General features: G+C 37.8%; 3 protein-coding genes across 3 annotated transcripts; 2 read left to right on the top strand and 1 right to left on the bottom strand.

Annotated features, from left to right (window-relative positions):
- Positions 1 to 1715: 1715 nt before the first annotated feature.
- Positions 1716 to 9528, top strand: wdr31 (WD repeat domain 31). Its single transcript, XM_030142703.1, has 10 exons — positions 1716 to 2029; positions 2606 to 2677; positions 3317 to 3449; positions 3682 to 3756; positions 3872 to 4016; positions 4665 to 4765; positions 4946 to 5013; positions 6474 to 6615; positions 7551 to 7713; positions 8355 to 9528. Exons 2-10 carry the CDS (start codon positions 2631 to 2633, stop codon positions 8555 to 8557), a joined length of 1077 nt encoding a protein of 358 aa, XP_029998563.1. The 5' UTR covers positions 1716 to 2029; positions 2606 to 2630; the 3' UTR covers positions 8558 to 9528.
- Positions 8917 to 17293, bottom strand: bri3bp (bri3 binding protein). The gene is made up of 3 exons (XM_030142704.1): positions 16956 to 17293; positions 14440 to 14542; positions 8917 to 14270 (listed from the first exon to the last, which is right to left on the bottom strand). The coding sequence occupies exons 1-3, from the start codon at positions 17130 to 17132 to the stop codon at positions 13849 to 13851; spliced, it is 702 nt and encodes a 233-aa protein (XP_029998564.1). The 5' UTR covers positions 17133 to 17293; the 3' UTR covers positions 8917 to 13848.
- Positions 17294 to 20343: 3050 nt separating this feature from the next.
- stpg2 (sperm-tail PG-rich repeat containing 2) lies at positions 20344 to 93333 on the top strand. The gene is made up of 14 exons (XM_030143791.1): positions 20344 to 20628; positions 21236 to 21336; positions 21616 to 21783; positions 26502 to 26660; positions 30320 to 30435; positions 31586 to 31697; positions 37127 to 37231; positions 43687 to 43846; positions 46810 to 46973; positions 47127 to 47219; positions 75297 to 75459; positions 78739 to 78854; positions 92051 to 92251; positions 92916 to 93333. Exons 1-13 carry the CDS (start codon positions 20523 to 20525, stop codon positions 92225 to 92227), a joined length of 1740 nt encoding a protein of 579 aa, XP_029999651.1. The 5' UTR covers positions 20344 to 20522; the 3' UTR covers positions 92228 to 92251; positions 92916 to 93333.
- Positions 93334 to 122444: the final 29111 nt, after the last annotated feature.

Here is a 122444-nt window from a genome sequence, read left to right as displayed (position 1 = left end):
GACTAATCAGGCCTTACTTTGTGAGAACAAAAGTGATGTTGAGTCCAAAGCAGAATCCTAAATTTCTATTTTAAATTCCAATTCACGTTACTGTTCAGGGTTGTAGACTAAGTGTTGATCTGCTTCATAAGCCAGTTTTGGTTTAAAGGATTTTGGGTTAAAGACCTTGCCTAAAAATCTACCCACTTTGCTTCTTGGTAGGTCACATGCTGCATTGCCTATAAGACCTACTCGGCTGCATATCAGTTCTTTATGCTGCTCTCCTGTGCTTCATATTTAAAGGCACCATGGAAATAACCACACTGTAACCACTGAGAACAGTCAAACAGAAACAGAAGTGAGATTTAAATGCACAGGTGGACCATTGGCAGGGCCAACTTCATGAGTTTTCCAGAGCTTCACAAAAGATCTGCAGTACTAAAATACTCTCAGTACATTTAATAGTTTATGATATTGATTTCCAAATCCTTGTGATAGTGTGGATGAGGCAAATTGATCTTAAGGGTTGTTTTCTAATGATCTCTTTTAGTTTTGCCTCACTTCTTTGACAAAATTTAATAACTGATGTATTGCAAATACAGATCATACACAAACAGATCCCTCAACAGGCTAACAATATGCTGTTCAGAATTGTATTTATTTATTTGTTTATTTATTTTTTCAGTGCACAAGGAATTAGCATCATAGTGATATCCACCTGGAATAGTCATAAATACTTAAATATGGAAGTGTCAAAATGTGAAGTGTATTCAGTCATACAGTGTCATAAGAGTGAATCATTATACTTCAACCATTTCCCGCAAACAGAAAGTAAGAATTGAGGTCAAGTATTGAGCTGTGTTGATTGTAACCTAACTAAGTGGCCCATTTAGACCATTTAAATGGGGACATTCTAGTGACTCTGCTTAATTTAATTCAATGCACTTGTTAGAATCCAATTACTTATATGTTGCCCCCTGTATATTAGGCTGGTCTTTCCATCCTGTATTTACTTGGTCAGGAAAAACTAAGAGCTTCCATGAATCACAAACAAATTTCTACAAGAAAACTATAAAATGGTTGCTGTAGAATTAATTCTAGCTACCTTTGGGAACAGATTTGTCCCAGATTCACAGCATTGGGAGTTACTCAACCTGTGCCGGTAATGAAGGGCAACAGGCAAGGTCTCTAGAGGGACCCCCAGCAACAGGTCAGAGACCTTTAAACCTGTCACATGTCACCATTTTATACAATCCTGCCTTTTTATTTAACTATAGGTAGATTAGAAAATTAACCACTAGTGGAAGAAGTACTCTGATCTTTTATCTTAGTAGAAATATATAAAGAAAAAAAAAAAAAAAAACCCTCCACATTCAAAACTTTGTGTGATTTACACTGAATTATACTTAAACACCTAAAGTACAGTTTTATAATGTTTGAAGGAATTAATATTAGTGGAGTATAATGTGTTCACCTTTAATGTTGTAGCCGGAAAAGGAATATAAATACTGTACAGAGGGACATAATTATAAAGAGGCAGGACTTAAGTAAATGTACATTACACCACCAACAACATCATAGATTAAGTAGATGATATCAATTACATAAAGGCGTGATAGTCGCAGGATAAAAAAAAACAAAAAAACTTGCATTAATTGCCTCTGCAATCTTTGATCAAACTTTTGTTTTGTAATGAAAGCATTTCCTTTCACTTCCTACTTCCTGTCACGTGACCTACTCCTCGCCTAGCTACCAGAAAGCGTCGCTCTGTGGTCGCTACGGAGAGAGGGATGGGTCTGTTCTACTTTAAAAGACATTTTGTTCAGTTTCCCATGCTGTTTTAAGTACTTTCTACGATGGCAGTTTTTTGGAAACGCTTTTCGGTCGTTGCAACAACTCCCCTACCAAGTTTCAACGTCTTTATATCCACGTTTCGGCGCCACTAGTGCGTTGTTTTTATCCTGGCATGACCGATAAAGATTAGTTAGCATGTTAGCGAGCTAGCTGCAAAACCTCAGCATCACTCAGCGACCACGCCTGCTAGTAACAGGTAAGAAATGTTGCTTCAGTTCTCTCTAGGACTGTGTACCACGAGTCATCAACCGTTTTCACTATTAGTCACTATGAGTAAAATCCCTTGCTGTTGTTACACAATGAAGACCAGCACAGTTCATAGCAGGTGTTTGCGAGTGACTAATTCCTTGTGACAGTAATAGGATTTTAGCCCTCTCCTTCCTGCCGCTTGTTTGAGGAGTACGGCAGGAAAGCGAAGGAGGAGCTTAAATGTGCGTGTGTGAGAAAGTGGTGTTTGCTTGGTTAGGTGCGCTTTAATCTCACTTTGTACAATTAGAGTAGGTTGTTCATAGTAAGAGATGAGATGAGCACTTCATGTAGGTCAAGACTACAATCCAGAATGAAAAACAAAATCCTGTCCGTGTTCCAAGTCAAATCATTAAAGTTTCAATGGGATTTATTTTTGAACTGAAAAGGCTATTAACATTTTACCAGTGTCACTTGAAGTCAACTTAGCAATATAGCTCAACTTACTGCAGAGTAGCACATGCAACCACATTTGTCATAGTTGGATGGGAATTATTTTTAATTAATGATGTATCTCTATTGTCAGCGTGCCTGTAGGTTCCTAGGCAGACATGGGGAAACTACAGAGCAAGTTTCGCAGGAGGTCAGAGCTCTACAGGTGAGGCTGTTGTAATATTGACACATGGTTGTGGGTCCTTGATTTGCATTACATCTAAAAAAAACCAAAAACCCATGAGTATGGAATTCAATATATGGCGTCTTCTTGTATTAAATGCTTGAAAAATACAATACGTCGGTCATGTATGGGTTTGGCTTTTCTACTTTACAAATATGGGGGAGCCATTTACAGTTCACTGCTTAAAAACAGACAGAATAAAGTGTGGACTGCAGTCACAAAGTGCCAAGAATATCTCCTAAAATAAACAAAGTCTATGGAGAAGGCTTTAGTTTTTAGTTTGGTATGTCCCCAAATATAGCAATTGGAGTAATATGAAAGTTCTCGTATATTTTAGCATGTTGTGTGTCAACTTCAGGATAGTTTTAGCACTGTCTTAACAAGCCTAATACAGAAAATATATGGAAATAAAGGAATGACTGAGCTAGTTAATTTCATCAGTGTTACTTCTGAAGAAAGGAAGATGGATGTCTTTATTGTCATTGCATGGAGAGACTCATGTTATCACAAAATCTGCCAATTTCTTTGTTTGCACTATTGTAAAAAAAAAAAAAAAAAAAAAAAAAGATAATAATAATAATTTAAATATTTTTGTGTATCTTATTGGTGTTTTCTTCCCAGGGCATCTGAGGGGGAGAAGACAGATAATAGCATTGACAGTCAGGTAGTTCAGTATGAACCTGCCCATCAAGGATCCATCAACACTGTGATCAGTCTGAGTCCAGAATTCTGTGTTTCTGGAGGGAGTGACCAGGTAAACTATCAGTACATTGCAAAAATGTATTTCTTCTCCTTAAAACTGGATTTGGGTGAGAAATAACCTAGTTCGGTAGCTTTAAACATAATCTATTAACAATATATGAATGATATATAAGTACAAAAATGTGTATTTAAATGTCTTCAGTATAACAATGTGTGAAGGACCATGTAGATAAAGAATCTGTTGTCTGATTCATGTGTTTGCATTGTGTGTGGGCTCCATCTAGGCCGTTGTAGTGTATGACTGGACACAAGGCCGGATGTGTCAGTCCTTCCAGGGTCACAACCGGGAGGTTACCAAGGTAACGTCAATACTATGTGAGCAATCTGATAATGATTTGACACTTGCTCTGAACTGTTACACATATTCTCTCATTTCCTCACCTCACATAAATTCCACCTCCTCGTCGACGTCAGGTGGTGTGTTATCCGGGTAGTACGTGGATCTTCAGTGCCTCACGGGACAAGACTGTTCTGATGTGGGATCTAAACCAGGGGGATGAACCTATTCAGGAGTTTTGTGGACATGAGTTGGTGGTCAATGGACTAGCTATCAGCCCTGGTAACTACACAAACATCAAACTGAATGCCATCACTACCCCCCCTAAGTAATATTTCCACTGCCATTTTTAGTTTCCAATCAGGTATTCATAGTGTATGAGAATTCATAAGCATATGTACTGTAGTCTTAACAAACCACAATATAGTCAATAACATCTTTGTAAAGATGTCGTCTTTCTTATCCCAAAGCGTAGCTTACTGACTCACCATCCTAATCATCACAAAAACTCTTTCTATCCTTTGTTGAATTTAATGTATAATGTTCAGCCTTATGGGTTTAGATTTTCCTTATGAAAGAGACTTTTGAGCGGGCTAGAAAGTGTTGAAGACTAACACATTATCTCCAAACTGATTACTTGTATTGATGCTGCTATAGTAGAAGTAGTAATACATCAACTTAATACTTGTTCTTTATAAAGCTGAGATCAGTTTAATGTATCATTAGCTTCTACTTCACTGTCTCTCGAGACCTGATAAATTGGAACGACCACATTTTTCATGTTTTATTGTCAGATATTTTTATTATTGAATTACAGCTGGTCCTGGGGCTTTACATGCCTGTGTGTGCTTTGATTTATTAATTTTATTTAAGACTGATGATCTGTGCAAAAGATATGGGACTATTTTGATATGTAAAATTTGTTTGTAGATGGGACAAAACTGTGCAGTGGTTCTCGTGACAACTGGATGTGCCTGTGGGATATAGAATCTGCAAAATGTGAACAGAGGCACAACATTTCCAGAAACCTGGTGAGAAAATGTAAACATTTTGGTACTAAGAATTGTTTGTTTCAACTGCACTGGATTGCCTTGGGTTTTTACGTGAGCATGTAAGAAAATTGAATCAATAAACAGTTCAATCTGACTTTAACTTCCTGACTTCTTGCCCTGCAGGCTTTTAACTTTTCCACGTTGCTCTCTTGAGTGTAGGTGACTCATGTGTGCTGGGTGCCAGGCAGCTCCTCAATAGCACAGACCTCGGAGGATAAGACCATAAGGTGAGGGAAGACATTCTTCTGTAAAAAAACACAGCAGGTAGAACTAGATATGGCACATTATAATATATCTGCATGATAGCAATACATTTGAAACTCACTGAAAACTGACTGTAACTGCTGCTGCCATTCATTTCACCCTCATAAAATGTGCTGTGATTGAAACACACATAAACATTACATAAATAGCATCAAACCTAACCACTACTTCACCATGTGTTCTCTCTGTAAAAAAGCAGTACATGTTGCCTAAATCCAAAACATGATCTGTAGCTGATAACTTCTAGACTGGTTAGAAAACATTTTAGAATAAATGGAGATTCCTGTCCATTCTCAGCTGTTTTGTGCCAGTTAGATTAACTCTACGCGACGTCTGCCTATTAATTAGTTCATGTCTCAGTTGGCTATAACAGTTGGACTAGGAAACAGCTTCACCAAAGTCTGCTCAGCGTACTGTCCCTGCTGCCGACCTGACCTTTTCACTCACTCTGTCACGCTCATCTTATTGTAAATGTCATATACTATAGTAAAATATTTTGCAGTGTCATACAATGCTGTTTTTAGATTGAAGGAACATGTAAAAGCTAGTAATTTACTGCTGTTATCTTAAGTCAGACGGTCAAAATGTCCCTGTATGTAGTTAGTAAATAGAACAGAATCTCAATTAGATTTTTAATGTTGGGTTATATGTGTGATTATAAGCATGCGTTTGGTTGGGAGTGGACACTAACTCCTCATACGACGTCAAAATGAGGAACATTGTAGTGATAACACATATCTAACCTCTGTTATCTCTCAATCCCTCACCTGACGCATTCAACAGTTTGCAGAAATAAAGCCCGTTAAACCTGTTTATTCTGTCTCTGCATTTGTACCATGAATCTGGGCAGTGAATACACAAATAAGAATGTCTTGTGGTGATTATATGACTACAATGAAGACGTGTCCTGTTATTACTCTAATATATCCTGCCTTGTAAAAATAAACCATTAAATTAGATTCACTTTGCCTCCTGCTTGTGCGAGTAGGATACGTGCATTATACTTACTGCATTGGCAGTTCTATGCGCAGCACCCGGAAAGCACAAGCTAGTTTTTTCCCTGTTGTATACACTCCATCTGTTTGAGAAATAAAAGAACCCAGGGGCAAGGTGGGATGAGTTGCCAAAAGATTTGGCTTTGTGGAGACTGCATGACTCCATCTGGTCTGTGTTTCCAAGTCAAAAGAGACAAACACACACATGACTTTAGTCTTCTGATTCTATTTAGCAATGTAATGTAGTCTCATTCTGTTCTAATGATTTTAATCAGGAGAAACAACTTATTCGATGTATGTTTAGATATAAATATATTTTTCAGGGTCTTATGTCGAAATGTCACTTTGCAAGATGTATGACCATATGACTACAAATACACTGTATGTGCTGGATGTTTTTCTCTAATATTTTCTGTGTATGTGTGCAGGATTTGGGACAGCCGTACATGGCAAGTGACCAATACTTTTCCAGCTAAGCAATACATCCAGACCCACTGTGACGTGTCTCCAAATGGACACTACTTGGTGTCTAGCAGTAATGGTTTTGGAGGCCAGGGCTGTGAAGCCACGGTGAGACCATCAGAGGAGATGTAGATGTACAGGTTTTTTAAAATGCCTGTTAATGTAGTTTGATAATTAGAGGTAGACTGATCTATCGGCTGGCTGATATATTTGGCCGATATATTGATTTTGTTTCAATATTGGCCATCGGCTTTAATTTTTTCTTGAAAGCCAATATTTGATCAGTAGTAAAAATGTTATAAGATACTTGATCAGGAAACTGTGTGGGCAGCACTTGAAGTTCAATAAATGTTAAGAGTACTATGTGTATGTATATTAATAATTGAATTTATATTGCTGCATAAAAATCTTAATTATCTGAATCTTTCAACTGTATTTTATGGTCAATGTGCTTTAAAAAAAAAAAAAAATCAGCCTTAAATATTGGCCTCAGTAGCTGGCTGTAGATATCAGCCACCGGCTGACCAAATTTTGAAAAAATTGGCATCGGCCTTAGAACAACTCATATGGGCCAACCTCTATTGGTAATATTTCTTCGAATTAATGCACCATTAAAAGAAGGTCAATAGCTAAACAGTTAATGATGATTCTTATTTTTTTGGTGTAAGAAAACAACAGCTGAATTTTTGGCAGGAGGTCTTTAATGTTAATGTTTGCTTTTTGAGTTTGACTCCCCCAGCTTGCGATCTGAGCATACTTCCCTTGTTTGCCTCTTTTATTTTGTCAACCACCTACTAAAAGAAGAAGAGTCAGATGTAGAAGTTAATCTGGAGACTTGTGTGTGTAGCGTCCTTTGCTTCTGTTGTATTATAATGTCTAATATAAGTTACAGTCTGGTGTATTTCTGTAGTTTTATAGCATTAAAGCATTTCATTATTTAGCAGTAAGTTCACATCTTTCTCATGTCACTAATTTTTTGCTACCATTTCTGAAACTTCTGATGTTATTATTAGTTCTCAGTGAACTTGTGTCTGTGTTGTCAGCTATGGGACCTCCGTCAGCCTGGGTGTAAGGTTGTGGAATACAGAGGCCATCTCCAGACGACCGCCTGCTGTGTGTTTCTGCCTACAGGTCCTGCTGGCTCAGCTCAGGTGGCAACATCCTCCCATGACAGCTCAATCAAAATCTGGGACCAGAACACAGCAGGTAACACATGAGTTACAATACAACCTTATGTATGAACACTAACCCATAAAGACCCAAACATCCACCACCGACCAAAAGCATGTTCAGATCTAAAATGTATAATAACTGTGGATCCACTAATTCTCTCAATCCATGTAAATAACTGTGGTAAAATACAGTTCTTCATTTTTCATGGTCATCAGATACGATCCATTTGGACATTCAGAGGCTCTGTAGTGAACATGGAAATATTGTCATCCTCTACAACATTGATTCACCAGTAAAACCAATGGAATTGGATCAATGCCAATGGATGGAGACACTTGGATTATTGTTCAGTTAATGATATATTTTACTGAAAAAGTCACTTTTTCTTCAGGTTTCTGTGTTTTTGATACAATAACCATCAATTTTAATCCGAGCTTTTATGAACATCTACATGTTCAGTAAATTAGATATAAGAAAATACCTGATTTTCACTGGAAAAATGCAAAATAAGGAGGATTATTTCATAATAAATGGTGATAAATCACTAAGAAAATGTTAATACATAGAAAAAAATAATTTGGGAATGGCCACAAAAGTAGCACTGGGTCTTTATGGGTTAATACAGATGCTGATGATATGTTTGCTTTTTTCTTGACCCTCCTCCCTTTGTTCAGTGTGTTTAGGGACTCTGTCTCTGGATGGTGCTGGTCCTCTGGTTTCTCTTGCTCCCAGCGACCACATCAATCTCCTCTGTGCCAGCTTCAACAATGGACTTCACCATCTCCAGCTGGGGCAGGGATCGAACCAGGCTCAGAGTTCTGGAGCAGGTTCAGGTGGAGCTGGTGGTGTGGACATCAAAGTTGTGTCTCGTTTTTAACATCCCAGAGGAGCCTGGTGTGACCCCGTCTGACCTGACCAAATCTATGAACCACTGAAGCTCAGGGAGCAGTGTCACTGGTTGTGAACATTAATTCTGTGTTATTTCTTTCTTTTCTTTTTTTTTTTTTTTTTTTTTAACTTGCATTATTTTGCTTAACCCTGACTGCCATACAGTGAAGAATGACTCAAGTTATTATTGAGAAAAGGTAGGTACAGTGATAATTTGTATTAGGATGCACTTTTGTCCAACAGTGACACCTGGAGCTCATTGTGTGATATATTGGGAAAACTGATCCCTATGTTAACTGATGAGGTTTTGAGCACCAAAATGATCATGACTGAAGTGCTGCCTTCTTCAACCGAGCCAGATGAATGGGGGATTTCACTAACTCAGCTGGAAGGAGCTGACAAGATCCTTCATGCACCTGTAGTTGCTTTTATGGCATTTAGGTGGAGTGGTAGTCAAAGTGTAAAAGCACTTGAGTATTAACAATTGATTCCTTTATTAGGAGAAATATAGAATTTTATATTAAAATAAAAATATCTGGTTTTCTTTTTCTGCATATAATTTAGAAGTCAGGGATTCAGTCTTGTTTAACAAGCACTTTGTGGACAGTTATTTTTGTTAAAAAGTAACATCTTTCTGATTATGTGTATGTATGTGATGTATTAACGAGTTGACACTGTAGATTGAACCTGTGAAGTGTTAGACCAAATGATTACTGACAACACAACTGTGTGATGCTTTTATAGAGCTGTTTATAGGTTTTTCAAGATGCAGATTTTGATATTTTTGAAGTTATATTACAGATAGCTGATGTTTTGTGCCGATATCCAAGAATTTAAAATATAATATCACTATGCAATGTAAGTACCAGAGTATTTTACTTTTTAATAAAATTATTATTTCAACAAATTAAAAGGATTAAAAATTATTTCGGCTGTGAAATAAATCTACTCTGCTCAACACATAACCTTCTAGTTAGTTGCTTACAGCACTTTTTGATCAGCACTGTTGAAGACCAGCGCAGTATTGACACAAATATTAACTACATTATCAACCTCAAGTCTTGGAGCATTTACCATTCAGCCAGAGATTGAACACTTGATTAATTTGTCATTTTTACGAAGACAGATCTCCATGGGACATATCTGCCTCATTTGACATGTGCAATTGAAAGCTGCTGTGTAAAATTAAAGTCTGAAACACAGACGGGCTTCACTCGAGTAGACAGTCTGCGTGCTTTGCTTAAGGGCACTATTACAATCTGTTTAGAGAGTAGAATTCCCCTGTACAGGGTTTTCCCAACTGGAGACTTTACAGTTTAAAGCCTGTTTCTAATCTTTAATTTATTTCAACAGGGATTTTCTGTCCTGGAGCGTACTTAGTACAGATGCAAAAAGTTTTTACAGTGAAATAATTATCCATTTTTATCAAAGGATGGTACATTTATATATTTTTATAAATACATATTTTATGTGTGTATAATTGGTGCAAATTGTCATCCTTGTGCTCTTTTGTACAGTGTTGGATCTATTAAGGCTTAACTGTATATACTGAGACAGACTTGAACACTCACACCTTTTTAATTCTTTTTTTGGCGTCTTTTGATACATGTGTCAACTAACAATTGAATGAACTGTTAAAATGACAACATAAGGTTTTAGTGAACACCAAAGATTTAGTGCCACCTAGTGCCAGAAACTTTGTGCAATGATATCAAATAATGTAGCATGGGTAATATAAGGAAAAGAGCAAAAGATAGACTACTTCTTACCACTTTCAACACATTTTTAAAAATTTTATCCTATATGTGGGGATTACTGGGATATTACACCTGAATGAATTCCAGAATAACAAAATGGAAGACACAGATTCATACTATGGTGCTTAATTTATTCAAATCTGGACCTCATTTTCACTCAAAGAGCAATTTTCCCAACATGTTCTGATGGAGACACACATACAAAGTAGACAACAGCAGGCAGAACAGTTTGGCGCTTGCCACGCAAAACAGTACCGGAATATTCTCTTTTTTTATATCTAAAAAAACATGTAGAATGAAAAAACAAAACGTACTGAAATTTCAACAGATACAAATATAATGAAAGAAAAATTACACCATTGGCACAGTACATAAAAAAAAGCGAGAACATGGAATAAGTAAGGTAATGGATAAATCACTGAAATAACTGGCCTTTCAGAGGACTGTTTTAAGAGAATACATATCATGTTAATATACAGCATCTATTACAGTGCTGAGATGTAACAACAGAAACATCCAGTGGTATCTTTCAGGCTCCAAGTGGTAATGAAGAGTCTGTAGCTAGACGTTTACAGTGACTCTACAGTGATACAGATGAAGGAAATGTAAAGGTCTTCCTCTTGGGAGTGTTTTCGAGCTGGTTTTTGTTGTGCTATAAACAATGAAACAATATGACAGAACTTACAGTATGTGCAGTTTTAAAAATAAAGTTTCATTCCTGGTTGTTTTCCAGTGTCTGTGTAAAAGATAATACTAGCACCCCCCCCAAAAGCCTGAACCAGTTAGTCTGAGTTAAATACAGTAATGGAGAAAAACCATCCCATTAACATCACCTGATTAAGACTGCTGTAGTGCCAAGATCCATTGGAAAAGCAGGTAAAATAACACATACGATCATAACCATAGAAGTCATTTAAAACCTTCATAAACCACAAACACCGCCATTAGTCAAATACACAAAGGTCATTGGCTACACACTAAGAGACACCAGGATTCAGTCCCTCTTTGGTCACCTTCAGGGGACTTTTTCTACAGTCAGCCTGTCTGAAGTCACATAACACATGACACAGTTGTAATGACTGAATAATTTTTTTTTTTTTTTTTTTAAATCGCCCAGAGGGTTTGTGTCCAGTTTAGTTTTACAGTGTGAAACAGCCCTCACTAGTATGAGAAATTTTTCCAAACAGTACCAAAGGCAGTACAATGGCACAGAAATATAAGACTCATTAAAATACAAATCCCTAATAATTCATTCTATTTCATCATGTAAAACACTAACATTCAATTCCCACAATCACATTTTAGAAGGGTCCTCTACCATTACAGTCAACGACATTTATATAATGTAACGTTATAGGCAAAAAAAGAAAAAAGGAAGCACTGAGCATGCAAAACAAAAAATATCCCAGATTACTTTAGCTGTATAGGCAACCTGGGACGTGAAGGAGTCGAGGGGACATACCGGGTGTTTTGGCCGGATGGGAAGAGATTTACAAACTATTCTTACACATTAAAAGAACCTGTAATCAAGTACAAAACAATTTTCAGTTGCATGTTGCTGGCATAGAGGCTTCAGTCTAAGAAAAAATGCAAGGCAAAGACAACAAATTAGAAAAAAAAACCCATACAAAATGTGCTAAAAACACTATGTGGTTCTACTGTGATCAACTGAGAAGAATGTCAACACTGGTTTTCTATAGTAAGAAAAGTTCAGAGTTAGGCAAAAAATATCCAACAAATACCAATAGTTACCAAAGAATCTAAATTTACAGCAATAATTTCTGGTTGGTTCTTTGGCCGTAGCAGTGTCAATCATTTCAGTTGTACTCCATCATGCAGCGTTAACGTCATCTTCAAGGATAGTATGGTTAATGTCAATTATGTAATGTACCCATTGATATGTGTAAATGCTTTCAACAAATTTTAAAATTTGCACAGCATCAAGGTCGCCGGTAGAAAAATGTAATGTTTTCACATATTCCAGATTCTATTAAAAGTGCAAAGAGTGAATATAATGAGCTGTTTGAGATGTTAATGTTGTGGAAGTCGCAAACAAAATCCGGTCTCTTACGGTGCAACACAGTAGAAAAATATGGTTGCTGTCATGAAGATAACAAAATACCATCAAACTAACAAACGGCTTCTGTAATGCTCACTCTACAGCACTAACAGAAGAATACACTGAATCTATACCAAGCAGGACATGAATCTACCTGTCATTTACAGAATTAGAATAAAGTACTACAGCTGCACTACAGATTTTAATGGGGTTTTACGATACAAGCTCGTATTTTGCCACATGATCAAAAGGCACTAGACCTAATTGCAATCAAGAAGCTTGTTTTACACAAGATTTCAGACAACGTAATAGGATACTGGATACTTTGTGCATTCACAGAATAAGGAGAATTTTAGAAGGTGAAAACTTGACAAATGGAAATTCATGCTAGAATCAAAATGAAAAATGAAAAACTACATTTGGTTTTAATCCAACCTACCAACCAACCTGATGCAATACATAACCTAAGGGTAACTACTTAGCATGGTTTCCAACTATATCAAAAAACTGTCTGTGACTCTGTGAAGAGACAAGATGTGATGTTTATATACTTGATGTCTTATTTCCAAATGTCTATATTTGTTGGATGAGTCCCTGAGATATTGCTGCCTGTCTGCATTTTTCCCCAGTCTGGTGGTGACTTTCAATGTTCAGTGCTTTTCAGCTTCACAAATTTACACACATACACACACAATCACCCAGATGCTTTTGCTTATACAACTGTACGCAGACACGCACACACATAAGAAAAAGAGGTCCTGATGTCAAACTATTGCCACTATGGGATGGCGACTTAATAAACAAACTAGATCTACATGACTTTTGACAGTTCGGATGGAAAATGGAATAAATAAATCTGACTATGAACAACTATCCAACATCTCGCAGATCTTACACATTAGAAATACACTGTTTGCATTGTCGTATACCCGGCTGACTTCCTACTTCAACTGTTTCGCAACAAAGGGAAAAATGCTTGTGGACGAACCTGTTTCAGAATTAAGCCCCAGCTTATATGCAAGGATAAAAATAAACAAATAAAATAGGCTTATTTTTCCGCTCAAGCGTCAATAATGCAAATCCAAACATCAGAGATTCAAACCCAAAAAAACTGGGAGTTTCTCAAAAAGGAGTTAAGATGTTCAGCCTGCATGTAAGATGTAGCAGACGTATTTCAAACTGTTGAGACAAAGAAAAAAGGTTGTTTGGTTGATTTACGAAAACTCCAAGGAAACTGTCCACACCTGTGAGGATTTTAGGTATCTGGTAGCTAAAATCATCTCTAGCAGTTAAAATACTGTTCTCAGATCTAGTTTTGTCCCCCATTTGACAATAGAGATGTAAATACCCAATAGTTAAGTTGCCGCATTTGTGCACAGGAAACATTCCCCAGACATCAAATGCAGATACCCTACATCACCCCCCACCCCCCATCTCCCTTCTCATCCTCGCCCCCGTCTAAGTCTACTGATCCCCTGGGCGTTCCAGGCTATCTATGACACGGCTCAGCCTGATATTAAGCAGCCTGATCTGAGTGTCCAGGTGGTCGATTTTCTCTTCCAGCGAACCTGCACCACCTCCTCGACGCCAGTACGCTCCCACAGGCCCCGTCATGAAGTACACGGCCATGATGAAGCACAGCGGCAGCACTGCGCGCTCAGGGTCGCCCTCGAACTTCTGCAGAATGTAGAGGCAGGACAGGGCGAACAGGGTGACGCGTGCAAGCCAGAAGAAGCGGCCAAAGACAGCATGCAGCAGGTAAAAGAAACCCCCCAGGAACACAGACAGGAACCAGTAGGCCAGGAGAACAGCTGCGACCAGGAGCAGGGCACGCGCTGGAGAGTTGGTTAAAGATGTGGGGCTGAAGTAGTGGCTGAGGTTTGAAGCTTTAGAAGAAAACAAGGACAGAAACAACAGATTTTTACCTAAAAAACATATACCGACATACAACTTTAACCTAAATATTACAAATACCTCTTATAATATATCTCTTTGTTTGGATTATCTTTGTCTGACTCATTTAACAAATGAATGTCATCAAATAATAAGACTTACAGTCAATGCCCATCACATCCAGCAGATCTGACCAGATCTTCCAAATGGTGTCAAGAAAAGAGTCAACTCCATGAACAAATCGCTCTGTCGTTTTGGAGAAAAACTATAGAAACAAATTACGGAAAGAGGTTAGTGTGTTTAACATTTGTCAGTGTTATGTTGTAAACAGACTGGGAGAATTATTAGCAAAAACACAGACAAAAAAAAAAAAAAAAAAAATCCGAACAAAAGTACTTGTCCTTGCAGCATAAACATGCATTAAAACTCCAATATGTTCTATTTTACCCTCATATATGTAAGAGTTTATTTTTGTTATTGATATATCTGAGGTGATTAATCTTTAATTAGCTCATGAATAAACAGAAATAGGAAAAAATGTAATAACTAATTAGGCTACAACCTATGGAAAAATACTTTTTTTTAATGAACAAGCAATACCAAACCTAATACTGTTATGGCTACAAAACAGTGAAGAAAAGCATCACATTTTAGAAGCTTCAACCTCCAAAAACCTCTTTGTAATGAACAAGCCATGCAATTGCCTTCCAGGTTTCATAGCTAAAATGTAATTAATAACTGGAATGAGGCTACATGTCCCTGAGGTGAACCAGCAAGTCCATAAGAACAAGCTGTGTTGAGCAGATTGCAGCGGAACTATAACAAATAGCTAACCTATGGGCCTGGCCAAGCGAAAGTGAACATCAGGGTCAATTTCTTTTTTCTTTTAAACAATATTTTTGATTACTCAGCATGAAAGACATATATCTCTAGTTTCTAAAACTGTGTTTATTAAATCTGTACCTGAATTACAACTGGATATATCATAAAATATATGAGAATCCAGTGTAAATTAAGAACAGTAAAGGTTGTAAATGAATGTATAGGCTACAGCATAAATTCAGAATGTTAATAGCAATGTGTAAATAAATATATTCCAAATATATGCCCATCTAATCTTATATTTCATAATAATCAAATATTATAATGACTGTGATCGTTATTTATAATAAAAAACAGCAGTGTGTATTAAATATAGTAATGAAACATATGTCGCCAAAGACCGATAATTTTATCAGTATCTTCATAAAATTTTTGTTTATTATTATGGTGCATCACACTGAACAAACACCTCATTCTGTTTTTTTTGTTGGATTCTTACTCTGTTACCATGAATTAATGTCTTTTAAAACTAAAATAAAAATGATATCAGTTTCATTTTGGATATAATGTACTCTAATATATTAAGAAAAGTGTGGTATGCTAAATATTTGTACCTTCCTTTAGGAACAGCACTTTTGGTATTTTCTCCAAACCTTGAATAACTGCTGTATATTTTTTTTTACCTTGTTACTTTGTCAATGATGATAAATTCATGTTTTTATTAAATATTTGGTTATTATTCCTTAATGACATGTTAAAGTACTTGCTTAGACCTACAATTTGACCTACTATGGGTGCTGCTAAATTCATGTTTAAAAACAGATATGGAATGATTAGTATTGCTGCACAGTGCTTTCTCACTCTGTTACTCTCTTGGCCTGGCCCATATGTAGACATTATATGAGGATTATAATTTGAGAACTAATCTACACATGGGCTTTTTGTGGGGCAAGCAGTGTCAACTGTTTGCAGTCATCAATCCCCATGTATCAGTGAAGCAGACTTATTCATAATGTTAGTTACACATTGAAAATACATGTGATTACATTATATGCTCCTGAGACCCATGAAAGTACAAGTTTTATAATTGTTTTAATTGAAAAAAATGCATAATGTAACCGTTTTTTCAGATACATTTTGTATTTTTTCTGGAATGTCCATTGCAGTAGACAGCATTTTTTTGTTTGTTTGTTTTTTTATTTTTAAGTAAAGCTGTGAAACTCTCATCTCCTACAAAGGACCAAAATGCATTGCTGGGTCACAAGAGGACAACCCACTGGTAAATATTTTTGAGTGACATATCTATGCAAGCAATCAGAAACTGAACAATCACGTGTCTTGTGCAAAGAAGCATATGTCTGGTTAACTTTTGTAGGATGCTACATTTAAGTTTCAACATGCAGGAAGTGCAGCTGGACTGATAAGAACACACAGGATGCTACATTCATGTAAATCTTGCTGACTATGTGGAAGTAAATGGAAAAACATAAGACTTGTACCACCAGGGGCTACATGTCATCTATGAGAGTAACATTACATGCACTTCAATGGACTTCATGAATGAATGAATGGATGTCAACTGCTTATATAAAACTACTAGATATAAGCAAAAGTGAGTGCAAACATACTTCGTTTAATTATTTAAGCCACCAGTACCTCACTTGACATCCACAACACTTGGATAAAACATTGTATAATGGCTAATTTTTCAAAATGGCATCCGTGAAATTGTTGGCCAGGCCTGGGCGGCTTGTTTCCTGTTGCCATGCTAAGACCACAATGACTTCGCTTTGTTGTTAGCTACTGCAAGCCACTAAAATCCGGTGTGACTTGGATAATACGGGTCCACGTCTCACCTTGTACAACCCTCTAATGTTGTCCTCTCCGAAGACGCTGCTCAGGGTCTGGTAGATGCCGTTAGCTGCCCGTCGGAAGCTGTTCTGGTTGCTGGTCCTGCTCCTGCCCGCCTCGGATGTACACAGCAGAGACGCGGAAAGCACCAAGAAAACAATGAAAAACCTGATTCCCTTCATGGCACCGAAGGCCCGAGAAGTAAAGCAGAAATACGTATCAAAATTATTCAACCTAACGTAGTGGAAAACAGGTATGCAGCTGCCTATGTGACACCTTACAAGAGGATGACAGCGCCTAGCTGACTGTGATGGTGGGGGGTAACTCGTGCTGCGTTTACACTGCTTCGTAAACTCCACTACTCCCGACCCGATTTGATTGAGGTTTTTTTTTTTTTTTTTTTTTTTTTTGTTAATGAAACAAACGCAAAATGATCCTGTATTAAAAGTCTAATTCATTCAACAGTCAACATTTTTTTTTACATGTGCCTCAGTATTACCATGAAAGCTATATCTGAATATATTACTATTGTTGTTTAGTTTACTTTTTATATGTAAGCGTTCAGATAAGCATCTATGGCTGAGAAAAATACACGTAAAACTGGATTTAGTTAAGATACATTATCGGAAGGTGTATTTAAAAGAATCTGAATCGATTTACTTTTTGTAAAGGGTGACACACATTTGAGAGTCTCAAATTACAATAACTTGTGAAGGCACCTCTATAGTCTCCATGTGAATTTGGAGTGGCAAAGACACATCTGAAGCTGCTTGCTGCCCTCTACCGGTGAAAACATGGATTTAAAAAAGTAGATCACCTGGTGCCATGGACGCTCAAGTACTTTTCACTTCACAATATCACCTTCATGCTTGTCTGCTTTCTATTTGTGTTCACAACAGCAAAAATAAAATACAAGCCTTTGGAGTGCTTTATTTTTTTGTCTAATTTTTGTTTCTTAGTAGAACTCATTACCACCTTTATCAGGTTATTGTGTTTTGTCAGAATTTGCAGAACATTTAGAAATATCTTAATGTATTTTTTTATGTCATAGTTTTAGACTGACAGATATTTGAATAGCTGTTCTCAGAGCAGTCCATAAATGCACTCTGATTTGTGGCTGAAGACAAAAACAGGCATCTTTCTTTTTCAATATTTCTTTTCATTCTCCATATTTGTTTTATTGAACAGTGATTGGGTCTCCCAGTGCTGAAGCTGGTCTTTGTCTTTGTTCTTACTGAAGCAAAGTTAAGAGACCAGAGGGAGAGTTTCAGAAAAAAAAATACAACACCATATAAAGCTAATTAAAATACGTATGGCATTGATAACAGTGTACCATTTCTCTACCCTTTGTAGTCATAATAATTATGTTTGATGTTCAATGCAATATTTTTCTATAGTGTGCATTAAGTTAGGATTGCTGCCTTTGCACACATTGACTGAGTTTCCTCTGTGGGATTAATAACTATGCCAAATCAATTCAAATACCACTGTGTATGAAGCATTATTGCTTATAAGGTTTGACAAATAAAGATGCAGCTGACTGCTATTCCAGAGAGGTACTTGTTACTTGGATGGTTGTCCCCTGAGTTCTCATTATCTAAATCCTAACTACATTGTTGGCCAGGCAGAGAATGTGGGGGGAAGCATAGCAAGATTGCAAATAATGATAACAGGACTGGAGCCGTGACAAGAGGGTCACAGTACGGCCACATGCAGGAACAACACTTCTTCTGCAAAAACAAGCTAGCTAATGAGTTAAAGATCCCCTGTAGACATGTCATAGTCTAAGGCATAATACAAACTGTTAAAACAACATTTCCCCCCATTCACCTCATTATCAAATACTGTATTTCCAGAGATTCCAAATATCTGGACATTCTGTTTGACTGATGTTATGTTTCTTCCTGTCCTGGATGTCCATTTCAGTGAATTTAATGAACAGTGCTGAGATTAATTTTCCACCCAGACTTAGATAAGTAAAGTACAAGAGAGACACTTCAGTGTGAATGTGAAAACACACTGATATTGTCTGCTAAGACGTCATTTTGTACAGAGAAACACAAATATTGCAAAAACATGAGGAAAGGAGTGTTTTGAGGTGTGGGAAACTTTAACATAACATGGAAGTGATGATTTTGCAGATTTTGAATGAAGGGTAGCCCACCTGTGTACCTGTATCATGTGTTTCACCCACTAGATGGTAGACTTGCACTACGCTTGCACCCACAACACACATGCACATGCATGCATGCACACACGCACGCACGCACGCGCACACACACAAACACACAACTCATTTTCGCAACTTACACTTATTACAATATATAATATACATACACATATTTTAGTTTAACTTTTTTTTTTTTGCAATAGCACATTAGTTAGAATGAAAAAACACAGTGATAAATAAACTTTATAATATTATTAAAAAAAAAAAAAGTTAGATATAGCCTATTTAAGAAAAAAAATAAAATTAAATAACAAATACAGTACATTAACCCATAAAGACCCAAACATCCACTGGCGGCCCAAACCATCTAGTGATCTAAAATATTTACTCTGAACCATTCATCCTATCAATACATGTAAATAATTTATGTAAAATACAGTTTGCCATCTTTTTATGGTCATCAGATATGACCCATTTGGATGTTCAGAGGCTCTGTAGTTACCATAGAAACGCTGTCATCTTCTACAACATTGATTCACCAGTAAAACCCATGGAGTTGGATCAATGACAGTGGATGGAGATGCTTGTTTTTATGTTCAGTTATTGATATCATTACTGAAAAAGTCACTTTTTCTTCAGTTTTCTCTGTTTTTAATATAATAACCCTCAACTCTAATGTAAGCTCCTATGAACATCTACTAGATCAGTGAATTAATAATAGGAAAAACTTACTGGAAAAAGACAAAAAAAAAAAAAATAAAGAAGATGATGTTACAATAAATGGTGATACATCACATAAGAAAAGTTAAATATGCAGCTAAATTAATTTGGGAATTGGCACAAAAGTAGCACTGGGTCTTTATGGGTTGACATGTCATAAATAAAAATAAATAAATAAATAAATAAATAAATAAATAAATAAAACTTGACCAGACTCTCAAATCCTTTCATAAAGATCAGAGATCAGTCTCTGGAGTTTCTCATCATGGAAAAAAAGGCAAAATAAGTGCCACAGATTCAGATAACAATTTAAAGATGTCAACCCAATATGCAAGAAAAATAAATTACAGTTTCATTTGGAGCATTGCAGTGTTCCATATTAATTCAACATAAACAATAAAAAATTACATGGTTAGACTGGATTATTAACAGTTTATTAAGCTCGACACATGTTATTTGTTCAGGTATGGATCTGCTTCCTGATCGCCGTGACCAACGATACGCCGTATCCTAGCAACGACGCAAAGTGACACGAGAGTATCCAGGCTAGCTTACAGTACAGGACAACAGTGGAGGAATGTTTTAACCCCGGAGCTACACCTTTAATGTGGACCAGCGTCTTCATACAAATTCAGTTTCGTTGAATTCCCAGTATATTTTGTAGGAGGCTGTAAGTTCAAACATGTACGGACGGGCTCCAAGAGTGACCTTTATGACAACCGGCGTCACCCCACCAACAGTTGGCCCCGGGTCTTACGAGCTGAGCCAGTGTCCGTACCCAGTATCAGGTATGAGTTTAGCCAGCAGCTAAGGAGGAAACACACAAGGAAGACTGACTAACAAGTTCATATCGATAGCCTCATAGCTTCATTGCCTTAGTCATATTTTTTGGCCAAATCTGTGTCACTTTACTCCTAACACAGCTGCTCATTTTGCAATGTTTTCTATGTCCTAAAAAATATAAAAAAATAAAAAATAAAAAAATAAAAAAAGTTTATTTAGCAGGGACAGTACACATTAATGACCATTTCTGTAAATGTGCCAGTATTATCAAAAAAAGCTATTTTTCAGCTGTTGTCCCTGGGTAAGATGTAAAATACCAGCATTCATAAAATTAGAAACATTTTAAAAATTAAGGCTACACCCACACATTCCATAGCATTAGTTCACATACCCAGTATACACTGTCAGCCTTTAAATATTAGTAAAACACATATGATTTAGGCAACTATGCTTTGATGCTAACAATATGTAATGTAATGTTTAAGAAATGGTGCATCTGAAGCCTACTATGATAGTAGTTTGCAGATACTGTTAAGACTTGACTATTCATTTTCCTTCATAATAAAAATATTCTGTCTGTTGCTGTCTTCTCTGTGGTTTTCTTTAATGTAGATGGCTATGCTCCATTCCTGTCCTTGGCAAGCAGACAGCCAGGGTTAAGTGACAGTGAGAGGTTACCAGGACCTGGACATTATGACCTCTATTCTGTCAAGGTACAGTAGATCATTTACATACAAAATAAGACTGGGAAAAGGTGGAGCTACTAGTTATTCAGGCTATTCTGCAGCTCTGCAAAGCACAACAATTGGTGTTCCACTTTAAGATCAATTGTAGATTAAAAAAAAAAGTGTAAATCAAATGAAATAATCAATGTAGTTGGACAAAAATAACATTTATAAAAAGGAAAATCCTGAGATGGTGAATTATTTCTCAGTTTTACTTTCATTCTTGCTCCTTGTGCTCTTATCTTTTTGCTGAACTCCTCACTTTAGCCAAATGTCCATGGTGGCACCAGTCTTCAAAACCGCTCAAAGCGTTTTGAGGTGTCAGTGTCACAGGTTCCAGGCCCCGGGGCCTACGATGTGCTGCCTGCCGCAGGGAACTTGCTCAAGGCTGAGAAGGCTGATGTGGGACAGGCTGGGAAGTTTGGCAGGAAAACGGTAGGCTCAGATGTTATGTCTGTGGAAAGTGTTGTGTCAAAATGAAATTACCCAGTGCCGGTCAGGTTGGTGGTGATGGGAGGTTTACGCTGCATCTGTATTTATTACAAATGACTGTACAATGAAAGGGCCATCTCTTGTGAATAAACAGTATACTCAGTCTCAAAAGCAATTACAGTATATTTGCTCATTTTAAAATCAACACAGTGAGCTAAAAATTAGTATAAAAAAACAGGAATGAAGAACACATGCAAAAATATATACAAAAAAATATAGTTATGCAGGTTTTTCCCACCTGATGTTAACCTTTTTAGTGTATTTTTTCATTATATAATAATGCTTATGCAACTTTGTAACATTATAAAACACAAATGTGAATAAATTACTCTATATGTGTGTGTTTAAAATACTGCCACACTTTAAACCAAGGGTGCCCAACCCTGGTCCTCAAGAGCTACTATCCTTCATGTTTTAGATGTATCCCTGTTCCAACATACCTGATTCAAATGACAAGCCTATCATCAAGCTCTGCAGAAGCCTGATAACGACCGTCAGGTGTGCTGGAAGAGGGGAACATCTAAAACATGCAGGATAGTAGCTCTCAAGGACCAGGGTTGGGCCCCTGCTTTAAACGGTGAAATATTTGACCATACCTGCATTATGACAAGGGCATTAGAGTAGAATGGTCACCTATTGTCTGTTGTGAAAGGTGGTGTTGTGTGAATATTGCTTGCTATAAGGATTTTAAATGTCAATAAAACAGATAAATCAGAATTGTTAAAACAAAACCACACTGAAATTATACTAAGACAAGAGACATCCAACCAAATAAAGGCAGCTCAATGTTTATGTAGTTTATAATGATTTCAAATTATTTTATGAACAGACATAGACACAACCCATTGACTGGGATGTAACATGAAACTTTTCTACTATTTTACTTCGGATTAAATGAGGACAGAGACAATGAGCGGTCAAAGTGACTGACCAGATTAGCTGTTCATATTATATTGTTCTTCTAAGTATATTGTTCTTTTAACAAATCAAATGTCTGTATATTTGTATATTCAGAATATTCTGTATATTTAAAACACACTATATCTATCAGTCACTCAGAGACAAATTGGGTGAGTTTTGAGGCAGAAATAGAATTGGGAATTTTTCCAGACATGACCTTTGACCTGGAATGGCTGACATGTAATCGCTAGTAGTCTTTGTCATCAGGAAATATCACACAAAAAAGTAAGGATGATTTGTCCAAACAAGCAAACAAAAAATGAACAAACACTACTATAATCACAACAGTCTTGGAAGTAAAATAGGTGTGCAGTTTAGATGAAGGCAAATATATGCAGTGTTAGAAGTACTGTTCCCTTTTTAATCTAACATATCATTTTACCGTGAATAGTAGATCTTTCAGTCCTGTCAGAGCAACACACACACATACAAACACGCAAAACTGTAATGTGCTATATGCATCATTTGGGAAACAAAGTATATGAATAGCACCACCTCTTCCAAATGTCTAACTGCCTGTACTTTCAGACAGTACCTTGCCCCTCACTTCTAGTACTTCTGGCATGTGCAAACCTCCCAACACTAATCTATTTTCAAACTGTTGTGGGAAAACTTTCATTAGATTCTGATCGCCTCTCTTCTGTTTTTAGAGCACCATCTGGTATTTACTGTATTATAAAACACTTCCCACATTCAAAGTGGCAAGCAACACAAAGAAAAGATACCACAGGCATGACTTCTCAAATGTTACACATCCTATCACATATTGTTAAAAACTTTTAAATATATACAGGTTATTTTTTCTGCCAAAGAAGTCATATTTTTGCAATGTTTTGTCTGTCTTTCATCAGGATTTTGTAAACCCACTTCTGTTGTAAGCAGCTGTTATTTGGCTTTAACTGTTGGATTGTACTTTTGTACAGTCAACCTCAATGCACAGGTTAGTGCTAATTGAAGTTAGTGTTAGTCAAGGTCACTGTTTCCTCAACTTTTATCCGGGAACCTGCTTTTTAAAAATAAGGAACCATCGAAATGCAGTTTACAGCTACACATTGCAAGAAGAGCAAATTTGTGCATAACTGAATGTTTATTACAATTTTAAATGCTGTTTCACAATAATCTAAGGCTTATACAGCCTGGCCAAAAAGTTACCACCTGGATTTAGCCAACCAAATAGTTCTCTTCAGATCGTTTTACTCTAACTGATGCATTGAATAGCTTCTGATTTCTTTAACAACCATCAGTTTCCTACAGAGCATAAAGTTTGGACTGTGTTTCAGTGGGGAAATGTCATGAGTCCAGATTGACCCTTTACCAGAGTGATGGACTAAACAGGGTGAGAAGAGAAGGGGATCAAGTGATTACCCATCATGCCCAGTGTCTACAGTACAAGTCTGTGGGGGTAGTGTTATGATCTGAGGTTGCCTCAGTTGGTCAGGTCTACGTTCAGCAACATTAGCCACTTTTACACAGAGATCCCGGAAAAAAGGTGAGATGCCGATCCCACCTTTTTTCTGCCATTGGTGGGTTTCCACAGCCAAGCCAAAGGAGTAACAGAGGTGAGACAGGCTGGACTTTTACACAGTGGACCTGTGTTCTGGAATCAAAGGGGCAGTGATGCAGTGCAGCGTATAGTGTGACATATAACTTGCATGTCGGAAATACCCCGAGCATAGCATTGTAGTTAACCTCTCCACAAATGTTAGCATGGGGAGAGTCCTCCGCCCGAAGTGACAACAGCTCATAGATCTCAGCGTCTCCCCAGTTCGACATATTTCTGGTCGCGTTGATATGTTTGTTTACTGTACACGGCCTGCGCTCATTTTTAAATCCCCCGAGCACAGCGAGGTTGCTAACCTCTCCAGAGTCGGCCCATCTTTCACCATTCCACAAATGTTAGCATGGATAGAGTCCTCCGCCCAAAGTGACAACAGCTTGCAGATCTCAGCATCTCCCTAGTGTGACATCTTTCTGGTCGCGTTGATATGTTTGCTTACTATATGTGACCAACACTCATTTTTAAATCCCCCTGGCGTGGGGGTCACACACACAACATGTCATCAAAACAACATCTTGGTTGTGAAACGAGAGGTGTTCCTTTTACATAGTGTTCTGGAATCATGATTCCACCTTTCTCACGGCTCTGTTACTACCTCCAGAGGTGTTACAAAGCTGCGATAAAGGTGGGACCAAATGATGCCACCATTTCGTTTACACTGGTGTCATTCCGGAATAAAGGTGAAAATTCCTGTACAGAAGTGCTGTGTAAAAGGGGCTAAAATGTGTCTAGAAAAATGGCAGAACTAGATGTTGTGACATTGCATAAGCTTCAAATGTATAATTTTCATTACCTCCGCCAAGGAATGGCGGGGGTATGTTTTCATCGGGGTTTGTCTGTCTATTTGTTTATTTGTTTGTTTGTCTGTTAGCAAGATAACTCAAAAAGTTATGGGCAGATTTGATTGAAATTTTCAGGAAATGTTGATACTGGCACAAGGAACAACTGACTACATTTTGGTGGTGATTGGGGGGGGGGGGGGGGGGGCTGATCTGCCTTGTTCGGAGGTCTGTGCTCTCCGAGTGCTTTTCTAGTTTAGAATTTTTTTTAAACCATTGATCTGTATAACATACACAGATTTTAAAATGCTTAAATTATGTAGTAGTAAATGCATCTGAATTAACAGGCTCTTGTATTTTTTATTTTTTAAATGTTGGAGACGCAAATAATATTCTAAATTCTGTGAACCTGTTGGTCATGACATAACCTCTTAGAAAAGATGCTTTAGGTGATGGAGGAGCTGAGGCTGTGGTAAAACCCTGTGAAGGAGAAGTGTCATTTCTCTTTCTGTCCAGAGGCTCTCCAGCCATTAGTCTGAAGGTTGTGGAAATCACTGTGTCCATTTTAACCTTTGCTCTTTGAATACTCCAGAAACTGGACTCACCCTTCTGGGTAAGATTTTCAGAGACAGAGACATTTTGGCAACTATCTCTGAGAGTTAATCCATTACCATTCCTCAAATTCAACAAACAGAAATTTGTAGTGTTTTAAATCTGTTTTTGATTCAGTGAACTCTTCTTTCTGTGCAATGTGAAAGTATGTCTAAGACACAACACATAATAAAACAAGAAAAGGATTTTGTTACTTGAAAAAAACAAAACAAAAACATGTTAACTCTTAGAAACAGCCTGTACAATAGACTATTGCTTCAACTCTCATAAAAACACAGCAGATCAAGGATGAGTTCGACTTTGTGCTAAACTCTGAGGTGTTATTATGTTGCTCTTACTTTTACATTCTGTTAATTTCTATACACAGCTATAAAGATACAGAAGGACAAACTGACACACTTCATTTTCTGTCTGAAATAACTCTGATCAATGCATCTAAGCTCCTAGTTTGAAGTGGCTTTTATGTGTTTCAACAGGGTGACTTTGTTACTTGATTTCCCTATACCACTTCTCTTCACCTCTTTGTCTCTTATTTTCTTTTTTCTTTTTTCATCCATTCTCCTTTTCCTCTTATCTCTTACTCCTCTTGTCCTTCCTTTTCTATCATCTCTGTCCCTCTCTCTTGCTCCCTATAGTTCCAGGCAGTATTCAACTACTTAGTAAGCCACATCGTCCTTTCCATCGCAAGCCCTGAATTCTCTCCCTGCTCCCCCTTTCATTCTCCTGGTTTTCTCTCTGGGCAGTGGCTGCAGGCTAAAAGTCTCCGACTGGTTTGTCAGTCAGATATCCCGTCCATTCCAACCCCGGGCCAGGCCTATGGCTATGAGGAGGATACCCAGGGAGTGCTCCACAAGCAGCAGGCGCCTCCCAGGGACACAACCCTGGGGCCAGCCTACTACAATCCACAACTGGTAAGGATGAACATACACACTCACGCACACACACACACACACACACACACACACACACACACACACACACACGAACGGACACACACATACACTCTTGCTCAAGTTTGAACGTAATGTGAAGTGTTCATGCATGTGTGGGTTCATTAGTCTGTGCAAGTGTGTTTGAGTGTACTTACTCCATCCATGAGGCGAGGTCCATTAGTGTTAGGCAGATCTAATGCACCACTGAACCCCCACCCTACCCCATTCAGTTGGCCCAAAACCCATTTCCATATCTAATGAATGCAGCTCCACTTTAAAAAAAGCCACAGTGCACCAATGCTCATCCATTTTACATGCCAACAAAGAGAGCCATTAGTAATTATTCTTCAAGCTATATTACAATATTCACTTAAAATAATGCACACGCCTGCTGGTGCAGCTCTCAATTAAATCATTTTTCATCTGGTAATGACCAGAGGAAGTCAACAGTGTCCTTGAGTGTTGGCCGAGGTTGTGTCAACACACCGGCACAGGCACAGAGGCGCTACGTGATTTAGGACTATCAACAGTGCATCCATCCTCCTCCACTTCTGTTGCTCTCCTTTGAAAGTTCAACCTCCATTTTTGCCTATCTCTCTCCCTATGTCTCACCATCTGACACTTTGATTCCTTTAGTCTCAGACACTTCCCCCACTGTGTGCACCGACTGAGTTCAACACTGTGGAGCGGTGGAATTAAATGGCTGTCTGAGGACCTAACTTCAAAGTGGTCGGGGCAACCTTTGGATGATAAAGACATTAGAACAGCATAATGTTGTTATTTTTTGTCTAAGTGTTATTGAGAAAAACAAAAACAACTCAATGACCTTAAAGTTATGGATCAAAATATTGGCAGAAGAGTTTCTTCACAGCAACTATAGAACAAAGAATTAAAAGCAGACTGATTTACTGCATGGATAATATTTTCAGCTGAATTTACAATGAAACTGTGGTAACTGAAATGCTTAAATCTAAAGTGAGCAGTGAAATGAAATTTTCATGACACTTTGCTCCAGACTCAGTAGTTAGTAACATGATTTGAGAAAAATCTAACAATGTAGAATATTGAACAGATGGTGGTGCAGAGAAGAGACTGTGTTCATTTAGAGGCAGCAAGGCTGAACGATGGAATAATCTGAAATGATTTTTGCATGCTCTGAATGACCAATCAATGAACCCACTGCAACTGTTCTTTACAAAAGATCATAAATAGGTCCTGTTTCAAATTTCTTTTTGTTACAATGAGTTTCCTGCCGTGCACTGCATACACAGCAGGTCGACTGTTCAGAGCTGATATGAAGGTAAATGTACTGGAGAGCTACAAGTCCTCCTTTAGCTAGAAATGTTGCAAGCTTAGTCTTTTTAAAGTTGATGATAGAAAATGCACAAGGAGTGTTTTTTTTTTTTTTTAACAACAGTTGATTTTCCATTTCCTTTTTATTAACCTCGAAAAGTCCAAATCACAGTTCTTTCAAAGGATAGTGACAAAGAGGTGTTTTTAACATGTCAAGTTCAAAAAGCCCTTTTTGGTGTTCAGTGGATTTGAGATCTGGAGATGGCGAAAATATAAAGCCATTATGCTTATTTATATTCCTTTTATTTCTTGACGTAGGCATTTGTATTTTCATAATCTGTGCACTGAGAGTCAAAAAGTTACAACATCCCCAGAAGTCAAGAGTTGGCGGATGAATTTTAGTTGTGAAGATGTGAGATCAAAATGGAAATGTGGGCAATGCTGTCCTCTCACACAGAATCCAAATCAGATTCAGACATACATTATGGTCTGTATGTGTTTATGGAAAACACGTCAGTAAATTCAGCCTGTTGGAGTCTGCTCACACATGACCCTAGTCAAAAGGAGTTGTGTTTTTATGTTGATTTTTTTATTCTCATTTCAGTAATAAGTAGCCTGACATTCCACTCTATCAAAGCTGAATGAATATGTTTATACTCACTAGCTGTGTTTTTGTTTTGCTTTTAAAAGCTCTCCTTGACATTAATAGGCAATTTCTGCTTCTGAACTCGGTACCAGCTGCGATATTATCATGGTGCTTATATGTCTGTGTACAGTGCAAAGTAGTTATGTTTCTGTCTTTAACTTTGAGCATTTGAACATCCTTGTCCCCCCCCCCCCCCACACACACACACATCTCTGCAAAAGTGAACCGGAGGATGAAATCTTAGATCTCGTCCTTTTTGTGACTTTTGGAGTTCAGATAAGGAGAGAGGCACCACACGGAGTTAGGAACTTTTGAGACTCCCTACCAAATCTCACATATCTCACAGAATAGAGAGCTCAAGTCCCACCCCCCATGGAACCTTATTCCACAAAAAAAATTTTGTATTTCAGTCAATGCCAATGAAGATGAGCACTTTTTGACCTTGTTTGAGTTCTGCTGTCATTTGCACATGATATTTGTCAATTTAGTATCTTACTGACTTGTCAATAAGTCAAAAAAGTCACAATTTGTTTAAAAACTGTTGAACTATCACGCTGTGAAAATCTGTAGAAATAGAAAGACGACACATCCGGAAGTCACAGAAGTGATATCATCATAACTGAGTGGCTGAAGATGTCTCTGTCTCTGACTCTGACTCTGCCTCTGTAGCATCAGCATAACCAGATTTATTATTTTCACCTCTTTCAATACTTCTGTCACATCATTCTCAAAGAACAAGGTGAAATATGTTGAAGTAATGGCTGTTTTTGTGTTGGGAAAGTGTATGATGTGACAGGGGATGCAGTCCACTGAGCTGTTTCTGACAGAACTGCACTTTACCTTATTTTTTACCATATAGATTCTTGACCTAACAAACAAACAAACAAACAAACAAACAAACAAACAAACAAACTTAAACAAAAATACTTTGTCATTCCCCATTGATCTGCCAGTCATATTTTTAGGGTTAGGTCATGGAAGAAAGTTTGTAATTGTTATAGTAATTTACAAGACATTCTACATTTGATAAAGGTCTTTTCATCTTTAACCCCCTCTTCCATTCTCTCAGAAAAGTAGATTGCATAATCTTCTGTGTTTACTTTCACAGTAAAGTTCAAGGAATCCAAATAGCAAAGTTTGGCCTTTAAAAATCCCACACCACCCACAGTCTGACACTCAGCACAGGGTGCATTTAAGCACATCACTTCAAATTAAATCTCAGGTTGATCTCTGTTTGACATCAAATATTTCTGAGGACGGGCGTTGCAGAAATTTTAATCCTTCAAGTCACATTTTATTGCTTTTTCTTCGCAGTACATTAAAAATGTATTCATTGGATTAATAAAATGTATTTGGCTACAACTAGCAAGCTTATTTCTAGACATAGCCTCTCTGAGTTGTTCAGTTGAAAGGTGGACTGGTCCTATCTCTAAGGCCAGAGGCAGAGGAAGTCACATTGTAAAACTCAGAGAGATAAGACAGGACCGAGGGTCTGCCCCCACTTCTCTGTTAGACTCTGGCATTTAACTAAACTTCATATTTTATTCAGCGTCAACTTCATGAGTCCTGCCTGGAAGAGACACCAGATAATTGTGAATGAGTCACTTCTATTTGCTCCTTCTTTGTTCATTCAGCCAGTTTTTGTTATCTTATTCTCTCCATCCTCTTCTCAACTCCTTTCTTATTCCTCTCTGTCTAGTTAGGGATGAGTTCTGCACAGAAGTACAAAGGGGTCCACTTTGGCAACATGACTGGGAAAAGAAATGAGGTGAAGGTGGAGGACATACCAGGTCCAGGCCATTATTACCCAGAAATGTGAGTATCTCATGTGATGCAGCTGTACTCAGACCCATGACATATGAACGGTGTTAAGTGTCAACTCTTAACACCACTTCACTTGTAAGTTCAATTTTGACATTTAGATCTATTACAAGAAAACTACTCTCAAATGTCAGTGGTGATAATTGAACATAGAACACATACAGAGACACCTCATTTAAACTGACATCTGTCTTTCTGCGTAAATGATTAGCAAAGGTGCAGCAACGTAATGTACATCTCTTGTCTGCAGAGCATATTTGTTAATTCCTGTGAAGTCATTTGAAGGACAGGATTAAAAGTATTAATAAAGAGTATTGGAAAAAGGATTTGAGTGATTTTAAACAGTCTCTTTGGAAATGAACTTTAGACACCATCTCTGTATAAAAACTAATTAAATAAGCGTGTATGATCTTTGATGTTGTTGTATTGACAGATTAGTTTTGAAGGCTGTTAATCTGTGCATGTATTTTAGAGTAAAACCCTTGGACATGGTAATGTTAGCTGCTTGAGGGTAACTCATAGAGGATTAGTGCTCTGTTAACCTCACAGAGATGTGCGCTACATAGAGAAACTTTTCCACCAAAGTGAAATATTGCTTTGATGCTACAGGCACAGCATTATGTTTGACATTTCTCACATAACATTTCTATTGATGACCATGTAGCATGGGGCTTACTTAGGGTTTCTAGACTGGTTGGCACAAATCCAACTCAAAGGTTCATAAAGGAGAAGAGGAGGTGTAAGCAAAGCATAAATACAGTATATACACTAGCTACTGTACATTACACTTTATACTGTCTGCATGCATGTATTTATACCTGCCTACAATATGTTTATAGGAATGATTTAAAACACTTGAAAACAATGTATTGTCTTACCTTACAGTTGCTTACAAAGCTTTTATCAGTCCCTTACCTGTTGATTCCTTCTCTCCCCTGCTCTCTATTCCCTTCTGTCTTGTCTTTGTTTATCTCTTTTCATTTATTTTGTCATGTATTTATTTCCCTTTCCATTTTTTCTTGGTGTATTGTATCTTGTAATGTTTGTGTCTTTCTTCATCGCTTTTTATGTATGCATTGCCTTCTAACAGAATCATTCTCTTTCTCTCTGTTATATTTTATGTCTTTGTCTCCATCTCCCTCAGAGTTCCAGAAACACACTATGTGAATGTAAACCTTCAAAAGGAGCAGAAAGGGAAAGCTGAGCTTATCATCCCTCGCTACCATGAACTGGTGTCCATGCAAGAAGAAAAAAAGGTGAGCATGCTTTCATTTCAGTGGATGTTTATAACTGTGCTGCTATACACAGAGGAGATAAAAGCTTCTGCATCAAGCTCTATGTGTGTTTGTTGCATGCTCTTTATTAGCCTATCATTTGCTGTACAGTGCTCACTATGGGCACAATTGGCAATTTAACCTGTGATGTTTAATTTTCTAGGTACTCAAGGGGCAGACTAATAAACTGTGACACGTTATAATACATTACAACACTGCAAGTGTTCATGAGCAGTTAGTTGCCTGTTCATACATCTGCCAGATACTGAATGAAGAAGTCATATGAAGTCACATCTGTTGTTAAGGAGTATTTTTTATTTTTAATCTCAAATGACATTTGAGGAAAATATCTAACTTTCAAATTACTAAATGCAAATGCAATACATTCATCAGTGATTACTTGTCGGGCTTTTGAGATAGTTGCTGAAGAAAAAAATCTACAGCAGTTTTAGGTTGTGCTAAAAATGATAAAACATAATGTAACAGAAGTAAAACTAAACAAAAGCCTGTCAACTGAGCACCATTAGGTGAAGGCTGTATTTGACTAAGTTTGTAATAACAATGAATCTTCAGAAACATAATGCATTTCACAGTATTTCATTATGTGGTTTATGTTCATTTTATCAATAATAATTTGCTTAAAGCACTTTGAAAATAATTTAAGGAATAAAAAAAATAGCAGTTACTGAAGTCTCTAACCTTTAGGTTTAAAGTAATGTTGAATGTTGTTTAAGGGAATATATACCCCTGCTAAACAGTTTGGCCTTTTCTCCACTGCATTTTGTTTGTGATAAATTCGTTCGTAATAGGGTTTGAATACTGCAAATTGAAAATGAGTTATAATAGAGACTGTGACTTGCAGCGAGAAAAGACTCAAGGTAAGCCATTAGGATTTATTCTAGATTTATTCAAGCATAGTCGATTCCAGATGAAAAGATTTGACCCCCCCCCCTTCTTCTGTGATTAGATTCCATCAGAATCATTTTCCCATAGAGGGCAGTAGAACATAAGCTTTAATCACAGACTGCAAACACACACATACACTTACGCACACACACACACACACACACACACACACACACGCACAAACACACATACACACACACACGCACAAACACACATACACACACTCTGATACATTGGAGCCGGTTCAGTGAAGGGGAGTTACTCACCTGCATATGAACTTGAGTATGCTACCACAGTAATGCTTTGTGATGCCTTATTTCTCTGGTCGGTGGAGTTAGAGTGGGTGAGGCAGAGTCTGAAAAATGTGTGACTAGATTTGTGGAGAGAGGAGAACGTATTCCTGCTGTCAAGGACTCACACCTACGCTTTTCCCTCTTCTTGTCCTCTCTTTCCTTAAACATCTCATGCCACTGTCTCTGGCATCTTTTAAGCTTTTGTGTATTTACTTGTTTATGTGGTTGTTTGTTGACTGCTGTTAGGTCTAAGAGGCATGATTTACAAAAACTGTGTCGGTAAGTATGTCTGCATTGTTTATTACACATTGTAGATTTTATTATATCCATTGTTCTTCTGACTGTTCACACAATAAAGCCTTTATACATACTATGTTTTTAATTAAATGGTTAATATTAATAATAACAGAAAGGCCATATGAGCTAAAATATCTTTTTCTATACTCTAATCTATCCTGTGACTTTGAAAAAACAACTTTGCCTTCTGTGTGTATTTGTGCACCATAATGTATTTGGACCCCCTGCTATGATGGCTGCTCTACCATCCGTCATCATTAGTACCTGACACCTCAACTCACATGTACTCCCACACACACACAAATGTACACACATCCACTGACCAGATGGGTCATTACCCACAGTGGGGACACTCAGGACAAACACCTTTACTTCCTAGAGATCAGCAGACAGTCTGGCTCTAATGGCTTGGGGCTACCGGTGTCCCATAGAGTTTAAGAGTCTGTGTGTAGGCTTTTTCCATTAAATAGGCATTCCGACATTGCAAGGGCAATGGCTGAACAAACCACTTCAGCTTACCATTACTCTGTGTATCCCTGCAGTCAAAACAAATGGAACTGAATCAGTGTTATACCTGATAATATAAGGCTCACTGACAGCTCATCTTTAAAATGTTAACATTATCATGGATGCTGTTGCAGCACTTGTTATTTTTAGAGACGTGGAAGAACAAGTGTTCCCAAAGAGAAAAGTCCCACAAACAACTGTCAAATGAATTCTCCACCATAACTGTAAAATCAACTGAGACACCACCACAGTTATAACCTCACCTGAATCAAAGATGGTACAGGAAAACAGCACACTTCACGGGAGAGTCATGTCATGTGTCAGTGTCACATGACTTCGCCACTGCCCCGCCCCTTCAGGAGATTAGAGGAAGATTCTGTCATGTTCATTCCAGTGGGAGAAATAAACATGATTTAGAGATTTTGACTGATTCTTTTACCTCAGTCACCCAAGTAAAAAGTGGACCATCTGGTTGCACACCACATATCCTATGAACATTCAGAGATTAAAATGGCATTTCTCAGACACACAGATCATGAGAAAATTTACTTTGTCTGAGGTGAACTTCTGTCTTAGCATCAAACTCTTGCAAGATCTTGCAACATAAATCTCCCCTGAAGGAGGTAAATACAAGCACGAAAATAAACCAAATGATAATTATGATAAAATGATGTTAGTTAACTGTAAAAATATGATATTGGGGTATTGTTATTTCGTTTAGAACTTTTTAATCTAAATTCATCCATCCAAATGACATTCTTAACACTTTTAACCATACCCATGTAGGAGACTGGAAGTAAACTGTTTCACATCATTGTCAAAGCAGTTCAACATCTTTATAAATGTTTTGTCTTGGCTTACATGCCTTTTCATTGTTATTTGGTGATAAATGTTAGTTATTTTTAGCCACAGTTTGCCAAGAGAGAAAGCACCACTTCACTACATACTGCAGCAGCACTGATTGGACACAGGAAAATGTAGTGTCTGTTGCAATATTAGGATTGTTAGGACAGGGGTTCCCAAATGTTTTCAGTACAAAAGTACATGTTGGTATCTACATTTTTCTGGACTCTACTCTCAAACAATGTTAAACAAATGCTAACTAGCAACACAGTAATCATTAGCTAACAGACACACAAAACACCTCATCACATGCTCATATACATAATCAAACACTTGAGAGGCTTACTCTTCCACTCTCAAATCACTAGCTTTTGAAAGTCTGTTCTTTGCTCCAATACTGGGAATCATTTGTTTTGAGATTTTTATGCTTTAGTTACTGAGTATTTTCCCCACACATACTATAAATGAATGAAACTTGGTTTGAGCAGACCAGTGTAGAAAATAAAATGAGGCTTTCCCTTCTATCTGAATTAAGAATTTGAATGGCATACAGGGCTTTGTTACATATTACGCCCAAGTTTGGGAAAGGCAGAGTTAGAGTAGTTAAAGTTAAAGTTTCTCAAGGTTTTCTGTTTAAACATTTCCAAGAACTACCTTCTCAAATAAGTGCAAATAGTCACTGCTGGCTGAAATGGCCAAAATAAGTGATGTTATGACCAAACAAAGAGTCTCAGCACTATCTGCCACATAATGCAAATATAATGTATTCTGCGTTTAGAGATGCAGTCATATATTGACTCAACATCAGTATCAGATGATATTTACTGATATTGACCAGTATTGGTATCCGTAACAAGATATTTTTTCATCAAAAGAAGCAGCAAATATCCATCCATCCATCCATGCTTAGACTGTTGCCTCCGTGACCTGGCCCCGGATAAGCGGTAGAAAATGGATGGATGGATGATTTCTTTGTCAAAGCGGATAAATAACAAAATCAAAATGAAGAAAAAGACAGTAGCATGGGCCAAAATGTCATTATGAATATTGGTACCAACCAAGAATTTTGCAATCGGTGGATCCCTATCTGGGTCATGTATCCTCACCACATAAGTCCTTTAACTGGTGTCGAGTTCATCATTCATCATTTTGTTTCATAGCATCCATGAAAACATTAGCTACTTTGCTCTATTTGTTGATTTGTTGTGGTATTCAAATGTAACTGCATTCTTTTAGTTATGTGAATTCCAAAGTACATTTAGAAATAAATATAAGTAGCTAAGTAACTTATTAAATAAACTAAGTTTAATTTTGATGATTTGGCAGCACCACATCCTCTGTGGGCCACTAGATTGTGCTCTGAGAGAGAATGCCTGGTGGAGATAAACCTTACAGTCCTGTGGTGCAACCAAGCATCCACACAGTTTAAGCTCAACTGAAGAGAGAACTTGTGCCTTACATTATTTCTGTAAAATCAGGCATATGTGTATGATATATGTGTGTGAGCATACCTGAATATTTGCTTGTGTATGCTCTCAACTGTCGAAGGCTGAAGGCGATGCACTCAGGGATTTTACTTGTTACATCTAGAAACTTAAGTACTCCTGTTAGTGTCACAGACAGAAACTATAGTACAAGACAGTGTGAATATCAGATATAAAGGATAATGATTTAAAGGTTAGCTGTCAGGGCAATCATGTGGGTATTCTGTCTCTATACATAAAGTACCTTTAGTTCATATAAATATACATTTTTATCAAAAATACTGTTAGGAGCAGGTTTACTGAGTATCAGTATTTCTGAAAGTGACATTTCAAATTCTGAGGACAGGTTTCTGTCAGGGGGACACTGTAGACAGTCAGTGTTCATGAATAAAGATCTGGTGGTCCTAAGGTATGGGGGGAGACATACTGTGCCGGATTTCTGCCCTGTTCCCCCTTAAGATTCTGCTGTGACTTATAAGTTTTTCCACAGAAAACTGTGCTGTTTTAGTGCAGACCCACTTAAACCACCTCTGGCCCAACAACCATGTGTCTTTACCACCAAAACAAAACTATTCTGCCCCTGTCCTTTGGAATGTGGGAAAATGTGAATGTATGTTCACTGTCTTTCACTGTCAGCAGCTCTGTGAGTGTGAGTCTGTTGTTGCTTGCTGAGTTTTAGTTACATTAATTACTACACTAAAAGACTGCAATAATCTCAGGATGGCACATTTTCTCCAGGCTGTGAAGAGAGCAAGTGTGCACACATTTTCTTTCTCTGACACTAATCACTTCTGAAGTTTTTTCTCTCTGTAGCTTTTTGTGATTTTTCACAGGTTGTTTATCTTTGACATGGCCTTATTTTAGTTCATCACCAGAGCTTTGCTTATTGCTTTCCTTTGTGGTCTTTATTTTCTTCAGAAATGGGAAAAAGCTGCTCTGTCCTTTTATTCTTTTTGCTCTTGCTGTGTCTTTCTTTACTTTTCATCTAATTGGCAACACATAAGTGAAAAACATGCAATTGCATCCCAAAACAAATATTAAATGTTGATTAGTGTATATTTGTTTTTCTGCTTTCCATCAGGGAGTTCCTGGTCCAGGCCAGTACCACATCAGAAGTCAGTTTGAGCCTGTGAAATCTGGTGGCAACATGTCGAAGTTCACATGCCCCTTCCTCTCTCAGTCAGAGGTACAGTACTGGTGTTTACTGTGCTTTGAGCATTTTGATAGCAGGATAAGTGCATATAATTGTTTTGAAAGGTTTGATGGTGTTGTTATAAAGGGACAAACTCCATAGTGGAAAGGGGGAAAGGTTGAGGTGGTTATGAGAGAATAAAAACCTTATGGATGGAAGAACAAATCAGACCAGTGTTCACAACCCATTTCACACTGAAAGCAAATGCACAGAAAGCATCTATCTTTTTTCAGCTTCAAGTGTAAACTCTTCATATTTTTGTGTCTAAACCATCATGACTGTAACTGTGGTGTTCCCACACACTCCCTGCAGCACTGATCATGTACCTTTTAACGCAAAGCTGCAAATACCCATAAGTGTCGTTTAGGGAATAAATGGCAATTGACCCATTCTGTTATTAGCACCTAATACAAATCACTGTAAGTACATTTGGTCCTTATTACCATGTGAATACTGAACCTGGTATAGTAGAGGTGGCTCCACTTTAAGAGAAACAATTACCTGTAATGTCTCCCATGTACAGCAGCTGTATCTTATGTGTAGCTGCAAATAGCTGTGGTTAGCTGTCTCTTAGCAACTGTGGGTGAATTAATTTGATATGTCAGTTATAAAACAGATTGTGAGATCCTTTAACACACCCCATCTTTCCTTTGCATGTCCATACCTGTATATGTTTCATTTTGTAAGACAACGGCATCAGTATTTGTATTGATGGGAACTCTAGCATACTGTACTATTATGTACTGTGTAATAGACCACTTTGGAGTCGACGTCAAGGTCTACATCACCGCAGTTGCGCACGCAATCTGGTGGCAGAAAAACACTGTATACCCATGGAGGTAAATTGAGAGATCACAGAGAATAGAGAGAAAAGAGGAGGAAAATGTGCTGTAGATTGTCAGAATAGAAATGCTAAAAAAAAAAAACCCCACCTTCACTTTTACCAAATACCTTTGTTGAAGACGCCCTTTGAGTCAAGCCAAAGACACTTAATGGTTGAAGCCTTTAAATGGACGGACTGGACTGTTGAAATCATCCGGAATTCTAGGCTCTGCAGTGCCCATTTCATATGTACATTAAACAACACTTACCCAGCCATGTAAGTGCAGTTGGTTGTCACTATAGAGTTGGTCCACTTGTCGATGATCGCCCACGTCTTGTAAAACTGCATTTTATGTCTTTGTCACTGACTAGGCAGGCTGTTGGTCCTCAACACACAAAAACATCCCACAAATCTCAGTGTTATGTTTTACAACCTGTTCTGTGTTCTTTGTGCTCTTAAACTGAAGGGTCAAACAGGATGTTCACTTATAAAAAGTGACATGGGCTGCGAATGGGATTTTTCTCCTGTGAATTGTTGTTGTTACCACAGTATTCCTACCCTTAAAATGTCCGGTGTAACAAGGTTATAGGCATTGAGGGATTTGTATGCATTGAACTTTTCTTTTGTGTAAATGCTGGGTTTTTCAACAAAATATAAAAATATGTCCATCCACTGTAACTTTGGCCATTTGGTTTGCTCTGTGACCCACTGATCAGGAAACCTCACTCCACTGCTAATGGTCAACTTATCTTTGTAAGACGCCTTGTCTCTCGTTGACAGACCATTAAAACAATCGGAGAGGGCCTCTGTATCTTCCATTACTCTGTCCAGATTTTCGCATTCCTGACACTGGCTTCCATGTACTGTTGATACCACAACTGTCACTTTCTGCCACCAGTAAGGCCCCGCCCACAAAATACATCATCACTGTTTACCAAGATCAAAATGGTCTATAGAAGATATGCACTACACTACTGAATTCTCTATACAGACCAAACACCTCTGTGGCTTTACAGAGGCCTGGCTGTTGCTTCTTGCTGCTGCAGCCATTCAGTTTTAGAGTGCATATAACACATTAAACATTCTAACGTTATACATTGACAATTATGCTACAAATCAGACTTGATCCTGCCTCTGGGCTGATGATCATTTTGCACAAATATTGATTTAACTGACAAAGATAAACACAATTAGATCTGCAAATGTAATGATATTACTCTACATAATGCCCTATACACAGAGAAAACAATCAGACTATATTGAAAAGATTTCTCAGACATAATCTTTGGAAGACAAATAAATTCAATTCACAGTTTCTCAGTGGAGACTGGATTTCAGTATGGAATATTTAAGATTAACTTACAGATGCAAGACTGAAGCAGACTTTGCTTGTTTAATTGATGTGCTGGGAGTAGAAGGTTTCTTAAATTGGGGGTAAGGATGAGTTTATTAAGAGGCTCAGAGGAGGAAAGATGAAGGATGTGAAGATGTGTAGTTTTATGTCTCAGGAATAGTCGGACTCCTCTGAGGTACTGCCCCGCAGATTCACTTATGTGAGAGTCTCTGACTGATGTCTTAATTATCACGTACATTATGACACTGTAACTTCACGAAACACAAATACAGAAAACTCAGCTGCATAGCACATATGTGAAAATGTCATGCCGTTCATGGATATAGATACGAGACAGATTTCCAAGTACTGCTAATGGGGATGGAAATGAACACACTTTCAGGTTTTCTGCATATACAGATATTTACTGTCTCTATTATTGTCCTCAAAACATCTAAAACATAAAACATTTCGCTAGTTTCCTGCAACTGATGCAAGATTCTCAGGATCATTTGATCTGTGACTGTGCACACATGTGCTTGTGTTGTAGTTTTCTCCGACCTATTTCCTCTGACCACATGCTGCGTTAGCACGTCGACCGTGTGATGTCGTCACTGACACCCACCGAGAGACGTCTGTGAGTGTTTGTATATGTGTGTGCGCACATGTCATAAGTCATCTCTGATGCAGAAGCCAGAGCGTCAGTTTTCTTAGATCTTCATCTCCCCGTGAGTCCGGTTCCAACTGACACCGTTATCCTGCAGTGGGATGGAGAGGAAACGAGGGAAGGAGGGAGCGAAGGAAGGAAGAAGGGAGGGGAAGATAAGAGGAACAGCTGGAATCTTCCAGCTCTCTCTTAGCCTCCTCCTTTTTGACTCCCCAATTTCCCATATCAAAGCTTCTATCTGCCACTTGGTGAAAACATGTCTTTTCCTTGTTTCCTCTTGCCCTCTCTCAGGCTCTCATCCACACTTCTCAATTAGTTGCCATTATTTTGGAAATAAAACAAGAGTCAGACTTGCATATTTTGAACAAAAAAAACAACATGCATGTATTTTCACATTTCCGCTGATAAACAGGAACATCGAATAAGCCTAAGGCGCATAAAACCACTTCAAAAGGAAAAAAAAAAATTCAATCCTTAACAACTACTCTGTAGCTGACTCTCAGTGGACCGCAACTGAAACAGGCATCAATAAAATAACGTATGAATATTAATATCTTAAAGTTGCACAGTTTGGTAGCTATTGCTGTCATATAGCTATTCCCTGTAATCTAAACTGCTTCATGTCTATGACAATCACATGCTTTTTGTGAGCTTGTACACTTCTTGATCTTCTGTTCCTCATAACTTGACAAACATCAGACAAAATGTTCACAGCAAATTTAACCATTTTTTCCCCATTAACCAATATTCATCCACACTAATTTTAGGAGATGTTCATGATAAACAGTAGGTTCATATTAGTTGTAATTGTAAATTTTAAGTGGGGACTTAAATGAATAGTTGTCAAACTCCTGTCTTGATCTGTGATTCATATCTACCTTAATGGGATGGAGTTTAAAAATTTGCTGGTTAGATGCAATATTTTACACTGTAGTGACATGTTACCTGAGCTGTTGATTGAGGGAATGATAGATGTAACTAGAGGTCTTTGATCTAAAAATGTGAAGCTGCTCTTAGCTTTACTCTCCAAACTGTTTATAGACATCTGACACTAATTGCGTTTGCTAATTGCTTTTCAGAATTTGCCATTTGTCAAAGCCTGCGTGTCACACTTGTTTCAACACTTGCTCATACGTGGTGGCATTTAGTTGCTGTTTCACATTCAAAATGACATTTGTGTTGGATTGCTTGCATTAATTCATTGTCTCCTCATCAGTCCACACATGCAGACACATGTTCAATACATTACTTCTTCTTCTTCTTCTTCTTCTTCTTCTTCACTGAATGTTACCATCGTACCTATTCCTCTATAATTTTCTCAGTTTTCCAAACATAAAGATTTTTTTTGCTATTTCTATATTTTAAAGATTTTTTTTAAATAGTTTATTGTTTCTACTCAAGTTTTTTTAAACACAAATCGAAAATCCACGTAGAATCATCTGGCTGGAGACACACCTAGCAGCAAATCTGACGGCAAAGACAACAAAGAAGCAAAGGAGTAGGTGGGAAAGGGAAAGATGGTTAATGACAGACAAACCATGGATGGTGGTTGTGGTTCACATCTTAGCCCTCGGACCATGTAGATCAATCATAAAGCTTTCTTAACTGGTGGAATTGTGACAGCTGTTTACAGTTAGCTAAAAAACAGCATAAGTCCCCGTTGTTGTGTGTGCGTTGCTTGTGACAGCCCAATTTTTTAAAAACAGGACTGAGGTTCCTGCTAATCTTCAGGTCTTTTAGTCTTCATCTTGCCATGTTGTACTGGTTTCTCTCTTCTTTTTCCTGTTCATTAAGTTCAAACATTTTCAACTCATGCAGACACATTCCAGGATAGGTTTGAGTCTTTGAATTAGCATTAGTTTAGAGCCTCTAAAATGTGCTTCTGGTTCAGCCTGAACACACTTCAGGAATAAAAGTGGGATTCTGTTTGATGTCAGAGGGGCTTCGGGGCATTTACACTACTGTTACAGTACCACACTGTGTGGCCTCATTAATCCACATTGACAGATGTTAAGTCGCTCTGTCACAGATGGGGACACAGAGGCACCTTGCATTGACAACATGTTGGCCCTGGGCAGGATTTTCACAAAAATAATCCTTTGATATTTCTTGTCCTATGTGTTTTGACAGTTGACAACGGGAAACAAAACACAAAAAAAAACCTTCAAGATAAATTGAGCATCCATGTGAAGTGCCCAAAAAAGCCTGGCCAATCACTTTTAGAAAGAAAGAAAGTGCCCATAAATAAGATTTAACCAAAGCCAGTAGGGTAGTATTGGGTTGACAGATGGCCACAAACTCTAGCTCTAAATGAACCTTTTTTGTTTTGGCCTTGAAATAGCATCTCTGAAAACTCTCGCTCCTCTCTTCTTTTCTCTTCTCTTCAAAATACTCACTCCAACACTTCCCCTCTCAGTCTTTTCCTGCACTTTATTTGCTCTTTTTTCCCCTCTGATTTCTCCTTATCGCCTAAAAGCTCAATAATTCAGCCGTGCATTACCAACACAATTTTCATTACCACACAACTAATTTTCCATAGGCTGCATTTTGTTTAAATGGAAAGTACAAATCAATGTTTGGCATGTTTCCAACACAAGGGCCGTCTTTAAGATCATTCTTATAGTTAGATATCATCTGGGAGAGTGGCTCAGAGCAGATCTGTGTGTGTCTGTGTGTGTGCATCTTAGATTGTGGCCATGATTATGTTAATGTGAACACAGTTTGTATTCAGAGGTATCAGGTTCTTTTTATTCCGCTGGTGTGTTAGGTAACAACCAGCTGAATGCTTTAGTTGTGAAAAGCTGAAATTCAAAATTACAGTGAAATGCAGTTCACCTTCAGTAAATTTGACTGAAAAGGCGTCTTATCTGCTTCGGTCCCTTGATTGCCTGTGTTGTTATAATAGGCTATCAGATAAAAACACATTTATATCCTGGAAGTGAAACTGCCAAACAGTTGCAACGCTGAATCAGCTCTGATATCAGCAAAACAGTCAGAGAACATTACATACCTGATTGTGTGCATCATTATCTTTGAGTTGAAGATGCTGTTTACCCCATCTTATTTTCTCTGTCCTCATCTCACCACTTTGTTCTGTCTGTATACCTTTTTGTTCATTGGTTTCTCAGGCATATCTAGACTTTTTATCATCATTTTTTTGGCTTTTACGTTCAAAAACACTGAGTTTGCTAATTATTGCACTGTAAAATAAAAGCCAAACAGTAGCGTTCCACTTTACAAATTTCCTATAACCTAATTTTACACTAATTTAGTAAACGCACATGATTTGACCCCAGAGAAGCGGCTCACAGGAGACTTATTCAGTTGTAAATTTCTGTTTATGTGTAAAACATAGCTGTAAAGGTCTTAAGTCATTGTATATCACATCATCTTAGCTGAACAGAATAAAATTGATAATTTCTCAATGTAAAACATGATCTCAAATTATTTGTTATTTTGCACCTAATTGTTCTTTAGTTTTTTGAGGTCTCCATTTATATACAGTATATAGAGACTTAATGGAAAATACATCTGTTATTTTTAAGACTTCACTTTACTTCTCGTGCTCTGTTTTTACTCACTAACCCATTTTTACTGTCACATTCCTTTTTATCTCCTGCCATCAGAGGTTTAGCCCTGTGAAGGAGGTGTCGCCCCCTGTTGGTGCATATAATGACCCACGCAGCGCCCTGGAGGTGCTGAAAAAGTCCACAGGGGTGAAGAAAAGTCCATTTGGCATCACTACAGTGCGCTTCACTGCTAACCATGAAAAATGCTCTGCACCAGGTCAGCGTGTGTGTGTGTGTGTGTGTGTGTGTGTGTGTGCGTCATTCAGAGCTGTTTTTCATGTTAGATGTGATATTCCACTTCAACATGACAAAGCTAAACTGCAATTTACTGGTGAAATCCAGTTTCCCCTCAGAAAAGGAATAAACAGAATCATTGTTTCTTTGTTGTGCAAGTATTAGTTGCCGTTTTAATGTCTGAATCACAGCTCCTTTAATTTTAAAATAAACCATTTTCTTTAGAAGTCCAAGTTAATGGTTGCGTCTAGTTTTTAAATTGACATGTGCAGAATATTCTATGAAAGAAGTAACAATTAAGACTGAGAACTGCATTTAAACACGTATTAACATTTTGAAAGTTCCTTAAACATGTACTCATGCCCTGACACTCTTACTTATGGTGAAGGAATGACACACAGAGTGGTCAGAGTGTGGCTGTTTTATAGACTGTTTTAGTACCAGACTGTCAGTCAGCTGAGAAAAGTTACACACGACATAGAACAGAATGAAAAATTAGAGCATAATCACAGAAAAAAACTAATATAATACAATGTGCCAAATGGCCAGTGTTAGATTTATGCAAATTTAGAAACTGAAGTGTGAATGTTAGGGTTAGGGATATTTTTAAAGCTGTTGCTTCTGTCATTCCTGTCTGCTATGAATTGGGCCAAAAAAAACATATTTCCATATGCATTTTTTATTGCTCAGTGGGACTTTTATCACCATATTAGGGTTTTTTACCATATGGTTGGATTTGAAAGCATGTTGTTATATTTTCTGAGTAATTGTTATCATTGTAGACAAATGTGGACAAAGTGGACTAAATTTGATTTTTTTTGTTTTATAATAATAATAATAATAATAAATAAAAAAAAAAAATATATATATATATATACATACATATATATATATGTGTATATATATACACATATATATATATATATATATATATATATATATATATATATATATATATATATATATATATATATATATATATGTATATATATGCGTTTGTTTGTTTTTAACCCATAAAGACCCAGCACAACTTTTATGTCAGTTCCCAAATGAAATTTTCTCTATATTTAACCTTTAACCTTTCTTAAGTGATTTATCACAATTTAAAAAAAAAAAAAATATTATCCTCTGTATTTTCTATTTTTTCAGCATAAATTATGTATTTTCCTATATTTAATTTACTGATCATGTAGATGTTCATAAAAGCTCAGGTTATAGTTGAGGGTTATTTTATTAAAAACAGAGAAAACTGCAGAAAAAGTCACTTTTTCAGCAAAATATATCATTAACTGAACATAAACCAAGCATTTCCATCCACTGTCATTGTTGTTGAAGATGATGGTGTTTCCACGTTCACTACGGAGCCTCTGAATGTCCAAATGGGTCATATCTGATGACCATGAAAAGATGACAAACTACATTTTACCTGAATTCTTTACATGTATTGATAGGATTAGTGGATCAGCAGGTAATAAACATTTTAGGTCAGTAGATGGTTTTGGTTGGTGATAGATGTTTGGGTCTTTATGGGTTAAATAAATAAAAAAAAAAATCATTATTTTATTTGAAAAAACAATCTTGTCATCTTGTTTTATGTCCTCTCAACAAAAACAAAATATATTTGTTTTGTGTAGCTTATTAGTTGATCTGTGTACTTTAATAGTCTGTACCAGCACTGGACAAAGATCATCCTGGAAAACTCTTTTTTGTTGTATGACTTTAAACTAATCTTAATTATCCTGGGCAGTGTTAAGCTAAAGATGCAAAGATGCACATTGCTTTTGCAAAGAGTGAACTTGTTTTTGATGGAACAGTCACATTTGAAGAGGCAAACTCTGACGTTAGACAGAAAATTGTACAAATGGTTTGCCTTGTATCCCAATCTAAATCATTGAGAAATAGCCACTTTCAGTGTGTACTTGGGAGTCACCCAATGGTAAGCTACTACCTATAGGTCTGACCAGGCACCCACAATCAACTCCATTCTGTAGAGTAAGATATTTCTAAGTTTGGTATTAGTTAAGTGACAGTGTTTTCTGCTTGTCAGTGTCTCTTAGGCTATGTTCAGACAGCAGGTCTTGATGCACAATTCAGATTTTTTGTGTGCTCGTTCATATTACACCTTAAAATGTAACTTCTATCAGTTTTGAGTATGAACTGAATGTGACCCTGAAGTGACCCGCATGCATAAAAGAGGTCCTGATGTAATACATGACCATGCAGGCACGCACTGTGTTTACAGAAGTAACACTCCTGGGATGCAGAATTGTGACATTTGTTACATTTCAGTGGCATACAGGTCGGATAAATGTGACCTGGCTCTTCAGACTGAAGTCCCACTGCAAAATATTGGATACGTATCGGATTTAGGACCACATATGGAAGTGGCCAGGGGTGGATGTGAAAAAATCGAATTTGTGCTGCTCAAACTGTCTATAACAGATCGGATACAGGTCACAAATGGGCCAAAAAATTGTATTTGGCCCACATTTACCTGCAGTTTGAATGTAGCCTGAGTCTGTTTCTGTGGCTGAGCTGTCTGAGCTACTGTTTTCATAAAGTATAATTCTTTGTTTTTGAGAATATACTGGTTAATGTGTGACTAAAGCCAGCTTTCACACATGCATGGTCCTATAGTGTTGAGCTATTAAAATAGTACATGCACATTGTTAAGTCTTTAATGTAGTACAGGTGTAGGGCAGGTGTATTCAATTCAAGTCAGAGCTACATGAATGCTCCGCACCCTGCCAACACTAAAGAAATAAAACCAGAGTTACTCCAACGCAATGTATGTCACATCCCTGTGTGTTCATGCTGAGTCTATATTAAGTTGGTTTCTCAGTGTTCTTCTTTCTTTCTCACATGATTTTTCTCTGTTTTAGAACTTTTAACACCTATACAAACACACAAACAGGCAAAATAATGTCCTTGTCTGTTATCACGCAGGTCCAGGGTCCTACAATGTCTTTGAATATGGTTTAGCCCGCGAGAGTTTCAAAAAGGCATTTTTAGAGAGAACTAGGAGGGGTGGTTTTGGCTCCACGGCACAACGCAACTGTGTTTTCCACAACAAGGAATCAATAGAGGGTCCTAGTCCAGCACAGTATGAGGTATGAAGACCCCAAATTTTACTTATTTGATGCCGAGATATATCTTGATGTGCTGACTGTTTAATGTTATATATAGGCTTAGAACACATAATATAACCATCATTGCCATGTGTGTTGTGTATGTATTTTTATGTGTTGTATATTTTTCTTCAGACAGAAAAGAAAACAGAGGAAAGCTACAAAAAGCAGCACATGGCAGTATTTAAATCAGTTACAGAACGTCTACCATCATCACTCCTGGCTAAAGTAAGCCTTTTTCTGTCTCTGTCTTCTTGTTTTCTCCCACACTTTTCTTTGGTTCACTCTTTCTGTTGGAAATCTTCAGAAACCTACTTAACAGAAGACTCTGCAATGAAGTATAACAGCATTATATGCCAAGTTTTTACTTTCGTAAATGGGACATCACAGCTGTATCATCTAACCCACTATGCCAAGGGTCTTGTTTTCCCGTAGTTAGTTTTCTTTGACTGCTTCTTTTCTTCTTCCTCCTAATGCTCATTTACGCCGAAGAAAACAGGTCACAAGTCTTGATAATTAGTTTCTTGTTGGTCTCTCATGTTCCTCTCTTTTTTTTCCATATTCCTTACTAACTTATTTCATTGCATATTTCCTGTGTTCATTTGCCTCAAGCCAATGTCAGTATGGGGGGGCTGAGCCATAAACACCCAACTGTTTATACTTCTAATAAACAATTCTTGAAAGTTGAAATGACATTTTATTTACAATAGTATGAAGAGATATTATAGACATTTTGTGACTTAAAATTTTCCTTGTGTTTGTAATTTCTTCTCTTGCACTATATTTGAAGAAAGGAAAACTCAAAGCATTACGTCTGTGTGTATGCATATCATGCCAGATAATTATCTCAAATGGATAACAATAACAATGCCAATGGTGTCAGATTTGTAAATGTGACAGTGTTTGCATTGTGATAGCTGAATTGCTTTGCCCTGTAGGACACAGAGGATGGTGTTTGGATACATATAAATAAAATGCTAATGAATAGAGGGAAGCACAGCTTTTTTCTTCTTCTTCTTCTTTTTTTTTTTTTTACACCACCTGATGTGAGGTGTAGTAAACAATCTTATTGACTCACTAGCTGATGCTGATTTAAAAAAAAAAAAAAAAAAACGTTCCGGGAGGAATTTATGTTAATTTGCTGTGAAAGTGTTTTCTACAGCATTTTAATATTCAAGTTACACAATTTGTATTTTCAGGTACCCTTCTGGGTACCAGTTAGTGTTTATTCTGAATAACTAAAGGTTAGAAATGTTATGTGAATCTTGAGGAAAAGGTCTCCAGAACTGATCTTAACAGTGAAACCTAAGCCACTCTCCTGAACAACAGAGTATAAAGGGTAATTCAACATATATCATAGAAAACAAAGAGCTTAAGGGGCACTGTATGACATTGATGGGGTTATATATGGTATTGATATTTCAAACTCCCAACAGCAGGGGAAAGTTGTGTACCAGAACACAGTTATGGCTCCCAAAATCACCAGCGAAATATAAAGCTAATTTTTGACACTCCTCGTTATGGTATCATCAAGTTTTCTTCTACAAAAACTCATGGCTGGTTACTTTGACAGTCAGTCAAAATAACACCTTGTCTTACAATTTTCACATGCTGCCTCTGCTGATAGTTTACATTACCCCTTTGTTAGCTTAGCTCTGTTTTTAGTTGGAAAACAGTCACAGTAAAACCACAAGTCACCTCTGTCTTCTGTACTGTTTGTGTTTGCAAGAGCTGCACTAAATATCAGTTTGTTATCGTCCTAACCAGGTCAGAACTGTCACAGTTTAGTCTGAACGGTGGATCAACAAATAATAACATCCAATAATAATTTAATACCTTCATCAGCCTCATAATCAAACTGACCCATGTAGAACAACCATATTTACAGCTGTGTCCAGTGGTGAAAATAATAACAGTGCTTCTCACTTTTGTCTCTGTCTTTGACTCTAAATGTTGTTTCTTAGTGGTTCTCATCCCATCTTATCACTTTCTGACTCTAATCAATGCCTTGGTGTTAGTTTTCCTCACCATGGGAGCACAACAGAGTGACTCACTACTCCCTCTAGTGGTCACATAAATCCCTCTGGACTGTTGGTTCTGATTGTTTCAGGTCACATCTCTACAATCCAGTACACTGACATCTTTGGCATAAGTTCAGAGGTCTTTATTATCAACACATTTATGATATTTTTTAATATTTGAAATACTACATGTAACCCCTTTAATGCACATTTCACACTTAGTTATACTCTGACAGTATGACACACTTTATATAACCTATTGTTATTAAAGTCACGTACTCTTAAATCTCTTAAAGACAACAGAGCAGTTTCTACCTGTTGTAATTCTGTGCTCACTCTTGCACCTGCAGGAAATGCCTCTTTCTACTGAAAACTATTTTAGGTCTGACAGATAAACTAAGGGCATTTGCGAATGCAATCTCTTTGGGTCCTGTACATGTTTGAAACGAATGCTTTTACCCGGAGCCAGTGGTTCTCATTCGTCACTGTTTGGATGCAAAGCCCTGCTGGTTTTCTTTCCCTCTATCTAATCAGCAAGTGATTTACACCTTTGAAACCGACTGAATGCAATTAACTACCTGGTAGGATATAAAACCAGCAGGATGCAAAAAAGAAGCAGGATTGAAAACTACTGCAGCTTTATGTGAGGGCCAGAGCCAGCAGATAACACATAGAAAATAAATACTGACAAATACATTTGCATCAGTAATTTATGCAATTAGTGCAATCAGTGATCTCTACTGGGGAATTATATTACTTTTCTATGCTGGGAAGTCACAGGTCAGAGTCATCTTTATCTTGCTGAAGGACAATCTTATTTCCTTGTGCCTCCCTGTGCCTAGTGTCGTAGAAAAATAATTTAATTAAACCATCTGGATTGTATAGAAATGTATTTTTGCTGCTCCCTCGAGTCACACTGTGTACATACCCCTTTCAGAAATGGACAGAGCATGGTGCCTGTTACATTTAATCTCTTAGTATTTTGCATGGTTATTTGGACAAACTTATTCCCCAGATTCTGTGTATTTTAGGCATTTATATTATCATTAGTGTTGGTTTGTTTATGCGCTGAGATAATGTAGATTGTTTTTCTGCACATCACAAATCAACTTTAGCAAGGATGATGAGTCTCATTAGAAAAGTGAAAGATATCCATTAAAACTTCTGATACTGATCACCTCTTTAATAGTCTCTCTACTCCATATATCTGTCTGCACTGTTTGCCATTTTTCATGACAATGGCTCGGTGGAGTTTTCTGTCACACTGCAGTATATTGTGTTGATGGATGATCTGGCTCATTCAGATTCCCTAGTGTGCTAAATCCTAAAGCGTACAGTAGAAAATCTGACAGTAGCTCTATACACAGTTCACATGATGTCTTTCTTTCATGCTGTTACACCTATAGAGCCATAGATTTAAATCATCCTTGGTAGCCTTTGATTATATACCAGACAGTAACTTTAATCCCAGTGGCAGTACATCCAGCTTGGCTTGTCAAATAACAAAAATGGCCTTGGTCATGGGTGGGAGGCATGTGAGGTCAAAGTAAAAAGAAGAGGTCGGTGACTATGTGTCACATAGCACGTCTGTCTGCAGCCCTCTTTGGGTAAACAGCTGGAGGTAGAACAGAAAAAAAAAAAAAAACAATTGCTTGTGCCGTATGACTGCACTTTAAAGACACAATATTAACCTTATATTTCACTCGCTATCTCACTCTTTCTCTTTCCTGGGTAGTACCTCTTAGTGTAGTGTAGCGAGGATCTGAGGGCACTTATTCTGGCCCCACACAGAGCCTCCTTTATGACCAGTTAATGAAAAATCACCAAGGGACGTCTTAGCCGTAACAGTTAGCCACATACTGCGCTGCATCTAGGGCTGTATCCCTGGTAACGGCCCCCCCACAGAGACAGATATTAAAAGTGTCTAATCAGGAAGCAGTCGTGATAAGAACCGAGTGAGACAAAAAGGAAACAAAAAATAGATAAAGACCCAAAGCACGTCTTTATTATTTGTTTCATGCTCTGGAGTTTATGTCTTTGTACTCTGACTTAAAAGCTTCATCTATAGCAGTAGAGGTTGACATTTTGTTCGGGGAAATATTTCACACTGCATGGTTTTTGAAATCTCAAATACAAAGGATGTACCATGTCACTTAAAATGATAGAAACTGTTTAGCATGACACATTAAAAACAGTAGGGAAACCTGTTATCAGGCTTTCAAAAAGATACTTTCCTTTCTTTGTGATTAGCCGTTCTGCCCTTTATTAGTCTTTTGATTCTCACTTGTTTTGAAGCAAAGTTCAGGACAAACAATGGCCTTTGTTTACTCAGTGGCAGTATATTTTCACACCCATCTCTTTCAGAATCCTATTGCAAAATAAATACACAATGAGTGACATGATTTATCGAGGCATATATTTTCTGTGTTGTTGTGGGCTTCCATTCATCTGATGCCTACATTTCCAGCAGTCTGATTCAAACAGACCTGGAATACTTTAAATATTTAAGGCTGTTTCAGATCTGTACTTTAGCTCCGGGTCTGGATCTGATAGGAGCTGATTACATGTCTGTTGAGAACAAAGAATGAGAGAAAGGACAGATCTGAAAGGAGAGAAATGATCATGATGAGATCCATGTTTGCATTTTCATCCTCTCTTGAGTTAATTTCCAATATTATTTCTCTTGATCCCTGTCCTTGTTTTGCCCATTTTCACTCTCAACAGCTTTCCCTCTATGCCTCTTTCTTTCTTGTTCCCCCTTTCATTCACTGCTGCTTTCCATGCTCTCTATTTCCTGCATTTCCGTCTTTCCTCCTAGCCATCCCTTCCTGATAATGACCTTTCTGTTCAGAGGTCGTGGGATACCCTCAGGCAGTGCTGGGGGAGAATAAGTGAGGAATTTAATTTGGACCCATGCTTTACCCCAAGGCAGTGGAGTTCCTCTCTCTTCTATAGATCAGTGAAATATTGCCTTGTCCCTTAAAGCGACAGGCAAGAAACTGTTTTGTCTGTCCGTCAGGCTTTACTAATACGTTTCTGCTTTTTGTCATCTATGTCGATTTCATTCTATTGCCAGTGGTGTTCAGATTCATAGAGTTCCCGATAAATTGTTATGTAACACTGAGTGAGGGACTGTCAATCAAGCAAAGTGGCTGAATATGTGATGTTCATAGTTTAAGAGGTGAAGTACTATCACTTTCACTTTAAGTGCACTGTAAGTGATTTGTAGGCAGTAATTGAAAGTTTCAGTGTAACCTGCTGACAGACTGCAATGGAATACAGAAAGTCAGGTAAGTGGTAACAAATGATGATATACCCTTTTCTACACATTTCAGTTGTGAAGCTTATGGAAGGACAGAGATGTTTGTCCTTATTTGTTTTGGCAGCCAAAAAAAAGAGAGAGATAGGAGATAGAGACTGCATCCATTTTGACAATTAAAGGTAATAATATTTCTCACTTTTTGTTTGTAGATAAATTTCACTCCTCTCTGCTCAACAAACAAGTGAGAGATTGTGACAAAATGTATTTTTTGCAATTATGTTATAAAGCCCAAATAAATAGACCCACATCTTCATACAACCATGAGAGATGGTTCTAAATGAACAGTGTCTACTGCGACAGACAGGAATGTCTGTGTCCCACGGGCTGAGTGGTTTCTATATCTCTGTTGACTTTGTGCTGAATTTTCTCTCACAGATAGACCTGTAGCACACACAAGAATGCAAAGCAGAAAGAGGAGGAAGCTGTACTTGGCTGGAGGTACAAAAACACTGCCCAAAGGTAGCATCTTAAACCCAACAAATTAAGGAGACAATAAGAAAATACACACAGAGTGTTGGATGTCTGCAGTTAAATACACAACCAAACATTTCTAGTGGAATGGAAGGGGTACATGAAAGGGATTTTTATTATAGTATTGTCGTCTTTGTTAATATTTAATTTTGCCATTTAAATAGCCTTAACGTTGCATATGAGAATCAGTAAAGTTTTTTTTATTAAATTGAGATTTTAGGAGCAAATTAACACATAAAAGACCCAAACATCCACTGGTGTCCAAAACCATCTACTGATGTACAATGTTTAATAACTTGATTAACTAATCCTATCAATCCATGGATATTATTGGTGTAAAATGCAGTTTGTCATCTTTTCATGGTCATCAGATATGACCCATTTGGACGTTCAGAGGCTATGTAGTCAACGTGGAAACACTCATCTTCTACAACCTTGATTCACCAGTAAAAGCCATGGAGTTGGATCAATGACAGTGGATGGAGACCCTTGTTTTATATTCAGCTATTGACATCTAAGTTTTTCTTCAGTTTTCTCTGGTTCTGATATAATAACCCTCAACTTTAATCTGAGCTTTGATTAACATCTACATGATTAGTAAATTAAACATAGGAAAATACAGGATTTTCACTGAAAAAAACACAAAGAAGATAATATTGCAATAAATGGTGATAAACTGCTGAAGAAAGGTTAAATAATCATTTGGGAACTATCATCAAAGTAGTACTGGGTCTTTATGGGTTAAGTAGAACTTTTATGATACCTAATAAAACTCATTTTTTGCAAATAAGAAGCTATTTCCATTTTCTCCTGTCTGAAAACTCAAATATTTGACAATATAAAGTTGTTGATCAGGCTGGTCTGTTGGGTCTTTGTAAGTAATTTGAAACTGATGTAGTAACTGAGCAATAATGTCTCTGCCAGTCAAACAAATTTCAGTTTATCTACAGTAATATCTGCTACGCTGACAATGAACAACACTTCATAATTCTCCTTTCTCAGTGTAACTGACTTGATAGAATCAGACAGGCAATATTAAAACATGGCTTTTATTACATGTGCCACTGACAGTGAATGGAAGCAAGATTCATAATACACTGACGGTTCAAAATAATAATGAAAACAAACGGCAAAAGGACGGTGCTTCACAACTGGAGACATTTCCATTTGCTCTGCAACCCTAGCTCGTGCTTGTAAAAGTAATAGAGTGCCTTTCAATTCTCCGGAAACAAACAAAATGATTGATATGCGTATAGTTACTCATTGTCCAGTTGCCTGTACATTATATCTGGGCATTGTTAGAGGAGTGTTATGTAAAGGTATATTTGTCATAAATACATTGATTTAAAGGTAAAAAAAACCAAAACTAAATTATACATCAGTGTCAGGTGTTGCTGTACAGGCACCTCTATAGGTTCATGTCAATGAAAAATGCAACACTGTGGTGTAAGTAGAGAATATAAAGACTGTGAATTGTCTGCCTTCACTGCTTTTCTTCTGCCTACCTGTTAGTGGTGCCAGTTGTCATCATAAATGTCATATATAAAAGAAAAATCACATTCAGGAGCTAGTGTCTGGTATTTCTTTTGCTATGACACAGGCAAGACATCATTCACAAGGCCTGACGCATTCAAGGGAAACCTCATTAATGCCAATGACAAGTGGAAAAACACCATATTGCATCAAGAAAAAAAGATAGTACACAGAGGGAACAGGAGAGAGAGAGAAAGAAGGGAGGGATGAAACTAAAAGGAATGTAGGAGACAGTGGGAGGGAATGAAAGCAAGAAAAAGAGAATAAGGGCGAGAGCTTCTGTATAATATGTAATTATCTATCCTATTAGCTCTGGTTGAGATAATTAGAGTGTTTGCTAAACATACATTTATCAAACTGAAGAGCAGCATCAACCCCCTGCTCGGCAGAGGACAAAATGAACCAAATAACCAAAATCCAGGAGGTGGAATTATACTAAGAATAAGGGAGATAAGATTGACAGAGAGACTGAAGATTGGGGGAAATGGTGAGACAGATTCAGAGACAAAGAGGATGACAACAGAGAGCAGGGAAGAAAATAATGTAGACAAAAACGAAAGAAAGACACAGTAATGAGATGAAGTCTGTCTCTGGCTCTAGAGAGAGAAGATGAAAAATAAATATAAAATACAGCGAGTCAGACATAGCGTGTGACAGTTGTGTAGAGGTAATGTGATGGGCAAGATATTCTTGAAGTATCTGGAATAGGAAAATATGCAGCAGGCCAGGGTTTGTCACATATTGACTTTTTGTCTCTGTGTTTCATTGCATTTTTATGATATATCCACGGACAGCTAATGGCATGTCATGGTGCAGCCTCTATTTATGGGAGACAAGGGAACGGGGTGATGAAAGAAAGAACAAAAACAGGAAAATGGAGTTATAGATTTGATATGGATTTTACTGTCAGCTGTCAGGGTAATGATGATGATGTGAGTCCCTGTGAGAATTCAAGTGTGGTCACATGCACACACAAGTGCACATGTAGAGAAAGTGGCTCACTCGAAAATGTGGCGATACGTACATAAATACACTTAAACTCATTCAGTGGCACCGGGGATGTACATACAGCAAACAGACATGCATCCCTTCGACGCACACGAGTGTTTAAACATACCAAACACACACACATGCACAATTAAGTGACTGAACAAGGAAGAAGTGCTTAATGACACTTACACCCCCAGGCTTCAGACAGTAACACTCCCATCATGCCCTACTCAATATTCTCCAGAACAATTCATAAATGTGATAGATAGGAAGATTTGACGGAGGGTTGGGAGGTGGGGAGTGAGGGTTATGTGTACGGGGGAGGGGACAGAGTTGCTGTCATATCTAGTAGCTGTACTGCCTACTCTGTCTGACAAGAGCTTTTTTTCTTTCTTTGTGCTTCTACTTTACCCTGCCCACTCTCTTTCATTTGTTCTCTGATATCTGTTTATGAAAAGCCAAATTACATGCAATCATGCTTATTTTTCTCTCACCACTCAGCCAGTTTTCCAGTGCGTAGTTTTGATTCTGCTTATCCAGAAACTGTTTACCTATAGGCAAGGCAGTTTTATTTGTACAGCACAATTCATACACAGGGCAATTCACAGTGTTTTAGAAAAATGGAAAAGAGACAAGTTAAAAACACACAGTACAATTAAAACGTAAGTAATAACACATAAATAATAATCCATTATAATAAAGTAAGAGAAGAGTGCAAATAGAACCCTTTCAGTTGTTCTATGCACAGTTGAACAGAGCTGTTTTCAGCCTGGACTGAAACACTGTCAGAGTCGAGGCCTGTCTCACGTCATTAGGAAGACTGTTCCAGAGTTTAACTGCATAGAACTGAAACGCAGCTTCATCCTGTTTGGTCCTGACTCTGGGCACCAGCAGAAGACCAGTCCCTGAGGTTCTCAGGGTCTGAGATGGTTCATATGGGACCAACATGTCACAGATGTACTTTGGTGCTAGACCATGGAGAGACTTATAAACGAGCAGAGCTGTTTTAAAGTCTATTCTCTGAGCAACAGGAAGCCGGTGCAGAGACCTGAGCACAGGACTAATATGGTCATACTTCCTGGTTCTAGTCAGGACCTGAGCAGCAGCGTTCTGGATGTACTGCAGCTGTCTTACAACTCGTTTAGAGAGTCCAGTGAGAAGGCCGTCACAGTGGTCTAACCTGCTAGAGATAAAAGCATGGATAAGTCTGGTTTAGACAGTAAACCTTTGATTCTGGCAGTGTTTTTGAGATGGTAAAAGGCTGATGATGTTTTTGATTTAATGTGGCTGTTAAAGTTTAGGTCTGAGTCCATTATTTCCCCTAGATTTCTAACCTGATTTTTAGCTTTTAAAGTAAGAGATTTCAGATGACTGCTGACACATTCTCTTGGTTTTTGTGGGCCAAAGACAATGACTTCAGTCTTGTCTGAGTTTAGTTGCAGAAAGTTGTAAATCCAAGTGTCGGCTGCATAGTTGTGGTAGGACACATTATCACTGGGTATTAACTAGCTGATGGGCAACATGTAAAGACTGAACAAGAGGGGTACCAGGATGGACCCCTGGGAGCTCCCACAGGTCACTGCCATTTGGTCTGATTTACAGCTTCCGATTTGAACAAACTACTTCCTGTCCTCAAGATAGGACTTGAACCATTTCAGGGCAGGATCAGAGATGCCTACCCAGTCCTTTAATCTCTGTAACAAGATCACATGATCAACTGTGTCAAATGCAGCACTCAGATCCAGCAGGACTAAGACTGTTACTTTACCTGTGTCAGTGTTCAGACTGATGTCATTTGTTACCTTGATAAGAGCAATCTCAGTGCTGTGATGGGGCCTGAAACCTGATTGGAAATCATCAAAGCAGTTGTTCAGCAGAAGAAAGTCAGAGAGCTGTTGGTAAACAACTTTGTCAAGGACTCTACTTAAAAACGGCAGGTTTGATATGGGCTGATAGTTGTTCACTACTGTGGTATCAAGACTGGTCTTCTTTAGGAGAGGCTTAATGACAGCAGTTTCACAGCATGTTAACTAAATGAGTGAACTTCAATAAGAAACTGCTCAGCACAGATTTTAGAAATCTTGTGGGCAACTCATCGAGGCAACATGTGGCTGAACTCAAATTGGAGATGGTCTCTTGGACTGGTTTGTCAGTGACAGGTGTGAAGTGTGTCAGCTCTAGGTGTCTGGAAGGCTGCAGTCTTAAGTGTGCTTTGGGATTAATTGAGTGTTTAATGCCCTTTATGCATTATCTGTTTCTCTACCCTTTTACGTCTCAACATAAAACATTATTTTGATTATTTTTGCGCAGCTATTCAGGAGCAACATGCCCACACAATGAATGGACGCTTCTTCTGCTTGTAATCCACCAACTGGTCAGACACATGGTAAACAAAAAAACAAAAATAAAAAGACAATTATAGCTCTCTGTCATGTTAGAGAGTAAGTAGTTACCTTTAAAGCTGCAGTGCTACAAAAGTGCAAAAATTCCATAATTAATTTTCTGCATACTGTAATTGAATATTCCACTGACATCAGTCTGAGAGGATACAAGTCTTCTGTATCTAATCCTGGTGTGTGTTTTCAGGCTGTAGATAATATAAACCACGATGCCCTGATTTTGTTGTTTTCAGACAGGTAGACGGGTTAATTATTGACAACTGTAATTACCGACCACTCATCTGATTCTACCAGACACAGAAGCTTGGAAAACTGGCTTCATGTTTCTGTAATGATATGAAACAATGTCAGTTTCATCTATATTTATGTTTAGTCTTTGGATTCGGATCGAGAGGTGGGAGCTGCAGAAGGATGGTGTGTATTTTCATATTTTGCTGTTTTTGCCCCATGATTTTGGCTCCTGCAGTTTTAACTGTGTTACATAAGTGCATTACAAAATAAACATAAGTAATATTCAGTTCCAGTTACTGAGAAAAATATGTCATTGAATTCCAGTTGCTAATCGAAAGAAGTTACATAACGTCACAATCGTATGCATCACCAAGACAGGGGAACATGTTGCTGAATAAGACCACATTTTAGCTCTAAATATTCTGCAATATTTTTTTACTTAAATCTAAAAAGACTGGAACATCACTCGACTTTTCAGCCTTACCGGTTCAAACATTTGTTTAGAAAGTAATCAAAAAGCAATTAATTCTAATAAGTCACAATACATTTCAGGAATTAAAATATTTATCTTATTTAACTAGTAATCTGTAGTGTGTCTCTGTATGTGTTGCATATTTGAACAACACAGTGCACTGGTAATCCAGGTAAAAACTCCTGAGTGGAGGCATAAAAAGAAGATACCGATCCATGCAGCACTAATGTCTGTTTGAACACAGTCTAAGTGATTCATTAAGGGCACCGTGTGTATTCATTTGTGACTTATGACAGGTCTCAATAGAGCTCAGTATCACTGGTCTGGCTCACAAGATGTTCTCTGCTGCTGGTATAATTTGTGACTGAGCGACTGTTTTCATCAGCGTTCTTCTCCTTCATGCTGTAAGGTTACCATGTGTTACCATTCTCAAAGTCCCCCTCACTCTGTGACAGAACATCAACAACCCCCCGGCAGCAGCTACACAAAAAAAATGACACATTTTGACAGAGATGCTCATCTTTTTTTTTTTACATGGTGGTTTCACTTGCAGGGATTTAGTCATTTTAACACCACATGCTACGTACACTTCCACACATGCGGATAATTCACCAAATCAACTTCTCCATGACACTATTTTGCTCCATTGTGCTTCTGGTGCACCTGAAAATTAATGTGATTCATTAAAAGATGTAAACTAGGCAAACAACACAGTCTCCCACCACAGGCCTTGAATAGACCGTGTTAGTGAAACATAGAAAAGAATCAAATAGGACCTTGAATCAAGGTTCCCTTTAAAAATAGCGTGTAGAATATATTTAAATACTTTAAATACAGTTTTGGTCTGTGATCTGCCACATGTTTCAGAATGGATTTACCTTTCAGATGAAAAAATGGTCTGAAGTAAAAACTGCCTGTCCAGTACTTTTTAAGAAATATTTACAGAATATTTCTCTTAAGAACCCTTGTATTGGCTTTTATTTTATTTCCCTGTTTTAAAATTGATGTTAAATTGTTCTCCATTAGAGAACATGTGGGCGTCTGAATGTGTTTTTACTGCGGAATATAACTGAGATCAAAGTTCAAAACAGCTCGAAGGATCTTGGAGAAATCTAATGGTCTGGTCGTACAGTGGTCTGGTCAGCTGATATCATAGACAGGTGGTGGGTGGCAGTGTGTGGATGGGGCAAAGAAAAAGGAAAAAGAGATGAAAGCACAAGAGTTAAGTCTTCATTTTCACTAGCAGCCATTAACAGGCTGCAGTGTTCCTGACCTCTCACAGTATTGTAGTGTAGCGTACAACATACTATTGATTTTACTTGGACGTGCTGTTGGTCCCAAGGGTGGTGCTACAGGAGAGGTCATTGGGTGATTATGTTCACCCATAGCTGAATGTGTTTAACTCATTTAACAACAATTTGCCTAATGGAAAGTGACACCCTGTATCTTTTGTGTGAGTTGAAATTGTGCCCGTGAAGAGACATTGTAATGTAAGCTTGAACAATCTTTTTTTTTTTTTTTTTTCTCACTTAAGTTTTTATAGAAATTTTATAAACACATAATCAGCAAAAACAACAAAAAAGCAAACAAACAAACCTTGCTTGGGTACACTACACGACATTACATTCACATTATTCAGTCCTTCCATCATTCTGGGTTCTGTAGTCAGTCCATTTATTCCATTTTTTGTCCATTTGTGTTTGCTGTAGTCGCAGTTTGTGAGTTATGTTTTTTCATTGTATATATTCCTTCAATGATTGTGATCAATTGGTCCTTTGTTGGTGGTTCTGTCTTTCCCCAGTTCCTTGTAATAGCTTTTTTGCAAGCCACTAAAAGTACTTTCTTTTTTTTTTTTTTTTTTTTACCTTTATTTAACCAGGAAAAAAAGCTCACTGAGATTGAAAATCTCTTTTTCAAGAGTGTCCTGGCCAAGATAGCAGCAGCAGCAGGAGAAGTTTCACAAAATGGAAATCACAGCCATACATCCACACTAATATACATAAACACAATGAAAGTCAGTAATAAAAACAAACTTAAAACTGATAAGGACATACATATTAAACATCACCATTATTTTAAAAGGCACTAAAATTGTAACAACAATGTTCCTTAAAAGCAACTCAAAACCAAACCCAATTCAATCAATTAGAAAAACGTCTACACCCACATTTGTCCTTTTCCCATGGATTTAAAATGACTTAAAGAGGCCAATTCCTTCAGTTTAATGTCCTTCTGTAGGTTGTTCCAGGCAATGGGGGCAGAGTATTTAAAAGCTTTCTTTCCCTGTTCTGGTCTGACTTTTGGAATATGTAAAGATAACAAAAACTGGGACCGGAGACTGTAATTATTCAAGTCATTCCAACAAATGTAGACCACCAAATATGATGGAAGCAGACTTAGGATACATTTATAAATAAAAGAATACCAATGTTTCAGACTACATGCCAGATCTGTCCATCCAACTCGGGCGTACAAAAGACAGCCTTAATCAAGTATATGTCGTTTCCCATTACATTTCCATCAGACAAGTTACACAAATACATTACATCACAGCACACTGGGATCTTATACCCCATTATTTTGGTGTATTATTCATTGTACTACTCCACACACCATCTTATCTCATTTGTCTTTAGTTCTAATATTATGAAAGCCTGTTCTTAATGAAGTTGTTGTAAGATCAGTTACCTATCGTGAGAGGGAAAGATACAGATTAATTCATTCATACCTAAAGAAAACTATGGTAACATCTTTAACATTGGTGCATTGCTTAAAATATGTCTCAATTCACTGAAACATGCATTGACAGCCAGTGAACGCAGAGGTGATGTAGAGAGGAAAACGTCAGCGACAGAAATAAATGCGGAAAATGAGGATACATGCATGAGCAGCAGAGGAGGAGACAGAGAGAAGTGAGAGGGGAGGGAAAGTTAGTTTTAAATGTGTGTTGGGGCACAGATGGAGAACTTGTCTGTGAAGCACTTTCAGGTTTTATGATGTGTGGATGCCTTCTAAGTTATTGCTTGGAGGAGAACATCACATACGCTTGGTGAAAATCTTTTTCTTCTTTTCCTTCCTTTCCTCTCTTGCTGTGAAGTCCTGGTTATTGTTACCTCCCTGCTGTCTTACTATTATAAAACAAGTCAACTGAAAAACAGCCCTTCCTCAAAAACAGACTGTGACTCAGAATGAAAGACGTTTTACAAGAAAGGTTGGATAAACATTACATGATTTTTCACTGCACTCACATGTGACTCCAGTCAGTGCCTTAGTAGAAACCATATTACATTTATTTGCAGGCTGTATTGGAAAGCTGGATGGTGTTATTTAATGTGTCTACACGTACTTACAATATAAAAGTTACTGGTGATCAGTTTCCAAATAACACACTTAACACTTACACAACTTAACTTTTAATAGTGTTTTTCTATGTGAATATTTAATTTTATGTATGAGGCACTCTGACATCACCTGTTCATGTGTAGTATGTTATTTCGAAGTCAGTACTTTGCATTTTGGCTCTCTCCATGATGGCTTTTAGGAGGCAGAAAAGAGCATATTATGACAAAATTACATAACTACAAGAGCCCGAGGAGTCAGAGGTGAGCTAAAGCTAAGTACCAATTTACTGCTTACTAAAACAGTAGACCTCATCAAGCACTGTATTACAAACTCATTTTACACTTATTATAGTGGAACCTCTTAACTTCAGCTACAGTGGAGATATCTGCAATGGAAAAAAATAGGTTTGGGTCCGATCAAGCCAAAGTGAACATCAACATGAAAAAGTAAATTTGCACACATCATTTTTCAAGTGGGCTCATTTTTTTAGCTAAAGATCTCTATTTTATGTAACTGTTATTCGTTTTAAAATACTACTTGTAGAAAAAAAGTTACAACCGATTTTATCGATTGTACTTTTTACACTATAGCTAAAAATTATATCTAAAAATTTGAAAATTTATTGAATCCGTCACATTTAAAAAGACTATCTGTGAAATGTTACAGAAAAATTACTCTTTACCTATCTACCTATACCAGTATGGACCACCAGAAGTTGTAAATAATACTGTGTTAGTATTAAATACATTAAATAAAGCATTGTGATTATATTTGGCTTGTTTTAAAAAATAAGTCAACATTTTGGGTGATACATACAATGGTAAAGAGTCGACCACGTGTTACTATGGCAGCCTGTCCACGTGTTACCGCATTCTCATGTCAATAAAACAGAAACATTTCAATATTTTACTCCAAAATGTATTTTCATCATAGTTGAACATAATATCTAAAAGGTTTTGTCCGATAGTTGATATCAGTTTCTGTCGAGAACTGCATGTTTTGAATGTTTGTGTAAACCTAAAAAAATTGATGTCCGTTTCAAGTCCACGTGTTACCGAGCAGTAATTTGACATTTTTCATCTAAAAATTGTATCTCCCCAAATTTTGTTATGCATAATGTTAAAGTGCTTATAAATACCTACTAATACATGCATATAAGTTACTCTGCTTACATGACAGAGACTGTTGAACATGAAATGTGTCCACGATTTACCGCTTGATCAGACCCTTTTATGAAGTAAACCGAAACTCCAAAAGTCCAGGTTGGTAAGTGAGCAAGCTGTCATACAGACCTGTCAATCAAAGCCTGACACGGCAGACGGCATAAGCTTCTGTTTGGCCTCAGATCTTATTAACAGAAGATGGACCACAAGATCATTTATTAGAGGCTCCAAATGATACTGATGAGACCAGGATTGCTCCTAGATAATAGTTACTTCGCTTGTTCTTTTACAGGGAAGTCCAGTGAAAGTCTATAGGATCCGGAGCTACAACTTTAAAGGGGTCATATTTTGCTAAACCCACTTTTATTAGTCTTTGGTTCATTTATTTGTGTATTTGGACCCTAATAGTTCAAAAAGTTTGAATTTGAACCCTTCAGGTGCTGCAAAGCTATCTGTATGTTCATTTTGGCAAAAATTTTGTGGATTTCTACAACCTGTTTTAATTACTGCTTAATTTGTTACGTCTTTAATTAGTTATGTCACGACATTTGCACATATAAGGTCAAGACTTCAGACAAACATTTCTCTGAGTACGACATAACTGTTTGTCAGCAGCAGTGGTCGTAGTCCATACTGAAAATATGTCCAAACTTTGAGCCTAAAATGATCACTTGTTGGTTAAACAGGACAGAGCAGCACAGACAATAACCTGGAGGGGGCGGGGTGTGAAGTGTCTCATGTGCATTCAAAACGACCTTTCTCATGTCATTACTCAGAAATAGGGTTGAAGATGGACCTGTGGAGTTGAATTAATGGAGAATTCAGACCCAAGCATAGCATTTACAGTTTCTGTAGACCACAGGGAAATGTTTTAAAATGCATAATTCCATTTTTAAAAAAAAGCAAAATATCACTCCTTTAGGATACTTCCTCATTATCTTTGTTTTGGAGCCAAATTCTTTTACCCTTAAACTCAACTTTTTTCTCTCTCTCTCTTTTTAATGACTTTTATATTCATCCAAAGTTTAGGCTCTAAACTCTTAGTGATATTAAAATCACTTAAAGCATGTGACTAACATTTTAGATAATTATATATTTCTGTACCTTTCTGTTGCCTGCCACTGAATAATCAGTCTTTATCTAACACTAACAGTTTATCCAAAGGTCAGTGGATGAAAAGATCATAGACTCATCAACTCCACAGGAAGTGGCAAGTGGTTATTAATAAAGAATAACTTTGTAGGGAGGCTAACATTTACCTATTAGTCATCATCCTCCGAACCTATAAATGGCTTGTCATAGGAAACCTGTAAGTAGATGATGATGAGCCACTTAACCGGGTCACTCATACTCACATTAGACAAATATATGCTGTACTTATCTCAGTGTTTGTGGTTACTGGAGATGTTAAATTCTCTGGTTTGCTGTGTATTTATGTGTATGTACAGCCACATACAGGATAATAGGAACTAAAGTAACAAAATGTCTTCTTGTTTATTGCTGCAAGGCATTCATTCAGAATTATTACAACTTCACTGCGTCTTATGTCACCAGCGAGTTAATGTATGTATATGACACATTTGTATTATTACTCTGTAATGTTGCAAAATGTCAACAACGCAAGAGAGAGATGTGAAAACAATGTGATTCATGTAATGTTCCTTCTCTGTCTTGGAACTCAAATCTCTTTCTCAGTAAACCCTAAATTATATATTTTCAGATAATTAAATTAACATTACAAACAGGGGAGGACTTGTGCTGTAATTAATAACGACTAGTTGACGAGGAATTTGTTTGGTTGGGGCAGCCCTAGAAGTGTCAATCATACCCTTTGAAGAATTTTTCTGATCACCAAGTGCTGTCATGTTTGTAGTAATTTACACATTTGGGTCACTGTAAATACTATTTATTGCTTGAGTAAGCTACAGCCTAAATAAAGTCACAGGGAGACAGTCAAGCTAAGCTACTGATTTGTTGGCTCTGTTCTTCTGTCTCTAATGCTTAGAAAAGTTGGCATTTACTGAAGACTGTTTGGTTTTGTGTCGACAGTCTTTATCCAAATTTGATGTCATGTTTAGGCAAATAAAGTAGCACATACAGTCAAATTGTAAAATACACTGAACTAACTTCTTCTGTACAATACTTTGTGTAAATTAACAGAGAAACCTTTCAAAAAATGTAAATTTCCCTATGGGATGAATAAAGTATCTATCTATCTATCTATCTATCTATCTATCTATCTATCTATCTATCTATCTATCTATCTATCTATCTATCTATCTATCTATCTATCTATCTATCTATCTATCTATCTATCTATCTATCTATCTATCTATCTATCTATCTATCTATCTATCTATCTATCTATCTATCTATCTATCTATCTATCTATCTCTAAAAACACCTTCTCGGTCTAGTAATAGCATCGGCTGCATACTTTGTGTGTCAAATTTGATTTGGATCGACTTACCTTTGGAAATCTTCTTTCATGTCTGAGAGATTGGAGAGATTGGATCCCATTTGTATTTATTTATCTGAGAATAATGTAATCGTCAGCAAATACTCGTAGACCTATAGCACAGTAGAGGATAAAGATGAGCAAATTTAAACAAATTAAAAATGTATTTTCCACTTTTGTATTGGATTAGTGCATGGAAGATGTGACCATGCCTGGACCTTTAATTTGATGCTGTCTGTGCCTATTATAAGGGCTGAGCTTTAATTTATCTATCAGATTTCTCAACTTCATTTATTTTTCATATTTCTATTTCTCTTACCATTCAGCTTGTATTTTTTCTCTCTGTCACTGGATCGGTCTTTCAGTTTCTATTTCTTCTCACGCTCCTCATGTGCATAAAGCAGGCACATGTGGTAAGCAGCTGTGTCTAGTGTTTACAGCATGCGTATGCCTACATGTACGTGTCTCTGTCCAAAGTATGGGTGCCAGCTGTGTCCAGCAGCTGTGTGTTTAGTGCAGTTGTGTGTGTGTTCACCCATATGCAGGTATGGGCACTTTTCGTTTTATACACCAGCTGTGTGTGTTTGACTGTTTGGTTATGGACAGCTGTTTAGTAGCAGGTGACGATATTAGGAGCCAAACAGACAGTCAGCCCAGCAGGCATCGAGGGGAACAACAGGGAGAGCCAAAGCCCGGTAGGATGTAAGAAGGTCTGGACTGGGCATGGACTCAACCAGGCATTCTGGACCTCTACTGAATGGCTGGGGTTCAGGAAGGCCCCAGCTGTGGGCTTAATGTTTAAGAAGGACTGTAAACCTGCCAAACTTCACAGACAGATTACTGATTAGTTCATAAATCAGTCACAGCGAGGCACACAGTTAATTATGGGCCTAAAAAGACCTGGGTTTAGACTCAATTTGGTCTTAACTGTCGGCTTAATCTTCCACGCTGATGATCCTCGGGAGGTTCAGAATCACATTAACTGATCAAGTGCACATGTAAATGCCACATGAGATCTAGTGAAATGATTTAGCTGTTATATTAGAGCATAAGAATGATGAAGAAAAAGACAGAGCTGAGATTTTAACTTGACTGACTAAGAAAAATTTAATCTGACTAAAGGTATCATTTTTTTATTTAATAGAAGAGTAAAGTAAAACAGTGATGGGCAGTGAAAAAGCAATTGAAAAACAAGACTGTACTCGGAAAAGATAAGAAAGAAGGATACAAAAAAAAAGGATACCAACCACAGCAGAAAACCGTAGCTGTCGGCAAACTGTTAGTCTAACTGCTGCCTATAAAGTGTGAATAGGAAGCGAATGGGACCCATATGGTTTCTCTCTGTCATTCTGTCTATATTGAAGACCTGTCTGAAACCTCATTAAGGCCTTATGACACCAACCATACCTCCACTACTAAAATCCGACAGATGGTTATCAGACTCTATGATGAGACACCAGCTGTGCTTATAATACAGAATGACATGGATAGTCTTCTCTGGAAGGGAAACACGTGAACAAATGCATTCACTTTTCATTTAAACACAAGCAGTTTATATTATTACATAAGAAAAAAGTAACACATGTACTCAAAATTAAGCAGCAAATGAAAAAATATTTTGATGTGTTCAATTTGACTGCACTGATCAGTTGGTAGATTCGTCTGCACTCATTAAAGAAATACTGCTTTTAAAATAGAAATCTGAAGCCACTCAGAGTGGACGTGAAACACAGCCACACTTTACTTTTAAGTTTGTAGAACTTTTTCTCATCACCAGAACAGAAAGAGTAAATTAATTTTAACACTAACTCTTTGAGGTTAATTGAAGGTCAGAGTAGTTTTAGCATTTCAAAGCATTACTTTGACAATTTATGATGTTTTGGCTTCTTTGGGCAACATGCTGAAAGCAGTAATTATGTTATTCAAGTTTAGAGTATGACAAGTACGTCTGGGTTATTTGGCCAAAAGATTATATGACTTATAAAATGTACACAAGTTACAATCAAACTGTAAGTTTTCTTCTTGTTTTTGGCTCGGTTTGTTTGTTTGTTAACACTCTAGCAGCTAAACTATTGGTTGAATTCATACCAAATTTGGTTTATAGATTGCCAGTGACCCAGAATAGATCTCATTACATTTTGGGAACAGTAGGTCAAAGTTTACGTTTATATGAATTTTTAAATCCTCTTTTTCCCCATTTTCTTATAATGGGCGAAATTTCACATGTCTGTAGCAGCAAAACTATTAGTTGAATTCATACCAAGTTGAGTTTATAGATTACCAGTGACCTGGAATAGATGTAATTACATTTTGGGAAAAGTAGGTCAAAGTTAAAATTTTTTATGAATTTTTAAAATCTGGGTGAAATTTCATGTCTATAAAAACATCAATTTTGTTTCATTTTACTTCAAACTTGGCACATATATAGAGGCCACTGATATGCTGACATCACCACATGCATAGACATGATGTCATAATGCCAAAATAAGATACAATACGTGCGAGGGGTGGGGTTTATTATGGCTGGCACCACTTGTTTTGTCTGTTTTTGCTAGGTTTAGGCTGTATGTTATAGCTTTGTATGTTGTTATCTGACACAAACTGTGCATTTTTGCATCATTTTGTATAGACATTATTACAGTATCAACAATATGTAGATGAAGTAAACATTGAGTCATTTTTTCCTGTACATACAGCTGCAGTGGCTCCGTTAATGACATAGATCATGGTGGTGTAACTTGTCCTGCTGAACATTTATAATGAATCAAAAACATTTTCACTCAGCGTAATTCTAACATTAACCTTACATAAATCAGACTCATTGCATGGTGGAGTTCAGAAGTTGGACCCACAGCTGACAAACCTATGGCAGTTTATCATAATTTCTTCTCTAGCAGCAAAACAGAACATTATACAAACTCTGCAAGTTGACACGAACTAAAATCAGACAGATGGTAAAGCATTCCTATTAACGCAATAAATTCACAAGTCTAGCAACTAGTGGTAATGACATTAATCCTATAAACACATGGGTTTGTGCAGCTCTCTCTGTAACACACCATAATTACACTGATAAACTGCATATTTAAAACAAATGTTAGCTGAGGAGGAAAGTTTTGACAGTGCTGTTATATATTTATTTTTTTTTTCGTGACACGATCTGTACAATCCCTCATATGACAAATTAAGACCACGATCTCACCCAAGTCTAATTAGAAGACTTGTCCATTAAAGAAAAAAAGTACACCACTTATAAAACTAATTTCCTGTCTTGAAACACAGATGTCCAACCCTCTACCATTTGTCCACAGTTGTTCTTCATTTATTTTTCTAATTATACTATACTCCTAAAGACTCCATGTCTATATAAAACAACAAATGCTTCCATCATCATATTGTCCATGTTTTCCTACATTCATAAATTCTGGGATTAGACATTACCAGATGGAAACAGATGGAGAGTCAGCTCCAAAGTTACATCACAAACTATTAATTACTATTGTACTTGAGTGGATGAAAATAACTAATTTAATAACTAACTGATGCTGCACAATGCTCAGTTCTTAATTGATACAAAAATACATTATTGTTGTTTGTGTCCCATACATAACTCAGATGTCTCACACACCTACCCATACAGGCAAACACATCAGAATACAGCTACTATTACCTTTACTGCAAAGATCTGAGATATATGGAAATATAGACTGTCTGAGAATAGCATTCTGCACTGCTGGAAATAAATGAAAGGTTTTAAGAGTAATGAGAGGATGAGGAATGGGATGAGGAGGTACTACTCTCCCTCTCTCACACACACACACACACACACACACACACACACGCATGCTCGTCTCATGTGTTATGCCTGGCCATTAGTCAAAGCTGTCACTATACAGACCGAGGCACATCGTTAGTATGGCCATTGTCAGGAATACTTGAGCGGTCATTAGTGAGAAGGAATATGGTGTAAAAGAAAGGCTGTAATAAAATAACAAGAAATATCTCACTTTGTGTTTTCATTTTGTTTCATTTAAACTCTTATGAGGGGCTGGTGAAACTGGACATTAAATCTATCCCCTGCCTAAAAATAAAAAAGGTTCAAATAACTAATTGAAATTGGGCTTATTTCAGTTAGTCATTGAAATAAAACAAAAGAAAAATCCAGTCATTAAAAATCGAATAAAATATTAAATAACACAGAAACTCAATGTGGAAACCTGATTTAAACTCATGTTAAATAGGTTCTTTTAAGGACAAGCTGTTAGGTTAAATTCTTTGTATTATAGTGTTTTGTAATGACAGTGAGACACAGCCACCTGAGGTCAACAACTACTTACTAACATTTTATAGTTTTAATACACTGCATTGTACATGAATGAAATATGTAACTAAAATACAATATTTAATCAAGGTATTTGAAAAACCAAACCAGCTCAGCATTAAAATAGTAGTTGCTTTAAATTCACTCATCAAGTGATGTATCCAAGGTCAACAGCTGATATTTTTTAAGTTTTCAAAGAGAAATTAGGCAGTTTTTGGGAGCTAATTTATTTTAAATCTAGCAACAGTAATCTCACAAAAAGATGAAATTACCATTTTTATCAATTTAAATGTCCTTCAGCAATGTCAGGCAAAAATTAAACTTGAGAGCATCTATTCTTCCAGTAATATTTAATTTTTTTTTTATAAATCCTGAAGGTGAAGAAATACACATTATCATTTTTCCATGAGGCTGGAAAGTCGTTTTTTTAAATTTTATTTGCAGTTCTGACTTTTACATGTTAATTATTTGAATAGATGACATGTTTCCTCTGTGGATGTTTCATTCCTGTTTCAACACATGATTGGGGTTGACATGAGGCTGCAGCAGTGCTAACTGTAGTATGGAAATCAGGTCATACATTTTGCATTCACCATAATAAACACGTTTTTTTTTTAAATTATTTTTTTTAGCTTAATTACCCTGCTTGGCTTATATTAAAAACTAATACTGCCAGGTCTGACAGTTTGTCCCGGTGCTAGCATCACATCAATATTCAATTTGAGTTATTTAGTGTCACTGTCTGCCTGCCCAGTATGTATCTGGCATCTTCGATGTATGCACTCTGAGATATTCTTCAGACAGTCAAGGGCGATGTGACAGAATCGTTAGGAATAGATGTGTTTGTGTGTATCACTGCGTGTATGCAGAAAGATAAGAATTGAGCTGTCTAAATGTCGAGAGCGTGTAATTAATGTCAATGTGACTGCTGTCAATTGGTGATGACTGCAACTGGGAGCTGTAGTTTGCTTCATATCCAGTTATAATTATGGACCATAGGGCTTCTCGACAGGTGTGTTCGAACACATTGTGTTGCACAGGTTGGAGGATGATTGCTCGACACAGTTGCACCGATCTGTGACAGATGTGACACTACAGGTGTGTGGGTGGGTGTGTGTCATTATGTGTATATCTAATGCGCCATGAAACAAGGCTCAAACTAAACCATAGAAACAGTAACATTCTCATTGCCATCCTTCAATTCATCTTCCTTCTTCTCATTTCCACAGTTTCTTACAAGAACTCCTTTGTATGTGTGTGTGTACCGGTAAACTGACTACCTCTTTGTAAACATGTGTGAGGTTGTATTGTCGTGCACATGTTGTGCCTGCCTCCTTTTCCTCCCACTGTGCTTATAATGAAAAGCTAAATGGCGCAGGTTAGCAATGATTAAAGATGGACGGCTACCCTAGAAGGAGAAGGGGAAAACAGCAGTTGGGAAATGACAGTTTGAAGTAAATGACAGCTCTGCTATGTTTAGGATAAATGGATTGTGCAGCTATATTCAGCTTTCACCATCAATTATTCAAAGACTCACCGACAAGACAAATCCCCAGTAACTTGGATTCCTCTGCAGCAGAGGTAGTGGAAGTTTTCAACCAGACAATACGAATCACCCATTTCCATTTTCAGAGCCAAATTTCTATAACTAATGTCTATGGGATCCATTACAGTAAATGTTCAGTGAAATAGCACTTAATTAGCAAAACATTAATGACTTAGAATGTAATGGCCTTGAAATGCAGGCTATTTATCTGAAATTACCTGTGATATGTTGGAAATGCAAGTCCTCCGTCTGTGGAGGAGCACCATAATGAGAGGCGGCCTCTCGTCTGAGCCAAGGAGGACTAACCACAATGTGTGTGTCCGTGTGTGTGATTATTTCTTATGTTATGAAGAAGTAAATGTGTTTACACAGTCACATATGGAGACTCAGCTGCCTTCGGGGAACAAAAGACCGGTTTCCAATGTGGAAATCATTTCGTTTGAAGGTCGAAGACTTGTTTTAAGGTTAGGGTTGGGTTAAGGTTAGGATAAATCTGCAGGAAATTTTAATCAGTGTGACCTAAAGTGATGGAAACATGTCTGTGTGTAGTCCACATGTGTGTGTTTGACTGAATTTGCATGTAGATAATGTGACATGTATGTCCTTGCGTCTCCACACTGATATTCATTCATGAATGTGTGTCTAATAAGTCTGTCAATGTGTTGTGGTAATGCATGGGTGAACAGGTCATTTGTTGTTTCTAATGAACGTGTGTCTGTTACAAAGTGGGCCTGTCAGTTGTGTGACATAATAACGATGCTTCAGAACGTGTATCTTTCAATTGTGAACATAGTCAGACATTGGCAGTGAGCCGGAGATATAACAGGGTGACGCTGGAGGCTCTTCTCAATTCGCTATTTTCACCTTGACTCCTTGATGCTCTATTGTGACCTGGAAATCGATCTCGGTGCAGCATCTTGAAGGATTTCTCAATTGTCTAAAACGCACATAGAGGACAGATGACTGCGGAGGTTGGCTATGGACAAGTCCTGGCAGCGATCAGACCCATGATGTGACACATGTGGATTATATAAACCACAGCAGGAGCAGGACTTAAAATGAATGAAGGTGTGATTAAACTGGTGTGTGTTGAGAAAAAAAAAAGAACATGACAGCCATATGTCAAGTGAGACATTATGCCACGTTATGAATTGAATTAAAAGGGAATCATACAGTTAGACCACCCTTATTTTCTTCAATTTTGTGTTCATTTTAACACCTGGTACAACTAAAGGTACATTTGTGTGGGCAAATATGATGAAATAGCTCATAAGAGTTTAATTTCAGAGCTGATATCTAACCATTTTCCATGTTTTCTTGATAATAACCAAAATCACTTACATCCATAGTTATGGCATTGTGCTGCCAAAAACAGTGCTTTTAGGAATTCCATATTTTCTTCTCTGTCTGTTTTAGTCACATGATACACACAGGAGTTAGCACTTGATTGCACAACCATTGTTTTTGATGACTTTTGATGGTCTAATAATTTTTTCTGCGACTGTAAGTTCTATACGGACATCTGAGATCATAAAATAGGGCCTTGCATTGTGACAAAGTAACAGCCAAGTAATGCATCTGTTCCACTCATCATATTTTACCAAAGTCTATTTAAAATGACATCTCAGAGACAAGGATGGCACTTGTCAAATGCACGTTGCCATGGCTCCTCTGTCCTCGCCTTGACTCCTCTGCTGGGAAAGACATGGAATTGAGAAGAGGGGGCCTTTATTTGTGGTTAAATAAAAAAATAAAACATGCCTTCCCTTTGTCCTTTTTCTCAACGCTTTTCTTTGACCTTGAAGGTAAAAAATCACGAGGCCAAGGAAAGAAATAAGAAGTCAGTGGAGAAGACAACTGCTGCTGTGAAACTACTAAGGGGCTAGCAAAAGACTTCCTTTAAGCAATTGCTTTGAGACACCAAGGGAAGCTGAACTTCCCCTAACATTTTAGGAATGAATTGCACTGTTGAATTTACAATAAAGACATGAATTACATATACAAGTGACTATTTTTGGTAATTTCCTCAAACATTAAATGTGGGGCCAATCCCATGCCTCAGTGAGGTCCAGAAGCATGTTGGTTTTTTCTAATGCGATACACTGATTCAGAGAGATTTTCTAGATATTTTGAACCTGTAAATCAGGGGTGTCAAACTCATGTTGGTTCAGGGGCCACATACAGCCCAATATGACCTGAAGTGGGCCGGACCATTAAAATAATAACATGATAATATAGAAATGATGTCACTTCCAAAATTCACATGTCTAACTTCTGTGTTTTAGAGTGAAATTATATTATCAAAATGTTTACATTTACAAACTAACCTTTAAAAAAAAATTACAAACATGAACAACTGTGAACAAAATGAAATTTATTAAGAAAAAAAAATGCAGTTTTAACAATTTATGCCATTATTTGGCCTCAGCTTCTCATTTTCATGTGTTCATTACAACTTACAGTCGATCTAGAAATACACAAAACATTTAACAACAGGCAGAATATTAGTATAATTACACTGAATTGTCCTCAGACATTTCAGGTTATTCACATTTTTGTAAAAGCCTACTCTGTAAATGCAAACAGTTTTGTTTAATTTTACATTTTTCTACACAGAAACAAAGAAAAATTTGTGGTTTTCATTATGGTTAGTTTATTATGATAGGATTTTACTGGTCTGACCCACTTCAGATCGAACTGACCTTCATTTCAACATCCTTGATTGTTAATGTCTGTAATTTTTGCATTTCACTAATTCATCCCACGGGCTGGATTGGACCCTTTGGTGGGCCAGTTTTGGCCCCTGGGCCGCATGTTTGATACCCCTGCAGTAAATAATGAATATGATTGATTTTTGTCCATTTATGACCTTATAACAGTTGTTTTATTGCATGTGTTTACTTTTTAGCAAGTGCTGCTCAGATGTTTTGAGGCAAGAGGACGTAGATGACGATGTCCAATAACACACTATGGTTTAAATTTAGAATTTCAGAGTATTTCAATAAGTGCCCTAAAAAGGGTTAAAATTGCATTTGCAATTGCAAAATAGCATGCACTTAATTTTATGGCTATGTCGTTCTGGTCAGCTGTTTATCGTTTGCTTTCTGTTGCGAATTCCCTGATACATTCTCGTATCAGTAGCCTACACTGTTGAATTCCCCATTGACATCGAGCGTAAATGGGGAGTCTATGATGCAGCACCGAGCTGTTTTTTGTACTGCAGGGAAGCATGGTGGTCATTGGCTAAATGCATAAAATCATCCCACCCACACCCCCCCCCCCCGATGGACGTTCAGCATCTCTGGGGGTGAATGGGTCTGTAGGTGGGCCAGGATGCTGGACTTTGGACGCTGGATTGGATGAACTGTTTGAAAGAGTGGGTATTGGTCCGAAAGGCGGAACCCGTTTTGACTGACAGCAATGTTGAAACATACCAGCGTTGGAGCACATTGGAGTTCAGTCTGATGTGGATAGAGGAGGATAGCAGTGGAAGAGAGGTGGTTTACCAAAGTGCCGTGACTACATCAGCTGAAGAGAAAAAGGGTCAGGTCATACACCTGTCAATGTGTGTTGCTGTGGTTTTATGGTATAGATAAAGCATAACAGTCTCAATTAAGCATTTCTTTTATTTTCAATTGCTTTGCTGTAATACGACAAGTTTTATGATGGAGCCTTAAGATGAGCTTCCCCTGTTTTAAAACCAGCAGCCGCCTCTGCTTTAAGGGTTGTGTTGTCCGTACAAGATAAAAACACACACAACCTGGTGATGTTACTTCACTACAAAGGCTGGAAATAAAGAGAGAAAAGAAACGAAGATAATCAATGAATGATGCATATTAATAACATTAACCCATCTATACTGTATTCTCATTTATTTCTCATCTGGTTTAACTTACTTTCACTTTTTGAATGATTATCCCAAAGGCTGTCAATCAAACAAGACAGCAACACTGAAACATGAGGAAATACATAACCTCTCCTCTCCTCTCCTCTCCTCTCCTCTGCTCTCCTCTCCTCTCTTCTCCTCTCCTCTTAGGACACCCCTCCACCCAACATGTATGATATCTGTAGGACATTTGAGAAGGCTAAGAGACACTCCTCAGAGCCCAGAAGTGAAGGAGCGAAGAGACGACAGAGATGCTTCCTCTCTGCTGCACCGAGGGATACATTTGTTGAACAATGTGACTCAAATGTTCCAGGTATTCCATCCATCCATCCATCCATCCATCCATCCATCCATCCATCCATCCATCCATCCATCCATCCATCCATCCATCCATCCATCCATCCATCCATCCATCCACCTGTCTGACCATCCATCCATCCATCCATAAAAATTCATTTGGAATCAGTGCCATATGCCCCCCCCCATGCCTGTCCATCCATCCATCCATCATCCATCCATCCACCTGTCTGACCATCCATCATCCATAAATCCATCCATCCATCCAGCCATAAAAATTCATTTGGAATCAATGCCATATGCCCCCCCCACGCTTGTCCATCCATCCATCCATCCATCCATCCATCCATCCACCTGTCTGACCATCCATCATCCATCAATCCATCCATCCATCCATCCATCCATCCATAAAAATTCATTTGGAATCAGTGCCATATGCCCCCCCATGCCCGTCCATCCATCTATCCATCCATCCATCCACCTGTCTGACCATCCATCCATCCATAAATCCATCCATCCATCTATTCATCCATCCATCCATAAAAATTCATTTGGAATCAGTGCCATATGCCCCCCCCATGCCTGTCCATCCATCCATCCATCCATCCATCATCCATCCATCCATCCACCTGTCTGACCATCCATCATCCATAAATCCATCCATCCATCCATCCATCCATCCATCCATCCATCCATCCATCCATCCATCCATCCATCCATCCATCCATCCACAAAAATTCATTTGGAATCAGTGCCATATGCCCCCCCCACGCCCGTCCATCCATCCATCCATCCATCCATCCATCCATCCATCCATCCATAAAAAACCATTTGGATTCAGTACAGCTCCACCCTTTCAACATGATGCAGTCCAATTAGCTCCATCTCTGTGGGCCTCTAACCTAATATTTACCTCAATTACACTCCCATTGAAAAATGTTGTTTCAAAATTGATAGATTCATGACTTACTTGGATAATTTATGACTAGCCCCATTTTACCAAGGGACTCAACCCATGAGGCACCCCTAACCGTTTAACCAAAATCCAATTTGCATATAAATAGATTTGGACTGTTTGCCGAAGAGTTTCTTCTTCACACACACGCACACACACACACACACACACACACACACACACACACACACACACTTGGATAGGCAAATGCACAGAGTGGAATGTGTACTCGAAGTGAAATGTGCATATCGTCGCACACACATACAATAATTTAGACATTATTATGTAACTGTACATTAAGAAACACTATATTCCTCATTATGGTTGGTCGTCTGCAGTCACATTTTTGGGAATACAGAGCATTTAACTATTCTGTATTTCACCACATGAATACTCCAAGTCCCTGAAAAAGACTGAAAGTGGTTTTTATAATGATCTATAAACTTTGTATCATGGTATTTATAATATTTTTTTTTAAGGAGCTGGGTCGTTTTGGTATGTAGCTGTATTTCTGTAAACAGTTTTGATCTGTGAATGGTTTTAATCAGAAACCATCTCAATTTTATAAATATATTTGCTAGAAGCAGTCTACCATTCCTCATTTATTTTATACACAAACACCTTGCGAGTAAGTTCTGATGTAACACTAAACAAACAATTGATCAGCTGTTTCCCTAGCGTCTTTCTTTTCTTTTCTCTTATTAAGTGTGAATTCATGGAAGATGGTAGCAGCATATCCACTGGTCTGATGAAGAGCCCAAAGCATCCCTCTGTCTCATCCAAAAACAACTATCTCAGCTTTTTTAGATGGAAAACCACAATAGAAACTTCTACTTCCTCTGCTGTATGTACTGCATTTAATGTAACCTGTACTGTTGCCTACTGGTGAGACAACACTATGTAGCTTAGTTTAGTCTGTCCAAACCAGTTGATGGAAATGTACCTAATATGATCTTTTTTTTTTTTTTTTTTTTTGGTGAAATTCCTTCAACTTCTCTTGGCAGCTGAAGTTTGCCATTGGGTCAGACCAGCTGTCTTACTGTAAAACCATGTTAGACCTGTAATGGGCTTTTCTTCCATTTTTATATAGAAACTTCTTGTGCACTGAATTCAACCCCTAGAGTCCATAAGCAGAACTCAGCTGCCAGGGTTCTCACTCGCACAAAGTCCTGGCAGCACATCACGCCCACCCTCATCCACCGTCACTGGCTTCCATTCAAGTCCTGTATCTCATACTGAATCCTCCTCCTCGTCTCTACATCCCTTCATGCCCTTGCCCTCAGTACTTGTCAGACCTTTTCTGACCCTTTACCCTGGCCCAGATCTACAATGCTGCATCTATTGTGACTGTCCAAAAACTCCTGAGAGCCACCTTTTCACCAAGGCCTCATATATGGTTTAGTTTATGCTGCCCTCCTGACAATCTTTGGCACTATTGTTTTTGCTTGTGTACAGTATGTTTTTTTCCCCCTCCTCTATACACGGTCAGCATCTTCAGGTCCTTTGTCCTAAGGCTTAGCTGACTCAGTTTGGTAACATTTTCCAATTTCAATGTGAATACCATTTCCTTGAATTAAAATGGCTGTGGAGGAGGTTTGTTTTTGCTTGCATGGAGAGTGAATGTTTGTACATTTTTTTTTTTTTTTTATCAGACTCAATGTGGATTTTTGTTCAAGGTTCTTATCTCGGTATGACTTCCTGCTGTCTTTTTACCCTTTTCAACCGGCTGACCTATCGGTGTCTGTATGCCACGTCTAGGTGTTTGACAGGAGGGCTGTTTGGTTAGTCTGAGCTTTGATCACGTAACAGACAGATACAGATGAAAAAGACTGGCAAGCCCTGGTGGCTTTAAACTTATACTGTGGTACTTTTCCAGACTATATGAATGAGATGTAGCAAACCATGTGAAATCAAGCAACTACTTTTAACTGGAGTTACACCCTGTGGAAATACAGTCGCCGAAAAATATTATTGTTTATACCCTTGTTTTCTTCAGTCTCTTGTTCATTTTAATGCCTGGTACAACTAAAGGTACATTTGTTTGGACAAATATAATGATAACAACAAAAATAACTCCTAAAAGTTTACTTTAAGAGCTGATATCTAGCCATTTTCCATGTTTTCTTGATAATAACCAAAATCACTTCAGTTCTTACATCAATAGCTATGGCGTTCCATGTTTTCTTTTCTGTCTGTTTTAGTCACATGATACACACAGGAGTTAGTACTCGATTGCATAACCTTTGTTTTTGATGACTTCTGATGGTCTAATAATTTTTTCCTCGACTGTTTATGGTAGCATCTGAAGCTGGTCTCTGCATGTCTCTGTGTGTTCTTCAGGTCCTGGACACTACAACCCCAGTGTGAAATCCTTCCCACAAATGACTCTGATCTCCTCCAGAGAAGATCGATTCAAAGTCCCTATGAACACCAATCCTGGACCTGGTGCTTATCAGGTAAACATGCTATTAAAGTTATGGTTTCTCTCATACAACTCTGGTAGTCTCCATCACAGTCTTGTGCTACAATCCTGTTTTAGCAGCTGACGTTCAGTGTGTATGTGTGTGTCCTTGGGTTTTAATGACTCTATGTAATTATCTCTATAAATGAGAGTATGTCGGACCTGTTTGTGTGTGTTTTTGTCTGGTTTGTGCACAAGGGGCCACAAATATGTCTGACACTATCTGGTGTTGTGATCCTATCAGATTTCTCTCTTTGACCTTGAGCTGTGCGGAAGACATTGATTGCCTCGTAAAAAAAAATCCAAACTTCAATAAGTGTCTGTGGTTTTTCGACCAATCTCCATTTCTCCACCGATGCAACCCGAGGCTGAATGATGGAGTTTCCTGCTCAAAGAAGCTTTTAGTTTGTGGTAGAATCTGTTCTTAATTGACCTGCCTGGTTAAATAAAACCAAAGAAAGTGAGTGCATTTTTATTCAGTGTAATGTTGTTTAATGCAGTCATGTTAGAACACTGACAAAGACAAATGTACTTAATAGTTGAAGTATAATACAGCTGTAATGAAACCCAAGCAGAACTTAATCTCTCTCTGCTCTATTTTCAGTGCATTTTACTGTAACAATGTAAAATTCACAGCTTTGGGTTACCGCTGCTGGTGAATGTGTGTGAGAGATGATTGAAAGAGCTAATGCTGCTTCCAGTGTCTGCTGGCTTTGAGTGGTGAACATCAAAGACAAAACCACAGAGTCTGACTTGAACCTCACTACAAAGTTCATAGTCATGTTCATGTCCATGTTCATGGGTGTAATGTTATCACAGGGCTTTCTTCGCTTTCTCTCTGTCTCCGGGTAAGCGGTGTCTGTGAATTTATCCCCACAGCTTTTTTCTGTACTTCATTATCTCTGTCTGTCTCAGTAGTCGCTTTTCCATTGACCCTCAAATTGTGCAAATATAACTTGCGCATAAAAATTTACCAGATGGAAAAAGGACAATTTTGCCAAAAGTCTAATTTTTTGATCAAAAGTTTTTGCGCTGGCAAGAGGTGGTTTTTCAGGCGTAGCTCAAATGGTATATCACGCAAAACTGCAATGGAAAGACCTTTTTTCGGAACTAGAGTCAGGTGAATTAAAAAAACAAATGTTGACATACGTTACAACAAGCGCAGAAGAAGAAGAAATATATCACGGTATGTATGGACACACCAGGAAACCTAATCATTTTTTAATTTAGTACGAGATAGAGGGGTAATATATAATAATAATGAATATATCTGTAAATCAACACCATATTTACATTCGTCGCCATGTTTATGGAATGACCTCTCGTGTCACGTCACAATAATAAATAAACAAATCATCGCATTTGTGATTTAATGGAAAAACCGACATTACGCACTTCTATTTTTTTGACATTTAGTAAATATCGGTAAAGTATCGGTAAAGTAGATGTCCAGTGGAAAAGCAACTACTGTCTCCTTTTCCCTTGTTACTATCTCCATGCCTTTCTTTTTTATTTCTCTTAGTTATTTAGTAAAAGTTCAGTGGCTCAACTCACATGATAAAGATTAGAATGTGTCATAAAGACTCAATATGCCATGGGAGAACAGTGGCAGACTCTAGTTTCCTGGATGTATTTCATATTGGCTGTTGCTCTAGTCTTAATGAGCTGGTGATGAAAATCAGAAAATTAAATCTTATAATAAGTGGAGTTAAATAATTTCCTGCATACTGCTTATAAATCTAAATATGATTATTTTAATGTGTGGTGTGGTGTTTTAATGCGTGAGGTTAATTTCATCAGATTCCATGACAAAAACCCTTGTCTTTTTATGTTTAACCCCCACCATCTCTCCCCTATGTAGGTTAAGTTTAGCATTTTTTTTCCTTTTCCCTCTGAAATGTATCATAAATTATCCCGGCAAATGGTTGATTACAGATTCATCTTTCCTTTTTCGGATTTATGTATGTAAGGATTCATGTTCTTTCAGGAGTTTGATGGTTGTCAAAGGAATTAGCTATAATCTACCGTAAATCTACATGTCTTTAAAATAAGCACCTTTGTGACTTTCTTATGACTAAGAAAAGAAGATCTGGAAATAACTTGTAAGGTGTGAATTTCAGTCGTCTTCAAGTCGGATTAACACAACCGCAGTGTGAGAGTACTAAATCTGAGTAGTACAGACAGCTAGTGCATATTTTTTCCGCATACATTTTTATAACCTCTGTCTTCCTGTGTAGATATACTGTATTCGCATGGATGTTCCTTGATCAACGTATGCTGTGTTCTTTGCTCTATTATCTCTAGTCCGTGACTCTCACTTATAAGGAAACTGCTTCAGGAACTTTTCCACTGACAGCAGAGAGTAAAAAATGTCTCATAGTGTCTCATAGGATCCTCTCCTCTCCTCTCCTCTCCTCTCCTCTCCTCTCCTCTCCTCTCCTCTCCTCTCCTCTCCTCTCCTCTCCTCTCCTCTCCTCTCCTCTCCTCTCCTCTCCTCTCCTCTCCTCTCCTCTCCTCTCCTCTCCTCTCCTCTCCTCTCCTCTCCTCTCCTCTCCTCTCCTCTCCTCTCCTCTCCTCTCCTCTCCTCTCCTCTCCTCCCTCTTAAAGGTGGAAAACTCCCCCATAAAAGTAATTAATTCAACCGAATTAATTCAACTATGGCATTAAAAGTCAACATTCTCCCTTCTGGCTTGTCAAGTGTTTGTCTGCGGTTAGAAAACCAAAGAGTACTTTTAATGCTAGACAGATATTTAGCTCAAAGGGAAAATGTGTTGCTTTGGTTAAACTCTTATTATTTTTATTCTGTTTTGGCATTTTCTGCCTTTACTTAAGGATCTGTGAGCGGAAACAGGAAACAACAGTAGTAGGAGAATCACATGAGAGAAAAGTGTTCAAAGCAGAAGTTGAAGTGGGAATGTTATGGTTAATGATTGGTTGAATGAACCCTTTTGTTGCCCGACCATCCTGTAATATTTAGCGGTAACATGACTTTCGAGTTAACATGTAATAGTGAATCAAAGGATGAGTAGCATATTTTTTTCTATTTCTTGCATCAGGTACCTAATACCTAAGGTGTCCAGTGGAGTTTATATAGAGACTCTACTCACTAACAAAGATGTCTCTTCTGATTCATGCCTGATAGACTCTAATGCCATGCACTGCGTAAGACTCTATGGCTCTATTCAGCTTCAGAAGCACTGTGTCCCCTTTTTTCTGTCAGCGACTGCATGTCTAAGCTCTCGTCTCAGTAATTAGCCCTGTGACTGTGAATCCATACGACACCACAGGCCGTACAGAGTTAAAGATGGTGTGAAGTGGTGCAGAGAAAGAGCGAGATAAGAGAGTGTGGAAGACAAGTAGGCAGGGACAGCGGGGTGATAGCTATCCGAGAGGCTGGAAAGGGTTGGAGGGAAAGGCGAGACAGGGACAGAGGTGAGACGACGATTTCAAAGTGCAGAAAACGACGAGGAGAAATTAAGCAGAGCGACAGACAGCAGCGAATAGAGCAGTTGAAGAGGGTAGTTAAATTCAAAACAGCTGAAATGTGTTCTGAGGGCCTGCAATCTGAAGCAGTAATCGGCGACATAATGGAATAGAAGCTATTGCAGCAGCAGCAGCAGCAGTGTGTGCATTTGTGCATCCATATATGTATGTGTGTGTAATGTCACAAAGCTATCTACTTGAGTGGCATTAGGCCACAGTGAGGATTCATTTAGTGCTTCCATTAAATGCACCATGTGTGATACCTGCTTCTGGAAAGCAGGCTTGATTACCTTTCTCACACATGGAAATGTTCTTATTGGTTAAGCTTAATTTAAGGGGGAGAGAGAGAGAGAGAGAGAGAGAGAGAGAGAGAGAGAGAGAGATAGAGAGAGAGAGAGAGAGAGAGAGAGAGAGAGAGAGAGAGAGAGAGAGAGAGAGAGAGAGAGAGAGAGAGAGAAGTACAGATGGAACACAAGAAGGACACGGGGAGGAGATGTCAAGCAAAAACAAATATTAATTAAATGCTGTGATTTTTGCCTGTGTATAAGCCACATAAAAAGCACAAGAAAAGCTAAAGTTTATCTTCATTATGAGTCAGAACAGAAGGTGTCCTTAACACAGATGACATTTTATCAAACCTTCCTCAGGTAGTGCTCCTCCATGTGAGCTTTTTTGTTATTCTTTTATTTTTAGAGCTTTCAAGTTCGAAGCACTACAATACGAGACTTTCTAATTGTGTTTTTTTTTTTTTTTTTTTTTTTTTTACAAGGACAGAGAGGTTATATTCGTTTTATTATAAATTAATATGCAATGTACTTCCCCCCCACCTCTATTGTTGTGTAATTCATTACAAACAGCCCTTACAAGGTTTCCTCTGTGAGGTTTGCATGTTTGAGACACTACAGGTTGGAGTTTTTCGTAATGAATTGCATGTGGTTTCCGAGCCCCCCAGAGAGAGACTAAAGTAGATATGGAAAACAAATCAATGAATGAATAATTGTTGGTGTTTAATGGTTTGCATCAGCAGGACAACAACACTGGTTAACTGTTCAAATGCTTCAATGACATGTAAATGATGTTTACATGTGCTAGCCCAGGGACCTCTTGTGACGACGGTGGACTGACACAAATGGACTCCAAGTGTCAGGCTCTCTCTTGTTTCTCATGAGCTTGAAGCAGGCACAAGCATTCAGAAGCTAATTTAAATAATTGGCTCTGATCGAGTAGTTATTTTATCACATTGTCATTGTAGTGGCAAATGAATAAGTAGCACCTAAACAAATTTTTTTTTTTCAATGAATCGTTTTAATAATCGAGTCCCCGGAAGCGAAAAAAAAAAGTTATAAAAAATGAAAAGTTGCTTTTTAAATTGCTTATTTGATGTAGAACAAACTGAGCGCTCCCAATTCCTGAGGGATTTGAAGCAAACTAAAACAGTTGTCTCCAGGTTACCACTTCCACACGTCATGCCACATTTACATGGCATTGAACATTTGTATTGTAGTGTTTTCATGGTGATGAGCAGCACCACTAATGCTGTCACTATAATGAACTCTTAGTTGATGACTAACTTTCATAAAAAATATTGCGATTACCAATTTAAGTTCCTTTTTCAGTCCATTTTATGTCACTAGAGTATTATACATTTGTACACAAACAGTACACCTATTGAAGAAATGCCATTTACTGGCACTGAGTTCAGGAACACATAAATCAATTTCTGCTCTCCTTTTGCAAACAAAAATCACACAGAGCAGATTTGACAGAAAAGAGTTACATACACAAAGCTTAGCCAATGAAATTACTGATAATGACAAGCACCAAAAAGTAAAGTGCCTTGAGATTAAGGGGCACAACACGGTGACGCCAATAAAGGAGTATCAGTCGTATCTGGCACGCTGTTGAAATAGTGAGAAAAAAATATATCTGTTAGTTTCATACAGTGAAGCGGGGATAATTATCTAGATTACATAAAAATAATAACAATTTGCTCCAATTACTGCGATAAAGCAATTGTGTAACTGTGAAAGGCTTCGTAGACACCAGAGTGATTTTTGAGGTTTAATCCCCAGTTAATGGAGTTTTTGGTTCCGTACATCTGAATTGTTTTTCTTCCATGGGCATCATGTTGAAGACGATGACCAAATAAAAAGCAAAAAAAACAAAAGTTTTAGAACTGGACGTTTTGGTTTTTTATGTATCTGTGAGTAGAAAGATATGTCAAGTTCCTGTAAAATTCTAAAGGGAATGAACATGAAGTTGTGTGACGTGTGTATGTGTAAGCTGTGCTCTGTATGTGTCATGTACTGTATGTCTGTTGTGGGAAAGCCCTCTTTCTTCTGTGCTTGTGTGTACACTTGTACACGTCTGTGTCGAGGCTGAATAACATAATCACCAACTCCCTGCATAGATCCCCCATTTTCCTTCTGCCCTCTTTGACCTAGTGAAACATCCCATAATCTCCCCCATCATTGCCATGCTGATGCTGTTGTAACTTCCAAGGGTTCTTCCTCATCTTCCCGACCTCCTGGGCAACCCTGAGGGTGACCTGGAGTTGAACCCACAACCCTTTTCCCATTAGGATCAATATCGAGATGTGAGCGGCTCCGCCAATGTGCCTAAATCCTGCCGCGGTATCTTTGGCATACTGATGTGTGCGTGCGTATGTGTGTGTGTGTGTGTGTGTGTGTGTGTGTGTGTGTTCAGTAAAGCAGGGGGAGGTGGTGAGAAGTTAAAGAAAGAGAGAGCTTTGATAACATAGAGGAGGTGCATTCCTCAGGCAGTGCTCAGGTAGAGAGGAGGGTGGATAAGGTGTGCATGTAGAGCATATATGCATGTGTGTGCAGGAGAAAGAGAAAAAAAGAAATTGTGTTTTTTTTAGGTTTTTTTTTTTTTTTGACAACTTTGATATTGAGGTGACTTTAAGGTTAGACTTTGAAGTGCTTATAAGATTTTCTTCGGTTTTTTTTTTCTGTCTGCTTTTCTAATGTTTCATCATTAACCCCGTATGGTATGAGTGGTGTGACTAGTACTGGGTAGTTACGTTCAATACTTTAATAGATTAAATTACACAATGAATGTAATTTTTATCTGTTATTTACTGTGAAAATAAGTATAATTTACAGTTACTAGTCAATGATTACAAAGGCATTACATTCAAGTGTATTATTTTCTTTAAAAAGCTTACTTGTAGAATATAACACACTTTCTGTTGCATCTTGTCGCCATGGAAGAACGTCTTCCTTTGCATTATTTCTAAACAATGCAGGACAACAAATCTGTGGAGAGCATCACCATTAAGGGTAGCATGACTTCCATGAACCTACATCTACATCTCATTTAACATTATATGCTCAACATTTGACCACTGTTTTTGATTCTCCTTTATAACAGTTGTACAGGCTCTCGTCTTCCAGTAAAATCAATGTACATTACTCTAAGCAACTTGAGTGTACGCTGCCTGATTAAAATGTATGATTTCAGGACATTCCAGCTCTATTACCAAGTATTTGTCAAATGTAATAAGTTCCATTGATCTAACGAAGCAATTCCAATGGTTCAATTCCATTTTAATTTGTGTTTCTAGTAAACTTTGAGCAATTTCAGATGTAACCCAACACTATGATGTTTTATCTTGTATGCTATTACTGTTTCACTGGTCCCACACTGCAAACCAGAATGATAAAAAAATAATAATCCTGTGTGTGTGCGCTATATTTTACATGTTCACCTGTTCAATTTTCATGATCCCTTTCACTTCTCACAGTAGAAAGAGTTGAGCCCTGATGTGTGTGAGTGGAACTACTGCCTGGATGCGCTGCCATTTGGGTTTTGTTTAAAATTAAAATTGTAGTACTTTCATAAATACTGACAGTTTCACACTGCGTTGACCTTTTTTTATTGACACTGTAAACACCGTGTGGTAGCAATGGCTGCAGAAATACTCGATAAACACAGGGAGAAAAAAATTTAAAATAAAACAAGTGGTGCCAGGCACAACAAACCCCGCCCCTTGCACATATTGTAGCTTATTTTGGCATGGATCCAGCTGATGTCATCATGTCTATGCATGTGCTGATGTCAGCATATCGATTCCCTCTATATATGTGCAAAGTTTGAAGTAAATTGAAACAAAATTGATGTTTTTATAGACATGTGAAATTTCACCCATTATAAGTGAATGGGAAAAAAAAAAAGACTTACAAAATTCATAAAAATTGAAACTTTGACCCACTTATCCCAAAATGTAATAATGTATTCTTCATGACTGGCAATATATAAACCAAATTTGGTATGAATTCAACTAATGGTTTTGCTACTACAGACATTTGAAATTTTGCCCATTATAAGTAAACAGGAAAAAAAAAGATTTAAAAAAATTCATCAAAAGGTTTTACTTTGACCTACTGTTCCCAAAATGTAATCGGATCTATTCAGGGTCACTGGCAATCTATAAACCCAATTTGGTATGAATTCAACCAATAGTTTTGCTGCTAGAGTGTTAAACAAACAAACCTAACCAAAAACACTACCCCTTGCTTCCCCTTCAGGGGCTGGGGGAAAAAAGAAAGGTGAGCAAGCCATGCATGTAATAAAAATTTGTCTATTCTAATTTTTGCCTTAGCTCACAAATGTAGAAAATATATTTGAAAATAAATGAAAGACATTACATTGAGCCAAATATAACTGTAATATTCAGTTGATTATTTTTTTCTGACCTGTCTGTTTCACAGAAGACTGTATAAAGTAACATGAGGTCACTGACTTCACTGTAAATAAAGTTACTTGAAAGGATGCAGCTTATTTGTTTATTTAATGCAGTAAATAAGTGATTAGTGAAAAACAAGTATTGTCATTCATGTATAGTAAGACAACCATTCATCATTTGTCACAGAATCATATTTTGCCCACACACTGGCCTCCTGTTGTTTACTCTTTTATTTGTTCAGCACAGTCTTTCTCTGTTTAAATAGATATTTGTGGCCACATGTTGACAGATGAATTTTAATGACTGTGTTATCAGTATTTAAAATGCTGCAGTTTGCTCTTAATATGTAAATCATGTGTTAAACTATAACCGTGTGTATGTTTGTCAATATAAATGTCTCTGTTCTATGCAGTCGTGGGAGGACTACTGGTAAAATGTGTCTCATTCCAGATTACAGAGGGTAGTCTCTTAAATGTAATTCATAATGTAGTTGCTAAAGTGAGTGACATATTTTAAATACATACATTAAATTACTTCATCACTGTCCTGCATTATATGTAACAGTGTTAATAAATCTGAAATTCATACAATACTGATACTCAAAGTGGCCTGGACTGAGGAGTCACTCCAAAACTAAATTAACACTTTAGTGAAGTGCAAATACAGAGGCAGTGTGTTGTCTCTGCAACAAAGGGTAAAGGAATATTTTGCTTAGCATCAAATTATTGTGAAAACCAGAATACAAAAAATACAATTTCACAGTAGAACATTTTGTCTCCATTTCTTTCTGAAGTGCACTTCTTTGCCTTGCAACTCATTTTATTGGAATAAAAACAGCCCCAATACAGTGTAGTCTGTTTTCCACATCATGAAACAGGTCAAAAGTTAGAACATAAATATCTAAAAAGTACTAGGAGGATGTAAACCTCTGCCACGGCAGCTACATACGTACATATATACTAGTAATAATACTGGCTTTATGGAGATAATGCTTAGCAACAACTGCATATGTTTTATTACTGTGACCTTAACCTTTGACCTTTCAAAATCAAACTTTTTATGGCACTAGAACAAACATCCTCCATTTAAAAAGTTGGTGCATCCATTCCGTTCTCCTCAGTGGGCGTAGTCAGAAGGGTTGAGAACATTATGTAAGTTAGAAAGTAGATTTAAAAGGTCTACAGAGGATAATAATTATACAGTTGTGTTCATAAGTTTACATACTCAGCAGAATTTCTGATTCTTTGGCCATTTTTCACATAATATGAATGATAATGCAAAAATATTTCTTTCACTCATGGCTAGTGGTTGGATGAAGCCATTTATTATCAAACAAATGTGTTTGCTCTTTTTAAATCATACTGACAACAGAAACTATCCATATGACTCTGATCTAAAGTTTCCATACCCTAGTTCTTAATCCTCTGTATCGGCCCCTTTAACATCAATGACAGTCTTTTGTGGTAGTTGTGGATGAGGCTCTTTATTTTCTCAGATGGTAAAGCTGCCCATTCTTCTTGGCAAAACACCTTCAGTTCCTATAAGATTTTGTTTTTTCTTGCATGTTTGAGACCTTCCCAAAATGGCTCAATGATATTAAGGACAAGAGACTGAGATGACCACTCTTTCACCTTCACTTTTTTTCTGCTGTAGCCAATGACAGGTGGACTTGGACTTATGTTTTGGGTCATTGTCACGTTGGAACATCCAAGACCGTCCCATGCACATTCTGTCAGGGTTTGTAAACTATGAGCACAACTGAAATACTTATATATAGTATTACAAACTGCATTATTTTACAGATAACTAATTGTATTTTATTATAAATTGCTTTACTTTCCCAGTTGTTCTTACTTCCTTCACATGAGATGTGATTTGTTAGATAAAAAGTCCCTTTATTCTTGACGTGTATGAAATGTCATTTTGTTTTCGGTATGTTCAGGGGATATGTAGCTTGTGAAAAATAGGTCCAGTTTTTATTTGATTGATGGGGCAGTGGAGAAACCATGTGACACTGATACAGGAAATGACTCTTTATTGAAGCTTCTTGTTTCTCTAAACCATCTATTGACTAAATCTTTTGACAAGTATGTGCTTTTATGTGAGTTTTTATAGAATTTTCCTTTGACGTTTGATGTAAAATGGGCATAATGTAATCATCTCACTGTTATCAAGAGCAGACGCACAAACATCTGGGCTCATTCAGTCATTTTCCAATCTGCTTAATACTCTGGAGAGTCATGAGGAGGCTGGAGTCTGAAGGTGGAGTACAGCCTGGATGCGTCACCAGTTCATCACAGGGCTGACATACAGAGATGTACAACCAGTCACTCTCACATTCACACCTACTGGTGATTTAGAGTCACTAATGAACCTATTAAGGTTCACCTATTGGGCGACACAATGGTGTAGTGGTTAGCACTTCTGTCTCACAGCAAGAACATTCAAGGTTTGATTCTCTGTCTGTTCTGTTCTTTCTGTCTTCTGTCTCCCCCACCATTAATAACAGGCAATATACAGGTTAATTACAGGTAAAAAGTGCTAATGCTAATCACTAATGTTAACTTAAAAAGACCATCCACCGCCGACCAAAACCATCTGCTGATCTAAAATGTTGAATACTTGTTGATCCACTAATCCTATCAATACTTCCAAATAATTGATGTAAAATGCAGTTTGTCATCTTTTCATGGTCATCAGATATGACCCATTTGGATGTTCACAGGCTCCATAGTGAACATGGAAACCCTGTCATCTTCTACAACATTGATTCACCAGTAAAACCAATAGAGTTTATGTTCAGTTAATGATAGATTTGGCTCAAAAAGTCACTTTTTCTTCAGTTTTCTCTGTTTTGATATAATAACCTTTAAATTTACCTTGAGTTTTAGTGAACATCTAAATGAAATATAGGAAAATACATGATTTACAGTGAAACATGCAAAATACAAAGGATAACATTACAATACGGAATTTCAGGAAATGTTGATACTGGCACAAGGAACCAATGATTAAATTTTGGTGGGGATTGGGAGGTGGAGTGGGGGGGACTGATTTGCCTTGGCGCAGGTCTGCATTCTCCGAGTGCTTTTCTAGTTTATTTATTTATTTTATTCTCGTTTAAGAGCCTTGGGGGTGGGGGGATACATTTCTTTTTGTGTCTATGTTTGTAAGTTGTCAGTCAAACATTGTAATTCCGTCCTGTAGTGTTGGATGTGGACAGGTAGGCTACACTATGTCGTCCCAGTGGCGGCTGCTTGTCTTTCAGAGAGGGGAAGCCCATTGTCGGTGTACATAAAAAAAAAAAGGTCAAGTTATTTAAACATAAATTCGGCCCTTTGTTCCTTTTTAAGAAAATGGTCAGTGACCTTATCGTACCAAGTAAACAAGAAAACGCTGAAATTATGTTAAATTGAAACAAGGAAGTACAATGAGTGTGTTTTATTTACAGTGCAAGAAATGAACAAGTAATTTTGTAGTGGTTTCTCTCTCGATTTCACAGCAGAATGCACGATGGTATTAAACTGAACTGTGTCAAGTGAAGGAGTAGATCTCAAATAGCTGTCAATCAAATGGGATTCAGCCTTTCAACTGATCCTCCAATCAGCATGTGGAAGCCCAGTGTCCAGCCCAGCCAAGCTCCGCCCACAGCTCCATTTACCCCCAGAGACGCCGGTCATCCGGGGGTGGGACAACATCGTGGCATTTATCCATTTACTGTCCAGTTTTGAGGCAATGAAAAAAACTGTTCCACTCAGTCCCATTGAAGTGCATGGACACCAAGCTTCTTCAGGCAAATGCACTGAGCAGAGATCATATGAGAAAACAGCGCAACGGGAATGTATGAGAAGTGAACAACATCGCGTCCGTTGAATTGTGATAAAGCTGATTCTGAACGAACTCGCCTGTGAGATGAACGTGTTCTAACACATTTGTAGTCAATGAAATGTCAACACAACCGTACATATTTGACCATTTAATTTTCGTAGTTTGAGGGGAAGCCGAGCTTCCCTTGCAGTCTATGAGAAATCACCTCTGCTATGTCCATAATACTAGGAGTTTATGAGAAACCAATGTTACCTTCAAAGTGAATAATACAGACACTTCCAGTAACCTGCTAGTTTTATGTAACTATCTCTGTTGTTATTACCACCTATCTGAACTGTAACTGTAGATCATGGGTGTCAAACTCATTTCAGTTCAGGGGCCACATGCAGCCTCATATTTTATAAAGTGGGCCGGACCAGTAAAATAATATAAATAACATAAATAATAGGATAACAACTTATGAATAATGTCAACTCCAAAGTTTTTTCTGTTTTTGAGTGAAAAAAAGTCAAATTCCATTATGAAAATGTTTACATCTACAAACAGTACTTGAACATAACATGATCAAATATGAACAACCTGCAAATTAAAAAAAAAAAAAGTGCAATTTTAACAATATTACACCTTAGTTTATAATTTATACATTTGCATTATAACTTACAGATCACAGTGGATCTAGTAACAGGCAGAATGTTGGTAAAATTAGAGTGCTGTGAAGACATTTCAGGTTGTTCCCATTTTTTGTAAAAGGCTAGTCTGTAAATGTAAACATTTTTGTGGAATTTTAACTTTTTAAAAACTGAAACAGAGAAAAATTTGCGGTTTTCTTTATTTATAGGTTATTATGATAGTATTTTACTGGTCTGACCCATTTTAGATTGAATTTACCTAAAATTATTTTACTGTCCTTGATTTTTAATAGCTTCAGTGTAATTTCAGTGTTACTTTTGCATTTCACAAATTCATTCCAGGGGCCAGATTGGACCCTTTGGCGGGCCAGTTTTGGCCCCCGGGCCGCATGTTTGACACCTGTGCTGTAGATAAACACAGTTACTCGTACACTAATCTCCTAACCAGGTGTACTCATCCTCTTCTTCACGCTCTATATTTCAACAAACCACATTATTGTGTCTTGTTCGTCATCTCTTCTGTGTCTCCCCTTGTCTCTGCAGCTGAGTCCAGGTATGATGAACACGGTCCTGAAGGGCACCTTCAACGTGACGCTCGACAACCCCCTGGACCCCTGCGGTTCCCCCCGTGTGGCTCCTGGCCTCGTGATGGCACAAAGGACCATTAACGGCGTCTCACCCAACACTTCATTGCTACGAGCGCTTCGTAGAGCTCTTTAGCGGGTCACAGTGTAGGGGTGAGAGGTGAGTTGGGTAAAAGGTCAGTGTGGAGGTCATCACATTTCAATTCACATTCTGGAGATATTTCATGAATATTAATGCTTTTATCCATCTCAGTGGAATGTATAATAGATAATGAGTGAGCGCTATTATTCAATTATTGAATTAGATTACTTTGACTGTTAATCAAAGGGAAACAGAGGTGTCTGTGGCATCATGATGAACTTCTTATTTACAGCTGTTACACTAGTGTTCCACTTCAGATTGAAGCCTGAAGAGATTTTCTAAACAAGATGCTTTAGATTAATTGTGTTAATGACAATAATCACTGAAGCATTTTATATTGTAGCTTGTTGGATCCTTCTCCTACTGGCAGTATTCATCTATCCTCTCACTTATTTTTTGAGAGGTTACTTAAGTAGTCTTTCCAGTTTGTGTTTGTTTTGTTTGTGGGTGTGTATGTGTCTGATCTTAAACTTGCCATCAAATCAGAAAACACAATAGATGCGTAGAACAGCTGTTTTGGTGATCTTGTTTTTTTTTTTTTTACTGCACCAAAATCCCCTTTGCAGTTACTGTAACAGTTAATTTACCAATTAAAGCAGCTAATAACTTGTACGTTTTTGAATATTACATTTATTTGCTCTATATGCTGAGTAATTTTCTCATTTTTCTCTTACTGTTACAGTTTGGAGGAAGGTGACGGCTCTTAAGCGTGTGAGAAAAAAAAAACCTAAAACCGACTCTGTATATGCTTCTTTTCTCATTCTTCACTTTCTGTAGTGACAAACTTAGCACACTGATTCAGCTGTTTTTTTGTGGATCATTCACTTCTGTATAAACCGCTCTGCTAATCAAACACAATTAAAAGGGCATTAATGTTGAAACTGGGTGATGAGTTTGCAAAGCATGTTACTCTTACAAGTTCCCCTCATTCTTACAACACTTATCATCCATCCACATGATACATCTGTCTTTTCTAAGGATAAATGACAAAGATTAAAAATGTTTTGTCGTACCTGTCACACTGATTGTACTGTGAAGCCCATACTGACAAGTGACAGTAAAGACTGGGAGTTCACGTGTCTTAAGTCTGCCTTTTGACACCGTCCTGAGTGGTGGATTGTCAGATATCATATTTAATGACAATGAACCACAAGACTATTGCTATACAGACAAATGCTATTGGAATTTCTAAAGATTTGTTGCCATGCATTATTGCTTAGCATGCATAAATCATAAAGCTATTCATTATGTATATTTGTGCTGACTACCCAGAATAGGTGTGAAAGTCAAATAGAAGACTAATAACTTAGGGTCCAGTTTTGTTCTACAATGATATGCTTTGCTCATTAATCAAATAACCCTCACCTTTTATTTAATACACACATGCTGCAAAATAAGGAAGGATATTTATTTTATATTCACAAATTCAGTGTAATCCTGCCTGTATTAGTACTAGTTTGTATTTTAGGTGCGAATTTAACCCAAGAGGAATTTTTAATGCTTTGGTCTTTATGAGTATAAGATGGCAATAATGAAAATGAAGAGGAGAAACATGTTTTATAGAGCATAGGAAATCATGCCATTATTTATATGTTCAGGTTGTAATTACCTTACTGTAATGGGTGTTTTTTACAACCAACTCCAAATTTCTTAAGCACAAGCTGACTCATTTTTAAGTACTGATTATCTGTAATGAAGCTAGAGAGATTTATGGGTAGTTATATAGAGTTACAGGGCCAGAACACCAAAAAGATTGTGGGAAAATCAGTGCAAATGACACTAAAATATAGCCTGTAATAGCTTGTGAGGTTTGAATTGACTGTAGACTGTGCAGCCAAGCACATTCTGACAATGTTACACCTGTGTCATTTTCATGGCTGTAAATTAGGGAATATTCATACATTTGGTGAAAATTGGCCCCTTTCTATTTAAATGCAACCTTGTAAAGAGCCAAATGAGGTGCTTCGGGCATTGGGTCAGGATGCCTCGGGGACACCTCCCTGGAGAGGTGCTTCGGGCATGTCCAACTGGGAGGAGACCCCAGGGTGGGCCCAGGACACACTGGAGGGAGTATATCTATCAGCTGGACTGGGAACACCTAGTATCCCCACAGAGGAGCTAGAGGAGGTGAGTGGGGAGAGGGAAGTCTGGGAGTGGGATGGATGGATGGATGGATGGATGGATGGATGGATGGAAGGACGGACGGATGGGCATGAGGGCAAGCATATGGATGGAAGGACGGACGGACGGATGGATGGGCATGAGGGCAGGCATATGGATGGGTGGATGGATGGATGGATGGGCATGGGGGCGGGCATTTGGATGGAAGGATGGGCATGGGGCCGGGCATATGGATGGATGGATGGATGGATGGATAGGCATGGAGCAGGCAGATGGATAGATGGATGGATGGACAGGCATGGGACGGAAGGATGGATGGACAGGTATAAAGCAGGTGGATAGATGGATGGATGGATGGGCATGGGATGGATGGATGGATGGATGGATGGATGGACGGATGGACAGGTATAAAGCAGGCGGATGGATGGATGGATGGATGGGCATGGGGGCGGGCATTTGGATGGATGGATGGGCATGGGGCCGGGCATATGGATGGATGGATGGATAGGCATGGAGCAGGCAGATGGATGGATGGATGGATGGATGGACAGGCATGGAGCAGGCGGATGGATGGATGGGCATGGGGGTGGGCATATGGATGGATGGATGGATGGATGGATGGATGGACAGGCATGGGACAGAAGGATGGATGGACAGGTATAAAGCAGGCGGATGGATGGATGGATGGACAGGCATGGAACAGATGGATAGATGGATGGATGGGCATGGGATGGATGGATGGATGGATGGATGGATGGACGGATGGACAGGTATAAAGCAGGCGGATGGATGGATGGATGGATGGGCATGGGGGCGGGCATTTGGATGGATGGATGGGCATGGGGCCGGGCATATGGATAGATGGATGGATGGATAGGCATGGAGCAGGCAGATGGATGGATGGATGGACAGGCATGGAGCAGGTGGATGGATGGATGGGCATGGGGGTGGGCATATGGATGGATGGATGGACGGGCAGGGGACGGATGGATGGATGGACGGACGGATGGATGGACAGGTATAAAGCAGGCGGATGGATGGATGGATGGATGGATGGATGGATGGATGGACAGGCATGGAACAGATGGATGAATGGATGGATGGATGGATGGATGGGCATGGGGCAGGTGGATGGATGGATGGATGGATGGGCATGGGGCAGGCGGATGGATGGACGGGCATGGGACGGATGGATGGATGGACAGGTATGAAGCAGGAAGATGGATGGATGGATGGATGGATGGACAGGCATGGAACAGATGGATGGATGGATGGGCATGGGGCAGATGGATGGATGGATGGGGCAGGCAGATGGATGGATGGATGGATGGGCATGGGACGGATGGATGGATGGACAGGTATAAAGCAGGCAGATGGATGGATGGATGGATGGACGGACAGGCATGGAACAGATGGATGGATGGATGGATGGATGGATGAAAAACTGACTAATTCACACCTGACCAGCTGAAACTGTCTCAGCCACTGAATCACTCTATGAATGATACTGTTTAACGATATTGAGTCACATATTCTGTTCTGTGTGTTTCCTCAGAGTTGTGGGTACTCGAGTACTGCTGGAGCTCAGACTGTTCAACCATGTGCATAAATATCAGTCAGGGTGTTTGTTCTGGTGGTTCACCTGGCTCATCCTACATAGACTGCGGCCTGGGTTCGATTCGGACCTGATCGGACCTTCATTTCCTGTCTGTTTTGCCTTAGTTTGTCAAATAAAAGTAAAAGCCCAAACATAAATGACCACAGTCTCTTTTATCGATCAGAGATACCATGACACACATCCAGCTGTGATACTACACAGAACACCAGCACTAATGTTTCTTCAAAATCCCAGATCCGCTCACTGCCACATAATATTATTTTAACAGTCATACCTTAATCAAACATGTTTCAGACCTAGAATTATATAACGAGCCGGAGCTTGTTTTGATGGACGTTTCAGTAGATTGTATTACAGATGTAAAATACTGTAGACGCATTAACATTGGTTTGGTGTGGAGCTCTGTGTATGTGTGTGTGTGTGTGTGTGTGTGTACATCACAGCTCATTAAAGAAAAGCAATTTGAGGATATTTTTTGCAGTTTTTATTATGGACCAGCCTGTTTTGAAATACGGAAAAATACTCAGAACACAAGAAAGTCTACACAATTTCCCACAATATTATCAAGTGCAATCCATTTTTGTGGATACAGCCCATCGTTCACTTTCGAGTAAAGCAAACTTCATCGTAAGACTTGAAATGTTGAAATGCCTTTAATCTGTCTGTGAAAATCCAATAAAACCCAACAGTATTTTCTGTCACTTTTCACATAACTAAATAACAGTTCTTTCCTCATATTAGTGTCCATAGATTGTTAACTGTGACATGTGACCAATCAGACGGTACTGTGGGCGGGACATTCCCTGACAGATGAATGCAAAAGGCGAGAGACAGCTGCATCCGCTTCAAAGATGCACATTTTAATTAAGGGAGAATGTACAATGAGCCAGTCGGTCATTATTGTAAAATAAACCACGACAGGTTGATGCAGGACCTCATGTTCAAAGTGGAGCGGTCTTGAATCACACCGGAGGGGTTTATTTCACAATAATGACCAGCTCGCCGTACATTATCTTACTCGTTAAACAGCTCTTGACTAAAGAAATCAATCATCTAACAAAAAATACTGATGTAAAAATGATATGATTGATTTGAAAATAATTGTATTGCTTCCGATAATTAAAATGTCAATAGCACAGATGAGGTTTTTATGCCGAAATAACAGACCAGTCAGAGAATTCAACTAAACCATGTAATAATTAATTAACTTTATTGGATACGGGATGAAAAACAATGATACTGCTGATTGTAAAAATGTAGAATATTGGATGTGATAATCCTTAAATGAAGTAACTAGGGCACATTTTTTTATTTTTTCAGGTGATGTGGTCTTTGAAAGCCTCTGAAAACCAAGGCCACTGCTGAGTAGAGCTGCATTTTTAAGTGAAGGAATTTAATAAACATTTTGGCAAATGATGCATACTAAATAAAAAAAATAGGACCAATGGCCCTGTAGCTTACCGGCCAAATTCCCGGCTTTGGGAAATGTATCCAGATGCCATCTATTATCACCCAGTTATGTGTATTTATTACATTACAGAAATAGCCCATGTTTTGGTCATATTCCAATCAGATCTGTAAAAAAGTGAAATTCCAACTTGATATCATTGGTATTTACTGATTTATTGGATCAATCCACTTCCTATCTGTTATAATGGGAAAATTTTTCAAAGTCACACCAAATCCAGAATCAGATCCGGATCGAAATAATTTCAATACCTTGTGTTGACATCATCATACAGAAGCTGTATACCAAGTTTGAAGTCAATCAGAACTGGAGTTTGGGAGAAAAAGACAATTGAAATTTTTTCCCCATAAGAGCCCATGTTAAATTTTCCATCAGTTCCCGGATCAAGAAGAAGATCCTGATCAGCATGTGGACATTATGTTTTGGTCATCTCCCCATCAGGGCTGGACTGTAGAAATTTACACTGGATATCATTTATATTTACTGAGTTATTGCATTGATCCACTTCCTATCTCTTATAATGGGGAAATGTTTCAAAGTCACACCAAATCCAGAATCAGATCCGGATCCAAATAATTTCACTGACTTTTGTTGACATCATTATAAAGAAGCTGTATACCAAGTTTGAAGTCAGTCGGAATTGTAGTTTCGGAGAAGAAGACGATTGAAATTTTTGTAATGAACGACAGACGACGACGGACGCCACATGACGACAATAGCTTACAGCCTGTCGGCTGGTAAGCAAAAAACAGGACCAATGAATGGCCCTGAAGCTTACTGGCCAAATGAAAAGCTTTGGGACATGTATCCAGATGCCATTTATTATCACCCAGTTCTGTGTATTTATTCTATTACAGAAATAGCCCATGTTTTGGTCATATTCCATCTGTAAAAAATTCAAATTCCAACTTGATATCATTGATACTTATTGATTTATTGTATCAATCCACTTCCTATCTGTTCTAATGGGAACATCTCCCTGTCAGGGCTGGACTGTAGAAATTTACACTTGATATCATTTATATTTACTGAGTTATTGCATCGATCCACTTCCTATCTCTTATAATGGGGACATTTTTCCAAGTGGCACCAAATCCAGAATCAGATCCGGATCGAAATAATTTCACTAACTTTTGTTGACATCATCATAAAGAAGCTGTATACCAAGTTTGAAGTCAATCAGAATTGTAGTTTCGGAGAAGAAGACGATTGAAATTTTTGTAACAGACGACAGACGCTGCCGGACGCCGCATGACGACAATAGCTTACAGGCTGTCGGCCGGTAAGCTAAAAAGCGTTGCAGGGAGCAGGACGAGCTACTCTAAAGGAAGATAATATGGAAACAGCTGTGAGTTTGGGTGACATCTGGAGTAACAGAGCTATAGGAGTTTGTGTCAGATAAAGCACCTTTACTACTCGAGAGCGTGTGGATTTATATCCTTTTATATCCTTTTCACCCACCATAAATCAGCTTTTCATGACCGTGTATCTGTCCAATCTGTAAAAGACAAAAGAAAAGACACAGAGCAACAAGATGTCTTTAAACCTCGACAGAAGATGCATGAATGATATTTATAAAGCATCTTATCTGAAGTAACCTTTCAATTGAATGGCCCACTCCGCCCCTCTCTGCTTCCTGTGATCCCTTCTTGCCTTGTCTGGCTGTGTTCAGAATGTCTTTGTGAGCGTTCAGAGTAACAGGTTCGATGGAATACCATGTCTCTGATTGTTCCTGTGGGCCTTTTAGCCTAATGAGGTGTTTACCCCCTATCATTATTCAGCTGGGAGCCGAGCAGAGGGAGATGGAGGGGGGACACAGCAGGAGGAGGAGGACAGAGGACAGAGGAGGAATGGGTAAGGGGGGGGTAGGATGGAAGAGACAAGCAAAAAAATGTTAAAAAAAAAAAAAAAAGACAGAGAGGGGAGACTGTACAGTATATTGATAGGGAAAGGATCAGAGAGTTTAAAGCAAATGAGAGGCAGGGTTGGTAGGCAAAGGCAAAGAGGAAGGGGAAAAAGCCTGGTGTTATTTATGCCTCCCTCGGCACTCGTCTTTACCTTTTTTTTCCCTGCGAGCTGTTTTACATCGGCGATCTAATTAAATCAAATAAATCACAGTGCGTGCACACACACACACGTACGCACACACAGCCACAACAGCCCCTCCTGATTCTGGATTTGTGAACATCTCCTCCCCCTAACCCTCCACCCCGGATTGAATAAATCTCGATTATGGTGCATTACACGGCACATCATTCATGTTGTTTATAGGTCTAAAATATGCAAACAGACCAGAGGCATAAAAGTGATCGATGCTCAAATGGGCCCTTTTTCGTGCTCTGTTCTCATCTCTCACACAACACCAGCCACCATCACTTACACATGTCTTATGTACAGATGGACACATACTGTATTGTGTCCTTACACTGTCCCCTCATGATGGTGATTTTCATTGTCAGTGTGCCCCGGCATCCAAACGCCATTTTTATTAGTTCATTTACTAAAGCACTTTGTCAGTGCCACTGAGCCATTATTAAATCTAATTAGCTTTGCCAAACCTTCAAGCTGTCTGTAGGAGATCTCTTGATAATTGTAAAATAGAGGTACAGTAAGTTGATCATTTTTCCCCTTCTCTCTCCCTCCACAGGGACCGAAAGATGAAACACATGCAAAAACTGTTTTTTTTTTTTCCCAGAAAATAACTGTTTCTGGAAGATAATTGTTGAAGCATATGCTGTCCAGGCATGCTGTTAACTAATGTATACTTTTTCAGTCCAGCCAAGCCTGAATTCAATATTAATTTTTCATGAGTAAAGCATATTTTAAATGTTCAAAAGCCTTATAAATGGTGGTGCGCTCCCCTGTTTTGTTTTGTTGTGTTCATGTTTCAACTGAAATTAATGGTCCATAAAAAAGAAATTATAGAAGGGCAATATGGACATAATGACCAAAACTTTCTGTATCCATGCTATCGTATTTTTTATTTATTTTTTTAATCATTATGTATTTAATGTATGTGACAGACATTTGCCTTTCTAATAAAAGGATCATTTCAAAAAAAAAAAAGCTTTATAAATGATTTCCATTAGGGATGCACCGATACTGATACCAGTATCAGGTATTGGTCCGATACTGAGTGTGTGTAGTAATACTCGTACTCGTAAAAGTGCTCCGATACAAACACACCGATGCCACTTGACAGCAGCGTGACGTTCACCTCATAGTGCAGTAGGTACATGACGGAGGAGTAATGTCAGCAGTGTGGAGATTTTTCAAAATAAATAACGGTGACAAAGTAACAGTGACACCGAGTTACGTTAAAGACACAGACGGATACGGATGGAGCGTATTATCCGTCCTCTATGTACATTCCACACATAATTCTGTCTGTTTTCCCTGAGCCTGCTGATGCGTACCCAGAGCCATATAAGATCATCATATTATCTTATATATAAGGCTCTGTGTGAACCCAGGTGGAGGAGCAGTACCAGCGGGAACCGTAGAGGTAGCTGATCTTTTCAAAGAGTGACTGTGAGTTAGAGAAAAACTACTGACATATTTGTGACAACTGTCCACATCAATATCAACATTAGTATCCACATTAGTATGACCTCCTCTGTCGTCGCCATGTTTGCTATTACATACTTTCTTCTTCTTCGTCTAAAAAACTTCACTCTTCTTCATAGTATTTGTCCAGTTTAGTTAATTCAGAGCGACGCCCTCTAGTGGATTGATTGAGAAACACTCATTCCAGTGCATTAAATGTCAGTGGCAGCACTTTGTTCCAGTCAGACTAATGACAAAGACAATAAAGCACATTTTCAAAAGTAACTAGGAACTGTAATGGTATTATTAAGTACTCATATTAATACACGGTATCGGTAAGTAATCAAATGTAAGTACTTGCACTTGTACTGGATCTGGAAAAAAGTGGTAACGGTGCATCCCTAATTTCCATTCATTTTTCCATCTGCTGCATTGCCTGGTAAGAGTTAACCAATACTGTCAAAGAGATTTAAGACAAATGTTGAAAAAAGAAATATTTAATATTGTTTCAGCCTGGTATGTAATTATTATAATGTAAGATGACGGTTAACTGTTACCCGTGGTAACACCAACAGGAATGTACTTTGTTTCTATTTTTCACACACATTTTGGTTATATAATGTAAATACTGTCGAATGAGTTTATTCTAATTTGGTAAAGGTCTATTTTGTTCATTGTTCTGGCTTGAAGTCTAAGGACAGAAGTGAGTATTTAAAATGTTATTATGTGAAATTATTTGATGATGAGAATGGGGGTGGGATTAAATAAGTTTTTCTTCTTCCCACTCCTTTTCGAGTGTAGATGAATGATTTTGGAATTTTGAATTTGCATGTATTCTCTATATCACAGGTGTCAAACATGCGGCCCGGGGGCCAAAACCGGCCCACCAAAGGGTACAATATGGCCTGCAAGATGAATTTACAAAGTGCAAAATCCTAAAATTACCCTGAAGATATAAACAGTCAAGGGCATTAAACTAAAAAATAATAGCATAATAACCTAGAAATAATGACTCCAAATTTTTTTCTTGGTTTAATGTGAAAAAATAATATGATATTATGCCTCAAAATAATGGCAACACCAATTTTTTCTCTTTGATTTATTGCAAAGAACATTAAATTCTGATATCCTTTAATGATAAAACATCAATAACCTGAACAACTAGAAGCACTCGAAGAGCGCAGACCTCCGCCAAGGCAGATCAGTGGGCCCCCCTGTGCCTGCCCCCCCACCGATCACCACCAAAATTTAATCATTTGTTCCCTGTGCCAGTATCAACATTTCCTGAAATTTTCATCCAAATCTGTCCATAACTTTTTAAGTTATCTTGCACACGGACAGACGGGCAGACAGACGGACAGACAAACCAATGCCGGCAAAAACATAATCTCCTTGGCGGAGGTAAATATGAACAACCTGGAATGTCTAAAGAAAAATAAGTGCAATTTTAACAATATTCTGCCTGTTTTGTGTCTTGGTAGATCTGATCCATAATGCACATGTATAAATCATAAGTTGAGGCATAATATTGATAAAATTGTACTTGTTTTTCCTTCAGAAATTTCTGTTTTTTCCAGTTATTCACATCTTTTTTGTCTTGGATGGAAATAGTTTCATCATCTGATGTTATTTTTTGCACTAAAAAATTTGGAGTTGTCATTATTTATAAGTTATCGTGCTATTATTTTACTGGTCTAGCCCACTGGAGATCAAACTGGGCTGAATATGGCCCCTGAAAGAAAATGAGTTTGACACCCCTGCTCTATATGCTCAAAATAAACAAACGAATGAATGAAAAGTTTGCACTTTAGAGTTACTTTGTCAAATGTTTTTGGTGGCATTCTCTCTAGAATCTCAAAGCTTTTTCTTGGTTCTGGTTTTCCACCTTGTCCGTCTTACACTTTTCAGGTAGAAAGTGAACAAAGGCCAAACTCACCAGAGGTCAAACTAGTTCTATCAGTCCTCTGCTGACCATATAACTCATTCCATCAATACATGTAAATTTCCAATGCTATATTTAGGCACAATCATCTGCAGATGACAGCTACGTGCTCGCAAATACAGCTTGGTAGAAAGCCAGATTAGGCGGTGTCTTTAATTAAAGGAGATGTACATTAGTGCAGGAGAATCAATGCGGGGGTTAACAAGTGCTGACAAGGGCAGAAGAGACAGCAAGGCTTCATTTAGATACAATGAGCAGAATGAGACAGGGTTACAATCAGTGACAGGCACCGCTGAACTCTCCCCTGTATCTGTTCACTGTTTAGTCTGCAGATGCACTAGATACTAGTTCTACACTGCACTGGCTACATCATAACAGAAATATTTACTTGGTGTTTTCATACCAGGAGTGCTGTTTTAAGGCTTCTGTAGAAATTTACTCAACAATTTCTCAAAATTTTAAGAAAATGGATATTAAGGAACATTTTTCTGTCACTTATTGATGACAAATGTGCATCTGCTTCATAACTGTGCTACTGCAGGTGGGTGGATGGAGCAGTATTTTGATTAATTAGAGAAGTTAAAATGCAGACTCCCAACGAGGATACATATTTACATACGCTGATTTTTTTTTCACACTTGCCTGGACATCTTCTCTCCCTCTTACAATCATATTATCTTGGAATAATTTCATTAAATTTTTTTTTTGCCCCTTCTCCGCTTTTATTTCTTTTGCATACACCCACGAACAGCTCCATCACACCCCACCCACCTTCTCTTCTCTCACTTTACTTTTTTACCATTGCTGGAAGCTACCGATAAATGATTTAACTGTTGTCCGTCTGCCTCATTTGAAAGTTTTCAACTAAATTTTACCCACCGACCTCAGACTTCATTGATTATATAGTCATTAATTATAAAAGAAATTAGCAATTTTATCCACTATTTGGCTCATATTTTTATACAATCCACAGCGAGCCCTAGGTGAAACGATCACTTCTTAATTCTAATAATCTGAAGTGTGATGCTTCTAAGTACTGTAGTTCAAATGAGACACCTGTATGAGAATTTTCCAGTTTTTCTATTCTCCTGCTGTATTCCACGCCAAAGATTGTACTTTTAACCCAGCGTTACCCAAATGTGTCTGAACAGGATTTAGTGTTCCTTTATGAGAAAATGTAACTATTCTGCTACTTATGATGAAAAAATTCTTTAAAGTGGTGATATGTAGTTATTTCTACTAATAAATATGAAAAGGAAAAAACCCAAATTTTTCATCGCAGTTTAAAAAGGAGTTCAAAAATGATGTTAATGTATTGGATTGTAGCGATATGAACCAAACGTATCCAAACTGACGGTCTAGCAGATTTATATGACCACTAGAGGGAGTAGTGAGTCATTCTGTCAGTCTTTCTAACATGGCCTTTGACCAAAGAGTCAGAAAGTGACAGGATGGGATGAAAACCACTAAGAAACAACTTTTAGAGTCAAAGAAAGTGACAAAGTATTAAAAACTAACTGGGCTGTTGTTGTTTTCACCACTGGACACAGCTCTAAATGAAAAGAATGGAGTTAAATGGTGAAATCACAGTGTTTCTTCTACAAGAGTGAGTTTGATTATCAGACTTATGAAGGTATAAAGTTATTATGGGATGTTTTCTCATCTTTACTGAATTCATTAGTGATCCACAGTTGATTCTTTGGACAGTTCCAAACAAATCTTTAGTGCATTTTTTGACACAAACCGTCCAGAAAACAGAGGTCATTTGTGGTTTTACTGTGGCTGTTTTCAGGCTAAAAACAGAGCTAAGCTAACAGAGCTATAATGTAAACTATCAGCTGATGCAGCACATAAAGACTATAAATGTTATTGAGACTGACTTTCAAAATAACCGACTGAATTTTAGTCTGGAGGAGAAAACTTGAAGACACCATGATACAAATGTGTGTAAAGAATGTGCTTTATACTTTATTCAGTGGGCGTTACAGTCTGTGGATACATAGTGTGGATTTATTGGTGGTTCTGGTAGTCCTAAGTGTGTTATTGTACATGACTTTGAAACACGCTCCACTAACGGCATCACGAGCCTACCGGCACCCCCCCATGCCCGAAAAATGGGGGGGTACCTAAATGAGGAGGATGTGGTGGGTCATATACCTGTACATAGAAAAGTGACATCACTGACTACCTGCTGCCCCCTGAAAGCACATCTGCGACCGCACAGGGGGGTTACGATGTGCTAGATGATATGCCCCCCCCCAATTAATCTAATAGTAATGTGACGGACCTATATGACGAGGATCTGGTGCGTTATATAGCTCTGTAGATAAAGCTGTGGGGAAGTCAAAGTCAAAATGAGCTCCACTCACCTGATCATTGACTACCTGCTGCCCCCCGAAAACAAAATTTGCGAATGGGGGGTGGGACGATGTGCTGGATGATATGTACCTCCCTCTCCCCACTCACGGACCTCAATCTGTGAGAGTATGTGCAGAGTGATTCAGAATGTTGTGATATATAACAGTAGCACGTAAGACAATGTCACCCCCATGTGCTTGCGCCCCCCCGGGAGAGTGTCTGCGCCCCCCCTCCGGTTGAGAACCACCGCTCTAACCAATTAAAAACTTAGGTTATCTGGAAATTACGTTGTCAAACAGAGATTAAAAAGGACTATTTTTCTGAGTGAGTGCTGCGTCCAACAGTGTGTAAAGTAATTAAATGACTTCAGCTGTGGCGTTAAACATCTGCAGCAGTAATATTCAACATATCCATTAATACACTATTTAATAAAACACTGACATGGACCATTTTATGACACAATGGTTGTTCATACTCATACACACAATTTACTGCTATTGTACTTGAAGTTGAAGTTTAACTGAAGGAATACTTTCATTTAGGGTCTGAGCCACAAGGCTTTGAGAGCTGAGGTGAAGATTCAGTCCAGTAAAAGTGTACTTAAGTGCCAGGAAAAGTAAGTACGCTAGCAAATGATTCACTTGAAACCCATGAACAGACAGGTATCTGCAAAATTTATCTAGATTTAGTGGATCGCTTTGCCTCCCAGGAAATGTAAGAAATGGAATGAAAGCTAATATTACCTCTTTAATGAAAACAGTTGGATTCAGTCTTATTTATCAGTGTTGTTAGTTCTTTAAGCAAATGTTTCCTAAAGCCAATATATTTTCTTACCAATTGACAGTGTGAAATAAAAAGGAAAACGATGATATGTGAATTTATTTTCTACATTAAAACTCTGGAAAAGTATAAATGCTGATTCCACCAAAGTTGTATGAAATACAAGAGAGGTATCAATTGTACAAAAAAACACTAAAACATGCAACAACTATGACAAAAGAAGACAGATACAAGGTAAAAGATGTAACAAGATAAAAACAATGTCAGTGCACTTTCCTATAAATTTGTCTTTTTATTCCTATTTATACACATCAGTAATAACCTTTGACCTGGTGCAATGAGTCCCAGTTACAATTAATCAAGATTCACATTGTCATTTCATGAGGTTCAAAGGAGGAAGAGGAAGAGGTTCAAATATTTTATTCCAACTTGACAAGACCCAACTAGACAAAAATGAAATATAAAACATAACAAAATGTGTAAATGTATAAAAAAAAAATGTTGAAATTAAGAACCAATTATCATTAACTTCATTTCTACCTGCCTTTCTTTTGCACTGGTGTGTTGCATATTGTTGCTGTATACTGTTAAATTTCCACATGGTGGGATCAATAAAATCTTATCTTATCTTATCTTATCTTATCTTATCTTATCTTTGCAGCCCCTGGTGAGATATGACTCAGAACAGTGGGAATCAAGGCGTTAGAGTAAATAAATACATTTTTCTAAATTCTAGAAGTCATGAAGTTTTTCCAGAATGGACATGAAATTGGCGGTGAAATTCGCATTAAATTCTATTTTATATAGTCTTAAAAAGTCTTAAATTGAACTTGTAGAAGCCTGTAGGAACCCTGACTAATTACTAAATGTTGTGGACTTGATTACTCTCTTTTCAGTTCCAAGTGTTGAAGCAGTATGTTGAAAACATGCATTGGTAGAGCTACTTGTTGACGTGAAAATAAACCTCTGGAATCCATAATATTTCAGTCTTGCTTGTCTTGTTTAAGTCAGTTCTGGCATTCATCTGTACTGCTGCATGTCAAAAAATACTTAAAATTCTAAAAATACTCAGTCATGCATCACTGACGTACAATATTTTTGATGTGACTGTTTTATTAACTGCATGTTACTGTCAGTTACACCGAAATGAAATGGAAGCAGAATCTGATTTTCCATATGGAATTGAGAAAAAGGAAACAAACACAACAGAAGTGTATTCTTACATACCAGCCTTTTTTGTTTCCATGTGGGACTGTACGAGCATGTGTGTGTTAGTGTGACATATTGAATCTATCCCTAAGCTCTGTTTGCTCCACTGCAGCAGGGCCTCGGGGCCACTCATCTATCTTTCTGGTTTTCGCTGTTGGGCACAGCTATGGTGATCCTGATTGGCAGTCATTACCAAACCCCGGTGGGAGGACACGCCTCATTGGCTCAAAGCAGATTTGAGGGTGGGCTGAAATGAAGGATAAAGAAGTGTGTGTGGTGTGTGGATTTTATTGATGAGACTAAAGTGTACTCTGGCTACTGTGTCACTTTGGCGTGATTCATGGACATACAAAGGGAGAAGTTTGAGGAAATGATGCGTGCACACATGCTTTCGCGGTCTGCATTCGGATATTATGTCGACCGTGTGTAGTTTTGCGTCGCTTGCTAAAATATTTGCACATTTTGCACGTAGGCTGTTAAAGTGTACACATCAGCTCACATGTGTGTAAGCATGTGTGGTCTGGGTGTGTCACTCTTCATGCCTTTTTAAGCACCAAGGCACTTTAAATGGAAATGTACTTGACATTTAGGAGGAGATGTAATCAGTGCCCATTAGAAAGCAGCTGATTTCCTCTTCAGAGCTTGCTCACCACCCTCCCGCCCACTACCTCCCCCTGCTTCTCTCCTTTTTCCATCTTACCTCAGTATATAATTTCTTTTTCACACTTTTGATTTATTTCTATTTCTTCCACATTCTGCTGCCTGCCCTCCTCTCTCTCCCCTTCAATCTAATTTACCTGTGCACCCTTTTCCTTCCTTGTTCTCCCCCCTCCTGTTTTGTCTTTTCCCCATCAGGGCATTGTAGTTCAAGAATAGATGTCTGATTTCATTTCCACATTTTGTTGCGTTCATCTTGGTGTCATTATCAAGGCTCATTCAGATAACAGCAGCATTGTATCATGGTAAATCATGCAAAGTAGTGAATCACTGGAGAGATGTTCTGTTGGTAGGTGTGAGGTTGAGATGGCAACATAACAACACACAAACAAATCTACATAAATATGAAAGCTATGGCTGTCGCGCTGTCATTATTATGTGTCAGGACTCGGGACATTAGAGTACAATAATATCAGCTATTAAAAGTTGTCAGTGGGAGTTTGAAAAAGTCATCTTATTTATCCTGTTTATATTATTATGTGCATTTTTATATGCACTATATTGTGTTTGTTTATGTCAGTTCTAATAAACACCCTCCATAATATGATGTATTGCTTTGATTACCTGTGCAAAGTTATTTAAAAATTGCTTGTACATTCGTTGGGTAAGTGTTACAAAATTAATTTATAGAAGTTCCATCAACAATCTATTGTAGAGGTAGACAAGAAATCAGAATCCATAATTCAGGTTAATATATAATAATGCAGTGATGGAAGGAATAAAGTACACTGACTGAGGGAAAAGAACCCCCAAGTAAATATCTTAATGTGTAATACTACTAATGGCCACTAGGTGCTGCTCCAAAAAGCCATTACTCTCACAAATATATACTGAACTTTTCTCTAAAATAGTATCAATACTACTACCACTAATAATAATAATATGTTTTCCCAGGCGTTACTCTGGTCTCAGCCCCTATAATAAGGTGCATCTTATCATCTATAATGTCTAAGCTTTTGCTCATTTAATAAAACACATTTTCTTCCAGACAGACATCGCCACTGTAGTTGTGGCAAATACGTACCACTAACACTGTAATATAATTTTGTTATGCAAAGGTTGATGAAAATTCATATCTTATTGAGTCAATAAGCCACTGTTTAGCATTAGCTCATCCATAGCCTCTCACAGTTGCTCTGTCCCCTTGTGGCCCAGCAGTACTGCCCCTTATGTCCAAATATGGCCACTTCCAGCTCCAAAAAGACAACATGGCAGCAACTAAATCACAAACCACTTGCTTCCAAATGGTAGGTCAGAAACCATGTTTGTTCTTCTGTCCTCATTTCCACTAATGGTGTCACCTCAACTCAGCTCGACCAAGCCCGGTTTGGCCTGGTTTGGCTCAGTTCAGCCTACAGCGCATTGCATTTCCACTGTAAGTATGGCGTAACAGTGTGAACAATTGTGATCCAATCTTCAGTGTGACGAAAGCTACGAGCAACAGGGGAGGACAATGACCCTCCAAGTAAGTTGCAATTTCTGAAATAAATTTGTATTTGAATTTCTTTATTTAGTTACAGGAGAGTACGTATTGGCATTAGTTACAAAGAACAAGATGCATGCCCCAGATTTAGCAGAGAAGCTAATTTCCATCTGTTGTCCTGGACAAACGACTAAGATAACAAACATCACTTAGATTATAAAGTCATAATACACTAGAAGAAAACCGCTAAACATGACAGATATAGAAAAGTCTGCTCAGATTGAACGGCTTCATCCAAATACATAAAATACATTCAATACATACAATACATTCTAAAAAAATACATTAACTGTCTTAGAGCAAGAATAAGATATAAAAGATGGAATGAGAAGAAGAGAAAGAGAAGAAAAATAAAAAGGAGCAAGAAGAATAAAAAAATAAATAGATAAATAAGCTAATTGTGCAATTGCAAACCAGGCATAGAAAAAAGTACAAGTAAAAACCTTTGGGCCAAAAACTTCACTAGAACTAACCAAGACAGTTTATACATTACATGTGTGCAGAGATCAGTACAGTACTTGATTTGTTTGACCATACTGGAGTCTTTGACCTGGACACTAGAATGCATACAAGTGTTGGCAGTGCTGGTTATCTAGGAGCCATTTTTTTGTAGTATTATAAAAACATGTCAAACTAAGACTCGTTGTGGATACACTCACACCTTTCCCACAGATGTTGCATTCACAAGCACGTACCGCGGCCCGTGACCGAGTACGAGTGGTAGTTACAGGACTGAAACAGTAGGTGGCAGTGTGGAGGAAATTCTGTCACTATCCAACAAACGTGGAAGTCAGAAGAAGACAAACCTTTACGTCATCGACCGAGCGACTGTTCTGTTCATTAGTCTGCAATGACGGCAATACTTGTCTATCTGTTAGCCTGTGTGAGGCAGAGTGAAGAAGAGTGACCTTTGTTGTCCCTGATACATCACAGAGTGGTTCAGTCGATAAGATGAGCCTGTGACGCACGGATCCAAGGCTTTTTCAGGAGACAACAGGAGCTCCGTCTATGGCCTTGTGGTGATTAAGTCATGTCGGTTCTTGGACACGGATCGCTTTCACACTGCAACGTACCATACTGGAGTCCACGCAGTCCGTACCCAAGACTACCTTCTCAGCTGAACTCGGGTACGGTACTCCAGCATGGAACGTTTGCATTCACACTGATGAAAATAAGTGGACTTTGGGGTCCGGTGTATTCGGATATGGACTCGGGTACGCTGTGTGAAAGCGCCCTTAACACCTTTGGTCGACTTAGTCTGGAAACATAACACACAAAGGTATGGACGAGGCAGCCACTGAGGTTCAACCAAACTGTGTTCTGCATCATTATATGTGATGATCATGGTATTACTTTGGCCCACTTGGAACTTAAGCAAAGGTGGTACTAGAAATAGTATCTGATAGTCCCTGGTGGTCCCTGCTGTCACACAGTGAAATGCCAAACAAGCTGTGCCAAGTTGAAGTGAGCCAAACTGATACCAGCAGTGGAAAAACAGCATAAATTACATACAGTCTATGACTTTGACCACTAACTGACTAAAATAGTCAAAGCTCCATACAGCACAGGCATGATTATCTCAGATTTTTTTGTTCTTAATTTATTTGTTGAACTTGTTTTTCTTTTAATCACAGGGTGACATTGTTTTTGACAAACACCATAAAATCCCAGCTTAATGATTTTGATCCAATAATACATAATAATAATATTTTCCGTTAACTTTCAAATGGCTGGGTCTCCCAATCCAGGGCCGCAACTAATGATTATTTTCATTGTCCATTTATGTGTCAGTTATTTTCACGATTAATCAGTGACTTGATTGATCTATAAAATGCCAGAAAATTGAGAACAATGTCAGTTGGTGTTTCCTAAAACCTAAGGTGATTCACTCAAATGATCCAAATCCTAAAGATGTTCCATTTATTTTCAGAGAAGCAAACAAAGAACAGAGAATTTTTTTCTTAATTACATAAATGAGGGCTGATATACTAATCGAATAACAGTTTTATTTTCTCCTGTGTCTGACTGTTTTTCCACTGCTGTAGGTGGTCAGCTGCTCTGGTTTTATTTGTTTATTCATTCTTCTTCTCTGTACTTCATCAGAAAACAGTAAAGAATAGACGTCTGATTTCATTCATCTCAATGTCATTATCAGGGTCTTCTCAAGCAAATTGTTTGAGGACCATGGACAGTATTCTGATTATGATTAAGATGTCCTGATTAGGGTTTGTTTTGAACATCCTGTATTTCTCTTACCGATTTGTCACAGAAACAAGACGATCTTTGCACTTTTTAGAATAAATACTGACTTAAGTATATTTCTTATCGTAGGCAGGACCTGGAAAGCCAAACGTCTTTTATGTTATATGTGCGTGGCCATGGCTGTTCTGATGTTTTGTGAATTACTTTTAACCCATAAAGACCCAGTGCTACTTTTGTGGCAGTTCCCATTTGATTTTTTCCCCTAAATTTACCCCTTGTGAAGTGACTTATCACCATTTACTATAATATTATCATTTGTGTTTTGCATTGTTTCAGTGAAAATGATGTATTTTCCTTAAATTCAGATTAAAGTTGAGGGTTATTATATCAGAAACAGAAGAAATTGTAGAAAAAAGTGACTTTTTCAACAAAATATAAGCGTCTCCATCCACTGTCATTGATCCAAATCCATGGGTTTTACTGGTGAATCAATGTTGTAGAAGATGACGGTGTTTTCACGTTCACTACGGCGCCTCTGAACGTCCAAATGGGTCATATCTGATGACCATGAAAAGATGACAAACTGCATTTTACACCAATTATTTACATATATTGATCGGATTAATGGATCAGAATTTTCTATACATTTTAGATCAGTAGATGACTTTGGATGCCGGTGGATGTCTTCATGGGTTAAAGGGCTCATATTTTGCTAAACCCACTTTTATTAGTCTTTGGTTCATTTATTTGTGTATTTGGACCCCAATAGTTCATAAAGTTTGAATTTGAACCCTCCAGGTGCTGCAAAGCTGTCTTTATATTAATTCCGACAAAAATCAAGTGGATTTCTACAACCTGTTTTAATTCCTTCTTAGTTTGTTACGTTCATCATGACATTTGCACATATAAGGTCAAGATTTCCGACGAACATTTCTCCAAATATGACATAATTGTTTATCAGCAGCAGCAGTTGTAGTCCAAACTGAAAATATGGCCAAACTTCAAGCCGATTACCTAAAAAGTTCAGTTGTTGGTTGTATTAATGAACATAAGTGGTTGAACAGGACAGAGCAGCACGGTCCACAACCTGGAGGGGGTGGGCATTTGCATTTAAAGGGCCAGCGCTCAAAATAACCTTTCTGGTGTCATTGCTCAGAAATAGGGTTGAAGATGGACCTGTGGAATTGATATAATGAAGAATTCAGACCCAAGCATAGCATTTACAGTTTATGTAGACCACAGGGAAATGTTTTGAAATGCGTAATTCCGTTTAAAAAATCAAAATATCACTGTTTTAAGGCAAGACTTTCTGTTGAAATAGAGACCTCTGTCGGGCAATAGAATCAGAAGCGTTCATTTCAGTTTACACTCAGAGTCAACACAACAAACAGTCACATTAGTCGCAGAGGGACGTGCAAAACAGTGTCTGAATAATGGAAATTATGGAAACAGGTGGTTGAATAAATCATATTAATTAATGATGAACACTGGAGGATTGAGTGTTTGTCAGCAGAGCAGAGATGTCTCAGAGCGACTGGTTGCACTGTTTGATTTCTGATAACGTGATGATAAAGAGGTTTTATACGATCCAGAAAATGAGTGGGAGTGTGAGGAGTGGGAGTGGGCAGCTGCACAAGGGCAACATCAGATATGTGCAAAGGCTTCAGATGGATCGGAAACTAAAGAGGAGGGAAAGCGTCTAAACCTCAGCTTCTGTAATAACGTGTCTGTGGAACCGTGGCCACCGGCAGGCATGACAACGACAATACAAAATCTCCCATATGTGGTCTGGTACAGTACCGGCTGAAGGTTAATCCAGTTTCTAATCCCATGCCCATCTCATTGTAAAACTGTGCCCAAAAGTGACACAGTGTAATTTTCTGAAGCTAGAGGCAGATTGTCAGACAATGAGGTTTCTGTGGAAACACACAGCAACATGTACTTGAGAAGAAATATGAAGTTAATCCATTTCTCTGTCCCTCCATGTGAGATTGATGGACAGATCTGGCATAAAGGCCTTCAGGGTACCAACAGATTGAAGGTCAAGTGGATTTTATTATTTCACAACCAAGCAATGTGAAAGATGTGATTTTCTCTTCTCCCTCTGATTATTTAATTTTGCTGTCAGCAATCAGAATGACTTTTCTCTAGATGCACTTGGATTTCATCTGTGAATGTGTGTGTGTGTGTGTGTGTGTGTGTGTGTGTGTGTGTGTGTGATGTGCAATCATGTGTGAGGTTGATTTCAGGATAACAGCAAATAAACACTGACTTTGTGACATGATTATGAAGCCTAGAGTACTGACATGAGTTGCTACATAATTTATTTACATCAGTGTCACAACAATGCACTTTCTAAACCTTGATTTTTGGCAGATGGTATTTCTGTTTGAAATGTTTTTCATTTCGCTCACTCTCTATCCAGAATTGATGTGCCGTCACCCAGTGATTTTTGGCTGCTCTTGTGACGGAAATGAGATGAATGCTGATTGTGTTTGGACTTTCATCTTAAAATAAATAAATGAGGTAAAGTTAATAAAATAACGAGAGCATTAAATTGTAACATCCAGGAAATACTTGCATGAATATTTTGTGGTGTTGCAATCACATTAATGTACTGTTGGTAGAAATATATCCCCCTTTTTTTGAGCTCAGACAAGTGTTTTCCAGCCTAAAATGCTTACTTTGTTGATTTGAAAGCCTGTTTTTTCATGTCTGTCTGTAAATGACAACGCAATCTGCCGAAAAAAACATTTAGATGTTGATTAGGCAGGGAAATGCCTGATCATATGAGCATGCAAATGCATCGACTTTAGCCAATCATTTCTTCTGTAAACAAACAGATCCATGTGTGAGATTGGTTCTGGGCATGATTTTTGTGTACATGCAGTGGGTTTTTAAAATATTCTTTTCTCTTGTTTTCTGATGAATAAAAATAGCCTGTTCTTGTATCTTTTGTCTGATAGCACTATTAACTAAAATATTAACAAGTGGTGCCAGGCACAACAAACCCCGCCCCTCGCATGTATTGTAGCTTATTTTGGCAACTATCCAGCTGATGTCATCATGTCTATGCGTGTGCTGATGTGAGCATATCAATTGCCTCTATATATGTGCTAAGTTTGAAGTAAATTGAAACAAAATTTATGTTTTTATAGACATTATAAGTAAATGGGAGAAAAAAAAAGATTAAAAGATTTGTAAAAAAAAAAACTGAACTTTAACCTATTTTCCCAAAAATATAACCAAATCTATTCTGGGTCACTGGCAGTCTATAAACCCAATTTGGTGTGAATTCAACCAATAGTTTTGCTGCTACAGACATGTGAATTTCACCCATTACAAGTAAATGGGAAAATAAAAGATTTAAAAAATTCATAAAAAATTTGAACTTTGGCTTACTCTTCCCAAAATATAATCAGATCTATTCTGGGTCACTGGCAATCTATAAACCCAATTTGGTATGAATTCAACTAATAATTTTGCTACTACAGTGTTAAAGAAACAAACAGACCAAACCAAAAACAATACCCGTTGCCTCCCCTTCGGGTGGCGGGGTAACAAGACCAATGTTACCCCTTTTTGACAGTGAGGACTGCCCTACTCCCCTACCAGTATCACTATCCCCTCACCCCATCTGTACCAGTGTCTCCTATGTGCCCCCATGACCATGCACTGACCCTAAAAGACCTGCAAAATGTAGGTCAACTTTACTGTCCAAATTTAATGTATCAACTCTGTTTTGACCTTGAAAATGAAGCTCAAGGTCAATGCAAAAAACCAAAAAGAAAAAAAAAAACTGGCAGACAGGTTCCCAAGCTGTGCCTAAACACCAAACTTGAAGGAGTTTGGATAATTAAGTGATGAGTAATAATGTTGACATAGTGGCTGAAGGCCAAATTTGACATGTTGATTCTAATTTGACCTTGAAAATGAAGATCAAGGTCAATGCATGAAGAACTCATTCAAGAGTTCCCCAAGTTTTATCTAAATATCAAACATGAGGGAGCAAATCAATCAATCAATCAAATTTTATTTATGTAGCGCCAAATCAAAACAGAAGTTATCCCATGACTCTTTACATATAGAGCCAAAACCAGACTCTCAAGCCAATTTACCCAACAGAGTCTTCCAGGAGCAAACACATGTGACTGGTGACGGTGGCGAAGAAGAACTTCCTTTTAACAGGCAGAAACCTGGAGCAGACCCTGACTCCTGGGGGATGGTCATCTGCCTTAACCAGAGTGTGTGAAGTGAAGAGTGTGACATCATAACAGGTGGGTCAGAGCAACGTTCTTTATCACAGGTGTAAAATACAGTCCATTATAAACCATTAAGCCTCTCAACACAGACATGATTTAGTTTAACCAACCAAACTTCATGATAAAATGAACAGAAAATTACATAAATATTTAATATCTCAAAATCAAAACTGAAAGAACGTCTGTTGCAGGTTTGAATGTGTGGGTTTACGTTTTGTAATCAGTAGATTTTGCTCAGCAACAATTGTCGAAAAAAGAATTAAGCAAAATGAGGCACCAAAAGTAGAAAAGGCTGTAAAGAGAAACAAACAACAGATGTCAATTAAAATCTTGGCATGCCTCGCAATGTGCCTGCTGAGGCAAACGCAGAATTAATGTTTTTGAATAATAACAAATACTGTATGTTTTAATTAAAAGACATTTTTATGGACTCAGTGGATATGAAAATATCCATTTACTACGACTGCTGGAATCATTTGGCTGGCTGCATTATTTATTGAGCTAACAAGAGAAAGTATTATCAACTAACTATTGGCAGCTCGGATATTATCCTGAGGACTAAGAGTCTGGGACAGGTGCAGTGGTGTGTGCATCTGCATGTACTGGATATGCTGAACATGCTCCTCGCTTTTGTTTTGGGTGTTTAAAAAGTTGTGTCCAAATGCAAATTGCACAGTGTGTTCAAACTGTGCAAACACTCATAATTTGCTTTCACAGTGCAGTGTTTAATGTGTGTTCATACACATGCTCTTGCTTATGCTATTTCCTTAACCCTGTAAAGTCTGAACCATTAAATCATTGACAGAAAATTCCAGTTCTTTGAAACTGGAGCCTTTATTGGTCCTTCTGAACAACCCCCCCCCTTTTTTTTTTTTTCAAATATCAATTTCCATGTATGATTTTTCTTTTCAAAAAAATCAATCATCTCTCAGTTTTTGATGCGAACGTTTACCAGACCTGTGTCTTCATGTACAAATATGTTCACTGACCTCATTCTTCCTAAAGTTTTTCAGAATTTCTTTATGTTGTCTTCTGTTATTCACAACTTTTCGACACGATATTCAAGCAAATTTATCTTCCGTACTGCCGAACTTCAGTCTGTCAGTATTTTCTGAAATATCGTGGACCAAATCTGTGGAATAATCTAAGACCTGAACTTTAATCAACATCTATTTTATCATTGTTTAAAAAGCATCTGAAAAGGACTTTAATTCATGAAAAAATGTAAGGCTGTATATCACTTGATTTGTATTTGATGATTTGTAATGTGGATTACATTTTTATAGTTTTTACTTTAGTTTATTATTTCAGTTATATTGTATTTTTTAATTCTTTTTTTGTGTATTGTTCATTTCGGGGGAGGTATTCATATAAGCCTTTTTTTTTTTGGCGTCTAACCTCTCCTGCACAATTTTGTTATTTGTTTGAATGTTGTTGTTTTTTCCATTGCTGTTTTTATCATGTACAAAAAATAAATACAAATAAATAAATAAATAAATAAATTTTTAATTTGTATCATATTTGATACATCAGGTCTAAATGGTAAATATTATTATTTCTGAACAAACAAAAACATAATATAACACGAACCTGTCTAAAAAATTGGTAATTCCTTTTCAAAATTGACAAAATTCTGCCTCCTTCCTCATCAATGACAATCTTGTAGTGTCACTGGAAAAGCCTCTGGTGAACGAATTCTTCACCCCGGTGGATTATCTGTGTATTGCATGTATCTAATTGTATACATCAGGTTTTTCAAGAAAAAAAATATCAATCTGATCATGTAGAGGGCTTCAAAACTCATGTATCAAATATGATACGTTTGGTGTTATTGGGTTAAATACATACGGTTTGGATTTGAGATACTCTCATGCACACAGAACAAATGATTTCTTTGATCCACAGAGAATTCATTTGATTTGTTGAAACACAATCTTAATGAATATGTGCAGAAACATAACGATTACAGGTGCATTGCATGGTACAAATAACATCCAGTCATACGCCGTGGCATGGATAAAAATGCTCGACAGGCCCAGATAACTTTGATTTTGGATGAAGATGGTCAAAAGGAGAAGATGTGAGTGACATTGAAATAGAGTTCATCATCGGGGCACAGATGGCAGAACCTTCAGTCACAAAGACGGCTCATCTCTAGTGTTTCAGCAGTGACTAAAGTGACATCTGCATTCAGATCTATGGGAAAGACGTCAGTAAATAGTGTTAGATATTATAGCTGACAGCAAACATTTACTTGTCATTCTTGTGCATCTGGATGATATACAAGAAAAACACAGCCGATCGGATGAGACTGTCAGCGAGAACAATTACAGTTACATCCCAGAATGATATTATAGTTGGGTTTCAGTGCATAAAGCCCTCGTTACATAGACAATGGTCATGAAGGAGTCCAGTGGGTTTAAAAATCAGCCCTGGTCGACAGAGATGTGGTCAGATGAGTCATCCTTCACTGTGATCTTGATGAGAACAGTAGAACGTTACAGGCTTGAAAGGTTGACCTCTACAACAATGGGATGTGGGGTTTCTGGGGGTCATTTTACCAGTACGTTTTGAGCCCACTTGTCCCCTTTAGATGATACAGAGTTCTGAATGACTGCCTTTATCCTGTGATGATCCATTCTACCTTGATGAGAGTGGTTTCTTCCAGCATAATGCGCCTTTCCAAAAGGGCACAAATGGATTGACGGATATGAAAATATATGATTCATATTCTTTGACCTTCACAGTCATCACATTGCAAGCAAACTGAACTGTAGAGATGCAACAAGCTCAAAATCTTGGGTTGATCCTGTTGATGAAAACGTCAGGGTTAATCTGCAGCTAGTTAGCTTGAACTTGGATTGTGTTTTGTTGTGAATGAGTGAAACAGTCATCTTCAAAATTATTCATACCCCTGCCATTACTGTGATTTTTTTGTTTTTGTGATGAAATGAATGAGTTTCATCAAGCTGGTTTGTGACTTATGTGATAACACAAGTACACTGAAACAAATCTAAATCTTCCCAAGTGTATTTTTCTCTTTTCTTGTCAAAATATCTCATCACACTTAAAATAAGACATAATCACCTAAAGAGTGACCATTTAATGAGATATAAGAAGTTATTTTTAGGCAATAGATCTTGAAAATCTTATTTCAAGAAATCTTACCAAGATAATTTTTCACTTGTTCCATTGGTAGATTATTTTTTTTGCTTAATTCAAGAATTTCTTTTGCTTAATTCAAACAAAAAAATCTGCCAATGGAACAAGTGAAAATTGTCATGGTAAGACTTCTAGAAATAAGATTTTCAAGATGTATTGTCTAAAAATAACTTCTTTTATTGCATTAAAAAGTCACTCTTTAGGTGATTATGTCTAATTTTAAGTGTGATGAGATATTTTGACTAGAAATGAGAAAAATACACTTTGTAAAAGTTAAATTTTTTTCAGTGTAAGGGAATAACAACAAATGATACTTGAAGAAATACTCTATTTCAGGAGTATTTTATCAATGGATTAAAAAAAAAAAATGCCATGTTCAAAATTATTCATACCCTAGGTTTACTAGACTTTGTTCTTGATGGTTCCTGTAAGTGTCCACAGGCTCTCGTATGCCCAAAATCTCACATGAGATATAAGAAAACCTGTGGATACAAACAGAAACCACCAACAAGAACAAACTCTACTCTGTTGACTATTAAGAAAAGACAGATTTAGTAAACCTCAGATATGAATAATTTTAACATGGTGTTTTTTGGAAATCCATTGATAAAATACTCCTGAAATACAATATTTCTTCAAGTATTACTTGTTGTTTTTGCCTCACTTGTGTTATCACATGTAAGTCACAAACAAACTTGACGAAACTCATACATTTCATCACAAAAACTAAAAATCACAAAAAATGGCAGGGATATGAATAATTTTGAGGCTGTATGATGACTGTATGTACACTTTGTTAGTGCTGGAAATGAGTTTGGCTCTAATCACTATCATTCTTGAATAGGAAAAAACCCTCAATTATTTGGGTAGTTTATATTTCTTTGAATCCCTCTTGTCCTGGGTGGAAATAATCACAGTCCCCTATGTTAGTGCCTTTGCAAAGTATTATCAGAGAAGAAGCAAACAGTGGTCCTAAAAGCTCCACAAAAGAAAACATTGCCAAAAAAAAAAAAAAAAAACATAGCTAGGGGAACAGAAGAATGGAATGCTTTATATTTGTGACATTGGTGCTACTTATTTTTCTGAACATAAAAAGAAAAAAGAGACATAAAAGTGCACATGTTCAGCCATGTGATGACATGTGCTGCTGTAAATGAGTCCCTCTAGCACTTGTCTCATAAAACAATGAGGTCTTTAAAATGTCCCAGTCTATGGATATGATAAAGATCAACTAATTAAGATGAAACCGTTTTTTTTTTTTTTTTTTTAATCAAATAGTGTCTTTTTTCTACATGGATTCTTCCCTAGGCCTCCAATCACACAGAACAGGCCCCTGGTCTCCCTTGAAGACCAGATCATGCAGTTCACAGTCAGAGACCATCTTCATTTAGATCCTCTATGTGACTGTGAGCATGCTCAGTGTTAGCAGAATACACCGATATAAAATGTATATATTATTGAATGTCCGGACTCATTTTAATCACTCACTGTTTGGATCATACCTGGTTTATATTTATCTATAAAGCTCTGCTGGGTAAACTCCCAAAATACGTCAGTAATCTTCTTTCTGTTAGCTCTAGTAGTTTCCATCTACGTTCTTCCAAGTGATTGCTTTTGACTGTTCCTCAAGTTCTGACAGACTCTGGAAAAACAGCATTTTCCTACCATGCACCTTGGTCGTGGAATAATCTTCAAAAAAACTGCAAAACTACTATTCATTCCGAAGAATCAGTACATAAAGAAGACAGATATCTTGTCAAGATCCTCCTGGTGACCGGGAAGAAGGCCATAACAAAGAACTGGCTTAAGACTGATGCTCCGTCTAATAAACAATGACTTTCAATCATAGATGATAGACTAGTCATGGAACATCTTACATATAAACTGAAGTTAAAAGAAAATCTCTTTATGAAAAACTGGGGAAAATGGCTGACATTCAGAGACAAATGTATCTATTCAGAGACCTTAAATATACTGACACCAACACAGGCTGTTCTTTTCATTTGTTTGTTTAGCTGTTCTTTTGCTCTTTTCCTGCTCCTCAACCTGAGGAGATGATATTGTACTGATAAAAATGAGACATTAAAATTGTAAAAAAAACAAACAAAAAAAAACTACAAACATTCATTTCTGTTAATGATTTTAAAAGTATCATGTCATGAAGGAGGAACATCACTGTTTTTCTTGATGCCATTATGGTTGATTAACTATTATTATGTATTATTGTTCATTGTGTATCGTGTGTGTTTTGTATTGTTTGGACTTTCTATGGCTGATAACTTGGCCAGGTCTCCCTTGCAAAAGAGATTTCTATTCTCAATGGGACTTCCTGGTTAAATAAAGGTAAAATAAGATTAAATAAATACCATGACCCACTGGAGTTTCACACCCCACATTAGTATGGATATTTCCTTCTACATTTAAAATGAAAATAACATCCACTTGAGCTTCATTTGACAAAATATCTCTGTACACACTAGAGCAGGAGTGTTAAACTCATTTTAGTTCTGGGGCCACACACAGCCCAATTTGATCTCAAACAGACCGGACCAGTCAACCGATACATAAATAATGCCAACTCTAAATATGTCTGTTTGTTTTAGTGCAAAAATAGTAAAATTACAATGTAAAACTACAATATATCCTTTCACAAAAAATGTGAACAACCACAGACAACCTCATCAACCTTGTTAAGAAAAATAAGTGAAATTTTAACAATATTACGCCTCAGCTCATCATTTATACATGTACATTATAATTTACAGATCAGATTGGATCTACAAAGGCCCAAAGCATTTAGTAACAAGAATCTAGAACTGAAAAACATAGTATTTGCTTTATGATCAAAACAACTTGTCAGCTCAGTGACACCCTTGACTGTTAATATCTTCTGTGTAATTTTTGCAAATTCATCCTGTGGGCCGAATTGGACCTTCTGCTGGGTGGGTTTAGCCCGTGAGCCTTATGTTAGACATCCCTGCACTAGAGCATAAAAAAATTCCAAATGCTAAACCATCAAACTAAATTAACCCATAAAGACCCAAACAACCCCCATCGACCAAAAGCAACTACTGATCTAAACTGCTGATCCATTAATCCTATCAATGCATGTAAATAACTGGTGTAAAATGCAGTTGGTCATCTTTTCATGGTCATCAGATATGACCCATTTGGACGTTCAGAGGCTCCATATTGAACGTAGAAACACTGTCATCTTCTACAATATTGATTCACCAGTAAAACCCATGAAGTTGGATCAATGACAGTGGATGGACACACTTGGTTTATGTTCAGTTAATGATATATTTGACTGAAAAACTCACTTTTACTTTGTTTTTTTGTT

This window comes from Sphaeramia orbicularis, chromosome 9 (genome assembly GCF_902148855.1).
Source record: "Sphaeramia orbicularis chromosome 9, fSphaOr1.1, whole genome shotgun sequence".
Classification (NCBI taxonomy): Eukaryota; Metazoa; Chordata; class Actinopteri; order Kurtiformes; family Apogonidae; genus Sphaeramia; species Sphaeramia orbicularis.
This window is presented reverse-complemented; position numbering and strand designations above follow the sequence as displayed.

Coding starts and splice junctions, on each gene's coding strand:
- bri3bp (XM_030142704.1), bottom strand. CDS start 17,132: ATGAAGGGAATCAGGTTTTTCATTGTTTTCTTGGTGCTTTCCGCGTCT. Junction 14,543..16,955: donor ACATTAGAGGGTTGTACAAG/GTGAGACGTGGA, acceptor TTGTTTCTATAG/TTTTTCTCCAAAACGACAGA. Junction 14,271..14,439: donor GGATGTGATGGGCATTGACT/GTAAGTCTTATT, acceptor TTTCTTCTAAAG/CTTCAAACCTCAGCCACTAC.
- stpg2 (XM_030143791.1), top strand. CDS start 20,523: ATGTACGGACGGGCTCCAAGAGTGACCTTTATGACAACCGGCGTCACC. Junction 26,661..30,319: donor CCTACTACAATCCACAACTG/GTAAGGATGAAC, acceptor CTCTCTGTCTAG/TTAGGGATGAGTTCTGCACA. Junction 30,436..31,585: donor GGCCATTATTACCCAGAAAT/GTGAGTATCTCA, acceptor CATCTCCCTCAG/AGTTCCAGAAACACACTATG.
- wdr31 (XM_030142703.1), top strand. CDS start 2,631: ATGGGGAAACTACAGAGCAAGTTTCGCAGGAGGTCAGAGCTCTACAG. Junction 4,017..4,664: donor TGGACTAGCTATCAGCCCTG/GTAACTACACAA, acceptor ATTTGTTTGTAG/ATGGGACAAAACTGTGCAGT. Junction 6,616..7,550: donor GCCAGGGCTGTGAAGCCACG/GTGAGACCATCA, acceptor CTGTGTTGTCAG/CTATGGGACCTCCGTCAGCC.